At 41.1% G+C, this 144179-nt stretch overlaps 2 protein-coding genes, 1 long non-coding RNA gene, 1 other non-coding gene and 1 pseudogene across 18 annotated transcripts; 2 read left to right on the top strand and 3 right to left on the bottom strand.

The window, feature by feature from the left end:
* Positions 1-7073: 7073 nt before the first annotated feature.
* Positions 7074-7196, bottom strand: LOC114495744 (annotated as a pseudogene).
* Positions 7197-23569: 16373 nt separating this feature from the next.
* Positions 23570-81898, top strand: CREB1 (cAMP responsive element binding protein 1). Of its 9 annotated transcripts, none has more exons than XM_036022972.1 (11): positions 23571-23804; positions 31886-31940; positions 35175-35225; positions 42553-42674; positions 49458-49604; positions 50354-50395; positions 57039-57139; positions 60951-61093; positions 65487-65669; positions 67486-67636; positions 75337-81898. In XM_036022972.1, the coding sequence occupies exons 4-11, from the start codon at positions 42561-42563 to the stop codon at positions 75479-75481; spliced, it is 1026 nt and encodes a 341-aa protein (XP_035878865.1). In that variant the 5' UTR covers positions 23571-23804; positions 31886-31940; positions 35175-35225; positions 42553-42560; the 3' UTR covers positions 75482-81898. The 9 variants fall into 9 exon arrangements, with proteins under 9 accessions (XP_035878867.1, XP_035878864.1, XP_035878865.1 ...); XM_036022970.1 differs by having other exon boundaries at positions 23571-23920; XM_036022974.1 differs by lacking the exon at positions 35175-35225 and having other exon boundaries at positions 23570-23804.
* METTL21A (methyltransferase like 21A) lies at positions 44289-97547 on the bottom strand. Of its 4 annotated transcripts, XM_036022978.1 has the most exons (5): positions 97415-97547; positions 96288-96466; positions 94726-94837; positions 51014-51142; positions 44289-45436 (listed from the first exon to the last, which is right to left on the bottom strand). In XM_036022978.1, the coding sequence occupies exons 2-5, from the start codon at positions 96432-96434 to the stop codon at positions 45423-45425; spliced, it is 402 nt and encodes a 133-aa protein (XP_035878871.1). In that variant the 5' UTR covers positions 96435-96466; positions 97415-97547; the 3' UTR covers positions 44289-45422. The 4 variants fall into 4 exon arrangements, with proteins under 4 accessions (XP_035878871.1, XP_035878872.1, XP_028366133.1 ...); XM_036022979.1 differs by lacking the exon at positions 51014-51142 and having other exon boundaries at positions 97415-97543; XM_028510332.2 differs by lacking the exons at positions 44289-45436; positions 51014-51142 and adding an exon at positions 85183-88206 and having other exon boundaries at positions 97415-97539.
* A 35414-nt stretch (positions 97548-132961) lies between these two features.
* LOC118500012 lies at positions 132962-143249 on the top strand. 4 transcript variants are annotated; one of them, XR_004902534.1, is made up of 6 exons: positions 132962-134670; positions 135908-136002; positions 138614-139721; positions 140476-140620; positions 141009-141494; positions 141787-143249. It is a non-coding gene; the product is annotated as an uncharacterized LOC118500012 (long non-coding RNA). The 4 variants fall into 4 exon arrangements; XR_004902533.1 differs by lacking the exon at positions 140476-140620 and having other exon boundaries at positions 132963-134131; positions 134475-134670; positions 138614-140261; XR_004902535.1 differs by lacking the exon at positions 140476-140620.
* Positions 139410-139539, bottom strand: LOC114495892. Its single transcript, XR_003684552.1, has one exon. It is a non-coding gene; the product is annotated as a small nucleolar RNA SNORA11 (small nucleolar RNA).
* Positions 143250-144179: the final 930 nt, after the last annotated feature.

The following is a 144179-nucleotide window of genomic DNA, read 5'->3' as shown; positions in this document are numbered from 1 at the left end:
GTCTGTCCTCCGCTGCACTCCCCCATCCTTTCCCCTGCTCCCTGTCGTCACTTCCCCAAGTCACTGCACACAAGCCCGTGTCTCAGGCTGTGCCTTTGAGAGAAGCCGCATAAATAAAGACACTGTCAAGTGAGAAACGGGTATTTAGAGCTGCTGCACCCATCTTGCCACCATGAGGGGAAGACCAAGAGGACTGCAAAGAAATCGCCCCAGAACCACAGCATCACTGGGCTGCAGGACCACTGGCCTCTAGATGTCTCAGTCCGTGAAAAGAATTAGCCTTCCGTTAAGTCACTTGCAGTTGGGTTTTGTGGTGTTTGAGCCAAAAGTACTTCAGGGGAATGTTTTATTTAGAGCTGAAGGCAGAGGGATAAGGCCTCCAGGAGGGGAAGCCTGGGGGCGGCAGCCAGGTGGCATGGTGTGCAGAGCTGCAATTCGGGGAGAAAGCTGGTCTGAGAGAAACAGAGACAAAAGACAGGGAGAGTCTCGTGGTTTAAATTCTCCTGCCGGCGCCGCGGGCTGGTGGCTCAGGTGGCTGGAGCGGTGGCCCGCACCACAGAGGTGTGGGTCAGACCCCCATCGGGGCGCATGTGCGAGGCAGCTGATCGGTTTCCCTCTCTCCCCTCTCTCCCTCCCTCCTTTCCTCTCTCTCTCTCTAAAAATCAGTAAACATATCCTCGGGTGAGGATTTAAAAAAAAATTCTTCTGCCAGTGAATTCTTCTTCTTGCTTAAAATAGTTGATGCAGAATTTCTAGCCCTTGCAAAGAAAAGTCCTACTTTAAGTGTGATCTCATTCTTGTTTTACAAAAAAAAAAAAAGTGGGTGTATGTGTGTGAATGTATGTTCATGTACACACGGATAAAACAAACGAATAGGCGAAAGGGATACCAGTGTTTATTCCTTGGGAGGGTAGGAATAGAGGGGAGTAGGGAAGACTTATGTCTCACTTTTACTTTATAAACTTCTTAATGTTTAAACCTGTTATAACCAACTTGTATCAATTGTAATTTTAAGATTAAAACCTACAGAAGCTGAGATACGAGTGTTAACTTTGAGGTATATGGCAATTAAAAACTGATACACGAGTCATTACAAACCTGAGAACCTCTGCTAACGAACCACCCAACAAGTCTCAGACAGACAGCCTCACATCCCAGTGTTCGCATGAAATCAGTAGCGATGTGCCAGAGCAAGCGACTGATGCTGGGAAGTTGTCCCCAATCTGCCTGTGACCGTGGCTCCCCCACCAACCCCATGCACTTAATTCCAATTATTGCTCTGAAAATCCAACTCAATAAGTCCACAGTCTAAGTTTAAAACAAACAAATATAAGAGTATGCTTGCTATGCAAATGCAGCTTCAAGGCATTTGAAGCTTTGAAGCTCACCCATCCACTCACCCCTTCCCACCCTAATCCATTTCCAGACAGAAAACTCAAGAGCTGCCACAGCTCCATGAGTCTGGGTAAATAGCCTGGAGAGCTGAAGGAGGGGAAAGTATGCTGGGCCAGCCTAAGCACATAGGCTCATGGGATGGAGCCAGGACCAGAGATGGGGTCATGGGAAATGAATACAGCCAGCTGAGCCAAGAGCCACTTGGTAGACGGACCAAGCCCCTGACCATAGGGATGTGACATTCTCAGGGTGCAGATGTGGTCAGCAAGTGCAGGCACAGGCAGCTAAGAGAAAAGCAGATGACAGTTCTGAGCAATGCCAACAGGACCCCAGATGGTGGCTGGAGGAGGCAGGAGGAGAATACAGGGAGAGGACCAGCAGGATCTCGTGTGAGGCTAGGGGGCAGGGAGGCAGCATCTGATAACAGGTGAACTCCTGAATTCTGGGCAGGGATGCTGAGGCAGAAATTCATGGGTATGAATAGTAAGAGTGACATGTGCATCCTCACTACGTGCCAGGGACGTTTTATCATCTCCATTTTTCAGATGAACCAACTAGGGTAAGTAGATGATAGGTGATTTGCTCAAAGTCACAAGCTGGGATATTAGTCAGCTCAAGCTGCCCTGAACAGGATAGCACAGACGGGGTGATTTCAACAATAGAAATTTATTTTCTCAGCATTCTGGAGACTCAAAGTCCAAGATCAAGGTGCTAGCAGGGTTGATTTCGGGTGAAGCCTCTCCTGGCTTGCAGATGCCTGCCTTTTTCCTTTGTCCTCGCATGGCCTGTCTTATGTGCACAAGGCGGGGGGGGGGGGGGGGGGGAGAGGAGAGAGAGAGACAGAGGAGAGAGAGAGAGGGAGAAGGAGGGGGGGGGGAGGAGAGAAAGGGAAACAGAGAGATACCTCTGTTTTTTTTCTTCTTATAAGGACACCAGTCCTATCGGGTTAGGGCACCACCCTTAATCTTCTTAGAGGCCCTATCTCCAAATATAGTACACTAAGAGTTAGGGCTTCAACCTATAAATGGAAGGGGGTGGAGAGGAGCATAATTCAGTCTGTAAGAGCTAGTTAGTAGGAAACACAGACAGTGTGACTCCAGAGCCTAATACTCGTTTTGTATGTGTATTTTTATATTTTATTGAGGCAGAATTTAAACACTATAGTTCAATAAGGTTTGAATAGAGGCGTGCATCTGTGTGACCCACATTCCTAGCAACAGCTATCTACAGTACTCTTAACCGCTGCACTCTGCCAGACTATCTGGTGGCAGGAGGTAGTGCCGCTGGTAGATCTCACAGCAGCCAGGAGTCTTCCCTGGCGGTACAGACATGAGGCTTAATCGTGAGCTACCCTCCCACACACACCAGATACAGGACACACTCACATGGGGCTCCCTGAGCCTGGGCCAGCCCCCCTGCTCTGCTGCTCCGCTCTGGGTCCCAGGAGACTAACCCTCACCAGCTGTTTCCCAGGGTCCATCTCCCCCTCTGTCTCCACCTAAGGCTGTGTCTCTGGCCCCTCCTCTGTGCCGCTGGCTCCCACCAGACAGTGCCCCAGCAGCCTTCCACCAGATGACCCTAGTGCCTCCTCCGCTTTGGTCAAAAAGCACCTCCTCACTGTTTGACTCCAGTTTAGAAGTAGCAGGTGCCTTCCTGCTGTGGCTGTCCTTTGGGTTGTCCCACCATCCATTGTTGGGCTTCTCAGCTCTTCCATCTCCTGTTTAAACAGTGACCTGCATTAAATTCCCTGTTCAGCCTGGTTTCTCTTTTCCTGGTTCTGTTTTCACAATATGCTGATATATTCCCTACATGTCAGGACTGGCTCAGAAACTGGGGTGGTCCTGGGATTAGAGCAAACCCATTCACAGTGGCTGGAAGGCGGCAGACTCAGCAGCAGAGGTTTTTCCAAGAGAATACCAGAGATTACATTGACATTTGCCCTCTGCACCCTGTTGACACCTTGTTGGTCCATCTTGTTAGCGAATTAGCACGATCCTCCAATTCATTCATTGCCATTGGCTCACCTGTTTTTCAGGTAGATCTCTACAAGCTGTCAAGACTAGAGATGCTTTTGTCATCTGGTTTTTCATGACACTGAGCTACAAACGGGATTTGTCAAACTGCCACATGTTTAAAAAAAAAAAAAAAACCACATGTTTGTCCAAATAAGGTTGTTGGTGAGAAAACAGTGACTAAGGAGGACGAGACGGGACACTCCAACACCGAGGAAACTTCGACAGCCTGTGGGTATCCCCTGGGATGCTGCCAACCAGCTGGGGTAAGGGAGGAAGTGGTCGCAGACGCTCAAAAGAGGCAACATGCCTGGTCTGCTCTAATTCCAGTGCGCAGCAGACTCGGGCTAGCGGTGGAATCCATACTGAGCGAATCCCTAGGACTACCACAGGAGGACCCTCATCTTTACTTTGGCTGCAAAACTCGCTCGTCTTCCAAGAGCCTTTGGCTTCAGGAGGGAGAGAACTGGGAGGCAGACTGCACCCCTTGGCTCACTGCCCTGTATCTGGGGCTTCTCCAGAACTGCAATACTTATGAGTCAAGCTTCCTTCCCTCCGCTCACACCTTCTAAGTTACAAGTTATTGGCTTGTCTTGAATGCAGGAGTAGAAGACCCCCCTGCCCCCGCCCCCACCCTGTCCATGGGTTTCAAGGAAACCATACAGGTCCCACTTCCTCACTCTCTACCTGATAGGTCACTTTAACCAATAATAGTGTTGTGCAATGACTAGGCACTTAATGGGACAAACATAACATTCCCTTCTACTGCCACCACGGGGCGGGGTGGGGGGCGGGGGCGGGCAGTGGGCATGGGGTTGGGGGAGGAAAGGGAAAAGAGAAGAAAAATGAAAAGAAAAGGAAAGGAAAAGAAAAGAAAAAAGAAAAGAATCCTGTTAGTCACAGAGCTTTCCATCTGCACCACAGAACAGGCTCTGGCTCTCTGTGAGAATAATAAAATCACAGTCTTGCACTATATCAGCGCCCCAAACAAAAGCAGCACCCTGGAATGTTACTCTTCCAGGCGTCTGAGTTGGATTTAGCTCCGTTGGGGAAAGGCATACATTCAAAGGAGAGACGGAGTAGCCTTGAGCCAGTCAAAGAAGTAAATGAGCTTGCTCTTCAAAAGAGGAAAACACAGGCTGTGGGCAGCTCCCCTCTGCGACTGATTCAACACCTGGTGAGTAAACAGCATGGCCTCCGCCCAAGCTGGAATTTTCCCACAGTGGGCCGGCAACTTCAGAGGTCCAGCAGAAGGCCAGGGCTGTCTTTTAGACCTTGAAAAATAGGGTGAGAAGGAAGGGCTGGAAGAGATACTTTATGGCAAAGGAAACTCACAGAAGTTAAAAGAGAAGGGCCTCAAAGCAGGCAGTTGGAACTATTTTAAGGATAAAGAAATACTCTTTGTGGAGAATTTAGGGGGGGAAAAAAACAAAGTGCATGAGCATCATACGATAAGAACAGAATGTTTTCGGCAAAACAAAAAGCCGTTAAGGAATCGGTTGTTTTAACATCACGTAAGCCTAATGCATGCCGCCTAAGCAGCAGTCCCTGGGAGGTAGAGAAGTGTGGGCTGGGGACCTGTCTCTAACCACTCTTCGTCCACCCCGCCCCCATCTCTCCTCGCGCCTGCCTTCATCACCCCTTTCCCCCCAAAGTCATCCAGGACTCCAAAATTCTCTGAGAGAAGAGGGTTCTAAATTATTCATGGTACAGTGCCACTGACTTCCTATCCTTCCCTTCCCAGAAGTATTTGCTATGTAAGAAGCCAGAGAAAATGAGCAATGCTTGAAACAATGAATCACTCCTGGTAAAATTTCAGGCACTTGAAAAGATTTCCTGGGGGCAAGGGGAGAGTCTCTTACCCACACCCAAATGACACCACTTAGAAAAATATGCTATAAACTTGACCTCCTTTAGAGCATTAATTCACATTGTATCAGTGTGAGCACATTACATTTAAAATGCTGACTTTCAAAAGTTGAGATCTCAACTTTCAATCAAAATAGCCATATTTTAGCCAGCAGAGAAAAATTTATGAACTTACTTTTGAACTTCTGTTCTCCTCCTCATGTTTGGACTTTTATATCAATAAAGGTACAAGAAAGTCTTTCAATAATCAATGAACCTTTCTAAAACCCTGTTTGACTTTGCCATGCTCCTTTTCTACCTGTGCACAAAACCATTTTGGAAATGTTTTACCCTAGTCATGCTCTGGTCCTAATAGGGATCAAATCCACTTAAGGATTAGATCTAGGTCCGTATTTACAATTACAAGGGGTTCGTACTGTAATATGGACACTCTCACTCCAGAGACGGCACAATACAACTGCACACTCTTCTTCAGTGTGACTTTGCCGGTTCTCCCATTGATAGATGGCGTCTACTTCCTCTCCCCTGGAATCTGGGCTGGCTTGGCCCAATAGAATCTGGCAGAAGGGACTCTGTGTGATTTCTAGGCTTAGGCCATAAGAAGCCTTAGAACTTCCAACTGGTCCTTGTGGTGCCCTCAGTCTTCACGCAACAAAGTCCAGACAGCGGAGCAGTGAGGTGCCCAGCTGACAGCCAGCCCCAGACACATGAGGCCGCCCTGCCTCCCCCAGCCCCGGTCACCACCAGCCAACACACGGAGCACAGGCAAGCCCTCTCTGCTGAGCCCTGCTCCAACTGCAGATCTAGAGAACCATAAGCAAATTACTGCTTTAAGCTACTGCACTTGGGGGTTATTTGCTACATGGCAGCAGATAACAAAACCACTGACCCTATACAAAAATTACTAACTTGTGTCCCACTATCCAGATTTGACACATCAAAGGTAAGATGCTTGACCTCAGAAAGAATAATCTGTCCCAATACAAAAAGGTAGATGACTAAAGTCTAAATTATGTTCTGAATCAGACAGCTCCCCCAATATCCAGGCCCCCCTTCTTCTATAAGAGTGGTTCTCAGAGTGTCGTCCTGGACCAGCATTATGGGAATTTGTTCAAAGTACAACTTTTTGGCCTCCTACTGAATGACAAGCCCCGGGAGTGGGGCCCAGCAATCTGCATTTCAGCAAGTCTTGTGGACGATTGGGGCGCACGCTGAAGCTTGGGAACCACTCGTCTATGGCAATAAAACTTCTGATGTTTAACTGATATGCCTGGCCACCTGGATAAAGCCTAGGTGAGGTGGCTAGGTAAGGCCATGACTAAGTTCTGGCCAGGAAGAAGTAAGCAGAAATGGAAAAATAAGTGTTCCCTTTCCTGCCCCCTTCCCTGGAATTCAGATGTGATGGCTGGAGCTCCAAAAACTGCCTTAGACCACGAGGTGATCCTGGGAAATGAATGTCTGCAGGGAGATGGGAGGAGCCTGGGACCCTGACACTGTGGAGCTGCTGCAGGAGCTCTGGGCTCACTCCCCAGCTTCCTGAGCACGAGAGAGACCTTTCCATCGTGTTTAGGCCCCTGTTTTTTAAAGTCCTGCTCCTCACTGTTAAATCTGATCTGAACTTATACACCATCCTAATAAAGTAGTCCCCCTTCCCCTCACCTGAGATACTTTTTAATATAAGAACATTTTATTTTCTTTGCTTGTCACAAGCTATCTTTGGAGTATTTCTTTCATTACTTATTTTAACTGTCTCCCTGTTTGACCCTAAGCCTCATGAGGGTGGTTTTGTTTTATCATTCAATCCCCAGCATCCAACATACTTCTGCTCCCACAAGAGAGACTCAGTGAATATTTACTGAATAGCAATAATCATGCCTCGGATAAACCTCATTGGCTACGATGCTGCCGCTGCGCAAAGCTCAATACTTACTGGATAGAATAGACAGATAGAGGGAGAGATGCAGGCAAATCAAATTTTGTCCAGTCTTACAGCATTGTTAACTTGACCATGCCTCAAGATAAATCTTTCTTTTAAATACTGAAGAGGCAGCAAAACTATCCCTCCCCTACATCCTACCTAATTAGGTAAAGTTCCACTTTTCATCTGAATATGAAGCAATAATAATAATAATAATAACCAATACTTCTATAGGCCTTAACATGTGCCAAAACCAAATTCCAATAGGGGGCATCTTACAGTATACCTGACTGGCATTCCTCTAAACTGTCACAGTCATCAAAAACAGGGAAGTCTGGGAAACTGTCACAACGGAGGGAGCCTAGGAAGACAAGAGGGCTAAATGTAACAGTATCCTGGATGGGATCCTAGAACAGAAGAGAACATTAGGGAAAAACTAAGGACATCTGAGCACACTACAGACTTGAGTAAGACTTGAGTTATCGTGTATCAATATTGATTCATTACCCATAACGAACATACCACGTTACTGTAAGAAGTTCACAACAGGAAAACCAGGCATGGGTGGGGTAAGGGGAGAGGATATAAGCACATATTCTCTTTACCACCTTCTCACTTTTCCTGTCAGTCTAATACTGCTCTGAAAAATAAAGCCTATTAATAAAAGAAATATGTCAAAGACTTACAGATGTTATAACCTATTACATATGTTAATTCTCATGCAGGCTAAGATGGGTACTATGATGAGCTCTGTGTAGAGGCACAAAAGAGTACAGTAAGTGCGGTTTCCCCACATCCTGAGGCTGGGAGTTTGTTTTCTTCTGGATCAGAATGCATCTGATTCAGTCACTTAAGTAATGCATATTGATTCATGTGCCAGCGAGAGACGAAGCTTAGGGGATTCTATGAAACAAGTCAAAACTGGGAAGGTGAAAAGGGCTGTGTATCCGCCTACCAAAATTTAAAGGATGCAAGCAAACACTTTAGAGTGTATACAATTCTAAAATGTGTTATATTTATATACTGACAGCACATACACGTTCTTCCAACAGCTATAAACAACTAGCTTGGCATCTAATTATCAAGAATAATTATTTGAATATGAAGCCACCAGATGGTCTATGTTGTTAGGAAACATAAATCATACATCATGAGTTACAAAGCTGATTCGAGAGTGGATTCATGTCTTATCTCAGGTATCAAAATAGCTAAGGTTCTCTCTTGGAGGATCCAAGCTGAAAGAATACCTCAAATGAGAGAAATCTCTGTGTCATTGCATTCCTTTCTAAAGATACGCTTGGTGAACTTCCTTAACTACTACTTTGACTAGCAGAACCTTACCATTTTCATTACTGACTACTCTGTTGACCAAAACAAGGATTTGGCACCTTGTCTGGTCAAACCGACCTTCCTGGCCCGAGCAGTCTGATCACGAACATTATGAGTGCTCACCGGTGACATGGGCCACCCAGACACAAATAAACCTTGCTGAAAATTTTTTTGCAAAGTGTATTACCTGTGAGGTTTAACTTCCCTATTCTGAACTGCGATCAGGCAGTGCCCAATCTAACCATCCACCTGAAACAATACCCAAGGGACCTATGGTTGGATTGCTTCCTCCAGTCTGTGCAGCTGCCTCGCTATTTATCCCTAAAAGTTCAGCGGAGGCATTGGCTCCTTCACAAAGTCTCTCTCAGCCTGCTCAGTGTGGGGCCTTTCTAAAAACTCCCACGCACCTTGTGCTGACCTCCGTCACAGGATTCGTCACAACTACGTACAGCTCAACAAGTATTTAATGAATGCTGATGAGGTACTGCTCTGGGCACTCGGGAATCATCAGTGAACAAATGTAAGATGCCTGCCCTTGTAGGGGAAAACAGATAATAAACAGTAAACTACAACGAATGAGTCAATTTTGTAGTATGTTATACGGAGAAGCGCTCTGGGAAGAGAAAATGCAGAGTGGATTAAGGGGAACTGAGTGAACTGAGGTGTAGAGGGAGCGTCAGGTGGCCATACTAAATAGGACGGCCACGGTAGGCTCCAGGGAAAACATGAGACTTAAACAAAGTCTTGAATGAGGTGAGTTAACTCTATAGATCCCAAAGGAGGAAGCTCCCAGGGGGTGGAAAGACCTAAAGCAAAGACCCCCAGGCAGGACATGCCTGGCCAGACCGACAAACAGCCTGCAGGCCACTGAGTAGCGAGCACAACGCCCCAGAAGGGAGGAGGGAAAGAGAGGTGAAGCAGAGAAGGTCGATTATGAAGGGCTTAGGGGACCGCACAAAGACTTGGCCTTTTACTCCCAGTGGAGCTATGCTGGGTTTTGAGTAGAGAGATGATCTGACTTAGTTTTGCAAAATTCACTCAGGCCACTCTGTTGAGAATAGAATAGTAGGGGGGCCAAGACAGAAACAGAAAAACCTGATAGGAGGTAATTATAGGTGAGATTCGAAGATGCCTCCGGCTAGACAAGTAGCAGCAGAGGAGGCGGATGGGAGCCAGATTCTGCATTTAGATCCTTGGAGGACTGGATGTGAGGTGGAACAGAGGGGGCCAGAAATGACGGCAGGGATCTGGCCCTGGGAAACGACTACCGAGGAGTGACCACGAACTCGCTCACACTCACGTGGGGGCGACCATGGGAGGGGCAGGGGCCCCTCATGGGAGGGGCAGGTCAGGATGTGAAGAGCAGGAATTCAGAAGGGATACGGATTTGGTTTTCGTTTCAAAAGATTCTGTTGACACTTTCTGGTGAGAAAGAACAAGCACAAGGAGAGTGGGTGTCAGTGGTTTGAAAGAAATCTGGGACTGAGCAGAGGGGCCCGTTTTAGAAGTGCAACATTTCTGATTTCCAGCCCTTGATATCATGGCTGGCATCATGAGGAAAAAACACAGAAATCAGTGCCTCTGAGTCAAAAAGCGATTCTGAAGAACTAGACTCTGAATATGAAAAAGTTGTATGAATATCTTAGACAATTTATTTACCTTCACATTTATATATATATGGCTTGAGAATAAAATGGGATTTTAAAAATCCATCTAAATAAATCTAAAATTTTTTAAAGAAATTGAAAATAATTTTAGTGATAAGAAATGACTGTGTAACAGCTTATGAACATTTTTTTCTTAGTGACACAAAAATATCTTTTAATTGGATGTAATGAAATACAGTAAAAATATCAAATACTTACTAATCACAATGAGGCAGGGACGGTGTCACATATAGGAGGCTTTTCATCCCCACAAAAATCCTGTGACATAGTTCCCATGTCCCCGCCCCCGCCCTTTTTAAAGAAAGCTCAAAATGGTCAAGAAAACTCATGTGTCTTCTGTATGCCCCATATAATCTTTGCACTTTGCTACTTTTTCCCCTTGGAAAAAAATCATCACCCTCTTGCTTAGTAATTCCTCCCCTTTAAGAGTTAAGACTGAAATCTTTAGAATGGGTCCTCCATACCTACTTCATACGTTACCCCGAGCGAGGCTGCTCCAACTCCAGTCTTTCGTGTCCTGTGTTTTCGGTTTTGTGTGGTTCCCTCTGTTCAGAGCAATCAACAGGCCCAGAAGAGGAGCTGGGCTAATGGGATGAGTGAAACTTTATCCCTGGCCTTGAGGCATTTACAGTCTAGTGGGCTGGGCAAGTATGTGAACAGGTAATATATTTCATCACACGTGATGTGTGTGCTCTGCCCCGTGTGTGTAGCAAGCTCTGACAGTGAAAGGACAACTTAGGGCAAGCCCTAATGGGGAGAAAGTGAGGATGGTTTGTAAACTCCTTTGGCTTCAGGGCAGTTCCAGTCCACATTCCTGGGCTGCCGCGAGCCACTCAGGGAGTGTTTTGATTATAGCCTGCTCATACCTTGCAACACGTAGGCCACAGGTGCAATATGCTGCTGGACCAAAGGTGATAGACTCCAAGTCCTAAAAATGATTCATTTCTGGCTTCCTGGAAAAAATATAAGAAACTGACTCACAATTACAAAAGCATTCTACTGGTTCAGCTCAAAGCCACCTTTACAGAAGCTATTTTACATTGTGCCATAGAAGAGATGTTAGTATTATTTACAGAGTGTTACACAGTAACATGCTAGACAATAATATTTGCAGATTCATTACAGGAATCTATAAAGAGTAATTGTACTGGAGGGGCAGGGAAAGGGATGGGAGAAAAAAAAAGGGTGTACTCAGTCCTGGAAAAAGGAAAGTCTAGAGAGATGTGTGAACCTGGAATAAAAAGCCACCCATGAAGGGCCAGAGTTGTGAGCATACCAAATTCCAGCAAATTCAATTCCATTTCACCGATGTCTATAACTCTCATTCAGAGTTTGAGAACAGGTGTACTATTTTTCTTTTGAGGATCTTTTCTTTTTCTTTTGAGTCCTCTTTTCTTTTGAGGATCTCAGAAACAGTTTTTTTCCTAATCTGTGGATACAAGACCCTAATGATATAAAATCTGCTGGAGGCATGGATGTGTACATGCCCTCTAAGTTCTGTTAGCAAGAAAATATTTCCTAGAAGAGGCAACACTGTAGTTAACGCAGCAAGCAGAAACATATACTAAATCATCTTCATTTTAGTGAGGTCCCTTAAAAAAAGTGTGTCAAGTACTAAGATACAAAATTTAGCTGACAGGACTGGATTCCTTGCTAAGAAAAGTCTATACAGAAAAGGGACACTGAAATTTCCAGGGTTCTTATAACTCATTGGCTGCCTAGGGAAGTGTACAGTTGGAAAGATTTGTTCTCTCCTTCCCCGTCACCCGTACACACCCAAACAAGTAACCTCTTTCCAAACTCCATGTAGAAAGGGGAAGGTGAGGGAGGTAAAAGTCTAGGTGGAAGGGGCTTTTGAAAATAGACAGCATCCTTTGCCCCACTCCATCTTTGGATGTTGTCAATATAAATGTGTTAGTTTTAGGAGACACTGTACCTCCTGTCTCACGAGCTAACCGTGTTTGGATAGCCTTTCATTATGCAGAGATTGGGGGTGCTTCTTGAGGTGTGGTTTGAACCACTGTATCCCGTACCTGAATTTAGGTAGTAACAGTTAGGGCGTGAGTCAGCTGTATTGTTTTCAGGTATCACCAAGACAACATACGTGACTGAACTACTAAACAGAGACCAGAAAAGTTTAGTCAAGATGTGTGTGAACCTCGGCAGGAGGATCCACAGAAATAATGACCACTTCCTCCTTTTTACTCATACATTGAAAGAAATGTCACTCTGCTGGAGAGGAACTGTGCTTTGGTGCTTCTGAAATTTATCCTATGATAGATCGTATTGTCCTTTATCACAGTAAAGCATCATTTTTTAAGCCCCCAAAGACATGTAGTTGGACATTTTCTGTTTTCTTTGAATAAGCACGGGGTAGTGTGGGCACAAAGCCTGAAGGAAAAGGAGTAAGAACCTGATAAGACAGTCTGGAAAGCAAGAGAGCTCCTATCTTTTTATATTATAATTACGAATGTCTTAGATATTTGACTATTAATACTATCTAAGAGTAGTGCAGTCTAAAATGAAAATGTAACTTTGTTATCCTTAGAAAAATCAAATGCCTCCACCTTCTTGGGGTTAGTAATGCTGTTTTCTCTTTGCTTCTTGGAAAATGCCACTATTTTCTTTGGGTTCTTTCCAGATGCTTTATTGAGAGGGCAAGATGGAGAAAGAGGAGAATATCATCAACAACTTTATCACAGAAGGATGGGAAATGCTGACCTCAACATGCTTCTGTTCTTTCTGCACAAAATTCTCAGAATTATGGAGGAAGAATGGTCAGAAAATGCAGCACTGATTATTTGCTTAATGTTCTAGCACAATAATTCTTAAAATATCTTCAGACTAAAGCCTGACCTTTATATCCCAAATCAGTCTAAAATGATCTGTGGCAAAGGACTGTTTTTTTTTAATTTTATTTTTCAATTACAGTTTATATTCAATATTATTTTGTATTATAAAGGACCACTTTTTAAAAATGCCAATCCATTGCATGCCCTGGCTGGTGTGGCTCAGTGGATTGAGTGTCAGCCTGCAAACCAAAGGGTTGCCAGTTCGATTCCCAATCAGAGCACATGCCTGGGTTGTAGACCAGACCCCCAGTAAGGGATGTGCTTCTCTCCCTCTCTTTCTCCCTCCCTTCCCCTCTCTAAAAATAAAATAAACAAAAATAATAATGAAATTCCAACCCACTGTAAACTTTTAAAAACTAGAGTAGAAATGAATTACTAAAAGTAGAATTTAGAAAAATATATATATATAAGCCCCCAAATTCTGTATTGTTGATTTCAACAGACATAAGATACTGTGTTGAATTTCTAGTAACATTCATAAATGCTTATTCTCAATTTCTGTACTTATCTTGTTGCAGACAAGGAACAAACTATTCCCAACTAGGGTCTGAGAACTACCCTAATCACACACATGTACACAAACACAGGATACATGTACATCACAGGAACACACACACAAACATACCCATTAACTTTCTATCCATGTAAACATAATTTATGTTTCTATTAAATTATTTTATTATATAGTATTTTAAAAACTTCATATAAAAAAAGCTGGTGGGAAAACAGGTCTCTGAACCCACCCACCCCCGCCCCCAAATCAATCAAGCGCCTACCCAGAGGGGCAGCCATCCCACAGTCAAACCTGTCCAAGGAGCCGTCAGTGCCAGTCCCCACTCCCACCCAGCTGCCCCAAGCTGGTGACCACTCCTCCTCCTCACAGCTGCTGTCCTGGAGTTCCCTTTGCCTCTCTTCTATGCAGGGGTTCCCTTTGAGATAGATTGTATTAGTGTTCAAAATATTTGCTGCTCTGTACTGGGGTCGATTATACTTCCTCACCTCGCTGACATCAGGCTTGACTATGACTTGTGAGGTCCCCCCTATGGAAGGATTTTACATCTCTGCCACATTAAACTCCAAAGTAACCATGTGACTTGCTTGACCAATGCCATGCGTCACTCCAAAGTGGAAGCTTAAGAGACAGGTCTGTCATCTCTCTCTTATCCCTTTGCCACAAGGTTAGCAGTGTCCCAGAGAGAGGATGCTCCTTTAGCCTGGATCTCATTGCAAAGGTGACAAGGAGCAGAAGTATACAGTGAACATGTTGAGTGAGAAGAAACACACCTATGTTGTAAATTCATGGAGAGTTTGGTACTGTTTGTTACCGCATCATAGCCTAAGCTGACAGATATACTATTTCTGGCTTTTCTTTCATGGTTCACTCCCTTATTTTGGTAATGTACATCTTCCAGTAGTTTCCTGAGAAGGTGTTTCCTACAGGCAAAGACCTAGTAGGTCTGAAAATTATACAGTATTGGATTCAAAATAATTTTCCCTCAGAATTAAAAAGTGTTGATACATTGTCTTCTAGCTTCTAATGATGCTATTGGGAAGCTCAGTACCACTCTTATTCCCAGGCCTCTGTATGTACCTTCACCCCTTCTCAGAGGCTTTTTAGTTCTTTTTTTTTTTTATAACTGATGTCCTACTTCATGATCATGTGCTTTACCATGGGCCTTTGTTAAGAAATTTAGATATCTCTTTCAATCTTAATGCTCATGTTTTTCAAATCCAGGAAAGTATCTTCAAAGTTTTTTCTCCTTGAGATCACCTTTTATTCCCTTTTTTAAAAATTTAGTTTTATTAAAGTCATATATGCTCATAGTTTAAAGTCAACAACCCTCTCACTGAATATTACCCTTCCCAAAGACAGCCACTGTGATTTTTTTGAGCTGATTCTTTGGAATTGAGCTCTCTATCTAGCATGCTTTAACTGGGTATTACTTACTGACTTTTCATCATGGAAATGAGAATCTATTCTTCTCCATCTCTGCATGCCCCTCCCATACATGCTGCTTTCACTATGTATCACGACTTTAATTAGATTAGTAAGAGTACATTATTTGGACTTAACTGTGATGACTTTTCCTTCTGCCAAACTTTTTGTTTTCCCTGGAGTTAACGTTGCTCTTTTCACTTCCTTAGTTTTAAAAGCACATATCACTAATTAGGAACTCTACCGCTTGTTTAAACCTTGTTTCAATACATTCATACACATCAGACTTTCTGTTTGTCCCGCAGTTAGTTTGTTGACCGTTTGTTGTATACTCTCTCTCATGTGAACAGTTTCCTTAAATTGCTTGGAGTACTCCCAAGTGGAGGTCCTTTCTTCGCATTTCTCAAGATAGAAGGATACATTATATTTTAGTTAGCAGGGTTTATAACTTTTAAATAGCTAAATGTCCTTTTTCCAGCTGGCCCCAGCCATCAGGGGGCTTAAAAGGCTCAGTTAAATGATTTCCAGAAAACATGTAGCAGACTCATAAACCTCTTAAGACCTAAATTCCTTTCCACTAAAAAACTTTAAACGATCTATTTTGTGTGTAGAAGATGTTCAACTAAATGCATAAATGCCTGTTAAACTAAAAAATACATAAATAACCAAATGTTCTGTAGGCCTCTGTTCATACCTTTTCCCCTTGGCTCTGCAAATGGCATGAAGTAGGCATGGCCTCCAGCTCCTGAACTGCCTGGTTTCCACAGGACAAATTGCCTTTCTTCTTCCAGATATCCCTTTGCAGGCACTAGGGAATCCCTTTCTCCGCTCTGCCGAGTCAGCTACCTTTCCTCCATCCATCCTGTCTTCTCAACAGGTGTTGAATGCTCTCAACTACCATTGTATCTCCTTTCCTATTTTTGTCCATGAGGGCTGTACAGGAATCTTATTGTCATTGTAACAAATTACCACAAACTTCATGATTTAAAATCATACAGATTTATTATCTGATAGTGCTGGAGGTCTCAAGTCCAAAATCAGCCGCCGTGAGCTAAAATTAAGCTGTTGCAGGGCTGAATACTTGAAGATATTTGAAGGAAGAAACCATTTCTTGTGCCTTTCATAGCTCCTACAGGCTGTCTGCATTCTTTGGCTCATTACCTCACTTCTATCTTCAAAGCCAGTGGGGAAGCAACTTTCCATTGGTCACTTTCTCTCCCCCCTCCCCCATCCCTGTCCCTCTGACTCCAACTTCCCTGCAAGGATCTTTGTGATTACACTGGACCTGCCCAAATAATCCAGGATAACCTCCCATCTCAAAATCCTTATCTTCATTGCATCCAAAAGTGCCTTGTACCTAGTAAGATAACATATTCCTAAATTCTAAGAGTTTGGACAGGAATATCTGGGAGGGGGGCATTATTCTGTCTACCATAAGAGTTTATACTTCTTATTCTTTTACTGTAGGGAGTGGGGAATGAGCAAAGGAAAAAGAATGTGTCCAATCACCTTGGTTCATCAGGAGCCCAGATACTATGTGTCCTGGTTTCCATCCCTGGGACTCTTAGATCTATTTATAAAATAAATATAATGATAGTATAGGAATAATAGAAGTAAACAAATATTACTGATGCCCTCAGTCCACACGTGGAATTAGGACCGGCCTCGGATATTTTTCATAAACCCAGAGTGGCACTGTTTAGGACAGAAAATGGCAGAGTAGAAATGGAAAGAAAATGGATCAAACTGAAAAATAAAACAAAATAAGAAAAAAGTTTTTGAAGGAGGTATACACAATAAGATTATAAAATATGTTTGTGACTCAAGTAGTATTGGTGACAACCATGGACTAATTAGACAAGGTCAGAGATGAGAACAGAAAGGCACATATGAAAAAAAGGAAGCTAAGTTTAGAATCGGAAGTTCTAAACTCAAACCCCAATTCTCAGACCTACAGTTTGATCATGCACAAGTCCATCTGGCGTCTTGGTTGTATGGCTGAGGAAACTAAAATGCAAAAAAGTTATCTCAATTTAAATTAGCAGATATATGGTATACAAAAGACCCTAGGAAAATACTTATCACATAGCATTTGAATGTTAGTTGAATCAGAAGCAAAGGAAGCACTAATTGAAAGCTAGCACTATGGCTCAGGCATCATAACACAAAAACCCAACAGCTGGAAGGCAGACTAGAAGGAAGTTATCTTTTCCATTTCTACAAAGATGGACTAGCCTGGACACAAGAAAACTCATCTTAGTGCGTAGTTACAATTGTGGATATTCTCTAGAAATACCACTTTTTAAAATATATTTTATTGATTATGCTATTAGTTGTCCCATTTTCCTCCCTTTATTTCCCTCTGCCCTACACCCCCTACTCGTAACCCCTCCCCCCCCCCACCGTTAGTTCATGTCCATGGGTCGTACATACAATTCTTCAGCTTCTACATTTCCTACACTATTCTTAACCTCCCCTGTCTCTTTTGTACCTACCATTTATGCTTCTTATTCCCTGTACCTTTTCCTGCACTCCCCCTCCCCACTGATAACCCTCCATGTGATCTCCATTTCTGTGATTCTTTTCCTGTTCTAGTTGTTCGCTTAGTTTGTTTTTAGTTTTGTTTTTAGCTTCGGTTGATAGCTGTGAGTTTGTTGTCATTTTACTGTTCATTGAAATACTACTTTTTTATTCAGTCGAAACAACTGTTCCCTCACAAAGACTGTAGTCTAGAGAACTAGACCATTACACAAATAATAACAAGTTGTGATAGGTGCTTTGATGGAAACAAAAACATAGAATTCAAGCACCTAAACCAGACCAGGATGTTGTCTTAGGGGCTTGGGAGGGGTAGTTAGGTAGGCCACTCAGAGTAATGACACACCCTTCAGAGCTCAGCTGAAAAGTAGGAGATAGCGAAGCAAAGGCAAGGGGAAGGGTTTGGGAGAGTGTTTCAAGGAGCCTACTCCTTTGCCTTGGAAGAGTGGCTAGGTATCTTGGAAGCTAGTTAGCCTGATTCCTGCATCATTTATGAAAATGGCAATAAGGCCGATGTCAGGAAAAAAATGCTTGAATTACTATGGTGCTTTCAGATGACAGAATTACATGGCTGGAGTTATTACTTTGCTTTTTCAATGTAAAGTCCATCCCCCCCACCCCTTTTTTCTATTCTACAACCAGGCAGTGAAGCACCAATGTAAAGAATGCAGGCTCTGGAGCTGTCTGCCCACCATTTAACTAGCTCTAAGGCCTCAGAGACATTTATGCACCCCTCTGTGCGTCAGCTTACTTGTCTATAAAATGTTTCTAAAATTAATACTTTTCCTCATTGAGTTACTATGAGGATTAGTTAACATATCAAAAACATTAGAACAGTACGTGGAACAAAGTAAGCACTCAATAAATCTTAACTTGCTCCTGCTCCTGGTTTTAGTTGCTCACCATTGGCCTTTCTGACACTTCTAGGAGGATGAGAGGCTTTGTTTACATGGCAATGCCTTCGGTCACGAGGAAGATGAAACTGCAGCTGACCGTTTGGTCCTCAAAATAGAAATTAAAAGCAACCAGAATCTTGCTGATTAGTTCTTTAATTCTTACCCTGGGACGTGGGAGACCAGAAAGCTTCAAAGAGGCCCTCATCTCTTTCAAGGTACAGTTGTCCCCCTTATCTGCAGGGGATGCATTCCAAGACCCCCAGTGGATGCCTAAAACCACAAAGAGTACCAAACCCTATGTGTACTATTTTTTTTCCCTGTGCATACATGTATACTTATGATACAGTTCAATTTATAAATTAGAGTAAGAAATTAACAACAATAAATCATAATAAAAGTGTAACAACATACTATAATAAGTTATGCGATTGTGGCACTCAATAAAATGAGAATTATCTGAACACTTGTGAGACCTGTTTATTTAAGCGAACCAAACGTCAGGAGATCAGACAGGAAAAGGGGCTTGTAGACCTAACTGTAAGAAGTGTGGCTTTTTCTTCGTGAGACGAGACACTGCTGGGTAGTGCTGAAGAGAATGGTGGGATGGTTGACTTTAGGTTTTGAAAGGATCGTGCTAACTGCTTTACTGAGAACAAAATGAAGGTTAAAGGTGGCTGATATAAAATCCTATTCGAAGGTGACAGTGGCTTCAACCAAGGTGGTATCAGTGGGGAGGGGAAGAGTGGCCATGTATTTTGAAGAGGCTGAACAGGATCTGATGACAGATTGGATATGGGGGGTAAGAGTTGCTCAGTTGGCCTCAGCAGGGGAATGATGGAGTTGCCATAAACTGAGATAGAGAAGGTTGTAGGCAGAGAATGTTTTTTTGGGGGGGGGCAGGGGAGGCAATCAGTTTAGTTTTGGACATAATACAATGGAGAGGTCTATTAAACATCCAAGTAAACATGCTGAGGTACTTGGGTAAACAAGTGTGGATCTGGGACTAGGGAGCTGTGAGCATATTTATCATATCTAATGCTGTAAAAACTGCATGCGATCACTGAGGGAGGAAGGAAACAGAAGAGGTCCAGCAATCCTGGGACATTCCAATATTAAGAGGTCAGCGAGCAGAGCAGATTGGGAAGAGTGACAGTAGCTAGGAAAGACCAGGGAAATGTGGAGTGTTCTGTAACACTAAAGAAACAAGTGTAACAAGTGAAGGAAGTGTCACAGGGAGGAGGGAATGATCGACTGTGTCCATTGCTGCTGATAGGCCAAGAGACATGAAGACTGAGGTCAGGCTATCGGATTGAGTAACACGGAGAGCAGTTTTGGTGGAACATCGGGGGCAAGAGCTAGCTAGAACATGAGAGAAAAGCAGCTGGGGCTGAGAAGGGAGTACTCTTTCAAGGATATTTGCTGCACAGAGAGCAAAAATAAATGGGACAGTAGCTAGAAAAAGAAGTAAATTCAAGAGGGTTTTTGTTGTTGTTGTTGTTGTTATAGTTTAAGATTAATTTGAAGAAGCAAATATGTTAATTGACATGTGAACCGTAACTGGTAAAACACCAGGAACAGTTGTAACACATCAGTTCTTGCCCTTTCTTTGTTGGAAAACTATTTGGAAAGTACAATGCAAATCTCGAGATTATTTCATGAGCATTGATAACATTGATAGCGCTGATACCCAGTTTCTAAGGGGATGAGGCACAAAGCAGGTGCTCAACAGATATTTTTAGAATTAATGAGAAAGGTCACCATGGCCTTGGGGTTAGGTAAGGAAAGCAAATTAAGTCATGAGAGGTGATGCAGCAGAATAGGCAGGTTCATGGAACTTGAGTTTGTAGTGAGGGCAAAAATCAGGTTCAACAGAGGAAGCAAGAGAGAAAAATAACAGGAAAAGGAAGACACGGTTAGAAAAAAGCTCTCAAATACACTTTCTCCTTGAAGCCTTTTATCATCATCTCACGAGACCACTCCCAAGGCACTTACACTATAATATAGGTGCTATTATCACTTTTATTTTACTTGTGGGGAAATCAAGGCAGAAGAATTAACAACTTGCCCAAAGTCTCATTGTTATTAAGTGGCTGAGCCAGAATTTGAATCCAAAGATATTAAAGAACTTATCTTGGGACCACACAGACATTCATATATTCAATAAATATTTAACAAACATCACTGCATTCTAGACATTGTGCTGGTGCTAGGGATAAAAGTGAAGGGGAAAGCTGGTGGTGAACAAGAAGACATTGTCCCCATTAAATTCCAAGTGTGATACATCAGAAAAGAAAATGTTAATTCACAGTTAGGTAGGAGGGGTGGGTGCCAGAAAAGAATTCCAGGGGAAAGGGAATGGCACGTGTCCATAACCTGAGGCGACAGCCTACAGCAGAAAAAAGAGAGAGAGAAAAGGGCCTGGAAAAAATAAAAGAGAATACTGTGGTTGGAGTGCAGAGGGCTAGAGAGGCTGGGGACGCTGACAAGCCTGCGGAGGGCCTGGTTTCCATGATAAGGAGCTTAGACTGTCTTCAGTAAGCAAGGGGAAGCCACTGAAGGATTTCAAGCAGGCTAGTGACCTGGTCAGATTTGTATTTTAAACGTTACTGTGGCTGCAGTTTGGCAGATGAATTGGAATGGGCCAAGAACAGTTTTGTAGGACCTGCATGGTAGTTATGTGCAGTATTTCAGGCAAGAGATGAAAATAGCTTAGACTGAAGTCAGATGTGGAAAGCGGCCACAATCCAATTTTTTAAGGCACACAGGTCTAGGTGATTCTGATGTGTCAGAGGCATGTTAGGTTTCTGGCTTGAACTGACTAGATAAGTAGGATACCCTTTATGGATCCCAGGGCAATGGGAAGAAGGTTTTGTAGGGAATACAACATACAGTTCAAGTTTGACATGCCCCAGTCATCCAAATAATGCTGTGGCAGTGGCTGTTAGGAATACGAATCTAGAGTTCAAGAACAAGATCTAGATTGGAGTATGAGATGGAAAGTCTTTGGCAGAGGGTATGTGAAGCTACTGGAAGAAAACGAGACCAGCTAGGAGAGCAGATATGGAGGGACTCAAGAGGGCTCAGCTCAATAGGATTCCAATATTTAAGAGTTGGGTAAAGGAGGAGAAACTGGTTATTGAAAAGCAACCAGAGCCATGGCCAGTGTGGCTTGGCTGGTTGGAGCATCATCTCATGAAATGAAAAGCAGAAGGTTCAATTCCTGGTAGGGGCACATATCAAGGTCTCTGATTCAATCCCTGGTCAGACACATGTGAGAAGGCAACCAATCAATGTTTCTCTCTCTCCCTCTCTACAAAGCAATGAAAGTGCTGGGGGTAGGGGTTATAAGGAGACTAATGGCAATATAAAAAAATATAATGCCCTGGCTGGCATAGCTCAGTGGATTGAGTGCAGGCTCCGAACCAAAACATCGCAGGTTCGATTCCCAGTCAGGGCACATGCCTGGGTTGCAGGCCATGGCCCCCAGCAACCGCAAACTGATGTTTCTCTCTCTCTCTCTTTCTCCCTCCCTTCCCTCTCTGAAAATAAATAAATAAAAATCGTTAAAAATAATTAAAAAATAAAAAATATAATAAAGATTATATATTTAAAATATAAATGACTAAAATACAGGGTCCAGCATAACAAATGCCCCTTTTGTATCACAAAATCATAAGTGTGTAATTCTGTTATATAACAATATCACACTCAAGCATACCATATGATATTTTAGGTGAAAAAAAAATAAAAAGCAATGAAAAAATGTCCTCAGATGAAAATTAAAAAACATGCAACCACAGAAGAAAACTTTGATATAAGAGCAGTGTCAAATGCTAGAATAAAATCTTGTAAGATTATGACTGAAGCTTGTCTATGACAACTGAGAGCTGCTTCAGGTGAATGGTAGGAACAGAAGCTAGACTGGAAAGGGTTAAGAAGTGGGACGTGAGAGAATGCTCATGGGGTAAGAGACAACTGGAATCACAGTTGGAGAAGGATTTAAGAAGAGAAATCTTTTTAATGAAATGAGAGCCCTAAGCGTGTTAAAACATTAGATGGGAAAGCTAGTAGTCGGAAAGGTTGAAAAATAACAGAAGGAAAGGTGGATATTCTTCAGCCCAAAGTCCCTGAAAGCAGGTGATTGATCAAGAGACCAGGAAGGACGACCGTTTCTTTGTAACAGGAAACCAGTACGGGGCGGAGCTCAGATTTCTACCGTCTCGGCGCGCTTCCTAAAGGGCAGGTTTGCTTTAACGGGCAGGAAGAGAATTATGAAAGCGGACTGCAGAGTTCCATGAAAAGGGGAGTGAAAAGTCAGTATCATGACCTTGGGTGACCGATGAGACATTTCAGTAGCCTCGAGGCAACGGAAGTCACACTGGCTGACTTAGAGTGGGAGTGGGTGGGGAAGAAAAGGGTGCAGTGGGTGCAAACCGCTGCTGTAGAAAACCGGCTGTGAAAAGATAGCGACACAGGATGGTGCCAGAAACGAGGCGTGCAGGCATTTCAAAAAAGTGTCCAAGACACTGGGTCAGTGTAGATCATTGCTCAGAGTCTCTGGATGACCCTCTGTAGAGGCCGACCACGCAGCCGGTTGAACCCCGCGAGGTGCCACAAGTCCCCACCCCCCACCCCCGAAATAGAACAGTTCTGCCTGCGGCCGCCAGGTTTCTCAGCTGAGTCTCGGAGCCAGACTGCTCGGCGGCCCAGAAAGGCGTAAAACCCTCCCCACAGGGGCTCCGAGCCGCGCTGGGGCCGCAGAGCAGCCTCGCGTTCCAGCGTGGCCTTGCCCCAGGCGTAGGGGGCGTTTGCAGAGCCCCAGCTCGCCCGACTTCCACACTCGGCCGCGTCCCAGACTCGGCGGCGCGTCTGCCAGATCCCCGCGGCGTTCGAAACTTCCCGGGCCGACCGCGCTCGGGAGCCCTGGCCCGCCAGGCCGCAGCCGCCCTAGAGCCCGCCGCTTAAGCCGCAGAGCCAGAACGGTGCGGGGGTTTCCATCCAGTCGTCCACACCCCTCGGGAATTCCCCACCCGGCCGCACGCGAGCCCCACTTCCTCCTTCAAATTTCCGCCGCCAGGTTTCCTTCATCACAACGTCGCCGTGGGGCCGGTATCACTCCTCCCCCGGTGGGTTCCAGCCCACCTTCGCGGTCCCACTCCTAGCGGAACCCCTTGCGCCTCGGCCGAAGGAACCCGAAGAACTTCGGCAAGTTCCGCCTCCAGGGCGAGGGCGGGGCCGCTCGAGCTCCTCCGAGCCGAACTCGGCTGTTTCCGTGCGCAGCCGTTGCGCACTCGGCACTGGGCGGCGCTGGCTGGCTCCCTGGCTGCGGCTCCTCAGTCCGCGGCGGCTGCTGCTGCCTGTGGCCCGGGCGGCTGGGAGAAGCGGAGTGTTGGTGAGTGACGCGGCGGAGGTGTAGTTTGACGCGGTGTGTTACGTGGGGGAGAGAATAAAACTCCAGCGAGATCCGGGCCGCGAACGAAAGCAGTGACGGAGGAGCTTGTACCACCGGTAAGAGGAGCAGGAGGAGGAGGCAGGAGCCGGAGAGAGCCGGGGGGACGGAGGGGGGACGGGGAGGCGCCGGACACCCGCGCTCGGGGCCTTCCCATCGCAGGAGGGGCCGCGGTAAAGATGGAGCCTCCGCCCGAGCCCCACAACCTCGCCGCCGCTCGCAGCGAACAAAGAATAATGGCGGCGGACTGGAGCCAGCGGCGGCCGGGGCGGCAGCCACTCTGCCTGCAGCCAGCGGCGGCGCTCATGGCGGGGGGCGGCGGGCCGCGGGCGGGGTGGGAGCCGGGACCCGGGTTGTGTGCGGGCGGCCGGCCGCGGCGAGCTGGCGCCCGCGTTCCCGCCGCCGCCGCCGGATCGGGCCGGGCGCGGAGCCGGGAACCGGGAGCCGCCCCGGGGGAGGCCGCCCGCCCGGCCCGATCTGGCTTGGCGCTGCTGCCCCCCGCGCCGCCCCCGCCGCCCGCCTCGCCCCCGGCCCGGCAGTCCTCCTGGGCAGAGCCGCCGGGGTGCCCGCGGGGGGTGGAGGAGGAAAGAGGCGACTGTTGAGGGCAGAGGAGGTGAAGGTGCCTGCCTTCCCGGTAGCCTCCGTGTCTGCCCTGCCCGCTTCGCGAGGAGAAGCGCGGCAACGTCTGACCTACTCTTCTCCGCTCTCTTTGTGCAATAAAGTTCGAAACCAAAGGTTTCTTCTCGTGCTGTATTTTATTTATGCCCTTTCCCTTGCTCCCACTCCATTGGGGAAACACCGTTTTTTTTCTCCATAGTTGAAATGATGAGGGCTTGTGCATTTTTAGATAATTTTGACTCTTTTCCTCACTCTCTTTTTTTTCCCCCCAAAGTCAGTAGTCATGGAAATGCATTCTTTTTTGGGGAGGAAGGGGGTGTTAAGAAAAAACATTTGCAGTAACTTTAAAACTGTTGGGATCTTGTAAAAGGGAAGCTGGTGTTTGAAAACAGTTTCGCTTTTAACCCTTTTCAATAAGGTAATCACTTGAGATCTATCATTATGAAACACTTCGTTTATACTGATGGACTTTTGCTTTACATCACTTTTTGTATTTTGCCAACCAAGCCAACGGCGTTTGGGTCCTCTGGATCTCTCTGCACCCCACCTCCTACCATTTGTCCTACCTACTTCTGTTTAAACTTAAACATATCAATACTAATTATAAAAATAGGCATTTAAAAATTCCACTATTTGTCTGCAACGCGGCGGTAACTCCAGGCTGAGACCGACAATAATTTAAGCCACAAGGCTTATTTTTCTTTGCCTATTAGGCAAAGGCACAGCACAAAAGTCATTGACACATTAAAATAAAAACTTTTAAAGGACCTGCAATATGACCTACTTAAGTTTGCCAAACCTTCTTAAGTTAGAATATCATTCTGGTCTTAACATCAGTTCTGCCTTATAAAGGTTTAGTATAAAAGATAATTTTGGTTGCCAGCTATTGAAATCTTTTTACACTCACTGCTTATTTCCTGATGGAGAGCCAAAATGGTTATTTTTAGGGGTACAGAAGGTGAACGGATTATTTGTTTTAAAAATACTTGGTCTGTCACAGTATGATAGAGTTGTGGTTAATACATACAAGGTTTCTGATTAGGAATAAATACTGATTGGCAGTAGAAGCACCGTCTTGTTTTTCTGTAGCTAAGTCACTTTTCCAAAACCTACTTTGTTATATTGCAGGTCTTTAAAAAATTACATTAGCAATCCGTCACTGGTGAAAAACTTCAGATGCAATAAAGAGAGTTTTCCATAAGGAGTGGGAAGATGGTTTTATTGCTAAACCCTGACAACACAGTACTGGTAGTGCTATAAATTACTGTTTTTCCTTAAGAAAGATTTTCTGCAGTCCAGCAGCATCAGTTGAGTCCATTTTTTCCCTCTACAGAGAATATAGGACAGGAACTCTTTGTGAAATTTCTTTTTAAAGTTTCCTGATGGATTTTTTTTTCAGTCTTATCCCAAAGATTATTTAAACTTTTTTTTATTTACAAATTCATAATCTGCAATTCTTAGCAATTCCAGGTGAAACTTGTCAAACTTTTATATTCATTAATATTTGAACATTCACGTGGAGCATGGTACTAATTATACTGTTTCCCCTCTCTCAGGGATCACTAAAAATTACAGTTAAATCTGCTTGAACTTTATTTAATGGACACATGTATTCAGAAAGTTAATGAATCTTTGACACTAATTGAAAAATGTTAGAAGAGAGTTTATGTGATTTAATGCTCAATAGTGCTCTTGTTGAATTTTTTTTTTTCACATAAGAGCCCAAGGGAATTTAGAAACCTGATCCATAAAAGGCACCCACCTTTTTTTTTTTGTTTTCAAAAATTTGTATTTTTTTATTAGATCTGACAAATAGAAGTTTTTTGTTCACAGAGAAGCAGCCTTATCTTGTCTTATTCTAAGATGTAGGGTTTTGTTTTTTTGGAGTATAATATAGTAAAACCAAGTACAGGGTGGGGTAAAAGTAGGTTTAAAGTTGTGAGCACGTGAAACAGTTTATTCTTGTGTTATCTGTTAGTTGTATTATTTTCCTTATGACTAACTGTAAACCTACTTTTGCCCCACACTGTATGTATTTCCCCCTTCACCTCAATTTAAAAATCTTCCTCTTCCATAGTAGAAAAATTTTTCTTGTAACTTAATGCTTACAATGTATCACTGAAATTTATAATTTTATTTAACCCATAAATACCTCACTAGATACAGTTACATACACTTGTTTAGACTAGCCTGTGACACAGTCTTACAAGCCTCTTTCTTAATGTACAGTGTCACTCCCAGTGAAGGCCTTTTTATTAAGTAGTTAGAGCTCAAATCTGAATGTAAGGATATATAGTGGATAGGGAATGGAAAAAAGGGCAGGATTTTTCTTTCCCCTTACTTGTGTGTGAACTTATTCCTACCACAGCATCACTTGAGACAACAATTGGTGGTCATTCAAATATTTAGTTAGCGTTTACTGTGACAGAATGCACTTAATGGAAAGAGCATTAGATTTGGAATCCCTGCTGACACTACTGGTCATGTGCTTACCCTCACGGAAATTAGTGAGTTCCTGGAAGTTCCTTAAAATCTTTCTCAGCCTCAGTTTCCTTATTAAGTTAGAATAGTACCCTCTTTTTGATAGGGCCATGAGATAAAGTACCTCCATAGGGACTCAACGATAAGCACTCACTGTAAAGCTTTATTTTAACTTCCTCTCTGTGGGTGGGACATTGGGCAGGTTTCTTCTCCATACTTCCATTTGCTTGGTCGTAAACATTTAGCATCCATGTTACAGAAATGTGAGGTTTCTGTAAGTTAACACACGTAAACTGTTTAAATAAGTTAATACATATTAAATGTGAGGCATTTCACAAGTATTCAACAAATGTTTCCTATTAAGATTATTCATAATTAATATTACTGTGTTTAATACACTAGGGCAGAAGTTGCAGCAAATCCAAAGATGAATTACAGTTTTATTTCTATTCTGAAGGAACTTGAGGATGCCATGACTAATAAGGCAAAATATGTGTTATAATAAAGCAGTCAAAGGAAAGATGATACTGGATAAAATAATGGAAAAGAGGGATATTACAGTTTTATATTTCCAATTTTATTATTTCATTATTCAGATAATTCATAATTCAAACCATAAAATATATGGGAAAAATCTTGTGCACATGTGTGTGTCATCCCCTACCCCAGTCACCCAGGTTTTACCAATTACCTTTCTGAGGTATTCCATCCATACACAAGCAAATATGTATGTAGTCTGCCCCCCTTTTTATGCACATGGTAGTATAATATATACACTATCTTGTATCTTATTTTTCACTTAATATTGCTTAGCAGTTGGTTCATATCAGTACATAAAGAGCTTTGTGCTTTTTTTTTTTTAATTATGAGGCATTTCATCATGTAGTTGTACCTGTATTTATTACCTAGTTAGTGAGCTGATTTTATTTTTAGGTCTTATGTGACCCTTTAAACTAAAGGAATCTGGCATTATACCTTTATTTTTTAAATGAAAGATACTTCCCTTGAATGAGAAATAGCAGTTTGTAACAGGAAATTGTTATTTGAACTGTCCCATTACGTACTTTTTTAGCTTTAGTGCATGAAAAGGCAAGTAAGCTGTGTAAGAGTTAACTATGAAAGTGAATTTAGTCTGAATTTAACTCTTACTGAGGTTCTTACAGTCCTAAATAGACTACCACCTCCTTCTATTACTGTTTAAGCCCAAAAAAGTCTCAGTAGTTTTTTCTCTAAATGAGAAAACATCTTATATCATTCAGTCCTTGTTTTTTAAAGCAGGCTATTTTCATGGGACATTATAATCCAGTAATGCTGATTAGTGTTCTAGTTTTCTTCCTGTGTTTATTTTTTACATAATCATTAACTTAAATCTTTGGTGGTTTTCTAATTTATTTTTAGTGTAGTTATCACTGAGTTTTATATTTTATACCTATATAAATGGTGAGTTTCAGCTGATTCTGTGTTGAGACTTACGACCCTCCCACACCTCGTGACCGGCTGGAAATCCTTGGTCAACCAGTTGCAGGTAATACTTCAGCTAGGGCACAAAATAAACTTCAGCATCTCTCTTTTTCTTTTTTGGCTCTTCTAAGCAGCATTTAACCATTTAAAACAAACATGCTATTAGTGTATCTTTAAAATACACCTGCTATAAATTTTAAAGTTGACTAAACTTGGAAAGAAGATGATAACTAATAATTGAGCACCAGGGACATAGATAAGCTCCCTATCTTTCAAAAAATACATCATTAATTGAAGCTTGTCTTGGTGTATCTCATTCTTTGTATGCTCTAGTTGACAGTTATGTGTGCTAAAGTTTTTAATGTAAAAATACATTGCCCTTACTATTTTGAGGGTTTATTAATATTTCATATAAAATATTAATACATGCTTTTTTACTTTTTTTACCTGCTCAGTGACTTGAAATGTTTACAAAGCACTTTTTACAGATTTAGGGGGATAGAGATAATTAAAGTTTGTAAAGGCAGAACATTTTTTTTCTGGAATATATTTGTACACTACCAGGGAGTTAGGTGATTTCTCAGGGAATCATGGAACCAGTGGATTACCTTTTGTCAGGTGGAGGTAAAGATAATGAACTAAAGTAACAAACTGATCACGTGAAAATGGCTGTTTGTTTTCCTTTGCCCTTTAATACATATGCTAACTCAGTCATTATGTAGAGGTTAGCCCTGGTCAAGTTTCTGAAGTCAGAAGAAGAAAGTATGGTTTTAAACCTAATCTACACTGTCATATCTGCAAATACAGGTTTTTGAGACAGTTGAAACTTAGATAAGAATAACTATTTGTTTTTCTTACTCAGAATGCTTCTCTCCCCTTAATATATGCACACTTTTGTCTCGTGTCCTGTTTGTTTTGCCTTCTTTTTTCCTAGCTCTGCCAGACATGGCCCTGTGAAGATGTTTTGTTACGTTTTACCCAGAGTTTTGTTCATGTCTCCTACTAGGTTACCAAAAAGAAGGGGAAAAAATTAATCATTTATATTCTGATGTTCGTCCCAATAGAGAAGTAAAAGACAGTATTTTACATTTTCAGTGATGAGAAATTACCTTGTATATTTAATCTGTTCTTGGGGCTAATTACATGAATCTCAAGTTTAAAAGAAAAAGAAAACTACTTCTTGAAAAACTTTGAAATACCTGATTTGCTTTTTCTCAGGGTTGAGGTAAGGTAGTAAAGGGTTTTATATAAAAGATGGACTATCTGAACAAGGACGAAAAAGACTCATATATTATATGAGTTTTCTTCCTGCTGCTGGATTAATCTAGGATCGCTGAAGGATCTGACAAGGGGCAAAGGTTTAGAATATGAGAGATTGATGTTGAGGGTCCCCCCCCCCCCCCGCCCCCCACCCAAGGAGAGAATTAAAAGCTGACATTTGGTTGGAGAAGAAAGAATTAAGCAGAAGTTAAAATAGCCAACTAATGACCTGGGTAGGAGTACAGGGTGAGTCTAAAAGTTGACTTAGGCCAATGGTAATTATGTCTTTACCAAACATTAGTGAGTCTTACTTATCTAAAATTATTATTTCTTTAATTTTAAGTGTATGCCTAATGAGCTAGTTGTCTGCGTGTGAATTTCTGGCTATATTTATGTATTTATATTTATATAAACTTATATGACAGTATCAATGTAGCTGAAAATGTAATTCATCCAAAGCTGAATAACCATTATTTTTGAGGGTTTTTATCCCTATTTGTATAAGTGATTGGTAGTAGGAGACCGAGAAGTATCTTTTTTATTATTGAAGTAAAAATTGTTATGTGTCCTGACTTTGTACTCTTAAAAGGGTATTATTTTTACAGTATCAGCAGCTTTATTGTTTGCTCTGACCAGTAATAATACCTTGGTTTTACTTACTGACATTTATCAACATAGATATTTTTATAGTTGGTGAAATAATCATAAGAAAATAATCATAAGAAAATTTATTCAGTTAAGTATTTTTATAGATATTAAATGAAGGATTGTTCTAGTTGCTATAAATAATAAATTCTGATTATGTGGCTCCAACCCTCAAGGAACTTAGGGTGTAGTTGAGATGATGAAAACAGTGTAAGGGATTTATACAGGGCAGACTATCAGCTTTCACTGTTGTGTTAAAGGTCTATAGGAGCTTAAAAGAGGCAGTTTAGTGAGGGAAAGTTTTGTGAGAAAGCACTTAAATTGAATACTGAAGAACTTGAATAGGTAGAGACAAAAAGGTATGCATTCTATCTACGTGGTGGTCGCAGCATGGACAGTAGAAATGAAAGCATGGAAGTAAAGTGAACCTAATATGCTCACAAATTGGTGGAGAAAGTATTACATTAACTATAAAAACACATTATCAGGAACCCTGAGTGTGAGGCAGGAAGTTTTAAATTTCATGTAAGAGGAGAAACAGTATAAACAATAACGACATAAATTGGACTAAAACATAGTTCCTGACTTGTAATCCCCTCTCCTTCATGGTAGATTGTATTGCAGTTTAAAAATTGGACATCACAGATTGCTTTTTTTTTTTTTTTGCAGTTTTATTGAAAAATTTACATACCTTACAATCTACTAATTTCAAATGTACAATTCATTGGTTTTTAGCATGTTCACAAAGTTGTGCATCTGTCAGGTTTAGGACATTCTCATTACCTCCCAAAGAGACCCAGCATCCAGTAGCCATCACCCTTCAATCTCTGCATACCCCCAGCACCAGCAAAATCTGCATTAGAGATTTACCAGTTCTGGTCATTGCATATAAATGGACTTATACAATAAGTTTTTCACTGTGATCAGCTTTTTTTACTTAGCACAGTAAACTTAGCACAAAGTTCATCCAAGTTGTAGTATGTGTCAGTACTTCATTCCTTTATATTGCTAAATAATATTCCATTTTATGAATACACAACATTTATCAATAAATTCATGGACTTTTTGGATCTTTTGAACAAAGCTTCCATGAACATTCATTTATTGCTAATGTTTTTATTTCTTCTGGGTATATGCTTAGGAATTGAGTTGTTGCATTATATGGTAACTATGTTTAACCATTTGAGGAACTTCCAGGCTGTTTGGCAAAGCTACTGTACCTTTTTACATTCCTACAGCAGTGTGTGAAGGTTCTAATTTCTCTATATCCTCACCAGCACTTGCTATTATTTTTCATTATAGCCATCTTATGGGTGAAAAGTGGTATCTCGTAGTTTTGATTTGCATTTTCCTGATGATTAGTGACACTCGCATTCTCTTCATGTACTTATTGGCCATTTGTACATCTTCCTTTAAGAAATGTCTATTCTGTTCCTTTGCCCATTTTTAAATTGAATTGTTTTTTTATTCATTGTAGTTCTTACTATTCTAGATACAAGATACATGATTTTAAAAATTTTCGTTCATTCTCTGGATTGTCTTTTCACTTTTTTTCCCAGCCAAGAAAATAAAGGTTCAGTGATTGAGGAAATGGTGCCATACCCGGAGTCACAGGTGAGCTCATGTTCAAAGACCTGGCTCCCTGATGGCTTCTAAGGGATGGGTCACATGGGGGACTGAGGGAGTTAGGGTGGTGGTTAGGGTCATGGTCTCTACTGATTGGTCAGTCATTTCACTTTCTTAATGGTGCCTTTGAGGCACAGAAGTTTTTGATGATGATGATTTCTGGTTCATACATTTTTTTCATTTGTTGATTGTGCTTTTGGTGTCCCTATCTTGGACATCATAAATTCTTATTTAATTATTACAAGCATTTTCTGAATACCCCCGAAAGCCCAGGCAAGCAGGAGACCATTATTTAATGAAAAAAAAACTAAAACCCCAAATACATATTTTGACTTACACCTTGCCTCCTCTGGACTTCCCTTTATTCTATGTCCAGATCCCTTAGTTGGAGTAACTGATGAAAAGAAGCAGAGATAAAAATCAAGAAATAACAACTTTAAGTGAAACATTGATAAGTGTTCTATTTTGAGAATTATTTGTTATGAGAGAATTTATTACGCTGCTTGTGTGGGTGTAGTGTATGACTCATAAACTACTATATTTGGGGAATTCACACTTTTACAAACTTTTACCATGAAGAGAGTAGTAACTCCTTTTTTTTTTTTTAACAGATAACTAATCAGCCCTGTAGAATTTTAATAATTTACTTGCTGATGGAGCCTTTTTCCTGGGCAAGAAATAACAGTAAAAGCATAGCCTAAATCACTTTTTTTGTAGCATTGGCTCTTTGTAAAGGAAGTTTTCAAAGCTCTAGCTTTATGATTACTAGAAATTTTATTTCTAAACAGTAGTTTCTGTTTGTAAAGTTCACGTGGAGGAAGTCATTCTAGCCATGGTCTTGAAAAAAACTGATTTTATTATTTATTACTCAAGTCTGCATCATTTCAAGATTACCATAAATGGCCAGCCTGTGCTTTCCTTTTTTCCATAATTTGTTGTATTCCTATCATTTCAAAATAGTTTATGATTTTAAATCATTGTTATTAAATATATATTTGGAGTAATTTATAGGTAAATTGGTTGTATTTGCATAACTTTTTCATATATAATACATACAGTATAGGGTAAAAGTAGGTTTACAGTTTGTATGGAAAATAATATAATAAATCATAATAGAACAAACTTTTGTGTACTCATACAAAAGGTTTCAAATATAGTTTATAACTGTAAACCTACTTTTGTTGCACCCTGTATTTTATTTATTATTAGCTTGTTAGGCTCATTGACAGAAAGATTCTTGTCTGCTTTTTTTTTTAGTTCCAATAGTTTTTAGCAGAAAACTTGTATAATGGGCATAGAAAATTTTTTTAATAAATTATTCCCTCTTGCAGGATCACAGATTTAAAAGGCAGCATTAAAATCAGTGTTCCTCTAGAGTTGCACAGATTAAAGGAAGTGGACATAACAAACTTTAGACAATTAAAATACACTGAAATCACAGATTTGTTTTTTTAAAATCCAAGGAAATGAGTTTTATTTTCCATTGCTTAAAAAGTTTTCATACTTTGACTTTTTATTAACATTGATGCTTTACTAATACTTCCCACCTCTGTGACAAGAGAAATAGCACGAGCCTGTATTAATCAAAGTGACCTTACCAGGGATCACTGCCAGCTTGGTAAAAAAATGGTACATCTACCTGAAAAGTTGGACTTGATGCTGATTTTTTTCAGGATTAAAAATAAAGATTCCTAAATTGGAAGTGAGCCTTTTATCAAAACTGTACATAAAGTCTTTGCTGTTGTCTGTGCCTCATTTATCATCTTTATAGATTAACCATGGCTAATTTTTAAATATCCCAAAATATTCTTGGTGCCATGTATATTTGGGCTTTTTCTAGTAAACAAAACATAGTTAAAATGATAAGTATGTTGCTTAGTAGTTTTATATAGTCCCATTGCCAAATACAAAGAAGTCTTCACTTTTTTTAATATTCGAAGCTATGTGGTGTAGCCCTAAACACTCTTGTAAATATGTTAACCATTCTTTATCTATGAAGTCAGAGCGAAAAGCAGAATTCCTGTCTTACTCCTACTATACTGTGCTGACTTGCTTGAGGAAAACTGATTTTTCACTCTTCCATGTCTAATTTGTAAATGACTAAGAATAGTGCTTCAAATTTAGTTCAGAACAACTGTCAAAATAATAAATGTTGATTTTACAAACATTTTTCAAAAGCATTTGGATATTTATTTCCACTTGAATAGTGATTTTTGAATAATCTCTCAGGTTTTGTTGAGTAAATGGAATAGTAGGCTGTTAATAGTTAACTCTGGGCACAACTCCTGTGAGTCCTTACAATTTCAACGCTGAATAATTTCACGAAGCAGAACTTTAATTTGTAGACAGTTTCAGTCTTTAGTCAAAACAATTGTTTTAGTAGAACAAAAATCCATTTGGTTGAACTTCACATATAGAAGTTTATGTAGGATCACTTCTTTGAAAGGCTTAAAGTGTAAAAATATAGAAACATAATATCACATGGATCTGTGGAAAGAAAGGAGAATGGGAAGAAATGGGATAAAATGTTAATCTAAAATAATGCATAGTCCTGGTTGCTGCTTTGCTAAGCAACAGTTTTTGTCTCTTGGTTACCAGATACACCAAGGCTTATTTCAGAGCCTTGGGTAGTCTAACCTGAAGGAAAACAAAGCATATACAATTTTCCAATACTTAAAAAAAAATAATAGCTTTGATTTCAGAAAGAACTAAAGTTTCTTATTGAAAGATATTACAGAATCAGCCCCATATTCTAGGATGGCTGCCATAAATCATGCAGTACATTTCTATAAATCAAATAATATTTTTCTAGTTCACTTCCTTTGAGGGGACACTGTCTTTCTCATAGTGCATGTTATACATTTAAAAACAACTTAGTTTATTAAAAATAACATTCAAATATTTTGGTAATCACAAACTGCAATAAATTATAAAATATAAATATTGAACTTAAAGCAGTTTCTCTGAGTTTGATCCAACAAACTGACAAATCAGGTAGTTAATTTTATTTAATAATGTTGAAAAGATTCTCCTTTGCTGTATGTTGCCCCTTTTTTTGGTAGTGGTTCGGTTATACTGTTGTTTACTGTTAATACAAAGAATTTAAAATATATATGTAAGCACATTTTCAGATTTTTGTCTTCTAAATGGTTAAAGTTTATCAATTCAAATCACAGAATTAACTTCATATGTAACTTTTCTTGCCTTCCTCTTAATATCTAGACTACAGGCTGAGGTATGGATTTGTTCTCCAATTAAGGGAGAAAGAGCTTGGTAAGTGCACATAGAAAACTATTTTTGAAAACTATGTCAGAATTTATTATCACATTGCCTTTTTTTTTTTTTTGCTGTTTCCCCAAAAATGTATATTAACTTCATTTTGTCAAGGTGTGATCAGTATAATATAATAAAGTTTTTATAGTTGAAGTTGGTATGTGTGTTGAATTGAGGGGATTGTGTGTAAATTTATACATATACATACATATACAACATTTGAATATGCAGTTTATCCAATTTTAGGGAACATAGGTTGTATTTAATACCAAAAAAATACTAGCATCAGAAACCTGGAGCATTATTAAGTTTCCCTTATTGGTTGTGTACATCTAAGTTCTGCTAGAATGGACATGTGATAAACATAAATGACAAGTACTCAAGGTTAACAACCAAGAAAAAAAAACTGTACGGGGGAAAAAAGTAAAGGGAAAGAGGCAGTGCCAACATAGCTACCGATTTCTGAAAAGCTAAAGTCTATTGTGTAGCACCTGAACATTTTATCACTTTCTGTAGTAAATTAATCAAGACGTTGTTGAAGGTGTTAAGAATGTGTTAGCAAGGCTTTCAAACAGTTATAATATCCTAAAAACTAAATAATAAGTACCAAATAACTGAGAAAGTATTATGTATTGCTCAGATGTTTCTAGGTATACTTTTACAAAATATCTTTGGTAATACATTTGAGTATGACAAAATAGGTGTTTAGTTTTAAAGTAATGTGCCTTTTGCGATGGTTACCCTGGAGACTTCAAACTTCTCATGTGATTTCCTTAAATCCGTTGACTGTTGGATTGATAGTAGCATGCAGGAGGAATCTGCTTGCTGTGGGATGCAGAGGAAGGTTTTTTCCTCATTTATAATTGATGTCATTTGCATTTTTAAAAGTCAGAATGCATTTATATGTTATTTGTAATTTGGTCATAGATATAACGAATTAAAAAGTAGACTAGGTTCTTGGGGAGATGGATCTATTTTTATAAACTAAACTAGAATGTTTAGGATTGTAAGGACTGGGGCACTTCTTTTTTAAAGGTTCAAATGTGTTAGGAAAAAGATCAAAGTGAAGATCTGTAGCATTCTTTCCTTTTGTTTAATGCTCGTTAGCAAAACTGATGAGATGGGCTTGCTTTCTTGTTTGATTAGCTTTAGTTCACTCGATAGAGGTGGAAAGATACAGAAATAGTCTGCCAGAAAATTGTCCCTGACTTGGTGTATAATTGTGTATAGAATTTAAATGCTATTTTAAATTAATGATGGTTTCACTGGTCAGCTGTTAGAATATTAAAAATCCCTCAAACATCCTTCCCAGCTTCATTTTTTCCACAGCACTTATCACCATCTGATTTGTTATACATTTTACTTTTTAAAAAAGATTTTATTTCTATTTTTTTTAGAGAGAGGGGGAGGGAGGAAGAAAGAGAGGAAGAGAAACATCTTTGTGTGGTTACCTCTTGAGCGCCCCCAGCCGGGACCTGGCCCACAACCCAGGCATGTGCCCTGACTAGGAATTGAACTGTTGACCCTTTGGTTTGCAGGCTAGCACTCAGTCCACTGAGCCATACCATCCAGGGCTGACTTATCTTCCCCTGCTCCCACACACTAGAATATAAGTATGCCAAGTCAGTTTTTTACATTTTTATTTTGTTTTTTTCTTTATCCCCAGTAATTTGAACAGTGCCTAATATATAAGTATTCAGATATGGTACTGTAATAGAAATATAATGTAAGTGGTTCAAATTGAAGATACTGTTGGTTTTAGAGAAGAAGTGAGTTATTCACAAGTGAATTCCCTCAGGATATATTGCTATATAGAGGAGAAGTAAATCCACTACACTATAAAAATTCTGAATCCAGTACTTACCTTAAAAGACATCATTCTTATGTTCTTATTTTGCTTATTAATTGCTGATTGCTTTGGAGTGACCATTCTGTATTATTCCTTTCTCTTTGCTTCTATACAAAATCTGACACCAGCCAATGACAGTCATTTCTCTAAAGGTCTGCCATAATGTAAGCCTTTTTTCTCTCTTTTATCAGAAAAGTTATCCTTTTCCCCTCATTTATCAGTACTATTCATCCCCAGTGCCTTTTTGGAATTCCCTCACTCTGCCTTTTGCAGAACATATCCTCTTCTTTTAAATGTCATGAAAGTGCTCGTTCAGTATTTGGGATATTGATCTAAACTACATTTTAAACTTTTAAGTATCTACTGTCTTCACTGTGTAAAGGGTACAAAAGTGATATAGACCCACTCAGATAAGTTCTTGGAAGATTTCTAAGATGAAAGAAAAAATTTCTTTATCTTTGAAAATTAAGAAAAGGTACTATTAAATTTTTTTAAAGGTTCTCAGCCACTCTTTTTAAGATTTTATTTATTTTTAGAGAGGGAATGGAGGGAGGGAGGGAGGGGGAGGGATGGGGAGAAAGAGAGAGAGAGAAAGAGAGAAACATCAGTGTGCGGTTGCTGGGGGTCATGGCCTGCAACCCAGGCATGTACCCTGACTGGGAATCAAACCTGTGACACTTTGGTTCGCAGCCTGTGCTCAATCCACTAAGCTATGCCAGCCAGGGCTAAATTTTTTAATAACTATAATAGTTATGACAAGAACAATATGAGTAAAAAACAGTCTCCAGTCATGTTGCATTATCAAGATTTTATATATATAAGTGAGTGGTAGTACTGCTGTATTTGTCCACATTCAAGAGGCTCAACGACCTAGTCTTAGTTATCTTTTATCAGATATATATGGGAAATACTTCCTTTACTATATGTATTATTTTATTTTATTAAGTGACCTGTATAATTATGTGTGTGTACACACATCTTGTGTCAATTCCTAGGATCAGAGCATTTGAAACAGATCTTTTAATCCATCCCCCTTACTAAAAGTGAGGAAATTAAAACAAAAAGTTTAATTTGTCCAACAGCCACTTAGTGACAGATCCAGAATTCCCTTTCTCAACTACTTACAGATACATTCATCGTTCCTTCAAGACTGGATGAATAATACTACAGGATCACTTTGGTTTTTATTTTTCACATTAGGAGGGAGAACTCAGATGATTATACATAATGATATGTATCTTTCTAAATTGGTTTAAAATTTGTCATTTGTTTTAAGTATGGCAGTATTTTATGTTATAAATTAATAATTTCCAAAGGATTATGTTAATTTTTAAGGATAAAGCGTGCAAATCCCCAAATCTTAAATATTGAATCCAAATAAATGTTAATATTCAGAATTACTGGAAGAATAAGAATCAAAACCATCAAGCTAGTCTAGTACTAGATTTTCAGTGATTTCTAAGATCTGTTCTGTTTCTAATGGTCTGGGCCCATTTATACAGCATTTTGTCTGAGTTCATATAGGTATGATCTTTTTCTTATTTTATAGTCCCATTCAGTCCTTTTATGTTTTACACCCAAAAAGCATTGATTTGTGTAGTGAATTAGGCAGGACTCTCCATTCTTCAAACAATTTGGGAAATACACATTTTGGCTCTGTAATTACTAATCCTGTGTCTGTGTACTGCACTGCTGGCTAGACTGCTGCTGGGTTAGTAGGAAAGTAAAGGTTGTACACATAATATTATAGCATCTCTTCCTTCTCCACCTAAAGATATAAACAAAAAGAACAAAAGTTTTCAAAGTCCAAAATTAATGCATCTACTTCAGATACTAATTTGGTGTAGTTGGGATATTGCTGCTTCAGTACCTTCTAGGTGCAAACCAAACAATGATGTCTGTTTTAGTTGGGTGATGACTGAGTTTCTCATACAGGGGTTTTTTATTTTTTATTTTTAAAGTACTTTTAAAATAAGCGTTTTTATTTATTTTTTAGAGAAGAGGGGAAAGGAGGGAGATGGGGCCGAGGTCGGGGAGAGGAATTTACATGTGTGACAGATATATCAGCATACAATCAATTGGTTGACAAGCATACCCCCAACCTGGGACCTGGCCCACAACCCAGGCATGTGCCCTTGACTAGTAATCAAACTGGTGACCTCTCGGTTTATTGGCCTGCCTAGTGCTTAATCCACTGAGCTACACTAGCCAGGGAAGATACAGGTTGTTATTTGAAAAATGATTCATTCTCACCTCCACTTTGAGAAAGTTCTGAATTTTCTGATGGAAGACAATATTTGTACTGTTGCCCCAGTGACATATCTACTGAAGCTAAGAGTATAAAAATTAAGAAGGCCATTCCTCCTCTGAAAAAAGATTGGTAGTCTGCCTGCATAAAATAATATAAAACACTGGCAGTTTACATGGGTTCTATCTTTTGTAAATATCACACTTGGTTCTGTTTTATTTTATTTTATTTTTTTTTAAGATTTTATTTACTTTTAGAGAGAGGGCAGGGGAGGGAGAAAGAGAGGGAAAGAAACATCAATGTGTGAAAGATACACATGCCCCCAACCAGGGACCTGGCCTGCAACCCAGACATGTGCCCTGACTGGGAATCAAACTGCAGGCCTTTCAGTTCACAGGCCTGCCCCTAACCCACTGAGCCACGTCGGCCAGGGCCACAATTTGTTTTAAAAAGAAAGAATATTATCTAGTTGGGGAGGGAAGGATGCAAGCCACACTTCTGTCTTGAATGCAGCTATAATTAACTTACGTTAGATAATGGCTTTGTTCCTTTATTAAAATACAGTCAAATATTTTCTAAAACAAAAGCTGTAATGATACCTTATGTCTTAAATGTCAAAAAAATTAAGTAACCCAGATATGTTACAGAGAAAATAAAAAATATATACAATGCTTAGATTTTGTTTAAGCAAATGATGGAGTAAGACTATAATCACTGACAGCTTAGGTTAGAAAAATGTGGCTATAAATAAAGTATTGTTTAAATGGTTGCATATACTGTCTACAAAGGAGATACTGTGGTAATAAATTTCATTTTCATTAAAACGATGACTGGGGAGAAGTAGAAAAGTAAATGGATTCCTGCTCTTACTTGGCTTGACTCAGTATTCTCAAATGGATTTATTTACCTATTGTTATTAAAGTTAGGTTTTTTATTTTCACATCCATTTTCTTCCAGACCAAAAGTATGCACAACATTTAGGGTACACAAACTTTAGTTGTTACTGTTGCTTTCTATTACTTTTGATGTCTTTCTTAAATTTTTTCATTTAAAAGAGCACAGATTGTATGTATAAACTTAATCATCATAAATGATAATCAAAATTATTTGATAATTTTTAAAAATAGTTACTCTCTGGAAATGTAAGGTAAACAATTTAGGCAAAGTTTAAACAAAAATAATTTCATGTAAAAAGTATCTGGGATTTCAAATTTTTCTGTAAACAGGTATCTCAAAATCATGATTGAAATATAGTTTTTGGTTCATAGTTGCAAAATGTCATCCATGACTTCTGGTATTAATATTTTTTACATTGTACAAGTAATCCTGACGTTCATGGGAAGGAAAAATAATACTAAAGTATGTAAAACGAGGTGAAAGCCATCATCCTATACATATCTATCAAATCTATTTATAGCTAACACTTATAGTTAGTATGTAACTTCCCACATCTTTTTCCATGCATATAGCTTTGCAACATTTTGGTTTACTTGTTTTTAACATAAATGAGGGATCTGTTTTATAGTATGTTCCGTGACTCACCATTTCACTTTGTCTTGGAAAGCTTTATGTGCTATTACACTCTAGATAGATTTCTTTCTTTTTTATTGCTGTAAATTCTTTAATGGTCCTCCTAATGATGAATACTTGTTTCTAGTTTTTTGCTATTATAAAAAATTTCTTTGAACATATATCTTTGTGAACTAATCAGTAATAGTTCAATAAGATTTCTTATTGACTAGTACTTTCTCTGTATTCTAGATGTTACTGTGTTAATTGTGTATGTGGCAGATACTTTCTCTCTGTGCACTTGTCTTAGTGGCTTTTGCCATATAAATGTTTAAAGTAATATGTAGTTAAGTTGTTGATCTTTTCCTTTGTTATCTGTTTCATGGATTCTGTATTTCTAAACTATTTATATTCCTTTCCGGAGATATTTTTATTTTTGTTTTTAACTGATACTTGTAAAACACTTTTTTTTATAGAACCCTGTAAATGATGGCAAAATGTACTAGTATGTGATACATTCTGATGGTATGTAGTAATCACATAAGGAACCATGACAATTTTGATTATTTTCAGTTATAAAATAAATGTAATAAATTCTGGAAAAGCATTTGGGGTTTTGTGTTATTTATGGAATCACTATGGGTAATCCTTACTATTAATAAGTTCATTTTTGACAGGTAATATGCTAGGCACTGAGTGATAACAGTAGTACACAAGAAATAATCCCATTCATTTACACATGACGGCTTCCCCAGTCATCAGAAATTTCTCTAACCTTCATGTGTAGCTGCTGCTAAGACTTGCCTTCCATTTACTTTTGCTGCCACCCAGTGCCTGATTACCCAACAAATATACTAAGCCAGGGGTGTCCAACCCACGGCCTGTGGGCCACAAAGAGCTCAACACAAAATGGTAAATTTACTTAAAATATTTTGAGGGTTTTTTGTTTTCATTAGTGTTTGTGTATTTAATGTGTGGCCCAAGACAACTCTTCTTCCATTGTGTCCCAGATATGCCAAAAGGGTCTTAATTAACTTACCCTCAATTTTGTAATTTAAAATTTAAAACTTTTTATTTCGTGTGTGTGTGCATAAACATAGTATTATAAATAGGGAGAGGAATCAGAACACCTACGTTTTCAGTGACTGGAGCCTCTAACTTGGCTTTGTGGATAATTACCCCACCTTTCTATCGATACCCCACAACCTGGGCTCTTGAAACTTGTGCGGATTTTGTCCTACCTCCAATAATTTCCTGTGGAAGTAGCTTATAATTTTTCTGCTTCTTCCCTATAATAGGAGGGAATACCCTTATAGGATGTACCGTGAAGCCAGTATGCACAGACCATGTCATCAGCTCACTTCTCTCTACCCTCGCTTCATACCTAATTGGTAGTCTGAAAAAATTATAACTTTGTCCTCCCCTGGTTTATAGGGACGATTCATTGAAGAAAAGAATACCTTCTTACATCTAGAGTAATATCTCCTTGGGAAGAAATGACAAGAGAAAGCTTTTTCTTTTTTCAAGGGACTAAAACTTACAGCTCAGCAAATTTGAACAAGTTTTATTATAATTAAGCTACATTGTATTTTAATTAGATTTCTTAGTGCATTTGCTAACCTAACCACCACATGTACATATTTATAACTTGAAATTTGCCTTTAAAATCACAAAAGCACAAAGCACTGTAGTGCTTGTAACACTCTTCCATATTATTGTAGGTGACTAAATGACCATGGAATCTGGAGCAGAGAACCAGCAGAGTGGAGATGCAGCTGTAACAGAAGCTGAAAACCAGCAAATGACAGTTCAAGCCCAGCCACAGATTGCCACATTAGCCCAGGTATAAAATACATGGAGAGATGCCAAGTTGCATCTCTTCCAAGAGGAATATGTTTCAGATCAGAGAATTTAGGTTTTGGGGGGTATTTTTTAGAGATACACATAGCATGAGAGAGACATTCTTAGAATATCAAAATTCCTATTTTACTTAGTATTAACCTAATTTTAGAAATGACAATATTCAGTAATATTAAAAAATGTATTGTTAAATACGGATACACTTTATAGCTACATGATTCAGAAATAATGACATTTTAATTGATGGGTAGATTGTATCTCTTAAACAAGGGAAGAAAACTTGATAATTTTTTTTCATATCACACAGATTTATTTTGGAACAGGGAAATGCAGGTAGTCTGAAAGGCTAGGTTTACATGTACCTGAACTAAAACAACAGGATAAGTAAATAAATTGACACACAAGTAAGTTTTAAGGACGATAGTTTTTGTTTTCTGTAAATTTTAAATGAAATTCATGATTCTTTCATTTTATCTTTGAAACATTCTATATCTAAAGTTATATTCTCTCATCCTTATTTTTATGTATATTTTTCCTCAAGTATCTTATTTTAAGATTTTATTTATTTATATATTAATTTATTTATTTTAGAAGGGAAGGGAGGGAGAGAGGAAGAGAAACATTGATGTGTGGTTGCCTCTTGTGCACCCCCCTCCTGGGGACCTGGCCTGCAACCCAGGCATGTATCCTGACTGGGAATCGAACCAGTGACCCTTTGCTTCAGTCTGGAGCTCAATACACTGAGCCACACCAGCCAAGGTCTCAAGTATTATATTTTATTAATAACTATTTGAAGATATATGAGAAAGGTGGTTAATATAAAAACCAAATAGCAAACAAACTTGCCAGGTAAGAGTATGATATTGCCTCTTTCAGGCGAAGGCTCCCAGGAGGAAATAATCCTAGCTGATGCTCCGGAATGTCGAGCATCAGCTTTCCAAAGAGTTTTAAAGCTCTCCCAGGGGCCAGGGGAGTCGCTGAGCAAGCATAGGGTCTTGGCAAATAGAGGGCCAACCACAGATGGTTACCACTGAACTAAAGTGTGGGCCAAAACTGGACCTCCAACAGTAATTAGTCCAGTAGAAGGAGTGGGCAGCTCTGTTTTCTCGTAAGATCACCAAGGCTCACCTCCAGCCCTTAGAAAAAGAAGGCACTTGGGGATGAAGTAAATGTACTCAAATGAGGCAGGTGCAGGAACAAAGTGGGAGAGCCAGGACTTCATCAGTACTTGGTCAAGGAAAGCATACACAGATAGGAATCTGGGCTCACCCAAGCATTCAGACCTCTGGTAAATTATAACACCGATGGTGATCTTGATGGTGACAGCCTTCAATGAATCTTTCTCTCGTCACACTGTTCTCTCTGGTCCAGTTGTCCTCTAAGTCTGCTATATAATGTCATTCTGGAAATTCCTTCCTCCCTACTGACTTTTCTCTTGAGAGTTTTGTGTTCTTTAGATAGTAAAACATGTTCTCCAGTGGTTTCTTGAGCAAGTTTAGGTAAAGAATTCTTCGTAAAGAAATCATCCTTTCAAATTTTGAATGCATCGATCTAATCAACTTCCAGTGTTGCTGTTTGAAAGACTAAATGCATTTTCTCTGGTATCTTATAAAAATCTTGTCTCTGACCATACTGCTTCATTATCTCATTGTCATGTTATTAAGACCTTGATTTGGATAATTTTTATCCATTGTCCAGTGTACTCAGTGGGCCCTTTTGTAGTGGAAACTCATGTTTTCACGTCTGCACAATTTATTTGTTTAGTGATTTTTTTCTCTTTTTTTCTCTAGGATCCTTGTGATACAGGTGTTATGCCTATAAGACTGTTTATGTGATTTCCTCATCTCCTGTTTTTTAATCTCTTTGTCTTTTTGTTCTGTTTTCTGGGAGATTTCCTCAAATTCACATTGCAACCTATCTGTTGAAACTTACTTATCCTGTCACGTTTCTAAGAGTTCTTTTTGCTCTCTGAATAGTCCTCTTGTGTTTATATTTCATCCTGTTTATATTTCACAAAGGCAGTGTTTTCTGTCAGAATATTAATTAGGGTATTGTTTTTTTATGTTTTCTTCTTCCCACAAGATTTTTCTCTATTGCTTTTTTCTCCTTTCCATTTGTTCTGGTCTCCATCTTTCTTATTAGAAGCTTTCCTCAATAATTAGTGGTTGTCTGCTCAAGTTTAAAAGTAGGGGACCAAAAAGCTCTGGATATGTTTGGGGTCCAACATGAGTTATGAGCTTCACCTAGGTTCAGTGTGGCAGATTCTTCTAAGTTTTTCTTCTGGCCCTTGGTGTTGGTCCTGTTCTCCAGAGAAAGCCTTACTACTACCCTGCTCATATGTAAAGACCTGGGAGCCGAGTGAGAGGAAGACTGAGCTTTAGTGTCCTACCTTGAGCAATGCCTGGTGTTAGTACAAGTCAAGGGAGACCCTCTATCCAGAAAGTAAATCTCCACTTCTCTGCCAGCATGGCACATGTTAGTTGTCCTCCCCACAGGGAATTGAGGAGGGGATCCAAATGCTTCTGAACAGCTTCCTTATTTTCAGCTTTCCCTTTCACCCCGCCTTCCAGGGTGTCTTAGATCCTGAGCCACTTAAGGATTTTGTGGTGTAAATCGGTCTGTCCCTGTCTCCTCCGCTTGAATTGTCTTTCTGAGGTCTTCCAAGTTTAATACCATTCATTCATCTGCCTTCCAGCCTCCAAAATTCTTACTCTTTCCCATTCTTCTGTGTTCACATGGTTATACCTGTAAAAAGCAAAATCAGTTTCGTGAAGTTTAATTGGAGATTCAGGAAAGAAACAAAATTATGTACACGTTAAGGATGTCATTCTTATCAAGCAGTCCTTTAGCACTTAAGACTTAGGCAGGATCGCATATTTGAGTTTTATGAAAGTTTATTTCTATTTGTATATTTTTTTTGTTTTTATCCCTAATTACAGAGTTTTTTCACTTGTTCATCCACATTCTTAACACATATCACACATTTTGACATAATTTCCTCATAATTTTGATGCCTGCTATTTTTTTGTCAGTCTTTTTTAAGATTTTACTCATTTGTTCTTAGAGAGAAGGGGGAAGGGAGGGAGAAAGAGGGAGAAAAGAAAAACATTGATAGGTTACAGCACGCACCCCAGCTGCAGACCAGGCCTGCAACCTAAGAATGTGCCCACACCGGGAATTGCATTGGCAACCTTTCGCTTGGCTGGATGACCCTCAACCAACCGAGCCACACTGGTCAGGGCTATTGTCAGTTTTTAATACTAGAAAAAGATAATAAAATGGTCAAATCCAAGATCATTGTGATTTAATAAACAGGAAAAAAATTCAGCCTAATAAAGAAAGAAAATCTAAAACAATGATGAGATGTTTTAATTTACTTTTGGAATTTACACAAATTTTTTTGAGTGAAAAAAAATGTTGGTTTTGATTGTGAGAATGTAAATTTTTATGGACTTGGCTAAATAATTGGAAAGAAGGATGATAGTTGTAACTTGAAATAGGCAAATTTGAAAATCTAAATATGCGTAAGAATATTTACGCATAAAGAATTTACGCAGTCATTAAAACAAAGAAGACTTAATGGAATGGAAAGATGTTTATAATGGATTTGAAAGATAAAATAGATTCTATGATAATGTGTTATAAAATTTGAATGTATATATGTACCTTTAAAAACACCTAGATTTACAGCAAAAATATTAAGAGTGATTGTCTCTGAGTGGTAGGAATATAAGTGATTTTCATCTATTTTTGTGTATCTGTATTTTATAAACTTACGAGAAGAGTCATTATGTAGACTGATCAGGATAAAAGGGATTATTCATTGAGTTAGCATGTTATATTTACCTTAGAGAATACTCAGGAAGGACATAATTGCTTTAAATGTTAGCTTAATGTTAATGTTGCTTTAAATGTTAAATGTTGCTTTAAATTGCTTTTACATGAAATTGAGATGAAATACTCTGAATAACTTAAGGTGGTGGTTCAGTGTAGAGAACAGTGTCTTTGGGCCCATCAGAGTTTAAACTGGTCCCTGTGTAACTCTAACAGAGGTGTGGTCCACAGATCACATTTCGAGAACCAGTGAAACTAAACAAGATTTATAGTGGCCAGAGAGAAAGTGATTAAATAGTGATTAACTGTCCAAAGATGGAAAGCTTATGATCTTAACCTCTACCCTAATAGAGATCTTTCCCCTAAGCTTCACAGTCAAAGTATTTAACTGCCTGCTAAATATCTGCAAATTCAGATGTCAAATCAATTCTGATGTCTTCCACCACCACCCCAATCACCCAAAAGTTTCTCCTTACTTCTTGTGTTCTCTGCTTCAGTTGATAATACAGCCTACCAATTCTTACCCAAACATGAAATACTAGGATCATCATTGATTCCTTTCTCCTGCTTCAATCAACCATTCATAAAGCCCTCACTGGTCTGCCTCCTGAACTTTCATTAAATCGCTTCTCTCGTTCTCATCTCTACCACATCTGGTACCCTCTTTCCGCCTTTCATCATCTCACCTTAACTACTATATAGGTTTTCTCAGTTATTCTCTTTACCTGCACTTTTTTCTTTCTGTGACATAAATAGTTTTCACCCTGCCACAGAAAAGATCTATTTAAAGTATAAACCTCACCTTGATTTTCAGGAGTTCAAAACCCTTCAATGCGTTTCCCAGTCTCCTCAGGATGAAGTACAAGTTCTTTAATAGGACATACATAAAATTTTTCCTGACTAGCACATCTAGCCCCTACCTGCCTTTGTTATGTCATCTATCCCCACTGCCTACATCATGGAGTAAAACCCTTACGAGTGCTTGTCATCCCTCTCTGCCATGGGCAGGTCATACTGTTTTCTTTTCGCTTTTGCCAGTGCTAGCCTCTCTGCCTGGAATTCTGTGCTTATAACAACATGTCTGACTTGTTTGTTTCAAATTCATGTTCTTTCCTGGTAGCCTCCTCTCTTTGGTGGGGTGGTTTAGCTCTCAGTGTGTTCAATTTTATCTTTGCAGACCTCATTACTTAACTGAATTATGTTTTTGTTGTTTTCCCCATTTCTTCACACATACCCCAATAATTTCCATAAGGGCGCAGGGATCTATGTCTTTATCATTTTTGTAGTTTCAAGTCTGACATTGCTCCTGGCATATAAGTCCCCAGTATCTTTACTAAATGGGCAAATACAAATCCCTGCCCATAAACATGTACGAGCATAGGAACAGTTAAGTACCATCTGACAGACATGTAGGGCCCCTTGTACCTGGATATTTACTCATTAAAATTGCCGCCTTTGTGCATCAGGGAGAATTGGTTTCTCTTACATTTTCTAAACTCTGCTGCTTTATTAAAGGAAAATAAATCTTTAAAATATCAACTATTACCAGTTTAGCAATTTATTTGGGGAGGGTAGAAATTTTCAGATTATAATTCCTGTTAATACTTTCTCACTAGTGAAAGGCATACTTGTAATTATTTTAAGATAAAACTATATTATAAAATGTGTATTTGTTCTAGACATACTAGCTAAGTTTGCCCAAGATTGACAGCAGTTATATTTTAGAACATGGGCTATCTAATACATGATATTAAGAAGCCTTTGTTTCTTAAAGTCTAGCATATCAATAATTACTTTATCTCTGAGCACTTAATATTTCTATTTCTAAAATGGAAATAATCCTGATTACCTGGTTTTGATATCGTTGAAGAGCAAAATGAGAAATTTGGTATGAATGTAGATGGGAAAATGTAAAGCATCATACAAATAAAGTAGTATTTAGTGTTCAAAGGAAGTCTTTTACATATTGGTTTGGCCAAAAAGTCCATTAAATTTTTTCCATAAAATAAGACACATTTTTTCCATTTTCACCAATAACTTCATTGATGTGGATATTTTGAGTATGCCGGCTATCTCCTGCTATTGGCTTCTAGTGGGTAGAGGCGAAGGATGCTGCTAAACACCTTCCAGTGCATAAGAGAGCCCCACAGCAAAGAATTATTTGGCCAAATTGTCAGTAGGACCAAGAAACTTTGTGACATTTTTAACATGTTTGATCAGTCACAGCACCTTCTCTATACAATGCACAAATCTTTTTGCATTTCAGTTGCATTTTTACCTTTCTTGAAATAATAAAATATAATACACTGTAAATGTTGCCTATTTCTTCCATTTTCAGTATTAAAATGGCTGCACAAAAATTTACCAATTTGGTAAGTTTTTTTTAAATGCACACTGATATGGCAGCTGTCACAATACAATCTAACAACTGTTTCTTTTTTTAACATAATTTTAATTGTTGTTCAAGTACAGTTTTCTGCCTTTTACTCCCATCTCAGCCCCCCCCCCCCCCCAGCCCTCCCGTCTTCCCTCCCGTTTCCACCACCCCTGCTTTTGTCCATGTGTCCTTTATACTTGTTCCTGTACAACTGTTTCAAATGAGGTTAAAGACAACTAAGCACCACTAGAGCTACTGTACAGAAAAAATGTAATGGACTTTTTGGCTAACCCAATATATTGATATTACATTAAAATAGTATTTTGTTTTTCTCATTTGGAAGGAGCTGAAAGGTGGGGGTGGGGGAGGGATTTGTAGTCTTTTTTTTTTTCTTTCAGAATGTTAAATTTAATGATTAGTTTCTTTTACACCAATGAAATAATTACCAAGCAAAAAGGTCATCTCTGTGCTGCTAAAATCTTGCTTGATATTGAACATGAGTACTCCCAAGAAGGTATCTGTGGTGGTAATTTTTTTCCATGTTCAACACAATAGGTATCTATGCCAGCAGCTCATGCAACATCATCTGCTCCCACCGTAACATTAGTACAGCTGCCCAATGGGCAGACAGTCCAAGTCCATGGAGTTATTCAGGCGGCCCAGCCATCAGTTATTCAGTCTCCACAAGTCCAGACAGTTCAGGTATGTGTATAAAAAGTTCTTCATCTACTTTTGTAACTGTGGTTTATAGTCATATCTCTCTCCTTTCATTAGTTATGAAAATAGGGACATAATCTAGTTCAGAGTTTATTTTATTTTACGGTAAAGGAATATGCTGCATCTATAAAGTCACCTCATGTATTGGAACACATATACTCAAGAACAGACACGTAAGAAAAAGACTTTTTCTTAAGCTATAGAAGAAAAAAATTGGGGAAAATCATTAAGTACATGGGATAAAATGAAAAAATTTTTGGGTGAAACTGTAAGGCTGATCTACCTCAATAAGGAAAATTGAGATAATACCTCTAATTATTTTCTAAACATGCAACTGGAAAAAAATAAACCCATGTCAGAAAGTAACCAATATCCTTACCTAAGATATTACTTCAATTTAGAGATTACATAAAGCATTTGTAATACCAGCTGTGTTTAGGGTTCTAAGTTACAGTGTATAACTGAAATTATGATATATTCAGAAAATGCACCTTAAGGATCAGGGAGTATACTACACATTATCTCATTCTGTGGAGAGATTATTCCTTTGGTTGGATCCAAAGGAATTAAAGGCTTGTAGACCTCTGAAGGTGACTACTTACTATAATTAATTGTAGGAAAAACCTAGAGCAGTATACATCTTTGCAGTCAGCTTATTAAAGAAAAAAAACTTTTAACGTTCATTCAAGTAGGCCATAACCCCAGCCTCCCATTTCATATTTTTTGCTTCACAGTCTTCCTGTAAGGACTTAAAAAGACTTTTCTCCGGAACTCAGGTGAGTCCTAGGTCCTAGATTTGGAGAGAACTATATGTAGAAAGGAAGGTGAGAAATTATTCTTTGTCTTTGTCCTTCTCTGTAAACATGGGATTCAGGTTTGAATGAAAATCCTAAAGATCTTCTAGGTGTAGCCCAGACTTGTTGCTTGCCCAGCCCTTAGTTTGTTGCTTGATTTCCCTACATGTCTCTTCGTCTGCCCTCCAGATGGTAGCCCAGCACTGCTTGGACACCTTCAGAGGAAGGAAGTTCATACTATCTCCTGAGGCAACTGATTTATAATTAGGGGTAATTGCTAAAATATTGTTCCATGTGATAAACCAGGATAGGCCCTTATAAGATTTTCCTGGTGGTCCTAGGTCTCTCCTCTGAAACCAGTTAAGCAAGTTTAACCCCCTTTTTGTTGGACTGCTTTCTATTCCTCATCTCCCACTCCGTTTCCATTTAAAAAAAAAAAAAGTTCAGACTAAACAATTGCCTGTTTTTCTTCAGCCATTGATTATATGATATAGCTTTGATTTCTCATTGCCATCCTTACTGTCTTTTTGTGGGTGAACTGTTGTGTCTTCCCTGGGTATGGTAGCCAGACTGATTAATATTTGTAGAGGGGAGAAGTACCTCCTTTTTCCTGGAAGCGTTCCGCTAATGTTGAAAGGACATGTTGGGGTTTGTCAGCCATATTATACTGAGCTGCTGTGACCTCCCTCTGCTTCGTTCTGTCCTTGTGCTTTTGGCTTACTTGAACACCTAGTGAGGGAAAAAGACATGTGTTTTGGGGGAAAAAAGAATATTTTCGTGTGAGATACTAATTTGTATGAATTTCCATACTTAAAGGTACCAGGAATGGAATTTGTTACCAAATAGGAGTCAGTGCTGGCCATGTAAAGACCTAAGAATTTGACATTTCTGTGGAATCACAGTGGCTGTATTATAGCCTTTTATCCTTTGCCTCAGTTTTTACTTCATTGAATGCCACCTTACATTCTCCATCCTAGGCCATTACTAATTCCCTGCTCGTATCTTCCTCTTTAAATAGTGGAAAAAAACTTAGGAGACTAGATTTCAAACCTCACATTAATCTTTACTTTTTCTTTTTCACTTATAGTAGGAGGTCTTTCTATAAAGAACACAAAAAAGTTATACCCACAAATTCGTTAAGATTACAGTTTTTAGTTAGAATATGTGATGTTTTTGTATTCTTAATTTTAACCTTTGTGGCAATAATAATTATAATTTGGACCTGAGGGTTATGTCGCCATTAACTATAGAAATGTGTTCATCTTTTCAAAAACACATTTTCCTGTTAAGGTGAGCTATGTCTATAATTGAAAGCCTGAATTCTACAAATAGAGACATACAGTGTTTTTTCTTTAAAGGGCCTAAACCATAAAGAATCTGTTAAATTTTAATGGCCATATCAGTGATTGATAATAATCATAACAGTGACCAGTGTTAACATAACTAGGAAGTAATGTACAGCAAAGAGGTGATCAGACAAGGAGAAGAATGGTTCCTGAAACTTCTAGATGGAAGAATATTATTATTCTACAATAGCATTTCCAAAATGTATAAGGTACATTTCACAGGTGCGAAAATAAGATATTAGGATTTCTGTTTATATTTTTTAATCAGAATATTAGAAACTAAGCTGCATTCATATTTATGGCTTACATTGGTGCCCTAACCTAATCCTTATGTATGAGTCCAATCTCACAGATTATGGGAGTGTCATAAATGCATAGAAGTTAACAGTGGCATCCTCGCTTTTCATTTGTTGGTTTTGGGTGCATTTTTAATACAGTGCAGTTTAAATGTGTCAGAGGATATATGGATTATGTTACCTTAAATTACTACATTCATTCCTTCAACAAATTTTTATTGATCACATGCTATGTGCCAGTCACTGTTCTAGGTGCTTTGAAAGACAGCAGTGAACAAATAATACTTCCCTATTCTCATGAAGATCACATTTGAGCGAAGAGAAACAATGAAAAAATAAAATGTGTCAGGTGAGGATAAGTGCTGGGAAGATGATTAAAGCAGGGGAAAGTGATGGAGAATGATCTGGAGAGAAGGATGTTCTGTTTTATGTTGGGTGGTCAGGGAACATGGTAAGCAGAAGGCAGTAAGTGAGGCTAACCCATACAAATCATAGAAGCAAGTCCCCAGGCTCAGAAGTGAGCACATGCGTCACATACATATCAAGGAATAGTGAGATGTGACTCAACTAGGGTGAGCAAGGGGAAGAGTGGTCGTAGATGGAATTTTTGATAGAGTCTTTGCTTTGTAATGTGATGGGAACAATAATAAAAATCTCCCGTGAAACACAGAGGTACAGTGGTTATCATGTATTTAAGACTTATCAAATGAAAGGATGAATTACTTGCTTGTTTTTCACATAAGACAAGTGTTCAAGTTTTGATATTTTTAATGATGGCAAGTAAGGACTTGCAAGTGATATATTACTTAATAAGTTTTTGGAAAGAAAATTCCTTTCAACTATTTTTTGGGAGGAAAAGTGACATTTTAATGAGTGAGAGAGTAAATGTTTTATATATTATATATTTTTTAATTGACTGATTTTAGAAAGAGAAAGAGAGGTATCGATTTGTTGTTCCACTTATTTATGTATTCCTTAATTGATTCCTGTATGTGCCGTGACTAGGGATGGAACCGGCAGTCTTGGTGTATCGGAACAACACTCGAACCACCTGAGCTACCTGACCAGGGCTGAGAGTAACTACTTTTTGAAAGAAACTTGTGCTGTGAAAAGAGCATTTTGAAAATAAAAGTTGGTCCTGACTGGGCAGCTCAGTAGGTTGGATGGGTTGTAGGTTCGGTCCCCAGTCAAGGCCTATACGAGAGGCAAAGAGATTGATGTATCTTTCACATCAATGTTTCTCTCCGCCTCTTTCTTCTTCCCGTCTCTTTCTAAAAATAAATAAATAAAATCTTAAAGAAAGAAAAGTTTGGAAATGTTTCCATACCTTTTTTTTTTTTTTTTTTTTTTGAGTTGATTTGAGAGAGACGGGAAGGGAGAGAAAGAAACATGGATGTAAGAAAAAAACATTGATTGGTTGCTTTTCATACGTGCCCTTACAGAGGGGATCAAATCCACAACCTTAGGTATATGCCCTGACCAGGAATTGAACCTGCTTCTTTTTGGTGACTGGGGTGATACTCCAATCAGCTAAGCCACCTGGCTAGGGGATCCTTACCTTTTTTTTTTTTTTTTTTTTTTTTCTCGAAACTGCAAACAAGGTAAATTTGGCACCTAAAAACTCAAATCTATATACTTTACAAACCCCAGAAGTAGAATTTTCTAAACTATTTAGAAGTCTTCTACAGTTTCAGTAGTGTTGAACTTAATTTGCTGAAATATGAAACCATAATCTTTTTTATTAGTGTACACTAACTGAGAGCCAGGGAAATGAAACTATACTAGGTAAAGCTCATCAAATGTTTTTATAACTGGTAGATAAAAAGAAAAGTGATTGTTCTATTAAGTAAGTCTAGCCAAAAATGTACTTACCTACATCTCACAAGTTCTCTTTTTTCCATAATAGCAGGTTTTAAATCACATTTCAAAATCCCAAGCTTAGAATCATTATTCTGAGTCACTATTATAAACTATTAAGTGATTTTTTAAAAAGATTTTATTTATGTATTTTTAGACAGGGGGAGGGAGGGAGAAAGAAGAAGAGAAACATCAATGTGTGGTTGCCTCTCATGTGCCCCTCACTAGGGAACCTGGCCCACCACCCAGGCATGTGCCCTGATTGGGAATCGAACCAGTGAACCTTGATTTGCAGTCTGGTGCTCAGTCCACTGAGCCATACCAGCCAGGGCCTGTTAAGTTATTTTTGATGAAGCGTATTAAAGCACATCATTCACTATCATAAAAATATTAATGATTTAGCTTTAAGAAATTTACAGGTATATTTTATTTATATTTGATCTATCTCTTTAAAAATGATTTTGTTTTATAATATATAATAACACTTAAATTTACAAATAAATATACATGCTTATGTAAGTTATTCATAAGAGAGATCTGAAGACCAAAAGAGTTTGGAAATCATTGCTATATACTTTTATTAAACTTCTTGATCCATTGAGTAGAAATCTGTACTAAAACCATGAGCGTGAACTCTCCCCAGGAAAAGTACCTAAGTTTCAAGGGGAATGTGTATAGTCTGAGAAAACATCTATTATTACCATTACTTTTATTTTCACTGATTATTTTGAAATTTCAAAAAAAAACATCACAATAGGAAGTTTTCCCCCATATAAACAGGAGGTATGGGGTTTTAACACAGTAAAAGAAAGTTGAAAGATACATATCTAAAACTTTACATTTATAAGTGCTAGTTTGGCTTTCTGAAAATGTCTTACCTTGTAAGTGGCCAGAGTTAAAGACTTATGTATGGAGCTCAGGAAGGGCATAAAAGTGAGGTGACTGAGGCGAGGCCTAAGGAAGTGGCTAAACTATAATTAATAATTTGTGATATTTATAAAAAGGATTTTTGACATGGTTTTTAATAGTCTCAGAAATGTGGATCCACTATGTACTTTTGGTTTGTTTTTTTCTGTTTGGTTGGTTTTTTATTTTGGGTAAATAATCCATAGGAATTGGCTTCATAATTCTAAGTAATTACTACATGATAAGTTAGTTCCTGTTGTCTGAATTGACAAAATCTTTTAGATCAGAGAAAGCGGGGATGGTTCCTACTAAGAGCAATAGATCTACTGATTTTGGGAAAAAATCAGACTATCTGTTAAAAAGGAACATTCATTTATTTCATTTTGAAACTGTCATATGGGTGGTTTGTGTAGCATGTTTTGAAGTTATTTTCATGACTTTCAACTATGTATCCTTGCAAGAAGGTTATAAGGATGAGCGTTAAACAAGGCAGAAAGAACAATAGAGGAGCTAAGGTCCTGAGAAGTATCAATGAAGGTAAATACTTTCCACACACAGTACTGTTCAGTCTTGTTATTCCTTGAGATTCTGGTCTTCTGTTAAGGCTTTTTCAAGCTCCTTATCTGCTCTACCTCTGAGAAAGTCTATGCAGACTACACTGAGTGGGCCAGATACAGCAGCTGTAGATCAGTGAGAAATTGTTCTGTGTGCTCTTTCTGTAGTAACTAGCATTATTACTGTGTGGAGGCTCACAGACTAAATTCAGCCTTGCCCATCTTTTTATCTGTCATTTCTGGACTCCTTTAAATGTTTCTGTTAATTTTTATGTCTTTAAGACTATAATGTGTTTGGATGAAGCAGATTACTTTATTGTAAGTACAGTTTGTGAAGTGTTACTAGATTTGCCCAATTTTGTTTTAAGATGAGTGTATATCACAAAGCTCTGTTACAATGACTACTTCCTCACTAGAACCCTTAGGCTCAGACGATGTACATAGTGCCTTTGGGATTTCTCAGGTACCTCTGAATGTTTTTCCTTAATCCTGTTGCCATAAATTTTGACCTGGAGCTAACCCACGTAGACTTGGTTAAATCTAACTCTCACTCTGACAGCCTCGTGTGCACCTAGTTCAGGAACAAGCAGGAGGCTCCTGTTGAGTAGACTAGGGAAATTTGGCAGTGTAAATCTGACAGATAGACTTGCCTAGGTGAATGCACTTCTAGTCTAAAAATGGTCTAAAAGCACCTGTGAGTTTCTGCTTCTGATAAAACTGGTTTGAGATTGGAACCAGTAGGATTTTGGTGCCCATAAGGATGTCTAAAACTGAGATGCCAGGTATTAACAGCGACTCCACTACTTCCTAGCTTTGTGGCTCCGGTGAGTTACTTCTTTGTACCGTAGTTCTTCTATGTATAAAATGGATATAATAATCATACTTATCCATCACCTGTTACTGTATTAGTAAGTATTAAGTAATATAATATATATATGTGCTTTAGCAGAGTACCTGGCACATAGTAAAACATGGTAGTTGCTATTATTACTCCATGTAAAATCTTTATTCAACTGAATTTTTATTACCATTCAGTCCAAAGATACTCTCCAGAAAGGCACAGTTCTTTTTAACTTGAGTGTTTGCTTAATAAGAATTACAAAATGCAAACTTTGAAACATGTCTGTATGTAGCAGAGAGCTTCTTCTTAACTTGCTAGAAACAACCATCTGGAACATGGTAGGGTATCACCAATCTTATTTGTACATTTGTAAATATATTCACAAGTATTTACACTGTAGTTAAAGGAAAATACTTGTATAGTCACCATATAGACTTATGACCTAATATTTCGTTGTTTATTCTTTCCTCATGTCAGAACCCTTATTTTATTTGGTAGTCTTGTTCTAACAGCTGTAAGGAAACAACTGACAATGTTGGCATATTCATGATTGATTACGTGAAGTCCTGGAATAGATTGAGCTCAATTTGGATATCACAAAAGTGTGGTTTTGACAAACTTTTTAGATCTTCTGACTTTTTATAAATAAGTAAATGGGAGAGGAAAGTGATTGGTGTGATTGTTTTTTATAAAAATGTGTTTTTTTAAAAATCTGAAGCATATATAAAGTTTATCTATGTCTTTTTGTAGTTGACTTTTTTTTAGTTCATAAAAATTTTATGGGAATGAAATTTGATTATCAAGATAATTCTTCATTCTTTTCAGATTTCAACTATTGCAGAAAGTGAAGATTCACAGGAGTCAGTGGATAGTGTAACTGATTCCCAAAAACGAAGAGAGATTCTTTCAAGGAGGCCTTCCTACAGGTATGAAATTTAATAGTTAAAAGATGTCAGAAAACCAATCAGCTGTTCAATTCAAGACCATATGGAAGCTTACTTTTCTTCATCTTGAGTTACTTTTCTCAAAATAAGTTGAAAGCTTATCATACAGAGTGAGAACACTTCTTACTCTGCACAGTCCTGGATAAACACCGACATGTATTTTCCTTCCTGCTCTGTTCTTGTAGATTATGCTGGCAACTGCTTTTCTGTTTAAAAGTTTGAAATACACTTGATAAGGTTATAGCAGTTTCTAGTTACATGACAGTTTTGAGACTGCTCTTCATCTACTTAGCAACACATTTGCAAACCATTTCTTGTGCAGTGGTACTTAACATAACTGTTTATTAATTTAATAGTTGTTTCAGAATGATGCTTTGCTGATATCCCCTAATTTTAAGGGTACCTTGCTATAGTTTTTATATTCAGCTAGAGAAGTTGCCTGGTCCATGCCTTGCCTCCAAGATGTACCAAAACCATTTTTTTAGTATGAATATACTGGCTCCATATTCAATATTTCCAGGAAGAGTAATTCCTTCCACAAATTCTCATAAGCTTACTTCACAGTTTAATGTAAGGTTCAAACTTATAATATTATTCTTTTTAGTAGTCTGAATTCCTTTATGTATATTTCTATTTTTCAGAGGAATGGTTAATTTTTTTTTCTACTTGGCTACTAAGCTAGCCCTTTTCTCTATCCTCACAATTCAATTCAGTGAACTGTACTTCCAGGGGGAGAATTGACTAAAGTGGTCTGGAAAGAAAAGACTTAAGAGGGAACACTGGCTTCATGCAAAAGAGAAGTAGATGTATGTGTACTGCAGGAGTTCAGTAATGGCTTTTAAACTTTTCAAACCATACTCCATAATTAAAAATATATTTTTTGTTTTGTTTTTTTAAGATTTTTTAAAGTTTATTTTCAGAGGGGAAGGGAGTGAGAAAGAGAGGGAGAGAAACATCAGTGTGTGGTTGCCTCTTGTGTGCCCCCCACTGGGGACCTGACTGTAACCCAGGCATGTGCCCTGACTGGGAATTGAACCAGCAACCCCTGATTTCACAGGCCCACACTCAATCCACTGAGCCACATCAGCCAGGGCAAGAATACATCTTTTCATTTGTCTATACACATACATATAATTACACATTCATATATAAAAATGTAGGTATACCATATATATTGAGTGTATATATCTGTCCACAGGCATCTGAAAGAAAATTTTCACAAAGCAATACTAACCCTTATCATGGGTGATGTTCAGCTGTTCTTGTTTTACAGTATGTTGTTTGTAACATACTGAATTATTTTGATGATCCACATGTGGATTTTGACCTCAGTTTGAGACACATTGTTCTAGAAACAATCTTATTCAAAATGTAGTCCACAGACCAGACTGGTAAATCAGCATCTGGTTAGCAATGCAAATTCGTGGGTCCTTCCCCGTATTTCATGAATTACACTCTGGGAACATGGCCTAGGAATCTGTGTTTTTAAAATTAATTTTTTTTATCCTCATCCAAGGACATGCTTATTGATTTTAGGGAGAGAGGGGGAGAGAAATATCAATGTGAGAAACACCAGTCAGTTGCCTCCCCTACGCACCCAGCTGGGGACAGACCAGCAACCTAGGTATGTGCACTGACTGGAAATCAAACCCGCTAGCTTTCATTTTATGGGATGATGTTCCAACCAACTGAGCCACACCAGCCAGGGTAGAATCTGTGTTTTAACATGCTCTTCAGATGGTTGTATGTATGCTGAAGTGTAATCTGTTGACCAGCATTCAGTCTATAAGTTGTTTAAAATAGTTGTTTCTCATTTGCAAAGAAATAAAGGAGAAAATCTTACTTACAGTAAGAATAGGACTTTACTAAATGAGAACAAGTGATACGGAAAAGAATACGTAAGAAATCTTGGAAATAATAAATACAAACTGGGAAATTAAAAAACAAAACACCAGTAACAAACTGGAGGTGAACTGAGAAGGTAACTCAAAATGGAGAACAAAAACAAGTAGAAAATGTGAAAAACTGGCAGAAAGTCATGGAGTATATAAAAGTGAGGTGCTTCCACAGAAGCATTTATAGAATTTCCAGAGGGGAAATTGGGAGAAAGAAAATTATTTAAAGAGATAATAACAGAATATTTTATATAATACCAGTAAAAGAAATTACATAGGTAAATATATATATATATATATATATATATATATAAATACATATAGTTTTGCTTTGTACCTCCTCTTTTTTCCCTATATAATTTGAAAGACCAATACATAAAATAATAATTATAAAATCTGTTAATGAGCACACTATATTTTATGAAGATTTATTATGTGACAATAATAACAGAAGGGCAGAGCTCGGGTAGACTGTTAAAGCTAAGTTATTCAGACTGATTTGTTGGAAATTTAAGATGTTGAAAATGACTTGAGTTAGGGTTTTTTCCCTCTCTTCTGTGATTATGTTATTCATTTGAAATACGGTAAGATTTATTTGTTTTTGTTCATACACCATTTTTATAATTTTCCCCATCCTTGTTGATGTATTTTCTTTTCTTTTCAGTATGTGAAACATTAACATGATTCCAGAAGTTAGAATTGTGTGTGTGTGTGTGTGTGTGTGTGTGTACATAGTCAGAAGGACCCTCCCCCCACTCATTTCTTCTGTCCTCCTTCTTTCCCTACCACCTCAGTAGATGCTGATCTCATTAAACTTTGGTTTAGCCTCTCTGTGTTTTTCTTGAACAGATAAGCAGATCCGTATATATATATTCTTATTTCACTTTATTATACAAAAAGCTACCATGTATATCTATTACTGGGATGAACTGTAATTTATTCAACATTCCCCTGTGTGTGGGTATGTAGATTGTTTTCCGTATGTGCTGTTACAAAGAGTGCTACCATGAGTATTTATGCATATGTATTTTTGTGCTGTTGGGAGTATATCTTAAGGGTAAATACCTAGAAGACTGCTATGTAAACATGTAGTTTTGTTAGATATCAAATTACTTCCGTAAAGCATCTTCTGATTTTACACTCCTAACAGCAAAATCTGAAAGTGTTTTCTCAAAGCTTTGCTAATAGAATATATTATTACACTTTTTTCAAAAAAAGGTTTTTATTTATTTATTTATATTTAGAGAGGGGGGAGGGGAGAAGAAAAAGAGGGAGAACATCAGTGTGTGGTTGCCTTTCACACACTGCCCCCCCAACCCAGGCATGTGCCCTGACTGGGAATTGAACCAGCGACCCTTTGGTTCACAGGCCGGCACCCAGTCTGCTGAGCCACACCAGTCAGGCTTTGGGTTTTTTTTACACTGTTTAAAAAAAGTTTTGCCAGTTTGAAAGTTAAAAATTAAAAATCAGTATTATGGTCTTTTATTCCCATCAGTTTTTAGAGTTCTTTATATATCAGGGATATTAGCCCTTTATATGAAATACAGGGAAACATTTTCTCCTAGTGTTGTTGATCATCTCTTGACTTAATTTTTGGAGCTCTTTGCCACAAAAAAGGATTTTTTGTCTTTGCTTGCGCCTGGATTTTGAATCACAGTCTTTCTTTAAATTCAGGTTAAAGAAAAATTCACCTTTGTTTATTTTGGTTCTCATATGGTTTCATTTTGACATATAGATTGTAGATCCCTGGCCCTTTTTTAGTTTATTTTTGTAAATCCTTGTGTTTTAAACTTCTGTCCTAAGCAGTAGCAGCTTCCTACCACTTTTTGGATCTTGACCTATTGTATTTAGCCAGTTAATGTTACTTTATTTTAATTAATATAATTCTGTTTTTCTAGGAAAATTTTGAATGACTTGTCTTCTGATGCACCAGGAGTGCCAAGGATTGAAGAAGAGAAGTCTGAAGAGGAGACGTCAGCGCCTGCCATCACCACTGTCACGGTGCCAACTCCGATTTACCAGACGAGCAGCGGCCAGTACAGTGAGTAACAGATATTTCTGTTTCGGAAAGTGAGATGAAAACTAATTCTCCTGAAAGGAATCATGGAAGTGCCAACTCTTTTCTCAGGCTTGTTGTCATTATATATTTCCTTTATTGTTCAATATGCAAAGTTCTATACAGAAGTATTTTGTTTCCTTCAGGGTTTTAATTAGGGTTACCCAAGTATGTAAGCCCTTTAGACGACTGTCCTTTGCTTTATGCCGCTGCATGGAGAGTCGTAGAGGTTTTCAAACCACTCCTTGAGGGTTTTCGTCTTCGTGATGTATGTGATGTGAATAGAGAACATACGTTTTTTGAGATAAAGAAAATAATCATTCTTTGATTTTGTTTAAAGCCCAAAATGGTCTCATTATTTACCTATTTGATACTTCATCTTTCCTTCTAGCATTGTAAGTAGTTTCTCATGTTTCATGGTGGGGATGGAGAGGCTTGGCTGCAGTCTACTAGCACATTCAGTTATTACTCCTTTTCATAGGAAAGGTAGTGAAGTGAATATGATCATGAAAGCACAAGGACTGCTGAATTAAGTTCTTTCTGGCTCACAGAAAGCAAAGATTTCTTTTGCAAAATTATCAATTTCTATTTCTGTGATATCTTTAACACTTAAGCGTGTCTTAACTTTCACCTAAATCTATTATAAAGTATTTTTGAGTTCTGCTTTTGTTAGATCGATGACATTTGTATGAAGGGCGCTTTTTGTCCTGTTTTCCCAGTATCTTTTTCCTTCACAAAGTGCCTCACATATCGGTCTCTTCGTTTTGATTTGTTCATTACTTCAGTACTGCCCATTTTGTTTTCTGTCCTCTGTTCATTAATTACAAATTAAATGCAAACATTGAAGCTTCTTTGCTTGCTTAGTTTTCAAATTCCCTGCAGCCTGTGTCAGAAATGAATAAAAGTTTGATTTCCAAGTTAATAGCATTTCAGTTACAACTTCAACTTGGTTTGCATTCTAGCTGGATTAACAACAGATTTGTAAGTAGCAGACTTTTTAGCTCTCTCAAAGCGGAAACTTTTGATAGTAAGTAGAAGGAAGGCATTTTTGACTAAGCTTCTTGTCCACTCTGAGTTTAATAAAGTTCTGTTATCTTTTTTGTTGGCAGAGATAAACAGGTACTATCTATATATATATGCACGTGTGTTTTTTAGCCCTACATCCAAACAATTTGAGTTGTTCAAGCTGTGTGCTCTAAGATGCAGATACATGACCTTTATTTTTTTCCGACTTCAGCACGCCTGGAGGACACAGCATACTTCTGTTGGTGACAGTGACTCAGTTAGCAGTTCTCACTTGAACTAAAAAGCATGTTCCTTTGGCAAGAGGCATATCAGAATCTTAAACAGGGAAGTGAAGTTCAGGAAAGTAGATGTTTAATTTGGTACACTGCTCTCCAGCAACTGAGGATATTACTAATTTTAAAAGGTTAATACTTTTAGATTTTTAAAGGTTATTATCTTTATCCCTTATTCTCTGTGTATAAACACACATGGCCTTGATGGAAGTGACTTAATATTATGTTCTTGATTTTCATTAAGAAGCACTATAATGACTACTTACCTATACAACATATTTGTATATTTCTTACGTTATTAAACAAATATATTGTTGTGAAAATTCAAATGGTAGAGGTTCATAGCATTAATAAAAAGTAAACATCTTTTTCTTCCCTTCCCAGTAGTAAGAGTTTAAGTATACATCTTTCCATTCTTTTTCATTCCATTTGTACATGCACATGTTGTCATGTATTTTTGTATAAATGAGACTTACATTATTTCTATACCATTGATAATATATACACATATAGTTATGTATGCTATGTCTTGAACAGCTATATTATGTTTCACTTTATAAATGAACATTTACTTAAATACCCCCCCCCCCACACACACACACACACACACACACACACACACACACAGGTACTGGTGAACATTCGGAACGTTTCTACTGTTTCAAACAATGCTACATGAACATTCTTACTCATGTCGTACTGCCTCAGTGGAGTTGCATTCACAGAGTAGAATTGTTAAATCAAAGCAGATCCTGCCCAATTGCTCTTCCCAGTGGCTGGACCAATTTTTGTTCCTTCCATACATTGGTTATATTCTTTTATTAATACTGTTGCTAGTTTTATCCATATTATCCATACTTTGTTTACTGTCTCCAATAATAAAGTCTTATTTGAGAGAGTCTGTTTTTAGGTAGAAAAACATGTATATCATTTTGAACTTGAATTTTTTGTTTCACTAAATAAAACTATATATAACCAATGATGTTTTTCTCTTTATTTTAGCTACTGAGAATCTCAGCCAAGTTTATGTTTAACTCTATTCTTTCTGTCTAGATTTTCTGATTGAATTATTGAATACACCTATAGATACGTCAGTCACTTGACTTCTGTGTTCTTATTTTAATGAACTTAGTTGGGGTTTTTTGTCTGTGTGTTTTTTAAGATTTTGTTTATTTTTAGAGAGAGGGGAAAAGAGGGAGAAAGATAGGGAGAGAAACATCCATTGGTAGCCTTCTACATGCCCTGACCTGGACTGAACCCACAACCCAGGCATGTGTTCCCACCAGGAATGTAACAGGCCACATTTCATTTTGTGGGAAGACAACCAACCGAGCCACACTGCTCAGGGTTTAATGAATTTTGTTTTGTTGAAATCTTATCTAGAATTCTTTTGGAATAATGAAATGTATAAATAAATTAAGGAGAAACTATGTTTGATAGGATCAGACATCAGTTTTCAGAGTACTTTATGTACATTATCTCATTTAATTTTTGCAGCAATTGTATTTTAGTGGCTAGAACCAGATATTTTTATTTTTACAGAAGAGATAACAGATTCAAATAACAGTTTAGTGATGGAACTTGGACTAGACCCCAGATCTCCTGATATATAGTTTTCTACTTCTTTCTTCCCACCATGAGTTCATTGGTATGTAGCCGAGAAGAAAGCTGTGTGTTAAATACAGTGGAATTTGCTTATTAACTCTATATGAGAAATTGTGGTTTGATTTCTTAACCTTCTGATTCTTTCAAGTTATCCTGGAATATTAATCTCAATAGTTCTTACATATTCTTTTTTTTTTTTTAGCCTTGTCTAAGATAAGTAAAACTTACGGAATTAGTTAAAGTGAATGGATTGTATTTGCCAGTATCTTAATTTCCACAGATATCATTTGTAAACCAGATCATAGCCATTAACTGTTATTTCTTGATTGAACAATAGATCATCAATTTTCCATATACAGATGATTCAGGATATTAGTTACCAGAGATGGCTCACAGTTGATTCCAAGTTAATTCCCTTCTAACAGACAAAAAGTAACATGCTTAAGTCAGACATACTGACTTACTCAGTTAAAAATCCATTATGCAATTTTATATGTAATATAATTGTTAGTCTCTTTTTGGAAAACTTAAAACTCTGACAGGGAGAATATCTAGAGAAGGATCCAACTATCTTAATGCTGATACCTAAAGGATTACTTCTTCCAAATAAAATAATGATCTATTTCTCTTTTTTTCATGTACTCAACCATAAAGGTGATTCACCTTTTTTTTTTAATAAAGTGTAATATCTTTGTAACAGATGATTACTTTGTAACAGTGAATGAATGACAAGTATAGTTAATTAATAAATAATCAATAAAAGACCCCAGATGAGAATGCTTGGATACATAACTTAGAAATAGCAGTGAGGTATTTTTTTTCCTAAATGATGGTCATAAAGCTCTGACTTTAAACTCCCTGAAAGACTCTGAAAATTAAGTTCCATATGACATTTCAGTTGTTTCATCGAGTGGACTTTTGTTATAGTTTGTGCATTGCTGGCAGTTAGAGAAAACATGCTACTGACCTGTTTTATTAATTATTCATTAAGATAACCTTTTATTACATGCCCATTATTGTACTAGTAAGTACATGAAAGTAGAGAAGAAAAACCACATTTCCTACAGTCAAGAAATTTATTTAATTTGGGGGTCAAATACTAAACAGTTAAAATATTAGGTAGTTAACACTAGAATAAAGGAAGTACAGGGTCACAAAGTAGGACCTCCTCCGAACCAAGTAAATTCCAAAGGAATTTAGTATTTTCTCACTTATTTACTACTTCTAAAATTGTTAGTAGATATTATTATAAATTATAATGTAGTTTATTGAGTGCATTTATATATGGAAATTGGATATGGGTTTCCTGAGCAGAAGAGTACTTGAATGTACCAAATCCTTCTTGGCATTGTTATTTGCAGTTACAGTTCTCTGAGTTCATGTCTTACAAAATACTCTACTTTGAGTTTAGTGTGTTGTAAAAGTCCTATATGGTATTAATTAAACTTGTAACAATAAAATCCATTGGGTTTTAGTTGCCATTACCCAGGGAGGAGCAATACAACTGGCTAACAATGGTACCGATGGGGTACAGGGCCTGCAAACATTAACTATGACCAATGCAGCAGCCACTCAGCCGGGTACTACCATTCTACAGTATGCACAGACCACTGATGGACAGCAGATCTTAGTGCCCAGCAACCAAGTCGTCGTTCAAGGTAAGAGAACTCAGATTTCACAGGTATGGTAAATTCTGTGGAAGGTTTAAATTTTATAAACTCAAAAAAGTAAGTATGATACTGTAAAACATTGTTAAAATGTAAATTTTTCTTCACTATAGATAATATTTTCTATGAACTCTTCCATTATTACAGTTGGACCAAAATGTCATGGCATAAAAACAACTATTTTCTGTTTTAAAAATATAATTTCTATCTTTAACACCTAGAATTTTGGGGTAGGAGAAACAGTATAGGTTAAAGGGAAACAGTGAAACCAGGATTAGATTCTAGATCAAACTCCATAGATTTGCTCTGTGACCTTGAGTAAGACCCACCCTCTCCAGGCCTTTTTTTTTTTTTCCATGTGTCAAATGAGAGTTTTACTAAATTATTGATCAGACTCTTTGGAGATTCAAAATTGTTTCTCTGCTTTTTTAGTCAAAAGCAGTTTATACCTTCATTTCTAAGATGATCATTTTTTATTTCAAATGAAAGCATGTTCTGAAAAATTTTGTACCAGTATGCAACTACAGAAGTAGCTTTTTAAATTTTGTTTTGTTTTATTCTACTTTCTTTCAGGAGTCTTTATAGATAGGAGTTGACCATTTTTCTTTTTAACTATTTCAGTATTTTAAGAATATGGCCTAATGCCTGATTGAAAATTTGCATATTAAAGAAATAAAAGATGTTTTAAAATGTTTTTGTTAATAATATGTTTTGGCTCTGTTAGGGAATGACAGGTGTGCCCCTTCATTATGGATGAAAATTTTTTGAATAATTCTGAAACATCAACTAGAGAGAGTCATAATTTATTTAAAAGGGCCCTAATGTATTTACAGAATATATTCTGTTACTGAAATATTTGAAGAAGATAATATTTTGCTTGTTAATGGGAGTAAAACACCTTTTCACTTTACATGCAGGTACTCAAAAATTGTAAAGCAGGATGTCAGTGAATTTGAATTCTGAACGTCAGTTTGAAGATGGTAACATGTTTAGTATATAAATCTTTTCCACTCAAACTACACATTTTAATTGATATTAACAAACATGGATAATTTTATAAGAACAAAGATCTTCAAATTCAGATAATGTTAGGTTTCTTCTCTTAGGTGGGCATATTATTAAGCTGTTTTTAAAAGCAGTTTGACAAGTAGTGATTGTATTTCTTTTCACAAGTGATGGATCATTTAGTTAGAATAAAACTTGAGTTTATTTAGTCGTTATCATTTACATTAAAACAGTGTTTACAGATGATATAATTGGCATCACTTGGTACACTTTCATACTTACAGTTTTGTGTCAATTAGAAATTTATAATAGTTGACCATAATGCTTTATTTTCTCTTCCATTTTGCTATTTTATGAAAAATCATGGTCGTTTTTATGTCGTGGCAAGAGTCTACTTGAAATTTTTTAATATGAATTTACCAATATCAAAGGAAGACATTGAGGACTATATCTAGGAAGATGATCCAAGCTGTGCCCTACTTACCTTTTAGACTTAAGGTTGGTAAGCATGTTAACAGAATAGAACTGCATTCCAATGAAAGATAAATAACCCAGCAGATGTGTATAGGGTTAAGACCTCTTTCACCCAAGTGCCTATGCTAATAAACACATTCAGTCGGGAACTATTCTCAGTAATGACCCAAAGAGTGCTGACTCTGTCAACATTTTAGTCAGAATCACCTGTTCCTTTTTTTTTTCCCCTTTTAATCCAAAATGTATGTTTAGATTGATGATTGACCTCCCTAGTTTTACCAGGTCACAGTGCTTCAGTGTCTTACACCATGTTCATTTTTCTTTCCAGCTGCCTCTGGAGATGTACAAACATACCAGATCCGCACGGCACCCACAAGCACCATTGCCCCCGGCGTGGTTATGGCGTCCTCGCCAGCGCTCCCCACGCAGCCTGCTGAAGAAGCCGCGCGGAAGAGAGAGGTGCGCCTCATGAAGAATAGGTATGTACGTTGCATTTACTGAGATTGGTGTAAGTGAGGTATGTCTTCAGATTCTTCAGATGTGTGTCTTTCACATCTGCTGACAATGGGATCTTGGTGTTGAGTTTTTTTCTTGTAGAACTGATGGGTCTTGCTGAAACTTCATTTAATAAGTTGCACTTACGAGATGGCCAACAGGATTACGGGTTAATCTTTGATCATGAAGTAGTTTTCTTTCATGCATTTTCCTCATAAGAGATTTAGTGCACAATTTGCTATATATTCATTAGGCTTCAACCAGCTGGCTAGGTTATTTAAAATTGTTTCTTTCCATGAGCAGTATATTGCAAGATCAAGAGTTTCATGTACGTATATTAAAATTAAATGTTAAATTTATTTGCAATATAGTAAACGTATGATGGCCAATCCATGTCCTAGTGAATATTACCTTTACTCAAAATAGTAACAGTTTAGCACCCAAATATTCTTTGAAAATGGATTGTCTGAGAATACCTTGTTATTAACAAAATCTTAAAATAGAATTAACCTCAAGAAAATGCTGCAATAAAAATGTTGCATATCGCCCTGGCTGGCGTGGCTCGGTGGATTGAGCTTGGGCTGTGAACCAAGGCATCGCAGGTTCAGTTCCCAGTCAGGGCACGTGCCTGGGTTGCAGGCCACGGCCCCCAGCAACTGCACACTAATGTTTCTCTCTCTCTTTCTCCCTCCCTTCCCTCTCTAAAAATAAATAAATCTTTAAAAAAAAAGTTGCATATCAAAAATCTATGAAAATCCATTTCTCATAAAGTAAATTCATAGCTTTAAATGGTTTTATCATCACAAAACAATAAAATATTTTTATTTACTTGGCATTTACCTTAGTATTTTTTCTTTAGCTTAACATTTAAATATTTAGTTTAGGATTTTAATATAGAAATGACATAAGACAAAGCAAATAAAATAAAAATAAGGTATATAAGATATAAAAAGTTATAAATTGGTAAAAATATTCCTCTGCTGTTCACCCCAATGTTCTTTAAACACGATGAATAAAGTAAAAGAAACAGATTGAACGTAGATCTGTATCCAAGTTCTGGTTCTGTCCCTTGTGTTGTGGCTTTGGAAGAACATATTAACCTTTTAAACCTCCATTTTCTCCTTTTTATACCAGGATCCCACAACCACCAAAAAGGGTTGCCTTTTCCCAATCTTATATAAATGGGATCATATAGTGCATAGCCTTTGGGTCTGGTTTCTTTTACTTAGCAAAATGTATTGAGGATGCATTGACAGTGTTGCATAAATAAATAATTGGTTTTATCACTGGTATTTCATTGTATGTATGTATTGTAGTTTGTTCACTCACCTTGAAGTTTATTTTAGTTGTTTCCAGTTTGGGAAGATTTTGAATAAATGTACTGTAAACACTTACAAGTACATTTTTATATGAATTTTCAACTCACTTGAGTACATTTCTAGGAGTGGTCTGGCTGAGTGGAATAGTAAGTATATATTTAACCTTATAAGAAACTGCCAAACTGTTTTCCAAAGTGGCTATACCATTTTGCATGTGCACCAGCAGTGTATGAGAGTTCCATTTGCTCTATAGCAAGTGTTAGATTGTTTTTGCATTTAGGTCTATGATCCCCTTTGAATTAACTTTTGTATTAGTTGTGAGATGTGTTAAGGTTCATTTTCTGCATATGGACATCCATTTGTCTAGTAACATTTTTTGAAAAGACTGTTCTTTCTCTATTGCCATTGCATTTTTGTCGAAAACTAACAGACCGTATTTGTGTGGGTCTGTTCCTGAGCTGTCTAGCTATTTTCATTGGTCTGTGTCTATACTTTCTCCAGTATTACCCTGTCTTGATTACTATCAGTAAGTTTTGAGTTTGCTAATGTGAATCCTCCAACTTTGTTCTTTTACAGAATTGTTTTAGTCTTCCAGTTCCTTTGCATTTTTGTATAAATTTTAGAATCAGTTTGTTGATGTCAGTGAGAAAGTTTGCTGAGATTTTGATTAGGATTGTGTTGGAGTTTATAGATCAAATTGAGGGGAATTGACATCTTAACAATACTGATTGTTCCATTCTGTGAACACACTACATGCTCCATTTTCAGCATATAGTTCCTATACATATTTTGTTAGATTTAAACCTAAATACTTAGGGGCTTTCAGTTTGGATTTTCTAGGGGGTCGGGGGGAGTATTTTAAATAGTATATATGTTTTTTAAATTGAAATATTGAGTTGTTCATTGATGGTATATAGAAATAAAATTGACGCTTCTTTTAATGTTTTATCTTGTAACTATTCTAAATTTACTTATTATTTCTAGGAGCTTTGTTGTAGATTTTTTTGGCATTTTCTACAATCATGTTGCTGACAAATATGGACAGTGTCTTCCTATTGTAGTCAGATTTTCTCCCTCCCTCTTCCATTTTTAAGGACCTTTCTGATTGCATTGTGCCCACCCAGGTAATCTAGGAAAATTTTCCTATTTAAGGTCGGCTGATTCTCAACCTTAATTCTATCTGGAACCTTAATTCCCCTCTTACTATGTTGGGTAACATATTCACAGGTTCCAGAGATTAAGGCTGGGCATCTTTGAGAGAACATAAATATGATAACTACAGGTTCCTTGTAAATACTCTTTATTACAGTAAGAAGTTCTCTTTCGTTTCTAGTTTTGTGGGAGTTTTTGTCATGAATACCATATTTTGCTGTGTATAATGTGCCATTTTTGCCCAAATTTTGGAGGGAAAAATAAGGATGCACATTATACATTTGAGCAGCATTTTTACATGGCAAAATATGGTAGTTGTTAAATTTTGTCAGATGCTTTTCTGAATCTATTGAGGTGAACATAGGATTTTTCTTAATTAGTCTATTAATAGGGTAAAGTACATTGATTTTTTTCCCAGTGTTGAGCTATGAATGCATGCTGGGATGAACTCACACATGATCATGATGTACTGTCATTCTTACATATTGCTGCATTTGATCTGCTAGTATGTTGTTGAGGATTTTTGCATCTGCATTCATGACTGATAGAGAATTTTAGTTTTCTTCTAATGCTTCTGTCTGGATTTGTTATCAGAGTAATGCTAGCCTATAAAATGATGTGGGAAGTGTTCTCTTATTTCTGAAAGACTTTGTATAGAATTAGTGTTGTCTATTCCTTAAATATTTGGTAGAATTTGCCAGTGAAACCATCTGGGCCTAGGGTTTTCATTTTTTGAAAGGCTTTTTTAAAAACTGTGAATTGAATTTCTTTAACAGATAGAGGACAGTTCAATTTGTGACAACAATTTGTGGGATGCAGCTCAGTCAGTGCTGAGATGGAAACTTACACCTTTAAATACTTATGTTAGAAAAGAAAGTTTTAAATCACTAATCTGTGTCAGAAGTTAGCAAACTGCACCTCACTGTCTGTTTTTATAAAGTTTTATTGGAACATAGTCATGCTCATTTAATTATCTATTATCCTTTTCTGCTTATATGATACAATAGCAGAGTTGAGTAAGTTGTGACAGAGCCCATTGGGTCTAAGAGCCTAAAATACTTACATTCTGGCCCTTTACAGTAAAAAGAAAAAAAAATTGTTTACGTTGGTTGGACATAGTCCTAGAAAGCAAAAGGTCATTGGTTTGATTCCTGGTCAAGGGACCAAAAATGAATGAAAGAGTGAATAAATGAATGACTGAGTGAATAAATGACTTGTTTAAAAAATCAGTGCAATTGATAAACTTTTTTGAATGCAAAAGACAAAAAAGAAGGTAGTATGGAAGAATTGAAGATGCCAAGAGAAGGAAAGAATAAATGAAACAATTAGTATCACATATAGGCATACAATTAGTTTAGTAAATATAGGAGGAGGATATAATGTGAAAGAACTTTTTTCTAAAAATGTGTATCAAGTTAATTTCAGAATGTATAGGCTATCTGTTTGCATAAATGCTTGGAATGATAAAATCCTGTTTCTATACTGGTGGAGACATCGGCAATCCATTTCATCATCACCCCACATCCTCACCCATCCACTGGAAGAGTCCTTTCCTTTTCTTCTGCCCTTAAAAATATTCAGATCGAAATTTTTGAGAAGCTTTAAGAGGCATTCTTCACACTAAAGAGTTCTTTAATTTTTTGTTTAAAGTTCATTTGAATTTTGTATTTTATTCCAAAATATACTGATGCTTATTTTAATATGAAAGTGCTTAATTACCCTCTGCCCTATCAATTAAAATTGGTGCTTTAGAGTGACATGTCAGGTTTATTTTCTGGTTCTGCATACTTGTTAATATAAAGCTAATGGTCTTGGTTTGGGACAGGTTGATTAGCCTTTTTTTTTTTTTTTAAGCTGATGAGGAACAACCCTTAAATGGAAAGGGCTGGGAACTACACAAGTAGTTAATGTTGAAGTGAGGATCTGAACCCAAGTTTCCTCACCCTCAGTTTAGAATTCTTGCTAGTCTGACATCCTGTATTGAATTGTTATCCACATTTGCTTATTTTAAATTGTGCCTGTACTGAGCGTCATTCTTCGTGACAGTGGTCCTCCCACCTCCAAACAAAAAAGCATCACGTAGTCAAATTCAGTTTGGGGAATGCTATACATAGAATTTCCCTTTGGAGATTAGTATATTAAAAAGATCAAAGAGACCTTGCATTGAAGAAGTAAGTTAATTTCCTTAGCCTACTGTTTTCATTTTTATGAGAAACATTGTAACTTTCACAACAATATAGTATTCAGCCCCCCATATCTTCGGGTTCTGCACCTGTAGATTCGGCCACCTGCAGATCAAAAATTTTTGGAAAAAAATACTATGTTGTTGCTCATGTTATTAGACCTAGGATGGTTGTGTCTGTACTGAATATGTACAGACTTTTTCCTTGTCATTATTCACTAAACAATACAGTGTGACTATTTAATAGCATTCATATTGTATTAGGTATTGTAAGTAACTTAGAGATTTTTAAAAGATTTTATTTACTCATTTTTAGAGAGAGGGGAAGGGAGGAAAAAAGAGAGGGAGAGAAACATTGATGTGGGAGATATACATTGATCAGTTGCCTCTCACATGTCCCCAACTGGGGACCTGGCCCACAACCCAGGCATGTGCCCTGACTGGGAATTGAACTAGCACCCTTTTGGTTCACAGGCTGGCTGGCACTCAACCCACTGAGTCACACCAGCCAGTGCCTAGAGATAATTTCAAGTATACCAAAAGATGTGTTTAGGTTATATGCAAATACTATGTTATTTTATATAAGGGACTTAAGTATCCACAGATTTTGGTATCTGTGGGGCCCCTTGATAATGAGGAACAGTTGTACTGATTTCGGTGAGAAAAAGTTAGGAGTTACTTACAGGATCATAGTAGTATAACTTTGGAAACCTCCTGACTTTTCTTCAATGCTCAGTAGAATGTTGGGCCATTTTTAACTTATTTCCAAAAAAAATTTTCTTGCACAGGATCATACATTGTCCATATCTACCATGGACATACAACACTGGGTACAGTTTTTTAATTCCAAAAATTAGCTTGCATTATAAGAAAATGCGTTCTTTCTTTGAATCAATAGGCTCCATAGGGATGAAGACATTAATGAGATTATAATAGACTGCCATTTGAGTTATCTAGAAATAATAATAGCTAATGCATATGTAGCATTTGCAAAATGCCAGCCACTATTTAATGCACTTTTCATATATTCCTTAATTCTCATAAAACTTTTGAGGTAGGTGTATTATCTCTTTTTAGTCAGGAAGCTAAGGTTATATAATTTGCCTGTGGTCACATATATTGATAAGGCATAAAATCACTTAAAATTAAATCTGATACAGTGAAGCTACTACTCTTTAATTGCTGTATTATACTGCCACTGTGGTAAATGAATGATTATAAATTGATGGGGGGGCATTTTTTAAAGACTTAAAACTTTTCTGCTTTCAACTCTTACATTCATTCAACAATAAGTACCTGCCTTGTGCAAGTCCCTGTGATAGTGATTTAGTAGCTTGCTAAAAAGTATTTTTTATTACTTTTAATCTGCTGGATTTAAAATTTTTTTATATTAGTTAAAAAAAATTGCCATCTTAACCATTTTTAAGTATACCGTTTGGTAGTGTGAAGTATATTCACATTACTGTGCAACAGCTCTCTAGACCTTTTTAGCTTGTGAGATGGAAACTCGCTAAGAAACGACTTCCCTCAGCTGCTCCTCCCCCTGTAGTCTTTGGCAGTCACCATTCTTCTTTCTGTTTTTATGAGTTTGACTACTTAAGATATTTCATCTAAGTACCATCATACAGTATTTGTCTTTGGTGACTGCTTGTTTTACTTAGCATAATGTCCTCAAGTTTCATTCATGTTATGGTACATGACAGGATTTCCTTTTCTAAGGCTGAATAATACTCCATTGTTTACTTATACACCATGTTTTTAAAATGTATTATCTATCCCTGGATATTTGGGTTGCTTTCCTTCTACCTCTTGGCTCTGGTGCATGATGTTGTTACGAACACGGGTGTGCAAATATCTCTTCAGCGTCCTGCTGTAAATTCTTTTGGATATATTCCCAACAGTGGTATTGCTGAGTCATATGGTAATCCTGTTTTTAATTTTTTGAGGACTTGCCATAGTGTTTCCTATAGTGGCTGTACCATTTGACATTCTTATCAATAGTGCACAAGTTTTCCTATTTCTTTGCACCCCCATCAACACATGTTATTTGCTATTTGCATTTTTTGTAGTAGCCATCCTAATGGCTGAGAGGTTATTTCTCACTGTGGTTTTGATTTGCATTTCTCTAATGATTAGATTGATGTGGAACATCTTTTTATGTGCTGTTGGCCATATGTATGTATATCTTTGGAAAAATGTTTGTTCAAGTCTTTTGCCCATTTTTTAAATCAATTTAATTTGTTGAGTTTTAAGAGTTCTTTGTATATTCTGGATATTAAGTCCTTATCAGATACATGATATGCAAATATTTTCTCTGATTCCATAGGTTGTTCTTTACTCTGTAGATTGTGTCCTTTGGTGCACATAAGTTTTAAGTTTGACATAGTCCCCTTTTCCCATTCACTTCCTTGTGCTTTTGTTGCCTGTGCTTTTGGTGGCATAGCCAAGAAATCACTGCCAGATCCAGTGTCTTAAAGCTTTTTCCCCTCTGTTGTCTTAAAGAAGTTGTATAGTTTTTGGTCCTGGTGTGTAGGTCTTTAACCCATTTTGATTCAACTTTTGTATGTGGTATAAGCTAAGGGTCCAACTTTCTTTTGCATGTTTCCTCAACATCATCTGTTGATGAGACTTGTGTTAGATTTTTTTAAATGCCTTGAAATGAGCTTGTGAGATCATTGAAGGATGTTTTTCACACTAAAATTTAATATTTTCTTAGTTACCGATAATTGATAGATTTTCAAGTTTTATAGGTATGATGCATTTTTTAAATATAATTTTTAAGTGATAGTTCAGCCCTTTTGTTGTTTGTGGGGTTTTCACATCAAAAGAAGTTTTAAATCAAACTTCTATGGTATATTAAAATTAAATGTTTATGTAAGGCAGTCTCCAATTGATTCTGTATTTTTTCCAAATGCTAAATTTATAATATATTAAAATGATATATGAGCTAAATCTCTAAGAAGTGTATTCTAACCCAAAATAAGTGATACAGAAATGTCACATACTTTTTCCTGTCCTTTTTTGCTTATAGGGAAGCAGCACGAGAGTGTCGCAGAAAGAAGAAAGAATATGTGAAATGTTTAGAAAACAGAGTGGCAGTACTTGAAAACCAAAACAAGACACTGATTGAGGAGCTAAAAGCACTTAAGGACCTTTACTGCCACAAATCAGATTAGTTTGGGATTTAAATTTCACCGGTATGGTGGAAAAAGAACTGACTTGGCCACAAGCAGAAAGACAAAATAAACATTTTATTTTCTAAACATGTCTTTTTTTCTATGCGCAAAACTGCCTGAAAGCAACTACAGAATTTCATTCATTTGTGCTTTTGCATTAAACTGTGAATGTTCCAACACCTGCCTCCACTTCTCCCTTCAAGAAGTTTTCAGCGCCAGGAATCATGAAGAGACTTCAACATTTCATCCCCCACCCTCCTCAAGAACTAATAATTGGTTTACTTGTAAAATCATGGGGGAAATGAGGAAAGAAAATCTTTTAAAAAATATTCCAAGGTTAGTGCTGAGCGCACTGATTGCCTTAGGGACAGAATCACCCCAGCCTCTTGCGCTGGAGTGATGTGTGGGCCGCATGCATAAAGTAAGTAAGGTGCAATGAAGAAGTGTGATTGCCAAATTGACATGTTTTCACATTTTCATTGTGAATTATGTAAAATCATTAAAAGGCTTATCCCCTAAAAAAATTCTAGTATGGTGTTGAAGAAATTAAGAATGAATTTGGAGTGCTTTCTATGTATATTCTCTTCAATACTGAAAACTTGTCCTTGATTCTTAAAAACATTCTGTATTAACTACAGCTCTTCCATAGGGCAGTTGTTGCTTCTTAATTCAGTTCTGTATGTGTTCAATGTTTTTGAATACATTAAAAGAAGTAACAAACTGAATGAAAAAAGCATGGTATTTTAAGTTAAAATGAAGTAAATATAAGTACAAAGCTTGTTTTAGTTAGTATTAAATTCTTAGTGAAAAGATGCTCTTTACTCAAACCAGCCCTCTGAGTTATATGACAAGGTTTTTAAATAAATGTTTTTGTCATCGCCTCCAAAAATATTTATATTGTCAATCATTTACTTTAAAAAATTTCTAATTAAACGGTTCCCATTTGCACTTACATTATACCACCAACAGGAAAGCCTTCAAGATTAAGTAAAGCAAAGTGATATGTAATATATTTGTTTATAAAATGTTATGTTGTAGAAAACTACTTATTTTAAATTTTTTCCATATTAACACATTTTAACAGTATCTCTAGTGAATTTTTTAATGGAGAAGTTGTAAGGTATAGCTCTAAAAAGTACACTATTACATGTGGCGAGGAAAGTCATTTTCTTCAGACATATTTGAATGACTGCTGTACTACAATATTTCGAGTATCATTCTCGGAAGCATTTGTTTTCCTCTAAAAAGGATAATTGTGCTTTAGGCTTCCAATATGCTATATAGTCTTCGTCATTCTATAAAGGAGATACATTTTTTAACTCCTAATTATAACAGCCTGTGTTTGTATGTATCATACATTGTTTTCATTACTACTTGTTATTAATTAATCATTTTATTCACTAAGCCTGATAAATCTAAAAGTTATCATTTAAGAGAAAATAAGACTAGAAAAGACTAAGGTGGATTTTAAAAATTAGAGATTGACATAATGTTAGATATAATTTTTCACTTGAGAAGATTATTTCTTTTAGAAAAGAGTCTAGAAAATTAATGTTTTATATTTAGTCATGGTTATTTTTTAAAGTTGTTAATGTGTTAAAATATGCAAGTGGATGTTAATTATTGGGTCCATTTTAAAAAGTAAGATTTTAAATTAATATTTGTAAATGGTATATTTTTGTTTATAACAAACCATTGTCTTTTTTCAAGGATAAACAGAGTTTATGAAGGAGCGTCATTCTAAGAATTGAGTGGTGTAGTATATTTGGACAATGCGTCAGGTTCTCAAGAAGGCTTTCAAACGACTGTATCGTTTGATGTTTATCCTGCTGAGCTAACGGGGAAAGTTATAGCATAAAAGTTATTTGTATAGTAGCACACTTATGTCATTTTCCAAAACTGGTTTAACAGAAACTGAGCAAAATCACAAATTGATTCACCAACTAGAATTCTTTCATAATGAGTCGAAATGTCAAAGTGAACATTTTGAATGTCATAAAGCTTTATAAATGAAAATTGCCTAGTATTTAGTAAGTTGTAAACTAAAGTTAAATGTTTTTTCAAAAGTTGGGACTTTCTATCTGATCAGAAAGTCGGTGGTCCTCTTAGTCCCTGATATATCAAGACGCAATCACTTCCGTATTAGCTAGTTGAGTTTGTAAGTTACAAAGATGGAGTCCTTCCTATCTTGAGGATGATTGCACTGGCTTGGTCAGTTACTTAATGGTGGGGTAAGAAATGTATTCTGTTGATAAATCTGTTTCAGAACCTTGGAGAGACTTGAAGATTTCAGTTTATACAGATAGAAATTAAGAATCTTTTGTGCAGACTTTTTTTTTTAAACAACCATTGGGGGAAAGGTGTTTTTAAGCATGCAACTTTGAGAATTTTTATTATGAAAATGACAATTAAAAAATCTTGTAGCCAAGAACATATGTGGCCACATTACCAGTAATGTTTTTTTCTCTTCGTATTGGCCAAAAGGGAATGAAAATGTCATCATAGGAATCTGTACATAGCTATTGATTTGGCTAGAAAATAGTTTGGTATCACTTTGCAAATATAGGGCCATGTGGCACTTTTATCTATAGAACAGATTAACTAATGAAAAATGAAGTGGGAGGGGTTTATTTTTGATATTACTGTTAGTTTTCAAGCTTTGATAGTGTTTAACTGAAAAGTGGTTTAGAAAGGGCTAGATCCAATGTGTTCACATTGTTTAAAAAAATTGCTATCAGATGTAACTTGACGTTCATTCTTTTTCAAACTCAAGTACCATGTTGGCAACCATAATACTGTCATAGGTGCTGTTCATTTAGATATTTTGGGGGGGTGGCATTTGTATAATATATGTGTACATATATATATATACATACATACAGTATATAATCTCTGAAGCTCTGAGAGCTTTTAAGTCAGGAATGCTGAGTATTATAGTATATTGAGGTCAGATGAATTTTTACATTTTTGCGTGTTCTATTGCATATCTTTTTGTAGTTTCTTAGACTGCATTACTCCAGCACTCATGATTGATTTTTTTGTCCTCTAATTTTCTTCCAAGTATTTCTTTTCATTTTTTTTGTTTGATACTTTTAAATATGTTATTAGTCACTTGAAAACTTTCCTCTACCCCCCAAAGTATTTGGTTTATATGCTTTGTCTCTGGCAGCTATAACAGTGGTAAGAACACTTTAAAGATAGCTTCTAAAAGGTACCACTGCTGTTTCAAAAAATCATCCTAGGGGAGGATCTGGGTGTTTTCATTTGAGCAGGGATTTTGTCAGAAAATGTGTTTGTGTGGTAGGTCGGCAGCAGTGCTTGTACGGGAAAGCACAATACCAGCCAGGCAGGTTGTCCAGCCAGAAGCCATGTGGCTGAAGGTCATCTCTGTCTCTCAGGCTGAATCTCTATCATCATTTCAACCATTTGGGTGACATGTGGAATCGTACAAAGGCTTAGGGAGAAAAAGCAAGTTTGTTTAAATCAGGATGCATTTGCTTACTTGAAGTGACTTCCATTTAGATTTCTTTTCACTTTTAATATGTTTTAAATTCTATGATTAGCTACAGTCAGCATAAATTGGTCTTTATTTTCAAGATCAAAGAGGCTGCTTCATTTTGCAGGAGTAAATAAAGCTTATGTCTTAAAGTTAAGATTTTTTAATTAAAGTGTGTTTTAGAAACAGTGATTATATACCTTTTCAGTTATTTTTCAAGAGGCTTTATTTTATTGTCTTTGTAGCCCTGAGAACTATTGGTGTATTGTGTCCCATTGACTTAATACAAAAGTTGTGTATTTATTTGGATTATATTTACATTATATTCTTTGTAAATGTTTGGTGTAACTTGCACTTTTAAAAATGACCCAGTTCGGGTATTAGCAACTTGAGAAATTCCCTCATCAATTCATTGTCAACTTAGTCTTTCTCCTTTCTTTAAGTAACTGGACATTTTTTAATGTAAACTTTTCAATGAATCAGGAAATTAGATTTGACTAGCCCAATTAAATAGAAGAGGAGTCCAAATCCTTATTCTTTTTTCATTATGGATAAAGATAGGGAAAAAAGCAACTCAAGTAAATAAATATTTACAATTTTAAATAGACTCTTATCCTCGCCCCAACAATAGTACTGTCTGCAGGATGCCAAGATATCCATGGATTTGTCTAGAATGGTAAAAGATTTTTCAAGGCAGTTTAGTACTGCCATAATGGAGACTTGCATGTAATCACTTGACTGAATTCATTTCACCTAAAATTGGCCTTGTTAACATACGAGACACGCTGCTTAGTTCTGACTGACTGCAGATGAGGAGGGAGAAAGTGCAGTGTGCTGCCTGTAGGTGGAGAGCGGTGGGGTACATTTGCTCACTCGGTTGTACAAAGCACAACTAGAACCTGCGAGTGGCTTTCATACATCTTGAGTACTTTAATGTTGATACATTGACTTTTTTTAAGTTGACTGCATAGTCGCTGTATGTTCTAGGAACTGGTTTCCTTGACTTTCTAGAATCAATGGCTAGGAGAGGCACTGATCCCTGAGGGGTCGAACATATCGTGAAGCTGAGTCAGTATGGAAGAATTTCAAATAAATCAAACAGGGTGCTGAAGTTCCATCTGTCTCGCATGCTTATGATAAGTTCTTGCTGATTAGTGAATGTAGCTTAAGCCTTTGTACGTGTCCTCAGGGGGGCAGGCAAACTTTTAAGAGGGACCAGATAATATTTGAATGGAAGGATTATATTTCAGGTGTTTTAGCTTGAAATTTATTTTTTAAAAAAATAAAATAGAAAAAAAAAATAGAACAAAGCCTGCGAAGCAAAATTGATACCACAGAACAGGCAGAGTTGTTGAGCACAGGGAGAAAATACCGACCCATCTGCGTTCTGGTACTGTGGCTGCAGGTCCTAGCTTGGTGTAACGGGGTACGTTAATTGTCACCAGCAAGAAAAAGGAAAACAGTCTTTAGGAAATGTCTTTAGAGAAGGTCAAGCAGTAGGAAATTCAAATTGTACCTACTGTTACACAGGCATTATTTGTTACTTGCCTACAGAAGTATAGCATTTCTAAGCTTCTGTCTGAGAAGCATCTCGGAGATGTGAAAGTAAATCTGAAATAGTTGCAACATTGGTAGGGAAGGAAAAAATCCCTGCAGATAACAATCTTACGTTAATTGGCCAAGTGAAATGATCTAGCATTGTGTTTGGGAGGTTTTATTTTCTTACGTTATTAAAATTGAATTGGTAAATGCTTTATAGACGTATTTTTATCCAGACGCCACTCCAATTTGTGTATGTAATAAGTAATAAAATTATTTATATTAAAAGTGGGAAATAATTTGTCGACATTTTTCTGTGATTAGATTTATTGGGGGTGGTAGGGAGAGTGCTTGTTAGCAGTTTTCCGTGTCGAGTTGTCTCTGACTGATCTGTCCACACGTCACTTGTCATCCCCACCCCAAAAAGGAGTTATTTCTGACCTAGGAGTATCACTTGAAACTTTTTAGAAACAATAATCAGGGAAGTTTCTAGAGAAAGAGGTGTTTGCTTTTTTTTGTTTTCTCTTGAGGATTGGGGTAACGAATACCTCCCCCAAAATTATCAGCACAAAACAGGGTATTGATTTTTAACTCTGATGTTGCTATTAGAGTTGAATACTAAATAAAGAACTATAATAAGGAATATACATTTCTAATAAAATTTCGTACATTCTAGAAGCATCCCTGTTTTAATTTTTTTACCTAAATCTTTTTGTGCTTCACCCGTGTAAAGAAAAAAAAAATGTACTGAGTTCTAAAGCATTTTATTAACACTATGTACATACTAGCTGCTTTGTGTTCAGAATGGTAGCATTGCTTTGTATATTAAAGTGATCCTTGTGAATTTGTGAAATATTGTCATAAAGTGCTTTTTCTTACTGTAATCTTTGTGGTAAAAACTGTCATAATGCCCTTTTACACACATTTACGTGCAGTCACATAAACATGCTTTTAAAGACTGTTGTCTCATTTTTGGGGGTGGGATCTCTGTATTTTGCTTTTCGCTGGTAACATTAAGCTATATTTTCTTGGACTTAACATTTATTAAATGAGCAAAGTTACGTTAGAATATATCACAGGCTTGTGTTGCACATCAACAGAAAACTAATTCAAGCAGCAAGAACACATCTTCAGTTAATTTTATTGTCTTCCTAATTTTTAGTGCAAGATTTCCTTGTTCAGGGAGATTGAACAGTGCCTTCTTGAAGACTTGGAGATGTTACCACCCTGTTGAAAACCTGACCAGCTATCTCCAATGTGCATGTTTGCATTGGAAGAACAATAAGAATAGATACCTTCTCAGGTTCCCTTAAAATGCTGAAGTTTTGTGATCATATAAAAGAAGGGAATGTGGTTATAATCTCTTTGCTTGAAACAAAAGACTCTTACTAATTCATCTTCTGAAAATAACAGTGGATTTTATTCTACAGTACCTGTTACACCAGCTATTGCATTAAAGGAATTACATGATTTTCATTCCTTTTTTCCTTCTACAAGAGTGACCACATAACTTATTATGGAAATAGGCATTTTTGAAGGTGAAAGGGTAATGTTAGTAGGGACAGCAGGCATAAACCAGCATTACCCGGCTTGTCAGCCACATTTAGGTGCTTGGATGAATCTCCAATAAAAGCGTAGGGTTCCTACCTTCTCTTCATGCTTGTCTTTGCAGCCACTTTTTCATTTACAGTTTTAGTCCTGAGCTGCAGACTCACTTGTCATCTGCACTCTGTAAAGCACAGGTCCAGTACAAAACTTAATTTCTCCTCTACATCTGTTCTTCCTTTGGCTTTTTTTTTTTTCCTATAGGTGATGCCACTATTTGCTGCAGGTTAAGCCAAAACTCAGAAAAGCACTTCCTTGATCAATGTTAGCCTTCGTCTCGTGCACTTGAAGCACATTGACTGAACTGGGACTTGGAATTCTAATGGCCTAAGGAGTGAAGAGGAAGGTAAATTTTCAGGAGTTTGAATGCTATTTTCATTTTTTATTGAGGTGCAGTTCACATAACAAAACCCACTTTTAAGCGAACAGTTCACTGGTATTTAGTGCGTTCATGATACACTACCACCACCTGTGTCTAGTTGCAGAACATTTTCATCGTTCCAAAAACCCTGTACCCTTCTTCATTTCTCCCTCCAGCCTCTGGCAACCAGCAGTCTTTCTGTTTGTATAGAATTTACCTATTCTGGGTAATTCATATAAATGGAATCCTTTTGTGTCTGGCTTCTTTCACTTAGTGTCTGAGGTTCTTCCACATTTATCAGTATGTGATTCCTGTTTGTGGCTGAATATTTCATTTCGTACGTGTTGTAAGTGCATTCACCTGTTGATGGACATTTGGATTATTTCCATCTTTTGCCTATTGTGAATAGTGCTGCTAGGAACATTCATGTACAGATATTTGGTCATTCATGTATCATTTGGAGAAATGACTGCTCCAGTCCTCGGCTAATTTTTAACAATTTTTTTTGTTCAGTTTGTGTTCTGTATATATTCTGGATAGTAGACCTTTCCCAGATAAAAATGGTTTGCAAATGTTTCCTCCCGTTCTCCAAGTTTTCTTTCACTTTTGTGATAACGTCTTCATTTGAACTCAGTTTTTAAAGTACGTTTAATGTACATGTAATGTACATTTAAGATAATGTACATTTGGAAAAAACTAAAAGACAAATGCACAAACACCAAAACGTTTATGTATCCTTCCAGTGCAAATCGACATGCAGGGTGGGGCAAAAGCAGGTTTATAGTAGTTTGGATGGGAAATAATACAGTAATAAGTAACAATATAAGAGCAAACTGATGTATTCACAACTGTAAACCTACTTTTGCCCCGCCCTGTAAATATGCAAATGTAATGGAGATCCTCCTCCCACCCCCCTTTTTACATAAATGGTACTTTTTTTCACTGAATGTGTCAGCAATAGGTCCATTTCAGTATATATATATATATATATATATGTACATATATCTGTCTATTAACAGGTATGTAGTATCCCATTGTATAAAATAACCAGTAACCTCTTTTGTGGACATGTAGGTTGCTTAAAACTTTTGACTGTTAGATATACATGTTAGAGCTACATATATGAGAAGTGGAAACTATGGGTTTTTTCATATTTGGAAGTTGTTTCTTAAATATTAAGAATCTGCTAAATCAATAAAAATATGTTGGTTTTCTTTTATGTCAAACTTCAGCGTTTTTTTTGGTGGAGATGGTTTTTTTTTTTTGCTTTTGTTTTTTTGAGGAAGTCAAGTCAGAAGCAGCAGAGCCAGGCTTCACGAGGTGATGACGTGGGTGGACCTTCCTGTTCCCACCTCTGTTACACTGTTTTCCTGTTCATCTTCCTCAGAAACAGTCCTCACCAAGGGGACAATTTTTCAGTATGCTGTCTATTCTAGTGTTACATTTTAACCCTTCCCAGGTAGTTGAGAAACAAAAGCATAACAAAATTTAACAGTGGAATGAAACTTTGGAGCTTACAAATCCTTATTTTTTAAAGTGACATTAAAAAAAAAAAGAACTGAGGACCACCCTGATTTTGTGCAATTTCTCAGAGGACCCAAGCCTCCAGTTTCCCAGAGCGGGACTCTACTCACGGCCACGTCTTGCCTCCTTCTTGTTAAAGAACTTTATGAAGTGCTACTTCTGTCTAGGTGGGGGTTCCGGGGAGCAGAATGATGACTGTTTCTCTGACCCTAAAGTAAATCACATACCTGTTTCACAGAGTGGTATGTCAGGCCCTATCTAGGACCGCTTACCAACACTAGAATGTTCAAGAGTGGTTTTTGCCCCGGCCGGCTGGTGTGGCTGACAAGTGCCGTCCATACACCAGAAGGGCTGCCAGTTCCATCCCTGGTCAGAGTACACACCTAGGTTGTGGGTTTGGTCCCCTGTTGGGGCAGGTACAGGAGGCAGCTAATGGATGTTTCTCTCTTTCTCTCCCTCTCTCTAAAATCAATAAATGTATCCTCAGGTAATGATGTTTTTAAAAAGTGGTTTTTAAAGGACTGCAAGCCCTGGCCAGTGTGGCTCAGTTAGTTAGGAATGTCGTCCCACATACCAGAAAGGTTGCAGGTTTGATTCCCAGTCAGGGCACATAGCCAGGCTGCGGGTTTGGTCCCCAATCAGGAAGCATATAAGAAGTCAACTGACCAATGTTTCTCTCTCATACCGATGTATCTGTCTCTCTGTCTCTTTTCCTCTCTCTAAAAGCAATGAAAAAAAATGTCCTCAGGTGAGGATAAATAAACAAATGCACTTCCAAACTATTTTCTTGGTCTAAAAATTGACAGGAAATACTTCTACCTTTCAAACACCATAAACTGGCAACCTGATAATTTGATAACCCTGATGAGGTACTTATACCTTACCTTGGTCAAGGGAAAATAAAGCACAGAAATTAGGCAATTTAATAAGACAACTCATCTGAAAAGGAATCTATTTTTCATGAGTAAATGTTTCTTGAAGTCCCTTTATGAAGAGGGTACCGTAGTAACACTTGAGTATAAAATACGAGGTGCAGTTCTTGTCTTCAGGGAGCATAAACTGTATTCGGTAAGATAAAACATTCCAGACAATGTTGTTTTTCTGCCCTGGGTTCTCAACTGAGTGTTCCGTTAATTTGGATCAAGTATTTTCATCTATTAGAATTCTGATCCCTTCACAACAGAACAAATGCTCTGCTAGAAGCTATATGAAGATGCTGCCAGGGCTCCGGGTAGTTCTTTCGTGAACTAGAGGAAGAGGCCCTTAGGAGGTAATCACCTTGGAACACAACAGCGGCATGCGTCAGAGTGGTGGTTCTCAGAACCCGATGTCGTACACACGCTGGCGCATAGCACCTTGGCAACCATATTTAATTTCAGCTGGAAAGAAGGTCACCGAGGCCTACTGGATGACTTCACCCTCTAACAGTTCAAAGAAATAGCAATGTGAGAATCAAGGCTTAGAACAATCAGTGTGGACTAGGTTTCTGTCCTGAATTTGAGGATACAACAAACACACTTAAAATGCACATTTGTGGGCTACATTAATCCCTTTAATGTAAGTGAAAAAGGTCACAACTTTGCTGATTGATACTTATGGTGGACAGTGGCATACTCTAGAGGTATATTCCTCCAACCCCGGCCTTCCCACACATACGCCTTCTGAAGCCCTCATTTCCCCAGCTTCCAGGAGTGGTGGCTGACTGCTGAGTCCCTCTCCTGGTATCATCTTCAGCTCAAAGTTATGCCCCTTGGATCCAATGACTAAGCTACACAAGGTTATAAAGTCCCGCCCCTTGCCTTAATATGGCCCAGCTGCATTCTGAATTCACTGGGGATTTCCTGCCTGCGTCTCAGAACAGTTTTTCCCACTTCCCAAGTTCTACTACTTTTACTCCTTCAGAGACGTGGATCTCAAAAGCAGTCCCATTTAAAATGTCTGCACCCTACCTCCATCTCTGAGTCTTTTCCCCAGCGCAGCTGACCTGTGACAACCTTGCAAACTCAAAGCCAAAAGATCACTTGATTTTCACTTAGACAACCAAACCATTCCTGCTAAATTTTTCTTGCCTTTATTTTCTTCTAGTGGGATAAGGTGGGGGACGGAAAACAACCTTCAATTTGTTCTAGCAACAGTATTCTTAGTTAATGTTTTATGGAAATATAAGACAACCCAATCATTGCTCACTCGGTAGCACATCCAGGCACCTCGAAACTCTCCAGCCCCATCCCACCCCACCCCAAGTCATGGTAGTACCTATCTCCAAAGCTAGAGGCTTCAAACTAAAGGAGCTGAACTCTGATTAATATAATCATTTCTGGTACCCAAATGTGATTGGGCTCTCATTAGTGTTGATGATGTTGCAGGGTGTGTATTGTTTTAAAAGACCTTCCATGTTCATGCACAGTACAGGCATTGTGTGGCTTGGGTAAGCTCTGGGTGTTTGTATTTGTGCATTTATCAGAACTGCATTAAACTGGTGCCTCACAGAATGCTTAGGACTTTTAATTCACCTTTATTAAAATAATTGCGGAAAATATTTTCATATCCAAGATATTCATTCAAAGGTTAAGAGGAAAGAGGTCTTATTTCTGATGTTTTGCAAAGGAAATCTATCTCTAATATCAAATACCATACTCAAGTTACAATATTCGTGTGGTCTAAATTTGTTTAAGCTGTTGTTTAAGTTTGTACATTGTAAAAGGTGGGGGGGGGGCTGTGTTGATGTGTGTGACTTCATAAACTATCAGAGGTAATCATGAAACAATGTAGCAATCACTTAACCCAAAGATCAATATCCTCTAAATGGAATGTGTCTTTATCACTCAGCAAATATTTGGTTTGATATACTAGATACTGGGGAGGCAACAGGGAAAGAGGCAGGGGCACTCCTGGTCCTCATGAAGCTTTGTCTTCTGGGGAATCCAAACACTGAATAAGCACCTACAAGTACAATACGGAAGGAACTTGTACTTGGGGAGCTATCCTCTCATGAAGGGGTGACACTTATTTCATTGTCATCCTGTGTACTACAAGGAGGCAGGGAAGGCCTAAGAAAGAAACACAAAAACATCTGAGAAAAGGGAAAGTGAAGGGCAAAACTACGGCGTTTGGAAGATAGTAACCTATTCACAGCACATGGAGATCCAAGATTTTATACACTTTCAAAAGGATCGTGGAGTAACTAAAACTTTATTTTTACGTATTCCTTTGTTTACATACCTAAAACTGAAATTAGGCCAAAATGCACGACATGAGACCTTAGAAAACTCACATCCCAATCTCAAACAACCGGAAGTACTTAAGACCTGAATGGGCAGACAAAAGATTTCAAGAGCATTAACAGCACAGGGAATGTATGTGAAACCTCCTGTTTTATATTCAGAAATTGAGGGAAACCAGCTGAACATGTATCTCGGAACATATTTAAAATGATTTGGGTAATTCAGCCCCTCCCACTGCTCTGAAGACACCTTACCACCAGCCCTTCACCCTTTCGTCCAAGACAGCTGCGCGCGGAGAGGGGGCAGCGTGGGGCTGCAGACACAGTGCGGACCAGAGCTGCACGCTTCCCTTGCCTGTTGCCTGCGTTTCTGAGTGAGTAACACGTGACTGAAAAGCCACAGCCATGGGGCAAAGTCTGTTGCTGCTTTGTTTTTAAAACTGTGCATTTGCTTTGTCCCTTGAGAAGTTTTGGGTAGACTTTTCGTTCAGTACACCAATTCATTCAATATGGTTAGATTCCCAGGCGAAGACCTTAACGGACACGTTTAATGACAAGATTCCTATAAATTATAGCCAACTATAAGCCCTCCCTCTGGTTTCTCTTCTGTGCTTTGTAAACGTGGACATCTTTTTCAGGATCATAGTGAACTTTGCTCACTGTAAATTGCCTCTCCAGCATCACTAAGAAGTTGTTATCCCGTTCATAACGAATTCGGCAAGCTAAAAGGACCACGGAGTGGCTGCTACACACATGTTCCAGAGTCTGAAGAAGGTCTGTGAATGTTTCTTCTAAATATATGATATCAGCTCCAAGTACCAGGTCAAATTCTCCAGGTGAAAAACTCCCCAAATTCTGTCCCCAAGTCAGCTCCTTAACAACAGCTCTGGGTTGGACATGGAGAGGTAAGTTGGCTTGAACGTTTGATTTAAGAAATTCTAGTGCTACTTTCCGATCCGTGATAGTCACGTGAGCACCTGGAATGTGGGACAGAGAGAAAGTAATGGGCACATCAGTACAACTAACAGGCAATGGGGCCAAGTTCAATGGCAGGTGAGTGTGTCTAAAGACTCCACCTGACACGCAGATCACGCCCTCCACGGATGGCTACAATAGGTCAGAACAATGACCGGTAGCTCTTTCTGCACGGCCTACTAGTAAAAGTGAGCCTTACAAAACGCAGGGCCCCCAAGTGACGACCACCTGAGGCCTCTCACTTCGGCAGGCAGAGCTGGCCCACCCTCCAGAGGTGTCCACCACTGCCCTGCATTCATTAGGTCGCAGTCTCCAAGCCCAGTTCGCCTCAGGGTGGAATGGAATCCAAGCATGAAAATTCTGGGAGCAAATAATTATGAAGATGACAAGATACCAAAAACAGAGAAGGGCTGCTTTCTGGGATTAAAGCTTTAAAAAGAATCAAGGAAGAGATTAATTGGCTCTGAAGAAATCCTAATCCACTTCTCCTCATGCTACAATAAAGCAGCTAATCTCTCTCTGTATATATATATACACACATATGTATATATGATATGTATATATACACACACATATATATGTATATATATACATAATTATTGAAAAATGGTAAGCTTACAAACTACTAGACCGTGGCACACTCTCCCTCTTGAGAGCACGCCCTCACGTTCGTTCCCTGTTCCCCTCTCCTCCCCGCTCAGCCCAGACCGTTCGCCTCACCCGTCTCTCTCCTCACCCTTCTCCTCTCTCCTGAGCTCCAAGGCCCTTCTTCGCTCCTATAACTTGTTTCCTGAGCCTGGAAGCCCAGGTGGCTCATTTCTACTGCCTCTGCAACTTTCTAAAGAAACCTTCCCTTTGTCCAATTTGGAAAAAAAGAAATTCCTAGGTTGCATTCCAGCACTGTAGGTTGAAGTGTGAAATCCTGGCCTCTACAAGCTATGCGTCTGCACGCAGTGTATAAGGTTAACGAGGCAGTACTTAATAGTCTCATTCTTGTGGGTGTTCACTGTGAACAAAAGATCCAGAGTTTTGAACCAATGTATCTGAGAGAGGCTGAACCCTTAAAATGAACCCCGAAAACACTTCATCTCTATCATAATCATGTAATAGGTAGAACGTTACCTCATTTGTGCCCTGTAAATTCTGAAGTTTCAACTGTTGCTCCCTCCCTTCACAAAATGATTTCTCACTTGCCTCTGTCTCCAGTGTGGGATGTTCACGGGCAATCCCCCACAGGCTTGCAGAGCAGCTACAGAAGGCATTTCAGACGCAGCTCCTACTTGACGTTTCTTATCTTGACTTGTCCCATTAGGTCAGGACGGCATGCGGTTCAGTCTGACATTCACAGTCCTGAGTGGGCGACTGCGGAAATGTTCGAGTCGTCAGATGTCACAAGCACAGGCCTCCCGCTTCGTCCGTCCATCCATCGCTAGACAGCGCGTGGCCTGCTGAGCAGAGTTCCCGTGATACGTCCATCTCTCCTGATAACACGCATCGCAGGCAGCCTTCTCCTGGTTTGACTCAGAACTTATCTCAGGATGTCTCGACCGTCCACAGGGCGCTGTGCTCAATACGGAGCCATCGAGTGCTCTGCGTGTCATCTCGGCGTCCACTTCACCAGTGCGCAGGCGCAGACCTCCTCTGCTGCCCCTCTCGGGGATTTCTGAGGCTCCTCCTGCCGGCTCGGTGTTCCAGGAGTCCTCACAGGACCTCGACGGCAGCTGGCCATTCCTCTGTGACACCCATCCCTCAGTTCCGCAAAATGTGAGTGGCCACCACGAGCCACCAGACAAAACCCCCACCCTCGCAGAGCCTGCCTTCCAGGGAGGAGGTAAACAATGGAGGTTTTTAAAAAGAACACCCAGGATGTGAGAGAGATGCCCTTAGGGAAAAAATAAATCAGGACAGACGGACATGAAACGTCAGGAAGCAAGGGAGGCGGGTGTGAAATTTTGGACTGGGTAGAAGGGGACGGCCTCTGGGAGATGAGGGAGGTGAAGGCCTGACGGGAGAGGAAGTACCAGGGTGCACATGGGGGTACATGTGGGGGGCGGATGTCCCTGGCAGGCAGGAGAGCAAGTGCAAAGGCCTACAGGGGAAGGGAAGGAGGGGGCTGGAGGGGCTGAAATGACCGAATGAGGAACAAAGCAGAAGGAGACCAGGTCACAAAAGTAGCGGGAGGTGGGGCAGATCACCCAGGGCCTCTTTGGTCTTAACTTGAAAAGGCTTTGGGTGAAAGAGGAGAAAGGACGAGGCAGCACCAATAGGTAGTTCCGAACAACCACAGGACTGCAAAGTACATCACGGGGAACACGGTCGATGGCATGGCGATAGCTACATAGGGTGTCAGCTGGGGTACTGGAAATAGCGAGGTCAATACTATAAAGTATCAGTTGTCTACCTGCTTAGCTGTATACCCGAAAGCAATACAAAGTAAAATTGAAAGAAAAAAAAAAACAACAAGAGAAGGCTTTGGCTTTTTCTGACTGAGGTGGGAAGCCACTGGAGAGGCTGAGTACAAGTGTGAACGATCTCACTTCGGTGTTAACGGAACTCCCAGCAGCGGGCAGGAAGCAAGCGGAGGAGTGAGGAGGCCACACGATGACCTTGGCGAAGGCCTGCGGTGCACCCCCTTCCTGTTACCACCCCAGACACCCACCACAAGCCATCTCCCCAGCGCAGCACCCACGCGCGGGCCAAGCCCTCTCCCGGGAACCACTCAGTCACCGCTCACTGAATTTGATCACCCAAATGTCCATCCATGTGGCTTCGTTCTGGGGTTTTCTCTGTCGGTTTTGCGGGGAGGTAGTACAGGGGACATCATTTGTGCCCTGTAACTTAGTCTCTTCAAATCACTTTCCTTCCTTTTTTCCTGTGTAATATAGGGAAGAAACAGATCATTGGTTCCACAGTTTCCCATAGTCAGGATTTTGCTGATGGTATCATTTTGTATGTTCTTATGTCCTTTGTATCTCCTGTAAATTTTTTTGATTGGAGTTGAATTTGTTGAACACGAAATTTCAGAGGTGGTGGCGTGTTCTTCCTCAAGAGGTACCTTAGGCTCTACTTTTGTGATGTGAGCAGCCCAGATCCTTAATTCATTAGATTCCTTTTGCATTGTTTGCTAAGAAACTGATAAAGAAAAGCTTCTTCCCCTGCCTGGTGAGGCTCAGTGGATTGAGTGCCGGTCTGCACACCAAAGGGTCGCTGGTTTGATTCGAGGTCAGGGTACATGCCTGGGTTGTGGGCCAGGTCCCCAGGATGGGGTGTGTGAGAGGCAACCACACATTGATGTTTCTCTCCCTCTCTTTCTCCTTCCCTTCCCCTCTCTCTAAAAACAAATAAAGAAAATCTTTTTAAAAATGCTCCTTTCAATGGCTGTTTATTCATTGTGTATGGGAACTGTTTTAATAAGAAAGGAAGAATAACTGCTGCTCCTCCCTTCTCTTTTATAAACCAGATTTCAAAATAAAGAGTTGGTTTCTAAGCATCCTCCAAAGACAACTGTTTCCGTTCTATTGTAGTTGTTGCATCATGAACTCATGGGTTACACAGTTTTGATGGACCTTAAGTCCACTGCCATTGTTGTTATCGATGTCCACACTGTCCTGTCTCTTGCCGGTAGACTTTTGACCCAACCCCATGTCATCCTCAATAGCTTTCTTACTATCTGGTATAACAAGATATTCCAGGGTTCTCTTACTCATGTCCTGCCACAGACCTAGAATCAGCCACTTAATAAAGTTTTTAATTTTTTTTTATAGATGGGAGAAATACCGGCAAGTTTGCATGCGTGGTGATGGGGATGATCGGGCGGAGAGTGGGGGGCATGACGACAGAGAGAGAACCTCTGGAGCAGAAGCAGAGACGCTGGGGCCAGCCACAGCTGGGGCAGAGGCAGTGCCGGGAGGCTCCAGCAGCTGTCCTCTGACTGCCTCGATCTTCTGCGTGAAAGAAGAGTCAACATCCTCAGCGAAGAGTGAGGATGGAGGAAGGAGGACTGTGGGCTTGCAGTGGCAGGAGAGGCAGGAGAGTGACTGCTCAGCAGCATTAGCCCCGCTGAGGCTCCGGATTACAAACTGAAAATGAGACCGGCAGCCACGAGTCTCCTCCCGCCCCGTCCAGTTGCCCAGGTCTGTGCCCGGCACAAGTGGAGAGCTGCACTTAACCTCGTTTTCAGCCCGGTGAGGACGATGGAGCAAGGCAGGGCAGGGTGTTGACGGCAGGTGAACACAGTGGTAAGGATGAAGATAAAATTACTGCCCGCGATGATGCTGGAGGAGGAGGGAAGGGAGGCGATAATTCGGTTCATACAAGACTAAGGGACACCGACCCAGGAAGGCCACATAGCCTGCTCTCACTCTTTTGGTAATGGAAGAAGAATGTGTAAACGTTTGTCCCCGCTTTTGGTTTTTCATTTTCTAAGTAATGACTTAATTTATTCAACTATTCAGGCACTTACTGCGTGCTAGAGATACAGAGAAGAGCAAGGCAAACCTTGCTCGCTAGGAACTCAGCCTCATGAGGGACAGAGACATAAACACATTGCGATAAGATGTGTGAAGTGAAAACAGGAACCGGTGTGCAGAGGCCACACTCCTCAGGAGCAGGGAGAAACAGATACACATGACAACTGCCCAGGCGGTGACGGGACCGTGCTGGGACAGAGGTGGGGAGTGTACCAGCACAGAGGGGAAAGGAACTAAGGCAGCGATTACTTCTGCTCTGGGGCAGGAAAGAACTCCACGAGGTGACAGGGAAGCTGGGCAGGAGCACACACCTCCCAACCGTGAGAAGGCTGTCTGCCGCTCTGGCCGCTCCCGCAGGCTCCCAAGACTTTCGGTGGTGACAGCTCACCAGTCCCTGGCTCAGTGACAGTCTGGAGAGCCTTATCCTGACTTTCCCAACCGCACACATCCACATTTCTGGACCAGAAACAGAAACACTCAGAGAGGCAAGCAATACTAGTTGAGCATTTACTCTGTGTCCATCGGTGAGCTAGCAGATTTCTACACGCATCTCATTTGATCCTCGGCGTGGAATGAATGAGGTTGCTTCCCCCTTATACCAGAAAATTGCAGTTTAGAAGTTAAGCAACTTGCCCAAGGACACACAGCTAGTAGAAGTTAAAAGAGGTTTCAGAACCAAGTATAATCCTAACCCTAAGCGCTACATTACCGCGTTGCTACGCCAGCCGGCCTGCCGGCAGCCTTCTGCAGGACGCCCTTGTTGCCGGGGGGGGGGGGGGGGGGGGGGGGGGGGGGGGGGGGGGGGGGGGGGGGGGGGGGCCTCACTTCCTGTCCCAGTTAACTCTTCCCTTAACAGCAGAGGGAGGTGAGCATCGTGGAAAGAGGAGACCCTGGGCTGCTGTGTCTGACAGGCCTGGTTTGAGTCTCTGGGCTCCGATGACCAGGACCTCAGAGAAGCTTCATCCCCCAGCACCCCAGTTCCATTTGAAAATGAAAATGGGAAATAATGCCTAGCATGCACATAAGGGGAACCTCAGGAGAACAAATGGCAGCAAAGCAGCAAGGACCTTACTGGTGGCAAAGGGCTGTGTCCACAGACAGAAACCTAAATCAGTTCATTCGCACTTTTAACCACCACCCCTGCCACGCACCCCATTGGGTTTCGGAAAGTGGAACGTCAACAGGGAAAGGAATGCTGGGAAAGAACGGAGTTAGGAGAGGGCATAAATAAGCTGGGAGTCAGCGTTACCCTCACCTGGGGCCTGGTTAGAAATGCAGACTCTCATTTCTTCGGAACCAAAAACTGCCTTTTAACAAGGGCCCCAGGGACAGCACTGAAGTGGGCATGCTCCACACGGAATCTTAGAAGCTGGTCTGTCCCGTCAGAGCCTAACTCAGATGTACGGACCAGAGACTGTAGGGAGGAGTCCATAAGAAGCCATCTAATACTAATGTGACTTAAAAATACTCTAGGCCTACATTAAGGTCTGTATGCCAAACAAAAAAGAAAATGACAAACCTTGATATTCATCAGCTTGGAACTGTATACTGGTACAATTTTTTAATATAAGATGCCACTACAAACTGACGCAGGGCCGACCCTTCCTCAAAGGCAAAAAGCAGTTTCCTGAGCGACGAAGGGGAGAGCTATCTGCTCTCCGGCCCCGCGGGGTTAGAGGCGACAGTGTATGGGAAAGCACCTGAACTGTGAAGACAAACAAGCAAAAAACTATGTACATGAATAAGAGACTTCTCTTTGAACTTAAAGTCACCTTCAGATCACATTATCAGCAGCATAAAATAGAAGGGGGAAAAGCAAAGGCCCATGAAAAGTATAAGAAGTATAAGTATAAAGATAAAGAGTGAGAGAAGTTAGCCTTACTGGAGTTCAGAGCACCAGCAGTTGGCCCGTAATAACGTCATAAGTACAGGGGAAAGGAAAACAACCGAACCAGAGAGTGAATGAACAATGGGCTTCACACCGAGAAAGCAGCGAACGCACCTCTCCGCAAGCTCCACTCACAGAGCCGTGAGCCAGCGAGTCACACTCACCCAGCAGGGCGGCCACTATGCCCACCAGCCCCGTGCCGGCACCCAGCTCCACAGCAGAGCGGCCCCTGAGCTCCACAGCTCCCATCTCCAGGTACGTGGAAAGAACGACAGCCTACGTCAAAACACAGGGGGGTTATGAGGAAGGTCAGCACTGCTCCAGGTCAAGGCTGAAAGGTCTCGAGTAGGCTCTGCACTGGCAAGAAGACATCACACTCCCCCTCCCACCGCACGGTTCGAGTCCCGGTTGGACAGCACACACAGCAGCTCAGGGGCTGCTGGGAAGCAGCTCCCACTGCAAGCCCAGGCAAGGTACCCCACAGGACAGGTGCGGCAGGTCCCACCGAAGGCTCTAATGGGCACGGGCGCTAGAGGTCAACGACACTGCCCATACAAGATAGGGTGCTGCTGAACCTGGGAAGATCAAAGTCTTAATGTGTCACTGCTTTACACTTGAGGCTTACAGTGCTCCTCTGACAGAGCTGGCGGGAACAGTCTCTGTCGTTTTTCTTAAGGGGACATCTAGTTCCCAAACTAAGCTCAAATCAGCAAGGCCACAATGTTCCCCCAAGGGGAAAAGCACAGCAGCAGCCAAGACTCCTGGAGCTGCATTCCTCCCCCCACAAACTCCCCACCCCCCGCCCACTCCTGCATCCCTGATGGGCATCGCCCCACGGGAGCCCTCGCCGTGTACTATTGGGCAACAAAAGGTACAGTTCTGGATACTTGTGTGTGAGTTCGCATTTGTGTACTAGTCTACAGAAGCATTGTATACTGTTAACATGATTTTAAAATATAGTTTGTTTCCATGGCCACATGCTATTCGTATAATTAGCACTTCCTCTTCTCAGTGGGCATTTAAGAGACTCACCTATTCTTCACTATTATGTACCTTTATTGCTTGGTCTAGGATCATTTTCGTGGAGTTAGACTACACTCCTTGAGGTATTCCTGGGTTAGAATACATTTTTTTATTCCTAAACATTTTTTCTCATTTCCCTAATACAACGCAAAGACTGTGAAACTGTATCTACACCGAGCATTTAGCCAATGTCAGGTGAGCTCCCTCTGAAGCCCAGGTGCGGCTCCAGACCCGAGAGCCAGCCACTGTCCCAGGCAGCTGACAACAGTGCTGGAGAGGAAGCAGCGAAAAAGCAAACACAGTACCATTTTGTGCCGATGACAACTATGGGAAACTTAAAGAAACACAAGATTGTCACTACAGGCTTTGTCACTTTACAGTATTCTTTGTGCAATATTTTAATTTCCCTCAACTTTCCTTCACTCACCCTAAAGGCAACCTATTTCGGGGAAGATGGGCAGGAGAATGACTCTGATGTGTAGAAGTTCTTTTGGAGTGGTTGGGGTGATAGAAATACTTTAAAATGTAATATGGGTGCACCACTCTGAATTCACTTTTAAAAAATCACTTCATTGTACATGTTAGGTGAAGTGTACAGTATGTGAATCATATCTCAATAAGGCTGTTCTTTTACTTTTAAAAATAAAGACCACTCTTATAATCAATTGCAGGCATTTTCAGAGGCCTCCCAGGATTTGCTTACCGCGTCCCAAACCACGGCTGCGACTCCCAGTTGCCTCCAGTCCTGCCGGATCTGGATCGTGTGGTTTGCAAAGGAGAACGTGGCCAGAGGCTTGTGGAATTTCTGCAGCCCCACTCCCGAGGTCTCCTCATAGGGCACCAGGGCCATTTCCACTGCGCCAGCTCTCTGCTCCCTTAAACCTGTTGGGCAAAAAGAATCCTGCGTGTTCTGGCCAGAAAATGCATTATCTCTTAAGTGGCCCCACATGCTTTTTAAAGGGTTAGGGTTTCAAAATAATCATCAGAGGTGGGGGAAGCTTTTCCCTAATTCCTTTTACAGTGTTCCCCCTCCCAGTCTTCTGGGACATGAGATTTGGCTCTGAATCCATGCCAAAGGATGTCTTTGGGCAAAAGCATCCAGAACGGTACAACTCCTGCAAGATGATGGTCTACGCACTTCGCTGTTAGGACTCCGGGCGGCCCTGAGGGGGAGCGAGACAGCTGTGCAGCCCAGGACTAGGGAGACAGCAGCGCTCTCTGAACGGCCCAGGCCTGCGCTGACTGCAGCTGGATCTCGCCGCAGTCGGCAGGGTATTTTTGGTTGGGAATTTGGTTTGGGTTTTGGTCTTGCCTCCACTCTCCCCTAAGCAGTGCGTTCACTGGTGACAACCATGGACCCGCACCTGCATGTAGACTGTTACCGGCTTCACGATCCTACTTTCTGAGCCCTGCTGTGTGTGAACGGTGGACGCAGTTCCATCTCCTCGAGAGTGGAAGTGAAAGCCACTCGTGGCTACCAAGTCGCTCGCGGGGAGCACGCGGCCCGGGTCCTGAACGGACTCGGGGGTCCGCGGCTAGGAGGCCTCCCCGGAGTCCCCCAAACCTGCCACTACCCACCCCTCTAAAGCACCAACAGGTGCGCACTCCCTCCCTTCCCGAGAGCCCCAGCGCTCCGGGAACCGGCGAAGGTGGAGACGGGAGACGGGGGCGAGGCCCACAGGAGCCTTTGCGACCCCTGGCCGACCCGGACGCCCACCCACTCCCGGAATTCTGAGAGCTGCCTGGAGGAGGGCCGAGGGGGCGCCCAGGCCGCCCCAGAAGCGGGCCCGCAGCGCACTGGCGCGGAGGCGCGGCCCCTCGGTTACTTACGGCTCGCGGGGCAGGCCGGCGTGGTGTGCGCCGCGTTTTCCGGGCCGAGGCTGGATGCAAGTCGACCGGCCTTAAAGGGTAGGAGAGCCGGGAGCTGGGCCTGGCGGGGCTGTGCGGGCCGGCGGCGGCGGAGGAGGGAGGCCCCAAGTTCGGCGTTTCCGGTTTCCTCCCTTCCCAGCCTTCCCGGCAGGTGCCTGGCGCTCGCTGGGGGGCGCGAGGCCGAAGCGTGTGCCACGAGGGGCCGGGAGGGGAGCCGTTACGCGGGGTGCGGGGTGGTTAGCCCTTACCCCAGTGGGTCCACAGGGTATTCGGGCTCCCAAGTCAGTTCTCCCAAGGCCGAGGGCAGCACTGGCTGCAGATCGAGGTGCGGAATAGCGGGCGGGTGGGTAGAGGGCTTGGGGGCACTCTGGCGACTGGTGAGAAGGAAGCCACCAACCTGCCCCTGGCTACGCTGTTGTACTAGTTGCACTTTTCTATCTGTGTGCTCGTCCTCGCGCGAGCACTGTTTTTTTTTTTATATTTGTGTGCTTGCTTGCTTTTAGTTTTATAGGTGCCCCGTTAGCGAGTGTAGGAGAAAGTACGTTCCAAAAAATACACGGTCACCCACCCAGTCGTCCACGCGTCACTCAAAGTGAAGTTCGAAGGGGCGTAATCGCCTGCTTGGTGACAATACAGTGGGAAAGTGACAAAGCCTTTAAGTAGAGCGCAAACGCGTTGCCAGCACTTGGCCCGGCTCCTGGGTTGTAAAATGTGTTTGGGGAGGGGGTCCCTTACCATGCCTCTACAACTGCTGCAGACCCCAGGCCCTAGTCCCCCTCCTCCCGGGGCAGATGGCTAGCGCATCTACCCTGGGGACGCCAATTCTTGACGTGAAAGCTGCTGACAGTGTGACACCCACGCCGCAGGCCCTTGGAAAGTGCGCGGCTGCAGTGGGCACCCAAAAGTGTGATCACGCGGGGAGCAGCTTTCTCTTTTCCTTTTTTGCTTAGACCCTGACCCCCAGTCCCCTCACCCCACTGCACCACCGCTCTCTCACGGAGGTCCTCAGTCCCCGCTGCACGTCTGAATGAATGCTTTTCGTCCTGGGACTCAGCCACGCGCAAGTCCCAGCTGGTGTGCGCTGGGGCGCAGCACGGGTGTTTTGCGAGCTTCCGTGGTGATTTCCTCTGGCCGCCACCTGCGGGATGCTCAGGCCAGTCCCGAAGCAGCGCCTCTTCCATCCCGCAGGGGGCGTGCCAGGCCTCATTCTGATTTCCTCAGCCTTCCCATGGAAGGCTGGGGCTGGGGCCGCAAAGGTGACTTGAAGTGAATTTTGAGGATCTGCAGGGACGGTCAATTTTTTTTTCTTTGCACAATTTACTTTTATTTTTTTTATGCTGGTATTTTTTGAAGCTATTTTACGTTCACAACAAAGTCGGGGAGAAGGTACTGGGATTTACCTTATATTCTCTGCACCCACACATGCACAGCCTCTCCCATTATCAACATCCCCCACCAGATTCACCCATTTGTTACAGCTGATGAACCTGAGCTGACTCATCTTTTCCACCCTAGACCAGCTTCCATTAGGGCTCACTCTGGGTGTTGTACTTTTTATGAGTCTGGACAAGTGTATAGTGATGCGTACCCACCATTATGTTATCATGCACTGCAGCTTCACTGCCCTAAAAATCCTCTGTGCATCCCTCCTCCACGGCTGGTGGCAACCATGGCTCTGTTTCCTCTTTGCATAGTTTGGCCCTTTCCAGAATGCCGTATAGTTGGAATCACACAATACCCAGCCTTTTCAGATTGGTTTCTTTAACTTAGTATGCATTTAAGCTTCCTCCATGTCTTTTCATTGCTTGGCAGTTCATTTATTTTTAGTGCTCAATAACATTCCATTGTGTGGATATACCATGGTTTATCTACTTCCCTACTAAAGAACATGTTGGATGCTTCCTAGTTTTGGCAACTACGAATAAAGCTGCTGTAAACATCCACGTGCAGGCTTGTGTGTGCACATAAGTTTTTGCCTCCCTCGGTATAGATATCAAGGAGCACAATTGCTGGATCATGTGGTGAGAGTGTGTTTAGCTTTGTGCGAAACTGCCGAACTGTCTCCCGGAGCAGCCTCACCGTACCGCATTCCCACCAGCAATGAGTGAGAGCTGCTCTTGCTCCTTGGCCTCCCCAGCTTTTGGTGCTCAGGGTTTCGGATTTTGGCCAAAACTGTTGTTTTAATTTACAGTTCCTTAATGACATATGCTGTGGAGCATTTTTTTCCCAGTGGTATTGAGATATAATTGACATATAACATTGTATTAGTTGAAGGTGTACACCATAATGATTTGATATATGTAGATATTGCAAAATGATTACCATGAGAAATTTAGTTAACACCCATCACTTCACATAGTTACAGTTTTTTTCCTTGTGTTGAGAACTTTTAAAATCTGCACTCAGCAAATTTCAAACATGCAATACAGTATCATTAACTAGAATCACATTCTACACCTCACATCCCCAGAACTTACGATGGGAAGTTTGTGCCCTTGGACCGTCTACATTCATGTCCCCCACCCATCACCCTCTGCCTCTGGCAACCACAAATCTGTTCTCTGTTTCTGTGAGTTTATTTGTCATTTGTTTTTTTCAGATTCCACTGTACGTGAGACCATACAGTATTTATCTTTCTCCGCCTGACTTACTTCACTTACTGTAATGCCCGCAAGATCATCCATGTTGTCCAAATGGCAGGATCTCCTTTCTTGTGGGTGAATAATATCTGTGTGTGTGTGCATGTGTGTGTGCGTGCGTGTGTCACACACACCACGGTTTCTCCACCCGTTCATCAGTTGGTGGAGCCTGGGCTGTTCCCATGTCTGGGCTCCTGTGAGTAATCAGTGAACACGGGGGTACAGATGTCTCTTCGAGATACTGATTTCGTTTCCTTCAGATACATACCCAGCAGTGGGGTCACTGGATCATATGGTAGTTTCATTTTTAATTTTTCGAGGTCCAGCCATACTGTTTTCCATAGTAGTTGTACTAATTTCCATTTCCACCAACAGTGCACAAAGATTCCCTTTTCTGTGCACCCTCACCAACACTTATTATCACTTGTCTTTTTTGATAATAACCATTCTCACTGATGTAAGGTGATATCTCACTGTGGTTTTGATTTGCATTTCCCCAACGATTAGTGATGTTGAGAACCTTTTCAGGTACCTTTTTCATGTACTTGTTAAGCACCATTTCATATACCAAATTGTTTGGGCCATTTTAACATCTGATCATTTCATATTACTGAATTTAAGACTTCTTCATATATGTTGGATAACAGTCCTCTATTAGATATGTATTGTTCAGACATGTCCCCGAGTCTGTGGTTTGTCCTTTCTCACTAGTGTGTGGTTTGGCTGTTCTCTCACTAATGCCACACTTCATTACCATAGCTTCACAGTTAAGTCTGAAGTCAGGGGGTGTCAGCCCTCCAGCGCTGTTCTTCTCGTTCAGCGTTACTGTTCTTTCTTTGTTGATCTTCTCGCTCTTTCCTCTTTCCTCTCCCATTATCTCCTTTCTCTTACCTCCTCTCTCTGTGCTGCTTCACCCTCTCAACTTTCCTTCCCCCCCCCCCCACGCCCGCTCACTCCTTATTTTTCCCTCTCTTTGTCCCTTTCCTTTGGGGAGCCATCCTGGGGCACAAGAAAAAAGTATATGCTCTGGAGCCAGAGAAACAGTGCAAATGTTAATTCTGCCTCTGACACTTTAACTGGGATGAGCTTGAGCAATCACCAAACCTTCCTAGATCCCAGGTCTCTCGCCCACAAAGCCTGGCACAGAGATGCCGGCCCCTCCTCCATCCCCTCTCCCCATTCTCCATTGCTTTTGCTGCAATCATCCACAGGACTTCACAAAAGAAAACCTTTCCAGCCTCTCCAGCACTCCACAAACGTAGGACGTTTGCCTCATTATATTTACTTACAGTTCATTTGGAAAGTTATTTGCTTTTCCCCGACCGTAATAGACAAGAATGTCCTTAGTCCTACCAGTGTGCTAAGTGGTGCCCATTGGCTCAGGAAGCACCAAAAAGAATGTTCAGGAACACATGCAATTTGTGTAGCAATGTAGATTTTAAGTGGAGTTCTGTTTTTATCATAATACACCAAAACAGCCAATGGTTTCCTGTGATTGCTTGAAAATAAATTTTTAATCTTTAAAAAAAGTTGTGTATGTGGTAGACTATATTGTTTAAATACCCAGTGCGCCTTCTACACAGGCCTGTCCTTGGTGTCCCTTCCCGAGGAAGGGCTGTCTCTACGCCCTATTGAGGTCAGGCTTCACCAGGTGACTTTCTTTGGCCAATGGATTGTGGGTGGAAATGACATCTGTCACCTCCAAGAAGGAATGTGAGGTGTCTGGCCCAGCTGTGTCGTTGCTCCTTTTCCCTGGGTTCCAAAGCAGCGTGTCCCAGGACTGGGGTGCTCCCGTACCCGCAGCCCCAGGTGGAGCAGACCACAGCTGACCTGTGAGCCATGAGGGACAAATGAACCTTTGTTGAGGTAACCGCGAGATCTGGGAGTCAGCACTACAGGACGACTCAGCAGAAGTTGACAGAACACAGGTGTGGAAGAGAGAAATTTCACAACACAGAAGTTTTTAGGATGGGCGGCTTAGTGTAGCTTCTCAGTGAAGAAGACCCATTTTTGGAGCTTGGCCCAGCACATGAGGTTTCTTTTTTTTTTTTAAGATTTTATTTATTTATTTTTAGGGAGGGAGGGAGAGAGAGAGAGAGAGAGAGAGAGAGAGAGAGAGAGAGAGAGAGAGAAACACCAATGTGCGGTTGCTGGGGGTTATGGCCTGCAACCCAGAAATGTACCCTGGCTGGGAATCGAACCTGGGACACTTTGGTTCCCAGCCCGCGCTCAATCCACTGAGCTACGCCAGCCAGGGTGAGGTTTCTTGAATCGCCCTACTCCTGGGCCTCCACTGTCAGCATGAGCTGACAATCACTGATGACCTTTACCGGGCTGTGATTCTCAGGCTGGAGGACAGTTCTACTGCCAGTCTTGCTAGGATGTGGAAAAAGGTAGATTCACTCTTTGCATTATCTGCAGTTCCAAAGGGCAGTTCAGTCATAGTACACTGGTCTGTAAGCTGTGCTTTTTCCTTTAGCAAGGGGAACTGGGCTTCTCTCCTTGGTCCTCTCCTGGACCCAGACGACTCAAAAGGGGACACGCTTGGGCATCTCCTGAGCCCAGTGTACTGGCTCCCTGTGTACCTTCAGGCTGCTGGCATCTTCATACCCACTCAGCCCCCTGTGGGGAGCAGAATTCAGGGTGGGGGGAGAACGTAAATAAGTACACCCAGAACCTCTGGTCGGTAGCTTTATATTTTTATCCCTGAGACTAAAATGGCCTTTCCTCAACCCTATGACGTGTCACCAGGGCATAGTTGTAGAAGGGCACATATTCTCCTGTCCCTCCTGTGGTCTGGAACCAGTTCATGCACGAGGTTACAGTAGAAACAGCCACCTTGGTACAAGGCGACCCCACCCCTCAGCTGGGGGTGGATCCCCAGCCTAGGCTGGGTAAACAATTTCCTCCGCAGGGTGAGAATTCAGAGTGGCCATTGGACATCTGCTGTTGCTATGACGTTTATTAGCCCAGCATCTAAATATTTCCCATTTTGCTGGTAGCAGTTCTCTCTGCTACCCATCAAGAGCTCGGCTTCTGGGGCCCAAAAGCCTAGGTCACATCCCAGCTCTGCAGCTTACTAGCAGTGAGGCTTCATAAGTGAAGGCGAAGGTGAAGGCACATTCACCTGTGCCTCCCTTTCCCTGCTTACAGAAAGGGGATGATGTGCTGATTACATTAGTGAACAGATAGTAAACTGAGATTAAAATGAGTTAACTTATCTAAAGTACTTAAAACAGTGCCCGGCAAACAGTGAAGTTCATGTAGCATTGGCTCTTGTTGTATGCTTGGGCAGGGCAGACCTCGGCCCTGGCTCTGAGACCAGCTATGCGTCTCCCCGGCCTGGCCAATGCGAGTGCCCTTCTCTTGGGCTGTGAGTGATTCCGAGGTGGGCAGTGTGACCGAAGCTGGGCTTCTGCGCCATCCGTCCTGAGACGTGCTGGGACTCTCGGAGAACCCGTGTTGGGAAGGACAGAAGCAGAGTTCCTGTAGGCCGTCTCGTCCCGGGGGGTGGGGTGGGGGGGCTGAACCAGCACGGCGGGGAGCCAGTGCAGTGCAGGTGCTGGTGGAGGAAGAGGCTGCCCCCTACCGTGCCCTGTGACCACCTGGACCCAGCTGGCCCGGACTTTTTAGTTATTTGAACCATTAAACTCCCTAATTAGCTTAAGCTGGTTTGAGCTGCTTTTATTATCCTCTCCTGAAGAAACAGGATCCATTCAGCCTGGGCTGGTCCCTTGAACAATAGGGATAGAAAGTCGCACTGGGTGGGGCCATCCTCCCCATGCCAGGAGGCCAGGCTTCCCGGTGGCTCTCCTCTCCTGAGCCTTTCGTGGCTGCACCTGGGCTCCCAGGACCTGTGGGACACCAGTGTAACCTGATAATAAATTTCCCTGTCTTGCTTAAACTGGCTTGGGTGCCTGATACATGCAACCAGAATTCTAGTGGATAGTATGTCTTCTGTCGTTTTTATTTTTATCTATCTACCTACCTACCTACCTATTTTGAGCAATAGTGGTAAGAATTATTGGAAGTGGAGGGGTGAACCTCTGTGCCCTGCGTGCTAGATAGCCCTGAAGAGGCCGCCTCACTGCCTCATCCACGCCCAGGTGGCTTAGCTTCATCTCTCTGTGCAGAAGTCCAGCCTCTGGGTCCACAAACCCACACATGGCCTCACCAAGCCCAGGGGGAGAGCCGGGACCCAGAGCTGCTGTGCCATTCGCCTGGCATCCGAGCCCCAGTAGTTTAGCACGGTCTCTGTTCCGGTCCACCCCGCTTTAGGCACAGTGCTTCCGCCCACCGGGCTGTTCTGGAGAAAGAGTGTGCAAACGCTGGTTGTTTGTTCTGAGGAAGTAATGAGACAGAATACAAATATTCTGTAAGGTCCTTGTATACAATTTGGTGATGGCTAATTTGCCATCATATTTGCCAAACAACAAATAAGATCTTAATAGATAGATGTGTGTAAGAAGGACAAAAGTGTCCTTTTCACACTCATCAGCAGTAGCTATTTTGAGTTAGTACAGACCTTGATAAATGCTGGTTGCAATGGAAGCGTGATCTCTGGCTACATCTTTCCCATCTATTCTAGAATGAAGGATTGGCCCCTCCGAGCCACCCCCCCACCCCACCACCTGCGGGCACCACCACACCCACCCTAGGAGTTCTGTTCCTCCCCAGGCCCGAGGAGGCCGGCTCCCTAACCTGTTTCATCAACAGCTTATTTTTGCCGGACAATCCCGTTAGCTCCAAATTCAGTGTTTAAGAGTGGTGCGTGCTTGCTGCTTAGAGGTTTGTCAGGGAGGAACAAACTTTCCTTTGCCCTCAAGGTTCTGGCTGGTTCTTCTAATAATCAAATAAACGTGAGATAGTAAGCAAGAGAAAATAACCAAATTTGATACATACATATGTATGTGAACCCTGCATACATACACGAGTCAGAGACCCCACGTGCAGGAGGGGTTCACAGAGAGAAAGGGGGACTCACCAAAGTGAGTAAGGCGTCCTGAGCCAGGGATGAGGGGAGGCATCTTGGAGGCTTCAAGGGCCATTGCAGGATGATAAGACCACCACATGCTTAGTAAATACAAGTTTTCTTGCCACGTATTGAGGTCAAGGCTCATAATTTAAGCTCTTCTAGGTACTAAACAGATGAGTAGAAGTATTTTTAAGGCTGGGGCTAATGTTGTCTTTGGCTCAAAACAATCTGCGTGCAACAGAGGCACATCTTGGGGTGACTTGTTCTGAACCCCCATTGGTTTTCACTGCTGGGCCTTCTGCTTGCTGTCTGCCTTCTGCTCCCTGGCCCTGCTGAGATGCTGTCTCACAGCTACTTCTGACCAACGCCAGGTCTTGTCTCTGTTCCAGACACCAGACTTCTCTGCGGCATTGGACTCAAAGAGGCCCTGGGACAATTCCGTGCCGGGATGCTGGGGCCCCAGCCTCTGGCCTCACCCCCTCCCACTGCCTCCACTCTGCCTCTAGGCTCCCCCAAGGCTGCTGCAGCTTCTCTGAAAGCCGGACTTTTCTTCCTACACTCTTGCTCGCTTCACAGATTTACTGCGAGTTCAGATACAACATACTCAAAAGTACCAGTTCTGCACAAGCCTGGTGTTCCACGGAGCGGCCACAGGGGTGCAGTGAAGGAGCAGAGTGATGGAGATTGCACCATGTGAACCCAGTCCCAGGTCTGCTAGTCCCTGATCACGTGGCCCTGGCCAGGCACTGCAACTCCAGGATTTTACATGCTTCCTTATCTCTAAATGGGAGTCTAGGGACCAGTTTTCCTCCTGACTACTTCCTTTCCTAGCTCTATGACCTCGACTAATGAATTAGTATTTCTCTGCCTCATTTTCCTCATTTGCAAAAGAGAGATCTTTTTTTTTAATTTTATTTATGTATTTTTAGAGAGGGAAGGGAGGGAGAAAGAGACAGAGAGAGAAACATCAATGTGCAGTTGCTGGGGGCCGTGGCCTGCAACCCAGGCATGTGCCCTCACTGGGAATCGAACCTGCGCTGCTTTGGTTCACAGCCCACGTTCAATCCACTGAGCCACACCAGCCAGGGTGCAAAAGGGAGATCTTAACCATTGTCAATGCAACCTATAGAGAAATTTTATGAGCTGATTTGAGCCAAACAGATAACAATCACAAGGCAGCAAATACTCAATGAATTGAGAAAATGCTCCTGAGAATAGCACTTTCTACTTTATTTTATACACTATAATAAAAGGAGGAGATATAAGGAGGGTTATATGAAATCAAGTGGTGGTCGATGAAGGGAGGCAGGAGAAATCAAATGGGGAATCTCTGGGTAAAGAGTAAATGGAGAGAGACATCTCATACATGGTGGGTATAGGGTAGCTAGTAATTAACAGTACAGCTCAGAGAGATGGTATTCCCGGAAACAGATAAGGGTGAGCAGTTCCGGGGCCTGGTGCTCTGCTGCTGCTGGTTTTACCCCGAGGATCTGGAGCAGGAGACGCTGGGGCGTTTCAAAGGTATGTCCCTTAGATGTAATCAGACAATAGACAGGCCCCCTAAGGTAAACTCTGACCTTTGTCAGGGAAGCTACGGGGCTAGGACGTGACTACCAACACCACTCACTGTTAGTTGGGAATGTGCTTGCTTGTTCAGACCATCCTGTGTGGTTACTTCCCGTCTCTGAATTAAGGCCTCCATTCAGGCCTCCCCTGAACCTGGCAGGCATAGTCCGTGGCCCCTTTGTGGTCCACACCATGACCCTGGTGGCTTGATGTCAGGAGGAAGGTGGCGATCCCACGCTCAGTGCTCAGACCAGAGCCTGGAATACAGGAAGCACCCCCTGAACATTTGCTGTTACTCTTTCCTCCCTGTTGCCTGCTGCTCCAGCTTTCCTAGTTAACAAGGTTGGTAACCTTCCAGCCTTTCAGTGCCCATATTTCAGTCTGTTCAGTGATTGCTGAGGTGGCTGTGGTGACCAAAGTGTCTTCAAGGGACTGGCCTTGGTGGTCAGTGGTCAGCCCCCTAAGGAGCTGAGATTTTCCTTCTACTCAGCCTTCTCCTCGACCTCCTCTGACACCTGGGCTGCTGCTGTGGGCCCTGCCTCAGACCAGAGGACGCTGTGAAGGACTGACACCATTTGCCATCATTCATTTTATCTATCAGCCCATGAAGTCATGGGCTGACATAGCTAAGGACCACAGACTGAGTGGCTTATAAAAACCAGAAATGCATTGTCCCAGAGTGGAGGACGCTAGGAGCCTGACATCCAGGTGTGGGTAGGGCCATGGCCCCAGCAAAGATTCTAGAGAAGAGTCCTCCCTTGCCCCTTCCAGCTTCTCATAGTCCTTGGCCTTCCTTGCTGGTGGCAGGGTACCCCACTCTTGGCTCCCATCTTCATATGGTAGTCACCTCCCCGTATGCCTGTGTCTCCAAACCTCCCCCTCATTGTCAGGACAGTAGTCATTGGGATTAGGGTCCATCCAAATCTAGGATCACCTTTCTTTTATTCATTACGTCTGCAAATATCCCCTTTCCAAGTATGGTCATGTTCACAGCTACCAGGGTTTGGACTGGACTTTCACATATGTTTTGAGGGAGTACAATTCAGCCCATAACAGTCATTAACCAAAGCAGTAAGGACCAACAATCGAGGACAAGTTTTAATGAAAATACCTTTGTAAAGAACTGCATGGATTTGCTTTAAATGACAGTTGTAAAGTGGAAGCTGGTATGGGAAAGAGAGCATGAGGCACTGAATCACAGCATATGAGCTTGAATCCTGCAAAGGTCAATTTCTTCCCTTGTGTAAAAATATGGTAATGCCTATGTCATAGGACAGGTGGGCGGTGGTGGTGGTCAGTGAGCTAAAAACATGTCAATCACCATGCACAACACCTGTACAGCAGAGTTTCCTAGTAAGACTTACCTATCACTGACTCCATAGTGGTATTGCACTATTGATTCTTATTTATCATTTACCATTTTAGAATCTTATTTTTTTAGTTCATTATTTAGAATCTTAGTTTTTCCCCAAACTAGAAGACACTAAATAACTTCATCTGCAGTAAGCCTTATATGAAGCGTAACTGTGCACTGGGGCAGGCCTCATCAGTCATTCTGTGAAAGGCCTCCCTAGTGCCCTTACAGCGTCCCATCTATTAAGATAACAGGGGGGTATGTACCGAGGTTCACTGACCTTGTATTCCATTGCAGTGAACTGCCTGCCCCCATGGCTCACTCTCTCTGTGAAAGTAAAAGGATTATAAACGTCATGTTATGTGACGTTGTGTGGCCACTGTGGTGAACTGGAAGGGATTGGCTTCCTGATTGTATCTAAACTTAACTTTACACAATGACAGCAGCATGGGGCAGTCCACCCCATAAACCCTGCTCAAGAGCTGTCTTTACACATGCGCAGTCTAGCTAAGAGTTGTCTCCATGGAACCTCAGCCATAGTAGCGTTTCTTTAAATCAAGTTGATGAGAAAAATACAGAAAATTGAGGAAATGCCTTTAAACTTATTGTTAATGCTTCTCATAGTGTTTTAAAAATGTTCCATTCTAACCCAAGCTATTGTAACTGAGGTTCTAAATTAATCTTTTATTCAGTGTTGTAATACATGGGGTCCGGCAGAAGTAATGCATTGAGTGTGGGATGTGAATGTCTCACACAAGATGACACCAATTTGAACATCTCACCTCAAGTGTCATATGATGTGCTTGAGTGTGATATTGTTATGCTACAGAATCCCATGCTTATGATTTTGTAATAAAAGATTGGGTATAAATTACCAGCAAATAAAACGAGACTCTATTTGTGCCAGATCCTGTAGGTTAGTGTTTTTTTTCTGCTATTGCCTCTTTTAAAGGTAAACAAAGAAGACATAGCCACTTTTCATACATATATTTTAAACCATAGACTTCGTAGCTCTCCAGCAGAGTTTAATCTGATGTCAGAAAACGCACGGCCTTAAACGCCTAACTCAGCTGTTCTCAACTGCTTGGTTTAGGGCCTTTCACAGTCTTGAAAGTTATTGAGGACCCTGAAGAACTTTGTGTGGGTTATAACTCATGATTGTGATTTTATATGGTTTTAAGAAACTGAAGCTGAAAACAGTAAACTATTTGTGAATTCATTTTGAAGCCACAGCCATACCTCTGCAATGCTAACACCATACCATGCTAACATCATCGCAATGACACCATCCTGTGCAGGGAGCGTCTGGAAAACTGTGTCGAACATTCATGAGTGGAGGAGTGTAGAATAAAGCAAATGACACCTCAGCTTATTATGAAGGTAGTTTTGATATCCTGCATCCCCTAAAATGGTATCAGGGTTCCCCAGCAGCTGCAGGCCATACTTGGAGGAACCTTTGTCATAATTGTTCCTTAGCCTTCTTAGAAAACTCTTTTTTTTTGTCTGAACTGCAGTTATTCACTGAGTACACAACAAGAACACTTGAAAACTCTGAGTTTGTAACACTGATTATAAATACATAATTGCTATATTGCCGATTATCTTTTCTTTTACACATGAAAGCAAGTAAGCGCCACAGAGTTTCTAATCATTTCGGGCTCACAGAAAAAGTGGCCCGGATTGGGTGAACAGGGAGCGTGGGGCATGGGGGCTGTGCTGTTTTGGGCTAAAAACTGCTGAACACTCAGTACGGCGTGGGAAGGTGTGCTCAAAATCAGCCATCGTAAAATGGGCAAAGGTGCTGAAAGAGTCTTCAAGAAGAAATTCTCTGACTGAACACAGACTCTCAAACAATGCCAATTGATACACTGATGCACATGTGTCCCGGGAACACTCAGCTAGTTGGGGAAGCCAGTGCCACAGGGGGCCAATCCTCCAGAAGATAATTCTAGTTTTAGGGGGGTATCCCCCATCATAGGCCAGACTAGGCAGAAACTATTAGTCTGGGAGCCACAGGAACATGGCAGGCTTGAGTAAGGTGGAGTAAGAGAGGCCGAGCATTACATTCTGTCACAGAGCTATTTGCCTTTTTCATACTCGGCATGTTAATTTGTGTGTCACTCTAAAGGTGTGTTACATTTTAAGGAAGCCAGACCAAAAGCCAAATCAAAAAGCAGTAAATCATCAAATGAAAGTGGGAACTTTCAGTCCCACAGTTACTCACTCACTGACAGCAGTGCCCCTCCTCAGGTGACACAGGGCACCTGGGACTCACTTTCCCTGATGGGACGTAGGAAGTTTTCCTGGCGGGATGATGGATGTGGAATGACATGCAGGTGTGACCAGGGAGGATGCAGGACTGCGGGTCCGGGCAGACGGCCTGCGGGCAGCCTTGGCCTAGAGATAAATTTAGCTTGTTCTACACCCACTAAGAGGTTTTGGTGGTTTGTTTAGTTGGCTGCAACCTTTAAAGGTATGGAGATGTCAGATAAAAATCCAGAGCTCTGGCTCTCCTGGAAATTTGGAAATTTCTAGGAGAAGGAGGGGCCCATGCCCACAAGACAGCAATGAGCTGGAGCTGAGCTGACTATTCTCTTTGCACAGCTCACTGTCTTCCGTTTGCCACAGTCTCCCTGTTACTTAGCCCCACCCAGCTTTGTCCTTTGACACAGCACTGGGGATTTGAGAGGGCCCCAGTAAGTAGCATCTCTTCTTTTTTCTCTACAGGTTCTAAACCATGTGAGGAACAAAGCAGTGAAGCAGTGACTAAAGCTGAAGGCAAAATATCCCGTTTATTATTTAGGAGGGAAGCGGTTGGATGGGCAGGCTCATATCTTCAGGCAAAGCCAAGCTGGGCAACGGGGGACACAGGTGCAAGGCAGCCCTACCATGGGATTCTTCCATCAGGGAGGAGCAGGGGAGAGCTCGGGCCTGGTCCCAGGAGGGAAAGGACAGACTGGGCCACATGTCCATGAGTACGTGTCTTCCCAAATGTGTCCAAGGGCAGAGAGGCTGCAGTGACAGCCCCGGATCCCCAGGGAGGTGAGGAAGCGCTCCTCACCAGCCTGGCCCTCAGGGGCCCCAGTGCTGCCAAAGGCTGAGGGAGAATCTAACAGAGAACACCTGGTTTCCTTCCCCGACTGCAGGGATTTTCTTCAAGAGGCTTTATTTAGTTCAAGGGAAGTAAATATTGTAACATTCAGTGACTGTGGAAGCAAAGTTACTAGAAATTAAAAAAAAAAACAACAAAAAAACAGAACCCACTGTGTACTGGGAAATTCAACTGGAAGGAAAAACCTTGAAAAGAAAGCAAAAGACTGAAAAGGCAAAGAACTGAGAGGGAACCCAGGATGTGCTGGTGAGGAAGGTGCTAACCTCAGGAAGAGGGCAGAGAGCTGGGCACACAGTGGTGACCAGCAGAGGGCCGGGGCCAGTGGCTGAGGTGTGATCGTGACTTATTCAGTGGCTGGGAGGTGCCATGCACATCTGTGACTCTACAGAGTAGGGACTGTTAACCTCCTCAGAGACCATGAGGCCAAGGCCCAGGGTAATGCCCAAGTGCCAGGGGAGAGACTCCAGGGTCTCTCACTGACTTCAAATCCCTTCCCCACTCTCTGCTACTCCTTTGGCCACGTGTGTGTGGTTTCTCCTGTCAATGTGAGTAACGCCCATAGTTGGCGAGAGTTTCTTTGAGTTTATTTGGACCAAACTGATAATCGAAGGGAGGCAAAATCTCAATGGATGGGAAGAGTCCTGATAATGGCAATTTTGAGCTTATTTATGCATTAGAATCAAAGAGGAGACATAAGGAGGGTTCCACGATATCCATCGGTGGTAGATTAGAGGGGGGCAGGAGAAAGCAAAGTGGAAAAGTCTGAGGAATTAGAAAAAGCCTAAAATGGAGAGACTTCTCTTACTTTAGTGAGTATTGGGTAGCTAGTAATTAACAGTACAGCTCAGAGAGATGGTATTCCCGGAAACAGATAAGGGTGAGCAGTTCCGGGGCCTGGTGCTCTGCTGCTGCTGGTTTTACCCCGAGGGCCTGGAGCAGGAGACGCTGGGACGTTTCAAAGGTATGTCCCTTAGATGTAATCAGACAATAGACAGGCCCCCTAAGGTAAACTCTGACCTTTGTCAAGGAAGCTACGGGGCTAGGACGTGACTACCAACACCACTCACTGTTAGTTAGGAATGTGCTTGCTTGTTCAGACCATCCTGTGTGGTTACTTCCAGTATTTGAGTTGTTAAGTCTTCCACCCAGGCCTCCCCTGAGCCTGGCAGGCATAGTCCGTGGCCCCTTTGTGGTCCACACCGTGACCCTAGTGGCTTGATGTCAGGAGGAAGGTGGCGATCCCACGCTCAGTGCTCAGACCAGAGCCTGGAATACAGGAAGCACCCCCTGAACATTTGCTGTTACTCTTTCCTCCCTGTTGCCTGCTGCTCCAGCTTTCCTAGTTAACAAAGTTGGTAACCTTCCAGCCTTTCAGTGCCCATATTTCAGTCTGTTCAGTGATTGCTGAGGTGGCTGTGGTGACCAAAGTGTCTTCAAGGGACTGGCCTTGGTAGTCAGTGCTCAGCTCCGTAAGTAGCTAAGATTTTCCTTCTACTCAGCCTTCTCCTCGACCTCCTCTGGCACCCAGGCTGCTGCTGTGGGCCCTGCCTCAGACCAGAGGACGCTGTGAAGGGCTGTCACCATTTGCCATCCTTCATTTTATTTATCAGCCCATGAAGTTATGGGCTGCCATAGCTAAGGACCACAGACTGGTACTTCTAAGAATCACTTATAAAAACCACAAGTACTTTCTCCCACAGTAGAGGAAGCTAGGAGCCTGACATCCAGGTATGGGTAGGGCCATGGCCCCAGCAAAGATTCTAGGGAAGAGTCCTCCCTTGCTCTTTCCAGCTTCTGGTGGTCCTTGGCATTCCTTGCTGGTGGCAGGGTACCCCAGCCTGGGCCCCCATCTTCCTCTGGCTGTCTCCTCTCTCTGTGCCTGTGTCTCCAAACTCCCCCTCCTTGTTAGGACACTAGTCATCAGCGTAGGGCCCTTCCGAATCCAGGATGATGTCTTCTTTTCTGTAGTATATCTGCAAACACCCCCATTTCAGTACGGTCACGTTCACAGGTACCGGGGTATAGACTGGAGTTCTACCTATCTTTTGAAGGAACACAATTCAGCCCATAACAGTCATTAACCAAAGCAGTGAGGACCAACAACTGAGGACAAGTTTTAATGAAAATACCTTTGTAAAGAACTGTATGGATTTGCTTTAAATGAGCAGTTGTAAAGTGGAAGCTGGTATGGGATAGTGGTTGAGAACATGGGGCACTGCATCACAGCATATGAGCTTGAATCCTGCAAAGGTCAATTTCTTCTCTTGTGTTAAAAACAATGGTAGTGCCTATGTCATTGGACAGGTGGGTGGTGGTGGTGGTCAGGAGCTAAAAACATGTCAATCACCATGCACAACACCTGTACAGGAGTTTCCTAGTAAGACTTCCCTATCATTGACTCCATAGTGGTATTTCACTATTGATTCTTATTTATCATTTACCATTTTAGAATCTTACTTTTTCAGTTCATTATTTAGAACCTTAGTTTTCCAAAAGCTAGAATACTTAAAATAAATCATCAATGTTAAGCCTTAAATGAAGCGTAATTGTGCACTGGGGCAGGCCTCATCAGTCATTCTGTGAAAGGCCTCCCTAGTGCCCTTACAGCGTCCCATCTATTAAGATAACAGGGGGGTACGGACCGAGGTTCACTGACCTTGTATTCCATTGCAGTGAACTGCCTGCCCCCATGGCTCACTCCCTCTGTGAAAGTAAAAGGATTATAAACGTCACATTATGTGATATTGTGTGGCCACTGTGGTGAACTGGAAGGGATTGGCTTCCTGATTGTATGTAAACTTAACTTTACACAATGACAGCAGCATGGGGCAGTCCGCCCCATAAACCCCGCTCGAGAGCTGTCTTTACACATGCGCAGTCTAGCTGAGTGTTGTCTCCATGGAACCTCAGCCATAGTAACGTTTCTTTAAATCAAGTTGATGAGAAAAATACAGAAAATTGAGGAAATGCCTTTAAACTTATTGTTAATGCTTCTCATAGTGTTTTAAAAATGTTCCATTCTAACCCAAGCTATTGTAACTGAGGTTCTAAATTAATCTTTTATTCAGTGTTGTAATACATGGGGTCCGGCAGAAGTAATGCATTGAGTGTGGGATGTGAGTGTCTCACACAAGATGACACCAATTTGAACATCTCACCTCAAGTGTCATATGATGTGATTGAGTGTGATATTGTTATGTTACAGAATCCCATGCTTATGATTTTGTAATAAAAGATTGGGTATAAATTACCAGCAAATAAAACAAGGCTCTATTTGTGCCAGATCCTGTAGATTAGTGTTATTTTTCTGCTATTGCCTATTTTAAACGTAAACAAATAAGACATAGCCACTTTTCATACATATATTTTAAACCATAGACTTCGTAGCTCTCCAGCAGAGTTTAATCTGATGTCAGAAAACACATGGCCTTAAGCGCCTAACTTAGCAGTTCTCAACTGCTTGGTTTAGGATCTCTCACAGTCTTGAAAATTATTGAGGACCCTGAAGAACTTTGTGTGGGTTATAACTCATGATTGTGATTTTATATGGCTTTAAGAAACTAAAACTGAACACAGTAAACTATTTGTGAATTCATTTTGAAGTCACAACCATACCTCCCTTACATGCTAACATCACCGCAATGACATCATCCTGTGCAGGGAGTGTCTGGAAAACTGTCGAACATTCATGAGTGGAGGAGTGTAGAATAAAGCAAATGACACCTCAGCTTATTATGAAAATAGTTTTGATATCCTGCATCCCCTAAAATGGTATCAGGGTTCCCCAGCAGCTGCAGGCCATACTTGGAGGAACCTTTGTCATAATTGTTCCTTAGCCTTCTTAGAAAACTCTCTTTTTTGTCTGAACTGTGGTTATTCACTGAGTACACAACAAGAACACTTGAAAACTCTGAGTTTGTAACACTGATTGTAAATACATAATTGCTATATTGCCGATTATCTTTTCTTTTACACATGAAAGCAAGTAAGCGACACAGAGTTTCTAACCATTTCGGGTTCTGGAGGCTGGTGGCCTGAGGTGGGTCACAGAAAAAGTGGCCCGGATCGGGTGAACAGGGAGCGTGGGGCATGGGGGCTGTGCTGTTTTGGGCTAAAAACTGCTGAACACTCAGTACGGCATGGGAAGGTGTGCTCAAAATCAGCCATCGTAAAATGGGCAAAGGTGCTGAAAGAGTCTTCAAGAAGAAATTCTCTGACTGAACACAGACTCTCAAACGATGCCAATTGATACACAGATGCACATGTGTCCCCGGAACACTCAGCTAGTTGGGGAAGCCAGTGCCACAGGGGGCCCATCCTCTAGAAGATAATTCCAGTTTTGGGAGGGTATTCCCCATCATAGGCCAAACTAGGCAGAAACTATTAGCTGGGAGCCACAGGAATATGGCAGGCTTGAGTAAGGTGGGAGTAAGAGAGGCCAAGGATTACATTCTGCTACAGAGTTATTTGCCTTTTTCATACTCGGCATGTTCATTTGTGTGTAACTCTAAAGGTGTGTTACATTTTGAGGAAGCCAGACCAAAAGCCATCGTTAAAAAGAGAGCAGTAAATCATCAAGTGAAAGTGCTGACTTTCAGTCCCACAGTTACTCACTCACTGACAGCAGTGCCCCTCCTCAGGTGACACAGGGCACCTGGGACTCACTTTCCCTGATGGGATGTAGGAAGTTTTCCTGGCGGGATGATGGATGTGGAATGACATGCAGGTGTGACCAGGGAGGATGCAGGACTGCGGGTCCAGGCAGACAGCCTGCGGGCAGCCTTGGCCTAGAGATAAATTTAGCTTGTTCTACACCCACTAAGAGGTTTTGGTGGTTTGTTTAGTTGGCTGCAACCTTTAAAGGTATGGAGATGTCAGATAAAAATCCAGAGCTCTGGCTCTCCTGGAAATTTGGAAATTTCTAGGAGAAGGAGGGGCCAATGCCCACTAGACAGCAATGAGCTGGATCTGAGCTGACTATTCTCTTTGCACAGCTCACTGTCTTCCGTTTGCCACAGTCTCCCTGTTACTTAGCCCCACCCAGCTTTGTCCTTTGACACAGCACTGGGGATTTTAGAGGGCCCCAGTAAGTAGCATATCTTCTTTTTTCTCTACAGGTTCTAAACCATGTGAGGAACAAAGCAGTGGATAAAGCTGAAGGCAAAATATCCCATTTATTAATTAAGAAGGAAGAGGTGGAGCGCATGCTTTATGCCTTCAGGCAAAGCCAAGCTGGGCAACGGGGGACACAGGCGCAAGGCAGCCCTACCATGGGATTCTTCCATCAGGGAGGACCAGGGGAGAGCTCGGGCCTGGTCCCAGGAGGGAAAGGACAGACTGAGCCACACGTCCATGAGTACGTGTCTTCCCAAATGTGTCCAAGGGCAGAGAGGCTGCAGCGACAGCCCCGGGTCCCCAGGGAGGTGAGGAAGCGCTCCTCACCAGCCTGGCCCTCAGGGGCCCCAGTGCTGCCAAAGGCTGAGGGAGAATCTAACAGAGAACACCTGGTTTCCTTCCCCGACTGCAGGGATTTTCTTCAAGAGGCTTTATTTAGTTCAAGGGAAGTAAATATGGTAACATTCAGTGACTGTGGAAGCAAAGTTACTAGAAATTAAAAAAAAACAAAACAAAAAAACAGAACCCACTGTGTACTGGGAAATTCAACTGGAAGGAAAAACCTTGAAAAGAAAGCAAAAGACTGAAAAGACGAAGAACTGAGAGGGAACCCAGGATGTGCTGGTGAGGAAGGTGCTAACCTCAGGAAGAGGGCAGAGAGCTGGGCACACAGTGGTGACCAGCAGAGTGCCCGGGCCAGTGGCTGAGGTGTGATCACTGCTTATTCAGTGGCTGGGAGGTGCCATGCACGTCTGTGACCCTACAGAGTAGGGACTGTTAACCTCCTCAGAGACCAGGAGGCCAAGGCCCAGGGTAATACGCAGGTGTCAGGGGAGAGACTCCAGGGTCTCTCACTGACTCCAAATCCCTTCCCCACTCTCTGCTACTCCTTTGTCCACGAGTGCGTGATTTCTCCTGTCAATGTGAGTAAGGTCCATACTTGTCGAGAGTTTCGTTGAGTTTATTTGGACCAAACTGATAATCGAAGGGAGGCAAAATCTCAATGCATGGGTAAAGAGTCCTGACAATGGCAATTTCGAGCTTATTTATGCATTAGAATCAAAGAGGAGACATAAGGAGGGTCCATGATATCCATCGGTGGTAGATTAGAGGGGGGCAGGAGAAAGCAAAGTGGAAAAGTCTGAGGAATTTGAAAAAGCCTAAAATGGAGAGACTTCTCTTACTTTAGTGAGTATAGGGTAGCTAGTAATTAACAGTACAGCTCAGAGAGATGGTATTCCCGGAAACAGATAAGGGTGAGCAGTTCCGTGGCCTGGTGCTCTGCTGCTGCTGGTTTTACCCCGAGGGCCTGGAGCAACAGACGCTGGGGCGTTTCAAAGGTATGTCCCTTAGATGTAATCAGACAATAGACAGGCCCCCTAAGGTAAACTCTGACCTTTGTCAGGGAAGCTACGGGGCTAGGACGTGACTACCAACACCACTCACTGTTAGTTAGGAATGTGCTTGTTCAGACCATCCTGTGTGGTTACTTCCCGTCTCTGAATTAAGGCCTCCACTCAGGCCTCCCCTGAGCCTGGCAGGCATAGTCCGTGGCCCCTTTGTGGTCCACACCGTGACCCTAGTGGCTTGATGTCAGGAGGAAGGTGGCAATCCCACGCTCAGTGCGCAGACCAGAGCCTGGCATACTGGAAGCACCCCCTGAACATTTGCTGTTAGTCTTTCCTCCTTGTTGTCTGCTGCTCCAGCTTTCCTAGTTAACAAAGTTGGAGTAACCTTCCAGCCTTTCAGTGCCCATATTTTCAGTCTGTTCAGTCATTGCTGAGGTGGCTGTGGTGACTAAAGTGTCTTCAAGGGACTGGCCTTGGTGGTCAGTGCTCAGCCCCCTAAGGAGCTGAGATTTTCCTTCTACTCAGCCTTCTCCTCGACCTCCTCTGCCACTCGGGCTGCTGCTATGGGCCCTGCCTCAGACCAGAGGACGCTGTGAAAGGCTGACACCATTTGCCATCCTTCATTTTATTTATCAGCCCATGAAGTTATGGGCTGCCATAGCTAAGGACCACAGACTGGTACTTCTAAGAATCACTTATAAAAACCACAAGTACTTTCTCCCACAATAGAGGAACCTAGGAGTCTGACATCCAGCTGTGGGTAGGGCCATGGCCCCAGCAAAGATTCTAGGGAAGAGTCCTCCTGTGTCCCTTCCAGCTTCTGGTGGTCCTTGGCATTCCTTGCTGGTGGCAGGGTACCCCAGCCTGGGCCCCCATCTTCCTCTGGCTGTCTCCTCCCTCTGTGCCTGTGTCTCCAAACTCCCCCTCCTTGTTAGGACACTAGTCATCAGTGTAGGGCCCTTCCCAATCCAGGATGATGTCTTCTTTTCTGTATTACATCTGCAAACACCCCCATCTCAGTACGGTCACGTTCACAGGTACCGGGGTTTAGACTGGAGTTCTACATATCTTTTGAAGGAACACAATTCAGCCCATAACAGTCATTAACCAAAGCAGCGAGGACCAACAACTGAGGACAAGTTTTAATGAAAATACCTTTGTAAAGAACTGTATGGATTTGCTTTAAATGAGCAGTTGTAAAGTGGAAGCTGGTATGGGATAGTGGTTGAGAACATGGGGCACTGCATCACAGCATATGAGCTTGAATCCTGCAAAGGTCAATTTCTTCTCTTGTGTTAAAAACAATGGTAGTGCCTATGTCATTGGACAAGTGGGTGGCGGTGGTGGTCAGTGAGCTAAAAACATGTCAATCGCCATGCACAACACCTGTACAGGAGTTTCCGAGTAAGACTTACCTATTATTAACTCCATAGTGGTATTTCACTATTGATTCTTATTTATCATTTACCATTTTAGAATCTTACTTTTTTAGTTCATCTTAGTTTTTCCCCAAACTAGAAGACACTAAATAACTTCATCGGCAGTAAGCCTTATATGAAGCGTAACTGTGCACTGGGGCAGGCCTCATCAGTCATTCTGTAAAGGCCTCCCTAGTGCCCTTACAGCGTCCCATCTATTAGGATAACAGGGGGGTACGTACCGAGGCTCACCGACCTTGTATTCCATTGCAGTGAACTGCCTGCCCCCATGGCTCACTCTCTCTGTGAAAGTAAAAGGATTATAAACGTCATGTTATGTGACGTTGTGTGGCCACTGTAGTGAACTGGAAGGGATTGGCTACTGGTTTCTATTTAAACTTAAATTTATACAATGACAGTAGCGAGGGACACACACCCATAAACCATGTTCAAGAGCTGTCTTTACACTCATGTAGTGGAGATGAGTCTTGTTACCATGGAAACTTACCTGTAGTAATGTTTCATTAAATGAAATTGAGGAAAAATGGTACAGAAAATTGAGGAAATTGCTTTAAATAAATATATAGTTAATGTGAAACATAGTTTTTTGTGGGTTTTTTTTTAGAATGCTTGATTCTAATCCAAGCTACTATACGTATTGTTTTAAATTAATCTTTATTTCAAAGTTGTAATGTACAGGGTCCGGCAGAAGTAATGCCATTGAGTGTGGTTGGTAGGGGACATGAATGTCTCACAGGAGATGGACAGCAATTTGAACATTTACCTCAAATTTCGTAGGTGTGCTTGAATGTGACATTGTTATGCTACAGAAGTGTGTGGGTATGACTTGGTAGTAGTAGATTTGATACAGATTACCAGCAAAGAAGAAGGGGCATTATTTGTGTTGCACCCTGTAAATTAGTAATACATTTGTGCTACTACCTATGTTAAAGATAAGGACATAAGAAATAGCCATTTTACATGTATCTTTTTTTAAAACAGAGTCCCTTCTTAGCTCTATGCTAGGGTTTAATCTGATATCAGAAAACACACGGCCTTACATTCCTAGCCCAGCAGTTCTTAAACTTCCTGGTTTTAGGATCTTTCACAGTCTTTAAAATTATTGAGGACCCCAAAGAACTTCTGCGAGGGTTGTATCTATTGATGTTGTCATATCAGGGTTTCAGAAATTAAAACTGACGACAATAAACTATGCGTGAGTTCATTTTAAAGTGACAAACACGCCTCCCTTACATGCTCACACCACAGCAACAAAATCATCCTGTGCAGGGGCCTCTGGAAAACTGCATAGAACATCCATGAGCAGAAGAGAGTGGAATAAAGCAAATGATATCTGAGCATTACTATGAAAATAGTTTTGACATCCTGGATCCCCTAAAATGGAATCAGGGTTCCCCAGAAGCTGCAGACCATACTTGGAGAAATGTTTGTCATAAACATTCCTTAGCCTTTTTAGCAAAATTCTCTTTTTTTGTCTAAACGGCTATTATTCAGGGAATAAGTGACAAGAAAACTCTGACTTTTCAACACTGGATGTAAATATATAATTGATATGTTATTGATTGTCTTTTATTTTTAGATGCAAGTATGTGGGCAATGCAGAGTTTTTGTTCTGGTCGGGCTCCGGGAGGCTGGGACCCTGGGGTGGGTCACTTAGCCTCTGTGAGCCACAGTGAACCCTCTGTGAAATGAGCAGGCTCTTTGGAGCTCAGGGAGTTGCTGAGAGGCCTCGAGGACATCATCTTTTTGAAGGAAGATTCTTTTCTCAGCCCCCTTCCAGATAACTTGGGGCCATGTGCCTGGGTCCTGGTCAGCACGGGGACCTTACAGCCCCTGCCTGAAAGCCCTCCACCCTGAGAGGTGGGCAAACTGGAGGAACTGGGTCCCTGAGTCACCGAATTGTGACATGAGCAAGAAACATCACTTATTGTGTTAAAGCACTGAGATCTGGGGTTTGTTCACTAAGGCAGTGTGGCCCGACTTATTTCACTGACACACAAGGAAGGTGCCTGGAGTGGTGTAGAAGAAGAGGGTTCTAAGGGAGCGGCTTTTGACATTTGAAAGATTAGAAATGTTAAAGATTAAAAGTTAGAAGTAGGGTAGGGAGGGGAGGGGAAGGCATTCTAAGCCAGGGAATAGAAAAGGTAACAGCCCCCGGGCTAAGAGACCAACATTCCAGAGGCCAGCCCAGAGCAAGGGGAAGAGGCCTGAAGAGTAGAGCAAATCCAGAACTGAGACTGTTTCAGTGCCCAGACTCCCCAACAGCCCTCCTGTAGGAGAGGCAGTTCTGCATCATCACCACCAAGTCCTCTGTGTGAGTCCCCAGGCCCTAGGTGACTCCAGGGGTGAGGCCGGCTGCCCTGGGGGACACTAATATGGACCCAAAGAATCACTGTATCCAGGCTCTTCAGGAAGCTTAAGGAAGAAAGCCCAAGTTGGTGCCACAGAGAGGTAACCGTGTGCCGCATCCGGGCTAAGGGCGTCCCCACCACGTTTCCTCAGTTCTCCTGTCGCTTCTCAGTGTCAGAGTTTTCAGAAGGCCTCGCTACATGGAGAAAAGGAGGGAGAACTGCCCACTGTTGCCCTGAGGGAATGTGTGGCATAAATAGCCACATTTGGACTTTTCATTTCGCCAGCACAACCACGCTTGTTCACAGCTGCATGGCAGCTGGTACCATGGTCTGGTTCCACAACGCCCTGGAAGCAGCAGCTTGGGCAGGAATTCCCAGGTTGGGTTCTGGTGGGTTTTGCAGTTCCAGCTGCAGTTTTCAGAGAAGTGCCGAATAAATATGTGTTGATGAATGAATGAATGTGTTGGGGGTTCAGAGCCAGACACCTCAAGATATGCTTCAGTGGCATGAAAACTACTTTGAGCTAAGGGCCATGTGTCAGCCTCAGAGTGAAGAGAAGCAGAATTCTGCCCTTCCCTTTAACCACCTAGAAAAACTTAGGTGCCTTGTTCATAGTAAGAAATTATCAGAGGTAACTTCTTTTGACCAATCTATAGGGCCGGACAAACTTCTGTTCACCAAAGGTCTACGCTTCTTATCATTCTCCAATGACCCTTGGCAGCCCAAGGCCCCTCCCCTCATCCCCAGCTCAGGATGCCTTACTCACCTCCGTCCTCCTTTCTCTCTCCCAACCTCTCCTGCATGTGGGGTCTCTGACTCAGTCACGTATGCAGGGTTCCCATACATATGCATGCATTAATTTTGGATATTTTCCCTTGCTGACCTGTCTCGTGCTAATGTGATTATTTGACCAACTAGGAGAGCCATGAGGCTAGAGGAACATTTGTTCCTCCCTCAAAACTGCTGCAATTCAGAACCATCCCTCCAAATAATTGCCCACGTCACCTTAAGAGTTTTAAAGTCCCAATTTCACTTATTAGACACCTTTGAGAGGCTGATCATTTCATTGTGTCACAGAGCTATTTGCCTTTTTCATACTCAGCATGTTAATTTGTGTGTAACTCTAAAGGTGTGTTACATTTTAAGGAAGCCAGACCAAAAGCCAAATCAAAAAGCAGTAAATCATCAAGTGAAAGTGCTGACTTTCAGTCCCACAGTTACTCACTCACTGACAGCAGTGCCCCTCCTCAGGTGACACAGGGCACCTGGGACTCACTTTCCCTGATGGGATGTAGGAAGTTTTCCTGGCGGGATGATGGATGTGGAATGACATGCAGGTGTGACCAGGGAGGATGCAGGACTGCGGGGCCAGGCAGACGGCCTGCGGGCAGCCTTGGCCTAGAGATAAATTTAATTTGTTCCACACCCACTAAGAGGTTTTGGTGGTTTGTTTGTTTAGTTGGCTGCAACCTTTAAAGGTATGGAGATGTTAGATAAAAATCCAGAGCTCTGGCTCTCCTTGAAATTTGGAAATTTCTAGGAGAAGGAGGGGCCCATGCCCACAGGACAGCAATGAGCTGGAGCTGAGCTGACTATTCTCTTTGCACAGCTCACTGTCTTCCATTTGCCACAGTCTCCCTGTTACTTAGCCCCACCCAGCTTTGTCCTTTGACACAGCACTGGGGATTTGAGAGGGCCCCAGTAAGTAGCATCTCTTTTTTTTTTCTCTACAGGTTCTAAACCATGTGAGGAACAAAGCAGTGAATAAAGCTGAAGGCAAAATATCCCATTTATTATTTAGGAAGGAAGCGGTTGGATGGGCAGGCTCATATCTTCAGGCAAAGCCAAGCTGGGCAACGGGGGACACAGGCCCAAGGCAGCCCTACCATGGGATTCTTCCATCAGGGAGGACCAGGGGAGAGCGTGGGCCTGGTCCCAGGAGGGAAAGGACAGACTGAGCCACATGTCCATGAGTACGTGTCTTCCCAAAGTGTGTCCAAGGGCAGAGAGGCTGCAGCGACAGCCCCGGGTCCCCAGGGAGGTGAGGAAGCGCTCCTCACCAGCCTGGCCCTCAGGGGCCCCAGTGCTGCCAAAGGCTGAGGGAGAATCTAACAGAGAACACCTGGTTTCCTTCCCTGACTGGGGATTTTCTTCAAGAGGCTTTATTTAGTTCAAGGGAAGTAAATATAGTAACATTCAGTGACTGTGGAAGCAAAGTTACTAGGGGGAAAAAAAAACTCACTGTGTACTGGGAAATTCAACTGGAAGGCAAAACCTTGAAAAGAAAGCAAAAGACTGAAAAGACAAAGAACTGAGAGGGAACCCAGGACGTGCTGGTGAGAAAGGTGCTAACCTCAGGAAGAGGGCAGAGAGCTGGGCACACAGTGGTGACCAGCAGAGGGCCGGGGCCAGTGGCTGAGGTGTGATCACTGCTTATTCAGTGGCTGGGAGGTGCCATGCACGTCTGTGACTCTACAGAGTAGGGACTGTTAACCTCCTCAGAGACCATGAGGCCAAGGCCCAGGGTAATGCCCAGGAGCTAGGAGAGAGACTCCAGGGGTCTCTCACTGACTCCAAAATCCTTCTTCTCTCTCATCTCGTCCTTTTGGTGAAGTGTGAGTAATTTCTTCTGTCAATGCGAGGAGCATCCAAACCTGTAGAGATGTTTCCTGAGTTTATTTGAGTGAAACTGACAATTGAAGGGAGGCAAAATCTCAGTAGGTGGGAAAATGCTCCTGAGAATGGCAGTTTTGCAGCTGGTTTTGTACTTTAGAATCGAAGAGGGAGACAGAAAGAGGGTTCCATGAAATCCATCCGTGGTAGATTAAAGGGGGGCAGGAGAAAGCAAAGTAGAGAAATCTGTGGAATTGGATAAAGCCTAAAATGGAGAGACTTCTTTCACAGTGGTGGGTAAAGTTTAGCTAATAATTAACGTTACAGCTCAGAGAGATGGTATTCAGAGATCAAGATAACAAAGAGCAGTTCTGTGGTCTCATTGCTCTGGTGCTGGTGGTTTTGCCCTGAGGGGTCTGGAGCTGGAGACACTGTGACTTTTCAAAGGTATGTTATCTCAGATGCAAGATGACACCAGACAGGCTCACTTGGGGTAGTGATTGACCCTTGACAAGTAAGCTACAGGCCTAGTGCCTGAGTACTGGCTAGGACTTACTGTGAGTTGGAAATTTTTATGTTCAGACCCTTGTGAGTGGTTACTCTTGGTCTCTGGGTTGGTGGGGCCTGCCACATTGGTCTCCCTTGAGCCCGTCAGGTTTACTACGTGGCCCCTTTTTCATCCACACTTCCCTGAGAGCAGGAGCAGCCTGAGGCCTGCAGGGTGACCAGCGAAGGTTAGGAAGGTTAGCTCGTCAAAAACCTGTAGTTTGGGGTGAGGGCCCTCACCTGTCTGGGAAGCTCCGGCCTCCCCTGAGCCTGGGGAGTATGTGTTGGTTACCTCAGTCTGTGGTGTTGGGGGCCAGCGCTTCCCATTCTCTGGCTGTCCACATCTTCTGCACACAGCAGGGGAGGTCAGGGAGGGGAGATGAAACAGACCTCCACAGTCACCAGGCTTGACCCTCTCTGGTCATCAGCAAGTTTTCCAAAATACTGGGAGAACTACTCGGCAGACAAACGTCTGTCACGGGCCTCCTTGATTCCTGATTTGGCTGTGATTCCTGAGAGTGGTGGCAGACAACTCTCACTCACACCTGCAATAGTTCTCCAAGAGATGAACTACTGCAAATTCCTTAAAATTGGAGATGTTTTCAGAAGGGCACATGGAGAGTGAAGGTGTGGGGCAGGGAGCTAAACATAAGCCTGTGTTTACAGAACTGAATAAGGAGCCAGGAAAAGCTGAACAGAAAGAGCTGAATGGAGAAACTTTCTCCTAAAGCAGGTTTTTCAGCAGGTGTGACTGTGCATTTTGCTGTACATGTGATTTCTGGAACACCATAGTTATATATAATTTTAAAAAATCAGTTAATGATGCTAAAAATAATTCTGATGACTGTCACATTATGGAATTACCTGAGGCTGTGTCCACTAACTTTTATTAGAAGTAAACCCATTTGATTGCATTAGAGACTTAGAAATGATCAAATGGAACATAGATTTTTTTTCCAGTAGAAGTTTCAAATTTAAGACTTCTTCAGGTAGTTAAAGCAGCTGGTGGAAAACCATTCTACATCGTTAATGCTGAAACAGGCAAGCTTTGAAGTTAGGACATAAGCAGGGATGAAAGAAATTTGCATGCCTGTCTTAAAAAGATGAGGGAGGACTCATTACCAAAACAAACCCAGAATCAATTTGGGTTCTTGTCTCCTGAAATAAAAGAATTTAGTTCAGGGACACCGATAATGAAAATAAGACTTATTTCAACTCTGCAGAGGGTGGCAACTCTGGGAATCAGACCCAGAGAGTCGCCTGCGTTGTGAGTGCTCAGGCCTTCTATTGGGGTGAGAAGGGGCGGGAGGGCTTTTCCGTTTTGGTGTGAGTTTCTGTGGCTGCCGGGCACTGAAGAATGGTTGTTCTTTTCTCCCTGAAGGTGCACCCTGGTCTTGTTTTCCTCCTTCTTTAAGTCCTTTGAATAAACTCACTGAAACACAGTTGTTTATCTTGTGTTTCTTAGGGATCTTATGCTTGTAGCCAGCTTCTACGTTTCCCCTTCTCTTCCCTTCCCTGGACACTGTGGTATTTCACAACTGCGAGGAAAAGTATCAAAGGAAGTCCCAGATCAGGGTGATTTCAACTATGTATTCTCTAGTTATAGAGGAGAGGTATACATTACTTGTTCTCAAGTGTCCTTGGTTAGGGCAGATAAGGGCTGTAAGTTGCTCAAACTGGTTGATCTTGATTAATTTTCTTGTCTCAGTTTCCCCATTCCACTTGCGAAGGAACTGTCTGTCCTACTGCCTTACTATCCTGTCTCAGAGTGAACAAACATTTACTGAGTAGCTAACACATGGAAAATGGCTAGTAGGCATTCTGTGGTTTAATTTTCATAATATTACAAGGTAAGGGGATTATTATCCCCTTTTCATAGACCAAAAATCTCAATGTCAGAAGTCACGCTGCTAGCATACGGCGAGCTTGGGTCAAAAGCTAGTTCAAATCCAGGTGTCTGGCCCCGAAGCCCCTCGCCCTTTCAAATACAGCACCTTCCCCCAAAGTTTCAACTAAAATGTATTGAAGGATTTTTCCTCTTTCCTTAGAGAAAGCTACTTCCATGAAAGCATTTGGTGTTACATTTTACTATAAAGAAATGGCCTCAAAACTTGTATTTGAGTACTATTATTTCTTTTATTTCAGTTAAATTTTTACATTATTTTGTGTGAGTGTTTCTCTGTATAATTACATGTGTACACAGTATGATGTGATGTAAATATTTCACTTAATTGAATCAATGTGATGCAAGCTCTAACTGTACAGGGCAGGTTCTGATTCGGCTGCTGCCGCTGCTTTTTCTTTGCTCAAACGTCACGGCAGTCTCCGAATAAGCGGACCAGCCACTGAGTGTGAGGCAGGAGAGGCTGAGAAGAATGGGAAAGACTGCCAGTTCTCTCACTGCTCTGGCTTTGGCTGGTATATAAAGTCTGCATCAGAGGGCACTGGGTTCAGTTTACTGAACAGCAGTTTCAAGCGGCCTTGTATGGCACCCCATGGGAAGTGCTGGCCCATACAGTCAGCTGGTCAGTAGTGAAGTCTGACTCACTCAAGAACTGTGGAAAACAATGCGCATGCTCAGACAGGAGACAACCCATTTTGCTACAAATAACTGAGAGCCCTAAGCTCTAAGGTGGGGGACCCCCCAAAAGAAATATCACTGAGCGAGAAGGAATGTTGGAGCTGCCAGTTGAGTATATCTTTTTAATCTTACCCTTTAAAATTTCGAGTCTCATGTGATAGGTGTATATGTATTTAATACATTAGTATTTTAGTACACATAGATTTTATTGGTGGACATATATTGGAAAAACATGCTTGAAACCTGTTTGCCAGCAGGGGTGCAAAATAAAAAAAAAAAACTTGGAGACTCTCTAATAGAAAAAGGTAAACGGCAGTGGACGTGAGGGCTCCAAAGCGAGAAGGTTAACGTCAGCGGAAGTGAGGTTTCCAACCGGAAGTAAACGTCAGAGGGGGTGGGATGTATAAAAGGAGAAAGAGGCAGCAGAGGTGGTGTCTCCAACGGGAGAAGGTGACCGGCAGGGGAGGTGGCATCTTCTACGGTGGCGTCTTCCCGGGGGGAAGGTGCGTGGCAGCCGAGGTGGCTTTTTCCACGGAAGAATATCGGCAGCGGCAGTGGCGTCTTCCACAGGAGAAGGTGCGTGGCAGCGGAGGTGGCTTTTTCCACGGGAGAAGATCGGCAGCGGCAGTGGCGTCTTCCATGGGAGAAGGTGTGTGGCAGCCGAGGTGGCTTTTTCCACGGGAGAATATCGGCAGTGGCGTCTTCCACGGGAGAAGGTGCGTGGCAGCGGAGGTGGCTTTTTCCACGGGAGAAGATCGGCAGCGGCGTCTTCCACGGGAGAAGGTGCGTGGCAGCGGAGGTGGCTTTTTCCACGGGAGAAGGTAAGCGGCAGTGGAGGTGGAGTCTTCCATGCGAGAAACTGAGCTGCAACGGAGGTGGCGTCCCTAACAGGAGAAAGTAAGGGGCAGCAGATGTGGGTGTCTATTTAGCCGGAGAAGGTGAACATTAGTGGAGGTGGTGGCAGTGAGAGCCTGTGCCTAAGTTCCTAGAATCCCAAAGATAAACCTTAGTTTCCTGGGTCATGGTGCAGGGAGAGCAGAACCTGTCAGGAGAAAGGTATGATTGAATCGCTCCCTGCTGTTCTTACCAGTGAGGATGGCACCCTGTGGAAGTACCTGAGAATCAGACGGGTTGTGACCGTCACAGAGCAGCCGTCTCATTCTCTGAGCAGCCGCAGGCTGTGATTCCCGGGATTCGGAGAGAGCAGCCCTCCTTTCTAAAGTGATGAGCTCTGCTGGTCAAAGGAGCAAATGGCAAAAGACATTAAAAAGTTCATCACCGCTTATCCTACAAGAAATGTACATTAAAACTATTAAGAGAGCACTATTCTTCAACTGTCAGTTACACAGATTTAAATAAATCAGTAGTTGGGGAGGTTAGAGAACAGACATTCCCATATACACCCAGTGAAATGTGTAAACTGACGAATTCGTTCTGCATGCAATTTGAAAATACTGACCAAGTGTTTAAAATATACACAGATCTACCTATCCATCAGCTTCTCCTTTGGGTATTTTTTAAAGGAACAGATCAAATTCGTAAATAAAAGTTTAAGAGCTTGTTATTCAACCACTTATTCATTCTACACACATTTAAAAAAATAATTTCTTAGTGTCGCAGGTTGGATTCCCAGTCAGGACACATGCCTGGGTTGCAGGCCATGGCCCCCAGCAACCGCACATTGATGTTTCTCTCTCTCTCTCTTTCTCCCTCCCTTCCCTCTCTAAAAATAAATAAATTTTTTAAAATCTTTTAAAAAATAATTTCTTTAAAAAAGTTTTCATTTTATTTATTATTAGAGAAAGGGAGGAAGAACAGAAGGAGAGACACATCAATGTGTGGTTGCCTCTCGAGTGCCCCCAGCTGGAGATCTGGTCCACAACCTATGCATGTGTCTTGAATGGGAATTGAACCAGGGGCCCTTTGGTTCACAGGTGGGTGCTGAATTCACTGAACCACAACAGCCAGGTTTTTTTTTTTTTCATTCTACACACATTTATTGGCGTCTTTTATGAAGCAGGCTCTGTGGCATATGCTGCAACATAATACAGAATAAAATAGACATGGCACCTGCCCTCCTGGAGGTTGTTAATAATCATTGCAGTGTTGTTTATAATAGGGAAAAATCAGAAACCAACAAAATAACCAAAATTAGTTTCTTTTTGGAGCTATGAATTATTATGCAACCATTAATAAACTGTATTTTGGAAGACACTGGAAAATATTCCCATTTGGTGATTAAATGGAAGAAAGCATTTAACAAAACAGTGTATACAATGCAAGGCTTCTCATGGCCTTAAGTCATCAGAGAAGGGTCACAGCTCAGTGTAACATTTCAGCAGAGGTAATTTAGAATGAAAAGATTTCCCATTAGTGAGCCACAAAACAGAAAAGGATGAAAAAATGGGAAATATGGCCATCACTTCTTCCGGCTTCATACATATGAAGCCTTCTGAGGATAACTCTAGGCAGAATTAGAGGAGTAGATCACAACAGCATTGATGGAGCATTCTGAGAGGCAATAAGACACATCGAAGGAACTATAGCCCAACTGCAAATAAGTATCTCATCCAATATTTTAAAAAGAATTTCCAGTGTAATCACACTGTCTAAAGCTAAAGATGAGAAGAGAATCTTGAAAACAGCAAGAGAAAAGTGACACACCATGTACAAATGATCACCGGTGGAACTGAGAGCTTACTGCTCATCAGACACCGTGTAGGCCAGTAGTTCAGTGGGGCGACATTCAAAGGACTGAAACAGAAAATACAGATTTGTATACCCAGCAAAACATCCTTCAAAAATTGAGATACTTAAATAAATATAAAAGAGACTGAGATAATTTTTCACTAGTAGATCTGCCCTATAAGAAATACTGAAGGGAGTCCTTTGGACTACAGGAAAGGACCCTAGACAGTAACTGAATTAACATTAAGCGATAAAGATATCACCTTTGACCATACTAAGTGCCAGGAATATGGAGGGAAAGGCCAGACATGCCACACACTTAGGACAGCTCTACCAAAGGTTTCCACCTTCTACCTTTAAGACAAAAGCATGATATAGAGATGAGCATTATACACAATGGCCAAGTGGAATTTATCCGAAAAGAGCAAGGGTGGCTTAATGTCCAAAAATAAATCAATATAATACCATATTAATAGAATAAAGCACAAAAACATGATCTGAATATACATGGAAAAAATGATAAAATACAAAACAATTTGGTGGTTAAAAACAACAAAACCCCAATAAACTTGGATAGAAGGGAACTGTCTTAGCTGATAAAGAGCATCTAGCAAAACAAAATAAAACAAAACACCATATTTAGTAGTCAAAGACTAAATGCTTTCTTCCTCACAGCAGAACAAGGACGTCTGCTTCCACCACTTTCATTTTGTATTGGACTGTAGATTCCAGCCAGGGCAAGAAAAAGAAAAGGGCATTCAGATTTGAAAGGAAAATGTATATTTGTCAATGACATGATCTTTTTTTTAAAGTGTATCTTACTGATTATGCTATTGCAGTTGTCCCAATTTTTTTCTCCCCTTTATCCCCCTCCACCCTGCACCACCCATCCCCCCAGCATTCCCCTGCTTAGTTCATGTCCATGGGTCATACATATAAGTTCTTCGGCTTCTCCATTTCCTATACTATTCTTAACTTCCCCCTGTCTATTTTATGCCTACCAACTATGCTTCTTATTCCCTGTACCTTTTCCCCTGATTCTCCCCTCACTCCCTCCCTGCTGATAAGCCTCCATGTGATCTCCATTTCTGTGGTTCTATTCCTGTTCTGGTTGTTTGCTTAGTTTGCTTTTGTTTTTAACGTTCAGTTGTTGATAGTTATGAGTTTGTTGTTATTTTACTGTTCCTAATTTTGATCATCTTCTTTTTCTTAGATAAGTCCCTTTAACATTTCATATAATAAGGGCTTGGTGATGATGAACTCCTTTAACTTGACCTTATCTGCAAAGCATTTTATCTGCCCTTCCATTCTACATGATAGCTTTGCTGGATAGAGTAATCTGGGTTGTAGGTCCTTGCCTTTCATGACTTGGAATACTTCTTTCCTCTAAGCCCCTTCTTGCCTGTAAGATTTCTTTTGAGAAATCAGCTGATAGTCTAATGGAAACTCCTTTGTGGTAACTCTCTCCTTTTCTCTTGCTGCTTTTAAGATTCTCTCCTTATCTTTAATCTTGGGTAATTTAATTATTATGTGTCTTGGTGTGTTTCTCCTTGGAGCCAACTTCTTTGGGACTCTCTGAGCTTCCTGGACTTGCATGTCTAGTTCCTTCACCAGATTGGGGAAGTTTTCCTTCATTGTTTTTTCTTTGCTTTTTTTCTTTTTAAAAAATTTTTTAAAAAGATTTTATTTATTTTTAGAGAGGGAAGGGAGGGAGAAAGAGAGAGAGAAACATCAATGTGCGGTTGCTGGGGGTCATGGCCTGCAACCAGGCATGTACCCTGACTGGGAATCGAACCTGCAACACTTTGGTTCACAGCCCGTGCTCAATCCACTGAGCTACGCCAGCCAGGGCCTTCATTGTTTTTTCAAATAAGTTTTCGATTTCTTGCTCTTTTCTCCTTCTGGCACCCCTATGATTCAGATGTTGGAATATTTAAAGTTGTCCCAGAGGTTCCTTAGCCTCTCCTCATTTTTTTTTGAATTCTTGTTTCTTCATTATGTTCTGGTTGAATGTTTATTTTATCCTTCTGGTCCAAATATTTGATTTAAGTCTTGGTTTCCTTCCCCTCACTGTTGGTTCCCTGTATATTTTCTTTTATTTCACTTTGTGTAGCCTTCACTTTTTCCTCTATTTTGTGACCATACTCAATCATTTCTGTGATTACCAGTGTTTTGAACTCTGTGTCTGAACTCTGTGTCTCCTTGTTGCTTAGCTCTTTTTCTGGAGTTTTGATCTGTTCTTTCATTTGGGGTATATTTCTTTGTCTCCTGTTACATTATAAAAGGCAGAGCTTTAGGTATTTTCCAGGGCAGGGTAACCCACTTTTCTGAGTTGTGGTGCTGTATGTAAGGGAGGGGTCAGAGAGGGAATAGTGCTGCTTACTCTGCTCTGGGGAGCAGTGGCTTTCAGTCACTTCCCCTGCTACTTATAAGCAAATCAGACCCTTCTGGTGTGGATTCCTTGGTGGGTGCTTTTATGTATGTTCTAGGACCCTGTGGGTCTCTCCAACAAACTTTCCTGTGAGGCTAGGAGTTTCTCCTGCTGCCACAACCCCCACAGAATTTTATATCCAGAGGTTTTTAGGCTTTTGTTTCCTGTGCTGGAACCCTGGGTTGTGTGGTCCGTCTCTCTCCCCAGTTGTTCCTCCTGGTTTATCTACCCACCAATGTGGGATGGCCCCATCTGCTAGCCACCACCATGTCTTGTGTCCTTGCCACCCCTTCTACCAATTTGGGAATGTTTCTTGAACTCCTTGGTTGTCAGACTTCCATACAGCTCAATTTTCCGGCAGTTTCTGGTTGATTTTTGTTTTTAACTTGGTTGGTATTCTTCTTTTGGTTGTACAAGGAAGTGAAGTGTATCTACCTATACCTCCATCTTGGCCCGACATGATCTTGTATATAGAAAGTTCTGAGGTCTCTCTCTCTCTCCCCTCTTCCTTCCCTCTTTTTCTCCCTCCCTCTCTCCCCCTTACCTCCCTCTCTTTCTCTCTCTCTTTCTCTCTCTCCCTCTCTCTCTCACACACACACTATTAACTAATAAACAAGTTCAGCAAGTTTGCAGGATACAAAGTTAGTATACAAAAGCCGATTGTATTTCTATACACTAGTGAACAATCCAAAATGAAATTAATAAAACTATTTTTTTACAACACCAAAAGTAAAATATTTGGGGGTAAATTTAATGAAAGAAGTGCATAATTTGTACAATAAAAGCTGCAAAATAGTATTGAAAGAAATTAGAAATCTAAGTAAATAACTAGATAACCCATCTTTGTGGCTCACAATGAAAAACTTCAACGCACACTGAAATATATTTTATTTTGCCTCATAGTATGTGCCAAGTATAAGTAACTTAAATAGAAGTTTGCTTAATGAATGTTTACCCACCACTAAGTATAACACCTTCTGATACACATGTGTTTATTCTGTTTTATTTAATTTTTGTGAATTCTGGTTGTGACTCAATAAACTGATTTTTATGAGCCACTAAAGGGCCTCCAAAAGTGGGTCTCTTAGTCCATTTGCTGTCAGAAAGTACGGGTTCAACTTTTGTTTTAGGAAAAAAAATTTTTGGAAAAATTATCGAAAACAAATGTATACATGTTTATTAACGTCTTTGTGGGAAATCATCTGCTGGTATAGTGTATGCTAGACAAGTGAATCAAATAATCTAGGCCTAAAGATAAATAATAGGGAAATGTCTCTGAACAGAGATAGGGTGCTATGGGGCTACTCGCTTATTGAGATGGAGGAGAAATCAAATGGAGGGTGAAAATGGAGGGCGAAGGAGGGTGAAAAAGAAGCACGCTGAGAGGAGACTTAAGGAGTAATTCCAAGGAAAGCTGTATGCCAAAGTTGGGGTAACCTCATTACCTTCCTCGTGCTGCTGGAGTTGGCACTCTGGTTTTGTAATGCAGTGTCCTGTCACAATGAATTAGACTGAAGTTTGCTTTGGAGGGATGCTGACCCAATCATATTTTGTCTTGCTGACATCTTGGGCAGAGCTAATAAATACCTCCCTTTTTTATGACTCAGCTCAACCAAAGAAATAATACCGCAATAATAACATCATCATTTTACAATGGAAGTCTAACTGGAGTATGAACAAAAAGTGCTGTTGACCAAGGGCCTCTAGCCACTGCGTATTCTTATTTGAAAATCTGACCCAATTATCTGACAGCCAAAGAGAAATATCTTCCATTTTGTCATTATTTGTTCACAGTTATGCCATCTGGCTCATTTAACCAGGAGAAAACTTGGCAGCCACATTCAACCAGAATGACTATCAGTTATCAAAACATCTTATTTTCTCTTTGCCAAGAACAAAGTGACAACTGATTTCAAAGTGTAAGTACTTATCATGTAAAGCAAATGACTTGGGGTAGGGGTGGTATTTTTAAGAAAATAGTGTTCAGAGGACATTTTGGTGCCACCAGATATCTCAAACTATGTTTTAAAGTATAACCTAATTTATATTTCTTTGTGTTTGTCTCTGAATTTTCACTGTAATTTAAAAAATACTTTTGGAGCTACTGCTGTGTGAAATGGAATGATCCAAGCACTAAAGTATACCAAGCAGTATCAGTCAGGGAAGCAACTCTGTCTAAGAAAGAAAATGTCAGATTTCGGTGGTTTAACCCAGTGGAAGCTAAGTTCACGCTTACTTACCATCTCAGCTATTCTGTTCTAGGTCAGCAGGCAACTCTGTTCCACCTGGTCATCCAGAGATTTGCCTCCTTCCATCTTGGGTTCCTGCCGTGCTCTCTTGCTTGGCGGAATCTTCTTCCTCAAGCTGCAAAAGAAGTAGAAGAGTGAAGAAAGCAATGCATGCTTCTTAGAATGCCCAGACCAGAGGTGACACCCATCACTTCCACTTACATGCCACCGTAAGAACAAGTTACTTGGGCACACCTGGGTATATGACATATTGCTGGCCTATGCAGTCCCTGACAGGGTAGTAATTTCCTGCAACAACTTGACACTCGGGGAAGGAGAGGAACAAGCTTGAGGTCTCTGTCATTCATATTGTGTAAGGTGTGTAGCTTCTACCTCCAGAGAACCTTTGTCAGAGTCGAGAAACAAGTTCACAGGAGAGAAATATTATGCGGGAGGTGGCATTCAAGATGATCCTCAATTGACAGAACTGCCAGGCAGCTTGGTAAAAAGGGCTTTCCAGATGACCTGAGGGCACTAACCGAGCAGGGGGTTAGGGAGGGAAGCGAGTAACTTGAAAACTCGTTTTCCTGGAACAAAACTTTGCATAAGGGAGAGATCAAGCTTCCAACCGTTGGCTAGGTCAATGTTATATAAGGCCTTGAATGTCAGAAGAAAGAGTTTGAATTCCATGCCTCCATTATCATGATTGTCATGCATTCTTAACACAAGGCCCCGGAACAATGATAGCATTAATCACTGACGAGTAACAGAGAAGACATTCAGTATGAAGGGATTTCATTTTTCTAATGGCAACAATAATGACAGCATCATATTGCATTCATAGGCTGTAATAGATTCCAAACTTTTGCATTCATTTCCCGTATGTCTTGATATTTACGAACACAGTCCAAACATTTCCACTTCACTCTTGCTCCTTCTTGAGGACGTATCTCACATAGTTATCTAGAGATGCCAGGGGTAGCTGTGCAGGCTGCCACCACAAGCCAGCAGGGCCTCCTCTCAGGAGGGCCAAAGGCCCTCCCAGGGCTCTGAACTTTGAATACTGACGCCAAACACTGCACATCCTGCAAATGTGATTCCCCTCCTTCTTCGACAGACCATGTAGCCACAATATGAGGGTCAACAATGGCATGTGACTCCTACCAGAAATTTAACAGGCATAAATATTTGTTGAAAAAGATTCGGGTGCAAAGGGACAGGAAGGGCATACATAGTGCTGGGAGGCTTAGGAAGGTAGTAACTGGACTGGAAATTAAACTTTTTCTGAAGGTTTAGATTTCTCACTCCACTGTTCTGTGAATTGTGACTTTGATGTATGTCCCTTCAAATCATTGGTGGCTTTAAAATATAGCAGGTAGAACATTTAAGAAATTCTGGTTGCAGGTGAGGTCTGACTGTTTGCATTGTGCTGATATATCGATGTATTTGTCTTCCCTCTTGGAACAGAGCAGGAAAGAAAGAAACAAACACATTACAGAGAGATGCTGCCGTCCTCTCTTCCACAGAAGTCTTACTTGAGGCTCTTGGACCCACCTTACCTGGTACCTTCTTACTTTTTCTGTTCCATTTAATGTAATGCAGTTTTGCAAAACTGTTTTCAAGCCATTGTTACCTTGGTTTAAAGTAGTCTAGATAGGCATGTTACAAACTAGAGTTCATATATACAGAGCTCTTCATACATTATATTTAATCTTATTTGCTTCATAAAACAAAAATTGTAAGTAATGATTTTCACAATTAATTTTTTAAAATAAATTCATATTCAAAACCATTTCCCACTATAAAATTGACAAAATTTTTAAAAGATAATATTTAAAGTTGGGGAGGATATTGTGAGAGGAACAATGTCATTTACTGATACTGTTAATTTAAATACGAATAGACTTTCTGAAAAACAATTTGTCAGTCAAGGGTTTTACATATCTGTGCTATTTGTCTTGGTTACATACACACACAAGCAGATCCAAGGAGACACTCTTCCCTCCAAAAACCTGAAGTGTTAATGGTAGTTTTTACTTTGGAATTATGTATATTTTATAAATTTTTTTCTCAGTGAGGAAGTATTGCTTTTATGATTATGGTACAAATACTTTCTACTAATTAAGAATATTTGTTAAAATGTTTAATAAAATAAGAAAATATAAGATTCAGTGAGAGACATACCTACCATCTTTTATAAAGAATATAATAATATCAACTAATTATATATGTACATGTGTATATACATATATAACCATTCTCTTAATAAATACATCTGTTTTCTAAGGCCTAGAATGAGGTTACAAGTGAACTAAGTCTAAACCCGTGTCTACTAATAAGTGTTAGGCTTATCAGAGTATGAATTATGGATTTTTAAAATTTATTTAATTTTATTGTTTATGCTGTTATAGTTGTTCCTGTTTTTACTCCCTTTCCCTACCTCCTCCCAGCCCCTCCGTCTCCCCTCCCCAAGTCTATGAGTTGAATTATGGGTTATTTTAACTTTCCTGTTTATTTAACTTTCAATTTGAACACTGAGCTTTATTGCTTTTACATTTAGGGAGAAAAACCTACTTAAAAACCAAATAGAAGAATGTCTCTGCAGAGCCTGATTGTATCGTTCTATTCACTGCAGTTTGTAAATCATGTCAAGTTGTCAGCTTCCTCGTTTGTAAATGAAGGGGATTAGACTAGATATCCTCTAAGGTATCTCCCAGGTATAAATGACAAGCCTATGAACCATATAGCTGGTACCTAATAAATAATTATCAAAACAATGGACCACATCCATTGTAAATTTTATAGTGTCATGATACAATAATGAAAGTGTGGCCTTAGCATTAAAAAAATCTTGGTTAATATCCCGGTTGGGTCTTGTTTTCCTCATGTGGAAAGTGGGAGCAATAACCCTTCTCTCAAAGGACCTGAAAGAGGATTGAATTGCGATAACAAATCTGAAGGCCGTCACATGTTGGCTGGCATGGAGTATATGCTTGATAAACGATAGTTTTCCCAGTGCCCCAAGACTTGATCGGGGTATTTGCTTGGCTGCACTGGACCACTGGTTTGCAGTCTTTGAGGCTAAACTCTCATTTGAAATGCTGCAGGTAGAAGTATTACATGACCTTTGTGAGGACTAAGCCATTGCAGCTTTGGGAAGTTGAGATGGGTTCAGGGTTCTCTAGACTGCTGAGAGAACCAGGCCACACAGGGAGTCGGAGCAGGGCACGGAGGAATAGCCTGAGTGATTGTTTTCCCTTCGTGCCTGCTCGCTCACCTGCCCACCAGACTTTCTTCCTCCTCCCCTCCCTTCCTTCAGAAGATATTTAACAATACAGATTATGTGGCAGTCAGTCTCTGTGTTTGGCATCGGAATTTGAATATTCAATAAGGCATTGGGTATGATCTGAATGAGCTTGTGGTCTTGTGCGAGAGGCAGATGATAACAAAAATCACAAACTGACGTGATGAGCCCTGCACACAGGATGGATGGATGGTGTAAAAGAGGGAGAACTCCAATCCGTTTGTAGTGGGCTAAAGGACATAGTGAGAGAAGGCTTTTCAAAGGTATTTTTTTTTTTCTGGCAAAAGCAGATTTTTCTCCGGCAGGCAGGGTGTGTCTGGGGTAGGAAGGGAAGCACCTGTCAGGAACAACACATGCAGATGTAATAGCGTGGCTGCTCCGTTAGGGAACCTCATGGAACTGAGCTTGCCAAAGAGAAGTGTGTAAGGGAAGCAGAGGAGGGAAATGAGGCTTACGACCAGATCTTGAAGGGTGTGGACCATGCTTAAGAATGATAAACAGCAGCTCAGCGACAGAATAACAAAAACCCATCTGAGAAATGAAAATGGACCCAAATAGACATTTCTCCAAAGAAGACATACATGTGGCCGGCAAACATGAAAAGGAGCTCTGTTTCATGAATCGCCCAGGTGTGGCCAGTGTAAAATAATAATGATAATAATAATGATGAGAATGTTTTGGTGAGGATGTGGAAAATTTGGAGTCCTTGTGCAGCCACTATAGAGAACTGTGTAGCAATTCCTCAAGAAATTAAAAATAGAATTTCCATATGATCCAGCAATTCCACTTCTTGGTATTTATCCAAAGAATTGAAAGCAGGCCTTTTTTGGTATTGTCACCTGATGACATTTTTTTCCATTGCTTTTTAGCAAGGAAGGGAGAGAGAACATTGAGGGAGGCAGCATTGAGCGGTGGCCTCCCATAGGCACCAGGATCGGGGCACCCAGGGAATGAACCCACAACCCAGCTATGTTACCTTCACCGGGAATCCAGCAGGCAACTTCCAGTTACGGGACGACTCTCTGAACCGCTGAGCCGCACTGGCTAGGGCAAAAGCAGGTCATGAAGAGGTGTTTGCATACCTATGATATTAGCAGCATTGTTCGTAATAGCCAAGTATAGAAGCAACCCAGATGTCCCTTAATGGATGAATGGCCAAGAAAAATGTGGTAAATACATACAATGGGATATTATTCAGTCTTGAAGGGAAGGAAATACTGTCACATGCCACAACACTGATAAATCTTGAGGACATTATGCTAGGTGAGATAAGCCAGTCACAAGAGGACAGACACACTGCGTGATTCCACCTATGCGGTATCTAAACTTGTCAAACTCACAGAAACAAGAAACACAGTAAAATGGAGGATGGGGGAAATGGGGAATGGTTTCGTGGATATAGAGTTTTGGTTTTGCAAGATGAGAAAGTTCCAAATAACTGTTTCCCAACAGTGGGCATATAGTTACCACTAATGTACTATACCTTAAAAATGGTCAAGATGGTGAAATTTCATGTTATTTTTTTTTTAATTTTTTTTTTTTACCACAACAAAAAAAGAATTGAAGGCAGTGGGCATTTAAAGCTGGGAGGGACGTGGCCACACCTGCATTTTTATTTGTTTGTTTGTTTATTTATTTATTTATTTATTTTATTTTTTATTTTTCACATGTAGGGTGTTTGTTCATAGGAAGGGCACGAGTTCTGTGCCCCTCGACACAACGACCCCAAACTCTGGTTGGGTGTGTCGTGCACCGAGGAGCTGTCTCTGCAGTCCCCCTGCTCCGAGCACGCCCGCACACCTGCATTGTAGACAGCAGCCTCCGCGTTTCACGGACTGGTGGACTGGCGCTGGGACAGACTGGAGCTGTCCAGAGCAGCTGGAGGGCCTGCGAGCGTCTGACCTGGGTTGGTGTGGGTGTGACAGGAAGGAGATGAACCAGCACCGAGGAGTGCAGGCGCGGCTCTTTATTCCCGAGGTGTGTAACTGTGGACACTGTCCCCCTGGACAACTCTTGTCATTTTCCAGTTTGGCCTGTGGTTAATATTGCCCAGAGAGGTCATTTGATTCAATGGGACTCCCAGACAGGAATTCACATTGACTGCTTGTGACTGTGACTCTGTAGGACTCTGGGGGTTCTCTGCCCCTCCTCTTCTCCCTCCCACTCGTTTATTTATTTATTTTTTTCTTCTTTTTTTAACAGTAGCACTGATTCCCTTGAATACTGTCATTCATATTCAAATTCTTCTAAAGCCAATTAGAGAAAGTCCTGACTCAGGGAATATCTCTAGAAATTCAGTAACTTTCTATTTATCTTTCTTTTATCTCCATTCCATGGAATTTCCCAGCAATGATATCATTCTCCAGCAATGCATCCTGGGCGAAACCTTTTTGAATCTCCACATTTGAGAGAAACTGTTGTAGTGAATGCTTTCTTTTGTATAAATGCCATTAACATGTGACTTCTGGACAGTGTGTCATAAGTGGGTGAAAAGGACAAGGCTACTCTGAAATTCAGGTGCTGGGGTCAGATAGGGTACTTTCACGTGAGGGGTTTTGTCAGGCATACCATGCTCTCGGCACAATTCAAATTTTGACTCACCAAAGTAACATAGTTCTGTAATAGGTTGCAAAGTGGGGGTCCCTCAATTGGGGAAGAAGGAAGTGGACTGAACGAAATTTAAGGTACATTGCATAACCATGGCAAGTTAATAGCTGTGCTGCCGCCCCAGGCTAAAGGATACCCAACTTTGGGAACATTCAGGGACTCGTGACATAGCTGGGGGAGCTTATATAGTATCTGCACAAGAGGCAGGAGCTGGGTGCCCCTGCATCACAGTAACTCTTGCCCTGACTAAAGATGGCAGCCCAAAGAAGGTACAAGATATGGGGGAACTGGCAAAAGTAGCTCATCATAGGAAGGGCCAGATATGAGGTCATGTAGGAAGTTCCAGGCCAAGCGTTTAAAATAAGGGGGTCTGAAAGACAAGGGGATTCCGCTATGAGGCCTGGTGTAGTAAGGAAGAAGCAGATCCCACCATGCAGGCAGTTGTAGTGAGGGTTCAGACACACAGTCTGTAGTGGAGTAGAGGCCATTCGGGCAGAGAGAGGAGGAAGCAGCCATGCAGAAGGAAAGGGTGTAAGGAGAGAGCTCATGAGGCTGCGTGGGCCCCGGTAGAGCTGATGGAGCTATGCGGGGACCTGCCTGACCAAGCACAGATCCATGGGAGGTGCTTGGAGCCAAACCGGGACTGCTGCGCTACAGGGTTCTTCTATGAAGGAGTGCCGAGAAGTCACTCTCTTGGGACATGTGCCTCCCTAGACCCCACCATGACCCAGTGTAACATGGCGCATGTTTCCCTGAACCACTCCATGGAGGCAGAGAACAATGCACCCCAGATCCTGAAGGAGAGAGTTGCTGCAAGACGATGGGGACTCTGAAACCCACGAGAGCACCTTCCAGAGGGGATGAAGACCCGTTTGCACGGCCGGCTTAAGCACAGATAAGGACATGGGGAACTTCTGGGCATGGTTCTGGCTTGTAGTCGGGAGGGGAGCAAGGGAGGTGAGTAAGATGTTTCCTTACTATCGGTCACTTAAAAAAGAAACAAAAAAGGAAATATAGTCTGTTTTTCAGAAGGACTTGGGAATGATACCAAAAGTTGAAATTTGATGGCACACACACAAAAGGAATTTCCATGAAGAAATCAGAGATCGTGGTATGAAAGGTCTTTTGAGAGCCACCAGCAAGGTGTGTTTTACCTTTAGTTGGCATTTCTTCATAGCCAAGGTGGACAGGCATGCCAGAGATGACAACAGAAAGACATTTCCTGGGGTGGTGGGGGAGGGGAGGAGTGGCAAAGAAGAAAAGCAAGTTTTGAATTTATTTTGTTTAATGCATTAAAGAAATATTGGTAAGCTGATAAAGGTCTATATCTATGAGCCTATATAGACTTTATTCGGATAACATTTCTTTGATGTTCTCTGATGCTGTGGTGATATTCTGGTCTGTAGATAATTAACCCTTGCACTCTACCTGTCAGAGTCCTCCAGCCCTGCCTCGGTGGAGCTGCTGGCCTGGGTACAGAGGAAGGAGCAGCATCAGGAGCTCCTCAGCACGACTGCAGAACTGGTATGGAGTGAGGCAGGAGTCAACACTCGGACAAGACAACAATGCAAGAGATGTTGCAAAGCAGTATGGGATCAAAGGTGCGGCTGGAAGTGGTCCCTCCTCTGAATTTCCAGAGCACTGTCTCTGTGTCTGTAGGGCCCCTTCCTCTTTCTTTGCGATGTTGCTGGAGTTCTCTCTTTTCCCACTGCTAGAGCGTGAACAACTCCAGGGCAAGCTAAGCTCCAGGTCTGACACATCTTTGGTCTCCCACACATGGGCTTGCCTAGGATTGCTGCAAGCAAACATTTGTTGTTTGAAGAAAATGAGGGACCCAAAGAATAAGTTTGGGTGTAAAGAGGATGGAGGAGGGGGGGTTTGTGTGAAGATTCTCACATGGGACAAAAATAGATTTAATCAATAAATGTCTGAAGCAGACATTGTTTTTGACCTCTGTAGCTTCCATGTATCCTTCCTGTGGGAGAATGCCTCGATTTTCTTTTGGGTTGCTGCTGCTCCCTGTTGTGTGTCCTTGGTGAACTGTGGTCGGGGTGGCCTGACCCCCGTGGCCAGCCAGTCACGCTTCCATAGAGACGGGACTCAGGCAGAACAAGGACAGAAGGGGCCAGTGATTGTCCCACTGACAGGTTGTCCACCAAACCACACCAGTCAGGGCATATATTTCCTTGACTTTATTTAAAATGCAATGAATTTTATTGCATTTGTTAAGTACATGCTTTTTCTTCATGTTGGGTGTCCTTCAATGTCTTCTGTGTACTCATGTATAAACATTTTAGTGTTTTCTTATCTTTTTGTGGGTTCTTTGTATAAAGTGATAGTAATCTGCTATTATATTTGTTGGAAACATCTTTCTAGTGGTTTGGGCTTTTACAAATATTCATTCCTATATTGGAAACATAAAGAAACATTAAGAGAATGATATATGAAACACTTTGAATCTATATCCAGCTTTTTCAGATAACATTTTGCCATAATTTCAAAAAATTTTTAAGAAAAAATGACAAATTACAAAAATATATATAATCTTCATGATACTGATTTTTTTTTTGGAAATTTGTTGAGACTTATTTTGTGACCTTTGTGTGGTCATTTTTTTTTATAGTTGTTTCATATGTTTGTGAAAAGGAGAATCATTCTCTTTGCCATTTGCAGGGTTCTCTGTATCCCTACTAAATTAAAGTTTTATTTTATAAATATTCTATATCTTTCCTAAGTTTTTTGTCTTCTTGGTCTAATGGTTTCTGGTAACTGTGTTAAAAACCTCCAACCACAACTGTGGATTTGTATTTCTTTGTCGTTCTGTTTTTGCTTCATATATATTTGTTGCTTTATATGTCATGTAACTTTATATATTTTGTAACAGTGTTGTTGTATACACACACATTTGTGATGGTATATGATTTTTTCCCCTCTTGATTATTATGTAGCAGGCCTTGTTATCCATGTTTTTGCTTCACTTTCTATTTATCTAATTTAATAACTGCTGTACTGGCTTTTTTCTCCTATTTCCTCTTTTCTATTTGTCTTCTATCCATCTTTTTAAACACTTCCTTTCTGATTCTTTTTTTCTTTTGAATTTTATATGGCTTTGTTTTAGGCATAATTGGGTGGTTTTTCACCTTGGCTGCACATTGAAAACCACCTGGGAAGTTTTTAAAACTCCTTCCTGCTCCCTGTCCCTGCACGTTGCCCACCCACACAAAGAACTGAGGGTGGGATTACGTGGGGCCTGAGCACAGTATTATTTTCTCCATGGTGGCAGGAAAACACATAATATAAAATCTTCCATCTTTGACATTATTGAGTATATTTCAGTGTGTTCGTTGTGTTCACATTGCCGTGTGTTGGATCTCCACTTTGTTTGCACCAGTCCTGTGCTGGTGAGCACTCCATCTGCCCCAGTCTGCAGGTGACTACAGATTCTTGGTCGTCTCTTTGCTGTGTGAAAACAGTTTCATTTTTGTAGCCACATTGCAGAAGTTGAGCAGCGCAGAGATCTGTTTTCTCTCAGTACCCCGAAGACACCACTTCGCTGGCATCACTTTGTGGCATCTCACATTCCCGATGGGAAGACTGTGGCCTAATTGCACATAATCTATCTTTTATCTGTGATGGCATTTAATATTTTCTTGATGTTCTGAATTCACGCTGTAATGATTTTATTTTTTTATCCTTTTGGTATGTATAACACACTTTTTCTTAGAAACAACTACAATAGACTTTTTCTTTATTTGTACTTAAACTTATAAACCAGCCTGCCAAACTGGTACTGTTATTATCATACAGCAAAATACAAAACACCATTTA

Source organism: Phyllostomus discolor, chromosome 4 (assembly GCF_004126475.2).
Source record: "Phyllostomus discolor isolate MPI-MPIP mPhyDis1 chromosome 4, mPhyDis1.pri.v3, whole genome shotgun sequence".
NCBI lineage: Eukaryota > Metazoa > Chordata > Mammalia > Chiroptera > Phyllostomidae > Phyllostomus > Phyllostomus discolor.
The sequence above is the reverse complement of the archived record's forward strand: the minus strand, read 5'-3'. Positions and strand labels throughout refer to the sequence as shown.

What these genes read in the sequence shown, in the direction of transcription:
- CREB1 (XM_036022974.1), top strand. Translation starts at nt 42,561, where the DNA reads ATGACCATGGAATCTGGAGCAGAGAACCAGCAGAGTGGAGATGCAGCT. An exon ending in TCAAGGAGGCCTTCCTACAG is followed by an intron (nt 57,140 to 60,950) that starts GTATGAAATTTA and finishes CTGTTTTTCTAG; the next exon opens with GAAAATTTTGAATGACTTGT. An exon ending in GTGCGCCTCATGAAGAATAG is followed by an intron (nt 67,637 to 75,336) that starts GTATGTACGTTG and finishes TTTTGCTTATAG; the next exon opens with GGAAGCAGCACGAGAGTGTC.
- METTL21A (XM_028510332.2), bottom strand. Translation starts at nt 96,434, where the DNA reads ATGGCCCTGGTGCCCTATGAGGAGACCTCGGGAGTGGGGCTGCAGAAA. An exon ending in CAGCCGTGGTTTGGGACGCG is followed by an intron (nt 94,838 to 96,287) that starts GTAAGCAAATCC and finishes GTTTTGACGTAG; the next exon opens with GCTGTCGTTCTTTCCACGTA. An exon ending in CATAGTGGCCGCCCTGCTGG is followed by an intron (nt 88,207 to 94,725) that starts GTGAGTGTGACT and finishes CCCACATTCCAG; the next exon opens with GTGCTCACGTGACTATCACG.